The 130,672-nt window shown below is 34.5% G+C and overlaps 7 protein-coding genes, 2 long non-coding RNA genes and 1 other non-coding gene across 17 annotated transcripts; 7 read left to right on the top strand and 3 right to left on the bottom strand.

The window, feature by feature from the left end:
* Positions 1-25,883: 25,883 nt before the first annotated feature.
* LOC120580762 (small nucleolar RNA R71) lies at positions 25,884-25,990 on the top strand. Its single transcript, XR_005646520.1, has one exon. It is a non-coding gene; the product is annotated as a small nucleolar RNA R71 (small nucleolar RNA).
* A 13,910-nt stretch (positions 25,991-39,900) lies between these two features.
* On the top strand, positions 39,901-47,596 carry LOC11425831 (mitogen-activated protein kinase kinase kinase 1). The gene is made up of 9 exons (XM_003614782.4): positions 39,901-40,476; positions 41,928-42,012; positions 42,206-42,268; positions 43,189-43,346; positions 44,197-44,269; positions 44,396-44,455; positions 45,994-46,104; positions 46,302-46,544; positions 46,996-47,596. Exons 1-8 carry the CDS (start codon positions 40,043-40,045, stop codon positions 46,509-46,511), a joined length of 1,194 nt encoding a protein of 397 aa, XP_003614830.2. The 5' UTR covers positions 39,901-40,042; the 3' UTR covers positions 46,512-46,544; positions 46,996-47,596.
* A 3,122-nt stretch (positions 47,597-50,718) lies between these two features.
* On the bottom strand, positions 50,719-57,606 carry LOC11432453 (glutamate receptor 2.5). Of its 7 annotated transcripts, XM_024784478.2 has the most exons (7): positions 57,320-57,453; positions 57,121-57,215; positions 54,770-56,359; positions 52,795-54,098; positions 52,411-52,708; positions 51,635-52,032; positions 50,719-51,340 (listed from the first exon to the last, which is right to left on the bottom strand). In XM_024784478.2, the coding sequence occupies exons 3-7, from the start codon at positions 55,047-55,049 to the stop codon at positions 50,849-50,851; spliced, it is 2,772 nt and encodes a 923-aa protein (XP_024640246.1). In that variant the 5' UTR covers positions 55,050-56,359; positions 57,121-57,215; positions 57,320-57,453; the 3' UTR covers positions 50,719-50,848. The 7 variants fall into 7 exon arrangements, with proteins under 7 accessions (XP_024640246.1, XP_024640247.1, XP_024640244.1 ...); XM_024784479.2 differs by lacking the exons at positions 57,121-57,215; positions 57,320-57,453 and adding an exon at positions 57,468-57,606; XM_024784476.2 differs by having other exon boundaries at positions 54,770-57,215.
* On the bottom strand, positions 51,339-67,627 carry LOC11429954 (glutamate receptor 2.5). 2 transcript variants are annotated; one of them, XR_003012396.2, is made up of 5 exons: positions 66,997-67,627; positions 64,892-66,195; positions 64,507-64,804; positions 63,678-64,187; positions 51,339-51,522 (listed from the first exon to the last, which is right to left on the bottom strand). XR_003012396.2 is itself a non-coding variant. In XM_024784480.2 (5 exons), the coding sequence occupies exons 2-5, from the start codon at positions 66,191-66,193 to the stop codon at positions 63,503-63,505; spliced, it is 2,076 nt and encodes a 691-aa protein (XP_024640248.1). In that variant the 5' UTR covers positions 66,194-66,195; positions 66,997-67,627; the 3' UTR covers positions 63,044-63,502. The 2 variants fall into 2 exon arrangements, 1 of the variants encoding a protein (XP_024640248.1); XM_024784480.2 differs by lacking the exon at positions 51,339-51,522 and adding an exon at positions 63,044-63,580 and having other exon boundaries at positions 63,790-64,187.
* Positions 56,884-72,480, top strand: LOC11436045 (mitogen-activated protein kinase kinase kinase 1). Its single transcript, XM_003614776.4, has 9 exons — positions 56,884-56,915; positions 68,639-69,393; positions 69,807-69,891; positions 70,058-70,120; positions 70,208-70,365; positions 71,079-71,151; positions 71,278-71,337; positions 71,682-71,792; positions 72,002-72,480. The coding sequence occupies exons 2-9, from the start codon at positions 68,759-68,761 to the stop codon at positions 72,209-72,211; spliced, it is 1,395 nt and encodes a 464-aa protein (XP_003614824.1). The 5' UTR covers positions 56,884-56,915; positions 68,639-68,758; the 3' UTR covers positions 72,212-72,480.
* Positions 57,121-63,039, top strand: LOC11428810 (mitogen-activated protein kinase kinase kinase 1). Its single transcript, XM_003614779.3, has 9 exons — positions 57,121-57,572; positions 59,557-59,641; positions 59,807-59,869; positions 59,958-60,115; positions 60,488-60,560; positions 60,658-60,717; positions 61,480-61,590; positions 61,780-62,025; positions 62,335-63,039. The coding sequence occupies exons 1-8, from the start codon at positions 57,121-57,123 to the stop codon at positions 61,990-61,992; spliced, it is 1,215 nt and encodes a 404-aa protein (XP_003614827.1). The 3' UTR covers positions 61,993-62,025; positions 62,335-63,039.
* A 16,455-nt stretch (positions 72,481-88,935) lies between the features above and the next one.
* Positions 88,936-89,424, bottom strand: LOC112422118 (uncharacterized). The gene has a single exon (XM_024784872.1). It carries the CDS (start codon positions 89,422-89,424, stop codon positions 88,936-88,938), a length of 489 nt encoding a protein of 162 aa, XP_024640640.1.
* A 7,181-nt stretch (positions 89,425-96,605) lies between these two features.
* On the top strand, positions 96,606-102,362 carry LOC11428809 (nitrate reductase [NADH]). Its single transcript, XM_003614772.4, has 4 exons — positions 96,606-97,688; positions 98,134-98,274; positions 99,387-99,619; positions 100,804-102,362. Exons 1-4 carry the CDS (start codon positions 96,719-96,721, stop codon positions 102,112-102,114), a joined length of 2,655 nt encoding a protein of 884 aa, XP_003614820.1. The 5' UTR covers positions 96,606-96,718; the 3' UTR covers positions 102,115-102,362.
* Positions 102,363-114,364: 12,002 nt separating this feature from the next.
* On the top strand, positions 114,365-114,893 carry LOC25494784 (uncharacterized). The gene is made up of 2 exons (XR_003012264.2): positions 114,365-114,525; positions 114,621-114,893. It is a non-coding gene; the product is annotated as an uncharacterized lncRNA (long non-coding RNA).
* A 13,796-nt stretch (positions 114,894-128,689) lies between these two features.
* LOC11432451 (uncharacterized) lies at positions 128,690-129,292 on the top strand. The gene is made up of 2 exons (XR_003011914.2): positions 128,690-128,829; positions 128,939-129,292. It is a non-coding gene; the product is annotated as an uncharacterized lncRNA (long non-coding RNA).
* Positions 129,293-130,672: the final 1,380 nt, after the last annotated feature.

Below are 130,672 nucleotides of genomic sequence, written 5' to 3'. Positions count from 1 at the left end.
ATGCATACATGCATTCATTCGTAAACAACTTTTTTTCATCAAAAATTGAAGGACTTAGGCAAGTTTTTGTAAACATCAAAGGTATGGACCTTTTAAGAATGATCACCAAGAGATACAACTTCAAAAAAATCTTAACTAAGCCTTAGCTTTTGTTAAGAAGTTTTTCCTTGGTTTCGTTCTTAACTTTTGAAAAAGAACCTATTGCAATATCTTTACAATTTTCAAATGAAACTATGTTCCTCGACAATGTTTACAATTCACTTTGATAAGTCCTTCAAAAAAAAAATTATCTATTTTTGCATAAGCATATCATGCATCATTTTGCATTCATAGTTTTCTAGTCCATGTCTCATATTTTGCTTCTACCTACAAAAGGTCAATCCATCAGTAAAGTGGTCCAATGTCTTCATCCAAGTTCGGCTCGCATATGCAGACACTCGTGCAAACAGGAAAAATGGATCGACTTGAGCAAGAGGTCCACGAGCTTCGTGGAGAGGTAACAACACTTCGGGCTGAGGTAGTGAAGTTAACTAGCCTAGTATCTTCATTGATGGCCACAAAGGACCCACCGCTTGTTCAGCAACGGCCTCAGCCACTATGTCAGCCAATATGCATGGAACGACCTCGACAACAGGGTTCTCAACCGCTTATTCCTCAAAATCAGGTTCGAAAAGCATCGCAGTGTGACCCAATTCCTGTGAAATATGCGGATTTGCTTCCCATTTTGCTTAGGAAGAACCTTGTTCAAACCTTGCCGCTTCCTCGGGTGCCGAATCCGCTGCCACCTTGGTACTGCCCTGACCTCAACTGTGCATCCCATCAAGGGGCACTAGGTCATGACACTGAGCAGTGATATCCTTTGAAATTAGAAGAAGTTCAGAAGTTGATTGAAAATAACGCCTGGTCCCTCGAAGACCCAAATATAAAAGTGCTACTTCAACAACAACATCTGGCCACTCACTATGTTGCCGTTGTTAGGCCCATCGCCAATGTTGTTCAAGATCCGGGTTATAAACCCCAGTTTCGACCAAGTCAACAACAGTATATGGCTTCTCACTCTGTTGCCGCTGTTATGCCCATCATGAATGTTGTCCGAAATCCGGGATATCAGCCCCAGTTTTAGCAATATCAACAACAGCCTCGACAACAAGCTTCGGGACAACCATAGTTTGATCTGATTCCCATGAAATATGGAGTGTTGCTCCCCGATTTGCTTAGGAGGAAGCTTGTCCAGACCAGACCACCTCCTTGTATGCCTAAGAAATTGCCAGCTGGGTATAGGCCCGACCTCTCTTGTGTCTTCCATCAAGGGGCACCTGGTCATGATATTGAGCGTTGTTTTGCTTTTAGGAATGAAGTTCAGAAGTTGATCCAAGATAAGGTCTTACGCTTCTAAGATTGAACGCAGACATGCAAGTTAATCCGCTATCGGATCTTGAAGCCTAATGTTGATACGTGGAATGTTTAGCTACAATTGGGTCTTTGCTGATGTTTATTTCTACTACTCATTTGTTCAATTAATATGTTTGTTTGTTGCTTTATGTTTTTCAAAAAAAAAATTAAAAAAAATCCTTCCGTCCCACCCGAGGCGAAAGTGAATTTGTTTAGGGCTTTTTGCTTTATGTATTTTCATCATTAATGAAAGGTCGTCTTGATCCCGACCTTGTTTTTATTTTTTGCTTTTTCTGGAAAAATGGTAATACAAAAACCAAAAAAATCTTTCCCTTTAATCATTTTCACATATCTGCATAATCATAATGTTTATATCAATAATCAAATCATGCATTAATAAACCCGTTGAACACTTAAACCTGGTACTCTCTCTCGACTTTGAGTTCCTTATATCTGAGGCTGAAGAAGAGGATGATGAAGAAGTTTCCACTGAGATTTCTCGCCTACTAGGGCATCTTGGCCGTCGTAGCTGCAAATATCAAGAAAGAATGTCCAGAAGAGGACTTTCATGTACAAAGATTGGCACGAGATGCTACCATCTGCCTTGCAGGGATATTGTACTTCATGCACATTTCAACAGGGGCAGCCCCCCCGCCATCCCTCAGTATTCAATGTAAAGGTATTGTGCCACATGGAGGTCTAAGTCCTGTCAACGGAAGTTCCAATGAAAGCTAAGATTGATTGAACTTAAAAGTGTTATTGCCGGGTGCCATGGACAGTTATATCAAAAGGATAAAGCAAGTATTCGACAAAGAAGGCTTGTCCCAGTGAATGTCAAGAAAGTAGCTTTGTGCTAAAAAATATGCTACCCAATTCCAGGGGCAAATGTATGCCAAATTACAAAGAATGATGGTAAACTTGTATGTCCTGTGAATACCGATGCAGTCAAGAAATACTTTGTTAAAATAAAAAGCTCGATAAGTCACAAACCTGAAAAGGCGGCTTAGGCAAAAAAGAGCGTCTCGATGGACTGAAAACCCGAAAGGGCGGTCCATGCAAAAGTTAGAGGCGTACAAAAAAAATGAGTGAAAAATTGGTTATCCTGATAGGTTGAAACCCGCAAGGGCGACCTATGCAAAAGTTAAGGATTATGACAAAGTAACTGAATCTGGTCCGACATGACTCACCTGGGGCATTTCAGCTGTCAAAAGACCTCCGACTCATTGCAAGGTAATTGCACCAAATCAGATATGATTCATCTGAGGCATCTTAGCTGTTCAAGGGCTTCCGATCTGAAGCGTCTGCAAATCAAAGACTCAGAACAGTGAAATTCAAAGTTGGTAGAGGAAACAGTAGTTATTGTGTTCAATGTACCTTTTCCATATAATTACCATTTTCCAAACTCTTTTTAAAATCCGTGGAGCCACGCCTTTGGCAGGCCACCACTCCATTTACATTAAGTTGAGCCTATGTCCATTTATTTGAAATTCTCATTTATTCTGTTTTGTAAATTTCTCTTCTATTTTTTATGTTAATACCTAAAGCAAAAAAAAAAAATCAAAAAAAATCTTTTAAAAAAAACTTTTTTCATGTCTTCTGAAAAGCATAAACAACAGGTACATCTTCTTTGAACTTATGAGTAGGTGAAACATGCATCAACATCCGTCTCAAGTACAGTTAAACTCTGCAAGGTAAGCATGACCAAAAGCTGTGAGATGACCTCTGTCAAAAAATATATACAAAAAAAAAAAAAAAAACTCGCTAAGTCGAAAACCTGAAAGGGCGGCTTAAGCCAAAAATGAGCGTCCTGGTGGACTGAAAACCCGAAAGGGCGGTCTAGGCAAAAATTAGGGGCATACAAAAAAAGAATATATTCCCAGTGGATTGAAAACCCGAAAGGGCGGTCCAGGTAAAAGTTAGGGATTCAAAAAAAAAAAAACAAAAAAAAATTGAAATGAAAAAAATGAAAAAGACAGAGGCATCACAGCTCAAGTGGGTCGATTGGAAGAATCACTTTGTACTGATTTACAAATGACAACTTCTGCCAAGTGGTTAGATGAAATGGTGTCTTCTGCCTATGGTTTAATTGTAGGCAACTTATGTCTGTGCTTTGATTGATGGCGATTTCTGCCGATGGTTTGAATAAATGACGATTTCTGCCATAATGATTGATTGATGGGTTTCATCCCGGGAAATGGTGACTTCTGCCTATGCTTTGATTGAGGGAAACTCATGCCAATAGTTTGTTTAAATGGCGACTTCTGCCTGTGCTTTGATTGATGGCAACTTCTGCCAGGTTTCTGATCGGTGGGCTTTATCCCCAAGGAATGATTGCTTAACCATCAACTGAGACATTATGTCGGGTTGTTTTACCATCAATGGTCTGTTTATGGGGTCGTATCCCATCAAAGTTATGCCTAATGGGATGTTACCTCTTTAGTAGCCTGATTATGGAGTTTGTTACCTCTTCAGTGGTATGGTTATAAGACGTGACCCCGCCGTTGGTTTTGATTAGTGGACAGTTACCCCTTCAATGGTTGAATTAATAGATTGTTACCTCTTTAGCGGTATGATTGAGGGGTCGTTACCCCTTTAGCGGTATGATTAGTGGGCAGTTACCCCTTCAGTGGTTGAATCAAGTTTTGTTACCTCTTCAATGGTATGGTTATAAGGCGTGACCCCGCCGTTGGTTTTGATTAGTGGGCAGTTACCCCTTCAGTGGTTGAGTAAATGGTTTGTTACCTTTGTTACCTCTTCGACGGTATGATTGATGGGCCGTTACCCCTTTAGCGGTATGATTAGTGGGCAGTTACCCGTTCAGTGGTTGGATTAACGTTTTGTTACCTCTTCAGTGGTATGGTTATAAGGCGTGACCCTGCCGTTGGTTTTGATTGTGGAGTTGTTACCCCTCCAGTGTTTGTTTCTTAGGGCCTTACCCCACCGGTTGGTTTGAATATGGGTTTTTACCCCGTAAGTTGGTTTGGATATGGGTCGTATCCCATCAGTAGTTTGAACATGGATTTTACCCCATCAGTTGGGTGACTGTTGGGTCGTATCCCCATCAGCAGTTTGATTATTGGGTTGTATCCCTATCATTGGTTTGATTATTGGGTTGTGCCCCCATCATTAGTTTGATTATTGGTTTGTTCTCCTATCAGGGGTTTGATTTTGAGCTTTACCCCACTAATGTTTTGTTTGGAGGGCTTTACCCCGTCAGTGTTTGACTCACCTCCTGTATTGGTATCCCCGTGGAAAATTCTTGAGTGTTTGTGCTACAATGCCGGGCTATTTCCTGTTAGGATCTGTCCAAATCTTGTCTCAACAGTCTTCCGTTGTACTGTCATATGTGTCTCGTACATGTTCATTCATTCATGCATAGATAGCATGCATACAAATATCATTCATGCATGGTTGCATTATTACCAAGTGTCTTATTTCAGTGTATCATGTAAAAAGTGTCATCCCCAATGTGTTTGATTCAAGTTTGTCACCAGTTAAAGTTTATTTCAAATGGCAGGTCCCACCGAGCAATCTTTGTGTCAATTCAGTTTAGCTCCCCAGTAACTTTTGTAAGCTATCCTCGTACCGGTAACAGGTGACTTTCATATTGTTGGTCGTTACCCCAGTAAAGGTAATTGATAGTATCTTCTCTTTCGTATTTTGGTCGTTATCCGAGTTGAGGTAACTGACGGTATTTCCTTTTCGTATGTTGGTCGTTACCCGTGTTGAGGTAACTGACGGTATTTCCTTTTCGTAAGTTGGTCGTTATCCGAGTTGAGGTAACTGACGGTATTTCCTTTTTGGTATGTTGGTCGTTATCCGAGTTGAGGTAACTGACGGTATTTCCTGTTTGTATGTTGGTCGTTATCCGAGTTTAGGTAACTGACGGTATTTCCTTTTTGTATGTGGGTCGTTATCCGAGTTGAGGTAACTGACGGTATTTCCTTTTGTTATCGTATGTTGGTCGTTACCCGAGTTGAGGTAACTGACGGTATTTCCTTTTCTTATCGTATGTTGGTCGTTACCCGTGTTGAGGTAACTGACGGTATTTCCTTTTCTTATGTTGGTCGTTATCCGAGTTGAGGTAATTGACGGTATTTCCTTTTCTTATCTTATGTTGGTCGTTATCCGAGTTGAGGTAACTGACGGTATTTCCTTTTTGAATGTTGGTCGTTATCCGAGTTGAGGTAACTGACGGTATTTCCTTTCCGTATGTTGGTCGTTATCCGAGTTGAGGTAACTGACGGTATTTCCTTTTTGAATGTTGGTCGTTATCCGAGTTGAGGTAACTGACGATATTTCCTTTGGTCGTTATCCGAGTTGAGGTAACTGACGGTATTTCCTTTCCGTATGTTGGTCGTTATCCGAGTTGAGGTAACTGACAATATTTCCTTTCCTTTTCGTATGTTGGTTTTTACCCCAGTAAAGGTAATTGACGGTATTTCGTTTCGTATGTGGGTCGTTACCCCTGTAAAGGTAACTGACGGTTTTTCCTTTCCTATGTTGTTCGTTACCCCAGTAAAGGTAATAGACAGTATTTCATTTCGTATGTTCGTCTTTACCGCAGTAACGGTAATAAAATAATATTTCCTCCCCAGTGATATCTATCAGTTTTTTCCCCAGTCAATGTATTTTTGTCGTCCTTGCATTCATACTTGCATCGCAGACATTCATACCAGTATATTCATAAGCATTGCATTCTCAGCATTTCAACTGGTCAAAAATTGGTGTACTTAGTATTTAAGTCTCTTCGACCCGTTGATTTAAAATTTTCATTTTTTTAAATCTCCGTGACGGAGAAACTTAAATAGGGGCATCTGTCATACCCCAAATTTTGACCACTTTTCTCTATTCTTACCCATTTTATTCGTATTTTTAAAGTCGGGAATTTTCGTCGTTTCAGACGAAATTTTGGCAAGGAGGTTACTTTGAAGTACCTCATTTTTGATTCCGAGTCGGACCCTCTTTTCTCTTTTTATTTTCTTTCCATCTTTTATTAATTTTAATTTTAAGATTAGTTACTTTTTTTATATTTAATAATTTTTATTTTCCATCTTTTAATTTTATTTTTCTTTACATGATTTAGTTTAATTTGTTTTATTTTATTTCGTATTAGATTTATTTTATTTTTATTTTATTTCTTTTTAATTAATTAGTGTAAAAAGAAAAAAACAAAGTGTCAATAGGTCCAAAATAAAATGTACAAGGTCTAAAAAAATTTCAAGTCAAGTGTCAACTTTAACATTCCTTTTTCAAAATTCACCATAATTGTCCATCATTTCCATTAAACCATTTTTCCTTTTTTCATCAACCTCCTCACCTATAAATAGAGCCCTCATACCACACAATTACACACACCAAAAGTTCTCTTGAGTTGTCAAAGAACTTTTCTCTCTTCTCCCTCTTTAGCTTGTGTTGACGAGCTATTCTTTTCTTCTCCCTCCTTTTTCTGTCCCTTCGGAAAAGTCCCTTCGGAATTTTGTCCCTTCGGTAATTTTTGTACCTTCGGTTGTCCATTTCTTTTATTTTCTTGCATTTTATTTCTTTTTAGCATTTTTGCATTTTTATTTTATTTTATTTAGCATTTTAATTATTGTTATTTATTTTCCAGCAATTAGAATGTATTTAGGTCCAATGTAAATATAAATGAGAAAAGTGTGTGGGTGTGTGTGTCCTTTTATTTCTTTACCGCCTTAGATATATCCAAAAATGCAAAAAATTAGATTAGGGATTTTGTGGTGATCCAACGTCACTACAAAAATCCACGCGCTTTTATTTTTATTGCTCCGTTAGTTTAATTTTCATTTATTATTCAAAAACAACAAAAACATGCAAAACTCCAAAAATATTTTCTTAATAAACCTTGGTTTGTAACCCAAGTGTCTTTCCTTTTTATTTTCTTAATCAAATGCTTAATTGAATTAATATTCATATTAAACTTGATTTTCTTGTAATTAAAATGTGAACAACCTCACCTTATTTTTTCTCTCATGCCTTGAGGCCTCTTTCTTTTCTTAAAACCCATTTTCAAAAATCTTAAAATCAACCTAACCCACCAAAGAAATTTTTGAGGTGAACTACATTGGTTTTGATCCCTTTTCTTTAAGGGTATGTAGGCATAGGATTTTTATCCTTCCAAATCAAATAAAAATAACCAAAAACATACTTCTTCTTCCTCCATTCTTTCACTTAGATTTTTAGATAATAATTTTCAAATAAGCAAATCAGTTTAGCACAAGTAAATTAGGTAAGAGGTTCCTACGGAATACCGTAGATGCTTAGGGTGCTAGCACCTTCCCTTCGCATAACCAACCCCCGAATCCAAAGTCTCGATAAGGGTTTTTACTCATTTTTTCCCTTCCCACGAATAAAAATCGAGAGTTCAAAGATTGACGATTCAAATCAATTAATGGCTTGATATCCGAAAATCACGAGCACACTAACCATAGAGTTTCATTCCGGCTTTTGAATATTGATTACGAGATGTCTCTTCAGCACTTCTGTGATGAGATGGGCTTCGCAAATGCGGGGTTCATCCACGACTCTTGGGATCAAAATTTAAAACCGGTTGACTATCAACCCGCCGCCTTTTGGGAGCAAATTACCGGTCTTGACCAATTTAACACACGTGCCAACAAAGCTAGCAACATTCACAACCCCGTACTTAGGTACCTTCAAAGGGTTATGGCTTGCACCATTAGGGGACGGAAAGAACTAGGGAACACTAGGAATGATGAACTCTTCATGCTTTGGGCTATGCTGCACAACCAACCCATTAACACTTGTTTTTACTTGCTTGACTACCTTTCCCTTATAGGAAATAGGTCCGATAGTAGGGGAGAAATAGTAGTTGGTGGTATCATAACATACATAGCTGGGCGATTCGGTGTGAGTGAAGACCTAGGGATAAACAAGATCGAGGGTAACAATAGACTAAACATAGAAACTCTCATCTCTATGAATTTCATCAAAACTTGAGTCCCCTTTGTCTATACACTCCAACTCAATGTGCCCATCTTGATTTTATTGCCTAACCCATCTCGAACTAACACCGAGGTGGAAGCAAATTTGTTGTATGTTGATGATGACCCACAGGTGCACATAGAACAGCATAATGAAGAAATAGAGGGTGCACACTTGCATCAAGAAGAGGAAGGTGCTCAACTGCACCATGATAAGGAACACCATGACCCTAATGAAGGTGAAACAAATGAAGATGCAAGATGGGCATGGATGACTACCGAGGTCGAAAGAATAAGCACCGAGCAACAAAGGCAAGGTGTTGAACTCATAAGCATAAGACAGGATGTCCAAAGGGGCAACCGCATATCTGAAGAAAATAACCAAATGCTTCGGAACATGATGCACCACTTTCACCTCCAAGGTCCTCCATATGGACCTCAATAATAAAAATGTGAGCTTTCCTCTTCCACTCTTCCCTTCTTTCTCTTTCTTCTTCTTCTTCTTCTTCTACCTCTCCTTCTCTTTTATTTTTCTTTTATCTTGAATCATTGAGGACAATGCTTCTCCTAAGTGTGGGGGGAGCCTAATAAAGTGTCTTTAGTCGTAGTGTTTCCAAACTCCCTTGAACTTCATTCTTTTGTTTTGTTTTATTGTAAAAAGGCATAGTTAAGTAGCTAATTTTTATTGAAAAAATCATGACACAAAAATTTTCATTGTCTCCTCTTATTTTGTTGATTCTTATGCATAAAAGCAAACTCTTGTGTTTTAAGTCTTCTTGATATAACCACATCTTGTTTTAAAATGAATAAAATTCTCCAATGAGAAAAACACAAAGTTGCTTCCCTTGAGTAAATGTATGAATAGGTATTTTAAGGAAACGCGTTCTAATCTTAGTGGTGCATTAACCTTTAAAAATTCTCAAAGCGCCAGTAGTATAAGTGAGTATAAGGGAGATCATAAAAAGCCAAAAAGCCAAATAATTCCAAGATCTCATCACTGAATCTAGATTGGGGAAGGAGGTAGGCCCTCCGACTTCCTACGTGAAGGTGATTGTTATCTTGAGAAAAACTTTAAAAAGCATTGTTGAAACTAGATTGGGGAAGGAGGTAGGCCCTCCGACTTCCTACGTGAAGACGATGTTTTAAGGAATACCATTGAATCTAGATTGGGGAAGGGGGTAGGCCCTCCGACCTCCTACGTGAAAATGTTGTTCCTTAAATGAAGAACTTAAAATGTGCATATGGCAAAAGAACAAAGATTCTCAAAAACTCCCATCTCTCTTATATGAATTGTAGAAGAAATTTTTCTTGGTTAGTTTAGTGCTAGGATTAGACCATGTTTCCTCATTATACCTATCTTATACAGGAGCAAGAAAAGGGTTGGACTTCACACACACACTCACTTGAAACTTGATTGTTGGGTAGAATAAAGATTTCAAGAAATACTTGAGTTTGTGATTAGTGTACATTTTGGGATTTAAGCCCTTGAGGAGACATGTGCTTTAATTAATTGTCATTTGATTTAACTATTGATGCTACTATGTTTATACCTTTTGCTTGAGGACAAGCAAAGATTCAAGTATGGGGGAGTTTGATGAGTCATTTATATGTTATTTTAATATGCTTTTTAGTTTAGTTTTAATTAGATTTTATATTAGTATTATTTCCTTTTTAGGATAGTTTACTTTAAAATGCAATTTATTATATTTCAGGGAAGAATATTGGATGGAGAGAGTCTTGGAGCAAAAGAAAGGGATTTGGAGCAGATTGGACATAAAAACATGAAGATTGGGAAACAAAATATATCTCCCACAAGTCAGAAGCTTGGCATGGCCCGTGCTAGCCTTGGCACGGCCGTGCCACCCTCCAGATGCCTTTTGCTGCTTTTGCTTTGACTCCAAGCTATTCTATTTTGGCGCACAATCTACCGAGGAATATACTTGCTTAGATTTTAAGTCAATTGTGTACTATAAATAGAGTAGCTAGCCATCACTAAATATTCATCTTTACTTGGAATACAATAAGTGACAATTGCTTTTCTAAATAAAGTTCTTTTCCTTTCCTTTATTTTTCTGTCTTTTACTTTCATGCTTTCTCTCTTCTCCCCCATGTCTACGATGAACATGAGTGAGTAGACTTCTTCTTGTCTTGGGATTGTTGGATAAGTCTAAATGACATAATCCTAATCAAACCAAGCCCTAAGCCTTAATCTTATGTAACCCTAGTTTCTTATCTGAATTCACCGTCTTAACATGGATTAACCATTATCAAACTGTGGAAACGAAAGTGGAGGGTTTGATAATTGTTCGTCCATTATTCCAAATATCAATTCATAAAACGAAAGTGGAGCTTTGATATTCGAACAAGTGAATTCAGACAAGGATTGCAAAGTCAGCGAAATAGGCTTTGCAATCTTTGAGACATATAGTTTCGATCTTCAAGGGAACTAATAACAATCAAGTCAGCGAAATAGGCTTGGTTGTTAGAGGAACCAAAATCCAATAGTAATCAAGTCAGCGAAATAGGCTTGGTTGCTAGAGGAACTTAAGAGAAACTGTCTTGAGAAATTAGGTCTAACATAACATTATAAGCTTATGGTTTTGGTTTGAGAAGGACTTGTTATTTAGATGAAATCAACGATCCCAAGGCTCTTTTATTATATTGCTTTTAACCGTTTAAAAAAACCCCCAATCTACAATCTCTTCTCTCTTCTAATCATCTCTAAAGGTTAATTAAATTGAACTACTCCCTGTCGGAACGATACTCTTTTATACTACTTCGGTAAGACCGTGCACTTGCGGTTTTATCTCATCAGGCAGCATTGATAGGAGCAACAGTAGCCATGGATTGACCGGCTCCGGCAGACACCATCCCTACTTCCGTTTCTTTCTTCTTGTGGTGTCCGTTACCATACCTCTTTGATGCATTCACAGAGGATTCAGCTTTCTCGAACACAATGATTCCTTCTCTGACGGCTTCTTCCAGACGAGTTCCCATGGTGACCATCTCCGAGAAGTTATTCGGGGCAGCAATGATCATTCTCTCAACATAATCCTTTTTCAAGGTCTTTAGGAATGTCTGGGTCATTTCTTCTTCATCAAGAGCGGGAGTAATGCGGGCAGCTGCCCCCCTCCATCTCTGTGCGTATTCACGGAAGCTTTCCTCCTTCTTTTGGGAGAGAGATCTGAGGAACTCCCTGTTCGGCTTCAATCTGGTGTTAAACCCATAGTGGCTTTTGAAAGCAGCGGCTAATTCATCAAAGGTATGGATGTCATTTTTGCTCAAACTAGTATACCACTCTGCAGCATCTTCCATCAAGCTATCTTGGAAGCAGTGAATCATGAGTGAATCATTGTCTTTGTAGTTACCCATCTTTCGGACATACTTGATGATGTGGTTCTGGGGACAAGTCAGCCCATTGTATCGGTCGAAATCCGGGATTTTGAACTTCTTAGGGACATCCACCTTAGGCACCAAGCAGAGATCCTGAGTCTTGAAAGAGTCCGCATTCCCTCGATTAGCTTTGATTTCATGACGGAGTTCTTTAGCAAGTTCCTCCATCCTTTCTTCCATGGTTTTGATCACGGGGATGTTTCCGTGGTGTGTGTTGATGTTAACACTTTGAGGTATGGCATGCACAAGAGGCTCAGTGACAGCTGCTGTTGTTTGTGGCAAAGTAGTATTGATGGAGACAACATTTGTTGCAGGAATCGGACCATTGTTAGCAGTACCAGAAGTGCCCGCTGCAGTACTAGGAGTAAAAAACGGTGGAAGCCCATACGGGAACCCAGTTGGCATAGCGAAGCGAGCGTCAGTAGATGCAGTTGGAATCACACTTGTAGTTACAGGTATAGCTGTGGCTATAGGGATAGCTGTGGCTGATTGTTCCTGAGCGGCTAGCAGAGCTGTCATGGTATCATTGGCCTTAGCCAATTCTTCCCTTAGAGTAGCTAACTCGGTACGGAGCTGAGCGTTTTCTTCTTCCATAGCTACCGAATTCTTCTTTCTGTAGAGTCTAGTCCGATGTATTCTGTCAGGTTCGTAGACTTTCCGAGCACGAGCCACCTTTCAATCTATGTGGCAGAAGAACCAGGAGGCAGTGAGCACTTGGAAACCTTTTGTGACTTGATGAATGATGCACATGATGCATGATATGTACAAATGCAAATGCAAAAGTTTTTTTTTTTGGACATCGAAGGATTTTTAGACAGATTAGGAGCTTTGTAAACAATATCTAAACAAGCAAAGCAAAACGAAGTGTTTACAAGACGAATCCCTTTGAAATACTAAGCCAAGGGAAGACTTTGAAATATAAACAAATAAAACTCTCAAGCATAGGAAGTGGTGGGATGATCCTCAGACTCAGACTCTGAATCCGAACCGCAGTATCTAGCATAGAAGTTGCGTCGTCCTCTAGCTCTCTTGGAGTCCCGCATAAGTAACTCATCCTTTTCTTCAAGTTCCCTTCGGACCTTAACCAGTTCCTTCTTCAACATCAAGTTCTCATGAGTCTTCTGCTCATCCTTACCATCCAAAGTCATGATTAGATTCTCAGCTTCATTGTATCGGGCTTTCCACATCTGTTTCTCACGACTCTCCATAGCTAGATGCTCCTGATACATTCCCTGAGTTGTGGGAGGTAGAGGTAAAGGTATAGATGGAGCAGACGCAGACACATATCTCATAGCAGGGTATGGCATACCAATCTCTTCAGCTCGGTTTATTACCCACTGAGTATCGGCCTCATGAGCAATACCGGATCTCACACCCAAATGCTTCACACTCTTCCTACGGACCTTAGTCCAAGCCCCTATGAAAGCCTCCCTTTGTCCGGTGGGGGCGTTCAAATAGTAGAAGAACTCTGGAGATGTAGCAAGATTGATGGGCTTTGCCTTCATTGGGAACCCAAACTGTCTCATAGCAAGCTCCGGATTGTAGTTGATTCCCCCACGGGTACCAAGAAGAGGTACATTGAGAAAGTCTCCATAACTAGTAATAATTTCCTTAACCTGAGCGGCGGGAGTGATCCAGACCACCTCGTTAGGAGAGAGAGCCATCATCCGCTGTGAGTAGGACCGATCCTCCGAGTTGTCATGGAAGGAGCTCGAAAGGTGAGAAATAAACCACCTATATAGGAGAGGCACGCAGCAAAGGATATACCCACGACCTTTAAGAGTCCGGTCATGGATAGCATGGTATGTGTCAGCTAGCAAGGTAGGAACCGGATTCCTGGAATGGAAGATCTCAATAGCATTCATGTCTACAAAGTTGTCAAGATTCGGGAAGAGAATGAGCCCATAGATAAGCAATGCAAGAATAGCCTCGAGTGTGTCCTGACAAGTAGTTTTGAGATTAGCTTGCTCAAGTAGATACTTTGAAGTGAACCCTCGGATGTGAGACTTAGTAGTAAGATGCTTGGAGACATCGGAAGTCTTGAGATAGAGATCCTTAGCAATAACCAAAGGAGTAAGAGAAGTCCCGGGACCGCTGAAAGGCGTCTTCTCGGCTATAGGTGAATCCAATAAGTGGGAATAAGCCTCAAGAGTAGGGACCAACCGGAAATCCGGGAAAGTGAAGCAACGGAAACTCGGGTCATAGAATTGCACTAGAGTGTGCACTAGCTTCTCTTCAACATTAGTCCGGAGAATAGTAAGCAAACCACCATATCGGAGTCGGAAACCTGTTTGATTCTTAACCTTGAGTGCCAAATCTCTCAAACTAACCAAATCAACCTCCTTGAACTTGTAGGATTTAGTCTTCTTCCTACCTGTAATGTTTACAAAGTTTTTAATTTGTCCAATCCTTCGATGAATGCATGAGAAAAATTTATGCATGAATGCATGTATGCATGATTGTTTTTTTTTCAATTACAGAGAAAACATGGAGGGTTGAGATTAAAGTCGAGGAGCCACGGGCGGACACGGTGCCCGGTAAACTAGGGGTTAGGATAATAGTAACCAAGGTTCTAATCAAGTTTCCAAACTGCAACCTCTCTTACGTATATCATGGTAGCACGGGACAACGTCCGTTCCATGTTTATTCGCAAGAAGGTCTAGCTTGAGTGTAGTATCGCGTGACGACTAAAACTCGAGACAACACTCGGTTTAGCCACCGCACTACGTCCTAAAAAAGGCCAGGGATGGGTTTGGTAACTACGGTCCATAGCATCGTCGAACAATTGAAAGCAAAGTGCCTAAGCATGACAACACACGCCGACAATATTACTTCCAAAATGCCTCAGCTATGTGAGATTGATCGCATAACCCAATACACGAGGCAACCCTCGGATCGAATTGTCGATTATATCTCTACCTATTCATAAGTTCACTCAGCCCGGGTATAGGACTTTTGATATTCTCACCCCACTCGTCAAATGAAAATAAACAAGTATTCACATATGTAAGCAATAAAACAAAGCGTAAATATAAACTAAGGAAAACTAGGCGTGACCCGCATAAAAAGTCCCCAGTGAAGTCGCCATTTCTGTTATCGCGATTTTCGGGTGTCAAGTCATTAATTAGGCTTGAACCTTTCAATCTTTGATATTCTCTATTTTTTCTTGGGAAGGGCAAAATTGAGAAAACCCTTAGATTCTAAGTTCGGGGGTCGTTTTCACTACGGGAAGGTGTTAGGCACCCGCGGTGACTATAGTACTCTATAGGAGCCGTTTTCTTAGTTTATGTCTACGCTTTATTTTTAATGCTATTTATGAAAAAGGAAATTTATTTATGTTAAGAATGGGGGGGAGAAAGTGTTTGAGGTTTTATTTTAGTGGACTTGGAGAGGTTTTGACCTCATGCCTACATACCCATTTAAGGGATCAAACTCCATGTAGTTCTCTTTCAAAAAATGTTTTTTGTGTGTTTGGTTGATTTTAGTTTTTGTTGGAAAATGGTTTTGAAGAAGAGAAAGAGGCCTTAAAGGCATAAGAGAAGAAAATGGTGAATGGTTGGTTCAATTGTTATTAAAAAAGTCTAAGTAGGAATTAGGATTCATTTGGATTTGGTTAAGAAAATAAAGGAAAAAATTCAATGGAGTTTTGACTCCAAGGTTTGTTTGGAAAAAAAATTGAGTGATGGAATTTATTATTATTTTTTGGAAAATTGGCATTTGTCTAAAAATCGCGTTTCCTAAGCATACATCTAAACGGTAAACATGCAACGTGTGTGCGTGTCGGTGCTTGTGTCGGTGTACATCATTAGAGTCCATTGTCCTTTACACTTTGCCCTAGTTTACATGCTATGGTCTTGCGAGTAATTAAAAGAAAGCTAATCTACCTAAAATTATTACAAACCCATTTGATATAGAAATGAATAGAAAAAAAATAATGCCTAAACTATGGGATGGATGAAATATGAAATGAAATGATTAGTATCATAAGGCATAAAAATGGTAAAAAGGTAAACAAAATTGAATAGAATAGCAAGAGAAAAAAGAGTAATGAAATGAAATAAAATGGCAAAATATACCTAAAATTGGTTATGACGCTTAGACATGCACATGACCTATAATCCTCTCATCATAGCAATGTTAAAGGGTTTGATTTTGAGCTATAATGTGAGAACAAATAGGACACATTCAAGCCAAGAATTATGACACATTTTTAAAGATATTTTGCACTTTATTTCTTGATAAAAACACACATTACTTGCAAAACAAGAAAGAAATGAAAATCTACATCCACAATCAGCAAAACATACATATGATCAGCAACACATTCACCATGAAATTACACACCAATCACCCACATCACATGCCAACATTTTATGAGAAATATACCACAAAAAATGCACAAACTTAGATCAAACACAAAATTAATCAAGAAAAATAACATACACATTTTTATCATTTTTAAACCATTGAAAAATATCACAAAAGTATTAAAATGTATTAAGAAACATCCAACAATTTTTTTGGGAATTTTTAGAGAAAAAATTAAGCACACAGAGGTTCAATCAGCAAGAAAACAGGGTGTGAATAGCAAGAAAAAAACAAAAACGTAGGAAATTGCAAAGAAAAAGGCCCAAGCCCAAAACCTAAAAGCCTGGATGCACAGGGAGCGTTGGATTGATCCAGGGAGGGAAACCCTAGATCCAACGCTCAGGATTGAAGGGATTGGACCGGTCTTGAACCGGTCCGGTTCAGTTGTCTATATAAGCATGTTCACACCGGTTTTTTCATTCCTTCATGTTCTTTCTCTCTCTTCTCTCATCCTAGCGAGAGAAGCTCTCACTTCTCTCTTCTCCTCCCTCGCCGGTTCCTGGAAAATGAAGATGAACTTCATCTTCTCCGGTGAACCTTGCTTCTCCGGCGTGGTGGCCGGCCGCCCAAGGGTGGCGGCGCCGCCGCCGGAGTTGAGCAAGCTTCTCCGTTTTCAAATTTTTTTTACATATTTGGAAATCCTTTTTCGTTCTAAACACGAATCCGGCACTGGTTTTTTCATGCAAGGCTTAAATCTTTGTAGATCTACACTTTTGTTCACGGTTTTGAAAAAGATTTTTCTTGATTCTTTTTAGTGTTTTGTTGAATGAAAGCTTTGGAACTTTGCAGATCTATATCTGATTCGTGTTTGTTGATATTTTTGAGAAAGAAAGTGGAGTTTTACGAGTTTACCTGTGGTTTCAATTGGAGATTTTGAGCGAAGATCTTCGGAAACACTTGAACTTGATTTTGTTTGCTAATTTTTGGATTTGAATCCGAAAATAAATCGGTTCTTCACTGATTTGATATCTTCTTCTTCTTCACCGGTTCAATCTTCTTCGTTTTCTTTCCCTCTTCTTCTCACGGTTTTCTCTGTGATCGTGCTTGGATTTGTCGCCAAACGGTGACGGATTCGCACTTGAATTGCAGAGAAATCAGTTCGATGATGATGATTCTTCAATGAATCACTGAGAACTGTGACGAATTTGTTGAATCTTGTGTTGATTTTTGATTCTGGAGAATTAGGGTTTATGAATGTTCTTGGTGTTCTTGGTGATTTTCTGAGTTTTGATCTAACTGACAAGAGAGAGAAATTTCTCAGGTGTTTTTGATGATGGCGCGTGACTGATTTTTTTTTTTGACTTGTGCATTGAATGCGCCTTTTATAGGCTGCCACTTGTATCTGAGACCCAATGGAACACTGCCACCTGGAATTGGACTTAGGGACTTTTCTGCAAAAATAAGAAAATTGAAGGACTGGACTGCAATTTACAAAAAAGGACCTAAAAATGAAATTTTAAAAAGTATTGGACTAAAATGCAATTTTAGAAACTGTTTCAGGGACTAAAATGCAATAAAAATAAAATTGGACTAAAATTGGACAAAACGTAAAGTGAAACCAAAAAATAAAATCAACAAAAGGACTAAAAGAACCAAATACTGACATGAGGTATTTTAAAATACCTCCCTGTCAAAATTTTGACAGGAAAAGACCAAAATGCCCCTAGGGACTAAACTGACTCAAACTGACTCAGATGCAATTTTTGAAATGATTTTTAAACAAAGACTCAACAATAATTCGCACAGACTGGTTGAAAAGACTCAGAGGCAAACACAGGGACTAAAATGGGTTCCACTGCAGGAAATGACCAAAATACCCTTTTGCATGTTTTTTGAAATAAAACGCCAGAAAAGTAATGCGATGTTTCTGAGAGTTCTTAAATGACTCGTAATGCAAGAAAAGACACTTTGAATGATTTTATGCAAGAAAATCGAGCTTGAACGTACTTTGAGACAGAGACAGTAAAATATGCAGATGAAAAGAGAGTAAAGATTCAGAGTAAGACAACAGCGAATTGACAAATATCAGTGTTAAAAAAAGAAATTTGAACGAGTATTTTTAGGTCCAAAATCAGGGTATAACACCTTGGATGATTTTATTATGGCTGGCATAGACATAAGCAAAGTTGCTTCTATGATCTACAGCACATACAAAAACAATGGCAAAGGGATTGGATATTCTGAGGAGAAATCAAAAGAATACAGTCTCAAGAGCTACTGTGATTGTATCAAGGATGGATTGAAATCCACCTTTGTGCCTGAAGGTTCTAATGCTGTAACTGCTGTTCAGTCAGAACCTGAAGCTTCTGGTTCTAAGGCTAAGATTATATCAAAGCCAGAAAACCTTAAGTCTAAGGTTATGACAAAACCTGATCCTAAGACTCCAAAGATTAAAATTCTGAAAAGATCAGAACCTGTCCCTCAGAGACTGATTAAACCAGAATCTAAAATCCTAAAGCCAAAGGATCAGAAGAACAAAGCAGTTACTGCTTCTGAGAAAACAATACCCAAAGGTGTTAAACCTAAAGTATTGAATGATCAGAAGCTACTCAGCACTTACCCCAAAGTACAAGGGAGGAAAAGTAAAACCTCCAGAACTAACCCAAAAGGACCCATGAAGATATGAGTACCTAAATCTGAATTGATTAAAACTGCAGGTGTGCCTAAGGGCAAGAGAGAAACAAAGGTCATGGTACCTAGACAGCGGGTGTTCAAGGCATATGACAGGAGAGAAAGCTTTGTTCCTTACCCTTACCATGAAAGATGGAGGAGAAGTGAAGTTTGGTGGCAACCAAACTGGAAAGATCATTGGTACAGGTACTATTGGTAATTCCTCCATTTCAATTAATAATGTGTGGCTTGTAGATGGTCTGAAGCATAACCTATTGAGCATTAGTCAATTTTGTGACAATGGGTATGATGTAATGTTCAGTAAGACCAACTGCACACTAGTCAACAAGGATGACAAATCCATTACATTCAAGGGAAAGAGAGTTGAGAATGTCTATAAAATTAATTTCTCTGATCTGGCTGATCAGAAGGTAGTTTGCCTTCTGTCATTGAATGATAAAAAGTGGGTATGGCATAGAAGTTTGGGACATGCTAATTGGAGATTAATTTCTAAAATTAGCAAGTTACAACTTGTCAAAGGATTGCCTAACATTGATTATCATTCAGATGCACTTTGTGGTGCATGTCAGAAAGGGAAAATTGTGAAAAGTACTTTCAAATCCAAAGACATTGTATCAACCTCCAAACCCCTAGAATTACTCCATATTGATCTTTTTGGACCAGTTAACACTGCATCTTTATATGGAAGTAAATATGGATTAGTCATTGTTGATGATTACAGCAGATGGACTTGGGTAAAATTCATTAAAAGTAAAGATTATGCATGTGAAGTGTTTAGCAGCTTCTGCGCTCAAATACAATCTGAAAAAGAATTGAAAATTTTGAAAGTCAGAAGTGATCATGGTGGAGAATTTGAAAATGAGCCATTTAAATCTTTTTGTGAAAAACATGGGATTCTCCATGAATTTTCTTCTCCTAGAACTCCACAACAAAATGGGGTTGTAGAGAGAAAGAACAGAACTTTACAAGAAATGGCCAGAACCATGATCCATGAAAATAATTTAGACAAACATTTCTGGGCAGAAGCAGTTAATACTTCATGTTATATTCAAAATAGGATCTATATCAGACCTATGTTGGAGAAAACTGCATATGAACTCAGACCCAATATCTCTTACTTTCATCAGTTTGGATGTACTTGTTACATTCTAAACACTAAAGACTATCTGAAGAAATTTGATGCCAAGGCTCAAAGAGGAATCTTTTTAGGCTACTCTGAAAGGTCAAAGGCGTACAGAGTGTATAATTCAGAAACACATTATGTTGAAGAATCTATGCACGTTAAATTTGATGATAGAGAGCCTGGAAGTAAAACTCCAGAGCAAAGTGAAAGTAATGCAGGTACAACTGATTCTGAAGATGCATCAGAATCTGATCAACCTTCTGATTCTGAAAAGCATTCAGAAGCTGAATCTAGTCCAGAAGCTGAACATACTCCAGAAGCTGAGTCTATTTCAGAAGCAGAACCTAGTCCAGTAATACAGAATGAAAATGCTTCTGAAGACATTCAAGATAACACTCAGCATGTAGTTCAACCAAAATTCAAACATAAAACGTCACATCCTGAGGAGCTAATCATTGGAAGCAAAAACAGTCCTAGGAGAACAAGATCTCACTTCAGACAAGAAGAATCTTTGATAGGATTGCTTTCAATAATTGAGCCTAAAACTGTTGAAGAAGCTCTCTCAGATGATGGATGGATATTAGCTATGCAAGAAGAGCTAAATCAGTTTCAGAGGAATGATGTGTGGGATCTGGTACCCAAACCTTGTCAGAAGAACATTATTGGAACAAAATGGGTATTCAAAAACAAGCTGAATGAACAAGGAGAAGTAACCAGAAACAAAGCTAGACTTGTTGCACAAGGTTACAGTCAACAAGAAGGCATTGATTACACTGAAACATTTGCTCTAGTTGCAAGATTGGAAGCAATCAGGTTACTTCTATCCTATGCAATTAATCATGGCATAATATTATATCAAATGGATGTCAAAAGTGTTTTTCTTAATGGTGTCATTGAAGAAGAAGTGTATGTCAAACAACCTCCTGGGTTTGAGGATCTTAAGCATCCTGACCATGTTTATAAACTTAAGAAATCACTATATGGCTTGAAACAAGCTCCCAGAGCTTGGTATGATAGGCTAAGTAATTTCTTAATTAAAAATGATTTTGAAAGAGGACAAGTTGACACAACACTCTTCAGAAGGACTCTTAAGAAAGATATTTTGATTGTGCAAATATATGTTGATGATATAATATTTGGTTCTACTAATGCATCTCTTTGCAAGGAATTTTCTAAGTTAATGCAGGATGAATTTGAAATGAGCATGATGGGAGAATTGAAATTCTTTCTTGGAATTCAAATCAACCAAAGTAAAGAAGGAGTATATGTGATGGGATAAAACCGCAAGTGCACGGTCTTACCGAAGTAGTAAAATATGAGTATCGTTCCGACAGGGAGTTATGAATTCAATTAACTTTAGATAATGATTAGACTGAAGATTTTATAAGGTAGAAAGGTTTGTATTTTTAATTGAAAGCAAATAATAAAATAAAAGATAAAAGCCTTGAGATTATTGGTTCATCCTAACGACAAGTCCTTCTCAAACCAAACTATTAAACTTATAACTTTATGTTAGACCTAATTTCTCAAGACAGTTTCTCTTTTGTTCCTCTAGCAACCAAGCCTATTTCGCTAACTTGATTACTATTAGATTTTGGTTCCTCTAACAACCAAGCCTATTTCGCTGACTTGATTGTTATTAGTTCCCTTGAAGATCGAAACTATATGTCTCAAAGATTGCAAAGCCTATTTCGCTGACTTTGCAATCCTTGTCTAAATTCACTTGTTCGAATATCAAAGCTCCACTTTCGTTTTATGAATTGATATTTGAGATGATGGATAAACAATTATCAAACCCTCCACTTTCGTTTCCACAGTTTGATAATGGTTGATCCATATTAAAGCGGTGAATTTAGATAAGGAATTAGGGTTACATAAGATTAAGATTTAAAGCTTGGTTTGATTAGGATTATGTCATTAGACTTATCCAACAATCCCAAGACAAGAGAAGTCTACTCACTGACGTTCATTGTAGACAAGGAGAAGAAGAGAGAAAACATAAAAGTAAATAACAAAGAAAGTAAAATGAACTTTTATTAGAAAGACAATTGTCACATATTGTATTCCAAGAAAAGATGAATATTTGTGATGGCTAGCTACTCTATTTATAGTACACAATTGACTTAAAATCTAAGCAAGTATATTCCAAGAATATTCCTCGGTAGATTGTGCGCCAAAATAGAATAGCTTGGAGTCCAAGCAAAAGCAGCAAAAGGTCTTTTGGAGGGTGGCACGGCCGTGCCAAGGCTAGCACGGGCCGTGCCAGGCTTCTGACTTGTGGGAGATATATTTTGTTTCCCAATCTTCGTATTTTCGTGTCCAATTTGCTCCAAATCCCTTTCTTTTGCTCCAAGACTCAATCCATCCAATATTCTTCCCTGAAATATAATAAATTGCAATTTAAAGTAAACTATCCTAAAAAGGAAATAATACTAATATAAAATTATATAAAATCTAAATAAAACTAAACTAAAAAGCATATTAAAATAGCATATAAATGACTCATCAAACTCCCCCATACTTGAATCTTTGCTTGTCCTCAAGCAAAAGGCATAAACATAGTAGCATCAACAGTTAAATCAAATGACAATTTAATTAAAGCACATGTCTCCTCAAGGGCTTAAATCCCAAAATGTAAACTAATCACAAACTCAAGTATTTCTTGAAATCTTTATTCTACCCAACGATCAAGTTTCAAGTGAGTGAGTGTGTGTGTGAAGTCCAACCCTTTTCTTGCTCCTGTATAAGATAGGTATTATGAGGAAACATGGTCTAATCCTAGCACTAAACTAACCAAGAAAGATTCCTTCTATAATTCATATAAGAAAGATGGGAGTATTTGAGAATCTTTGTTCTTTGCCATTTGCACATTTTAAGTTCTTTATTTAAGGAACAACATCTTCACGTAGGAAGTCGGAGGGCCTACCCCCTTCCCCAATCTAGATTCAATGGTATCCCTTAAAACATCATCTTCACGTAGGAAGTCGGAGGGCCTACCTCCTTCCCCAATCTAGATTCAATGATGCTTTTTTAAAGTTTTTCCTCAAGATAACAATCATCTTCACGTAGGAAGTCGGAGGGCCTACCTCCTTCCCCAATCTAGATTCAATGATGAGATCTTGGAATTTATTTGGCTTTTTGGCTTTTTATGCACTCCCTTATACTAACTTATACTACTGGCACTTTGAGAATCTTTAAAGGTTAATGCACCACTAAGATTAAAACGCGTTTCCTTAAAATACCTATTCATACATTTACTCAAGGGAAGCAACTTTGTGTTTTTCTCATTGGAGAATTTTATTCACTTTAAAACAAGATGTGGGTATATCAAGAAGACTTAAAACACAAGAGTTTGCTTTCATGTACAAGAATCAACAAAATAAGAGGAGACAATGAAAGTTTTGTGTCATGATATTTTCAATAAAAATTAGCTACTTAACCATGCCTTTTACAATAAAACTATACAAAAGAATAAAGTTCAAGGGAGTTTGGAAACACTACAACTAAAGACACTTTATTAGGCTCCCCCCACACTTAGGAGAAGCATTGTCCTCAATGATTTAAAAGAAGAAGAAGAGAAAGAAGAAGATGGTGAAGAAAGAAGAGAAGTAGAGAAGAGTAGAGGAAGAGGAGAGCTCACAATTTTATTGAAGTCCATAAGGTAGACCTTGGAGGTGAAGGTGTTGCATCATGTATCGGAACATTTGATTGTTTTATTCATTTATTTGAGTGCCCCTTAGGACATCGTTTCTTAGCCCGATCATTTCAACACCTTGTCTTTGTTTCTCGGTGCATGTTCTTTGAACTTCGGTTTGCATCCATGCCCACCGTTCATCATTATAGTTTCCACCGGCTACTTGTTAATGGTGCAAGTTTGCACCTACCTCCTCTTCATCACCACCATCATCACCATCATTGTGTACCTGTGGGTTAGTGCCAACATAAAAGTTTTCTACCACCTTCGAATTAGTAATATCTGAATTAGGTAGAATAATCAAGAAATTAGCATTATTGACTCGCCACTCATATTGGGAATTGTGAGAAGGGCCATGGATTCTAAAAAAAAAACATGGTAGTGAGGGTTTTTATAGATAGTAGTTTCCCTCAATCCTATTTATCCCTTTGTTCACATTTACCTCAAATTTTATAACAAATGAAAGTGATGATTCCACCTACCACTATATCATCTTTATATCCGGGTTTTTTCTAGCAATTGAAACAAGATAATAAATCAAATAATAGCAAATGTTAACATGGTGGTTATAAAGTATAACCTATAAACAACTCAACAGTCCTCATCATTTCTACCTTTTTTCTACCCCATATGGTGCAAGCAATAACCGTGTGAAGGTACCTAAGCACAGGGTTGTGAATTTATTCAACAACCTAATCACATGTTCATCTATTTCTAGTCTATCCAAAGCATTAACATCAGGGTACCTGCAAGGAGAGATAGTTCTAGAGATTAGAGAATTATACATATTTCTTTGCTCGGAATCCTTGAATTGAATCCCATGATTCGGGTTGTTGATTGCTTCTTGCTTGCACCACTTTTGGAGGCGTCAATCTTCTCACCTTTCCTTTTTGATGCCATTGACCCTAGATTGGTTTGGTTGTGGGTGGATGAATGTTGGTGAAGTTTGGAGAGAATTACGGAAGAAGGATTATAGATGTTATTCGATTTGGATACGCGAAGAAAAAATAAAATAATTTTTTTTTTTTTTTGTGCTGATGGGTTGGCACGGCCGTGCCAACTCAGGCACGGGCCGTGCTAACTTTCTGGAAAAAGAGGGAAGAATTTTTTTTTTTGTTTTTTGGGTGGGTTTCTGGTCAATGGCTTCAAATCTTTTTCACTTTTTCGCATCATATTTGGACAAATACCTACAAAACAACAAAAAAAAACAAAATAAAAGCAATAAAACTCATGGGTTGCCTCCCACGAAGCGCTCTTTTAGAGTCATTAGCTTGACGATTAGAAGGTTTCTCTACCCAATACCCAATCTTTCCCAAAGGGATAGTGGCATCAACCTGAGATTCTCTCCCAAATCACACATAGCTTTTTCAATGGTTTCACTCTCAATCACACAAGGGGTGGAAACACTCTCAATCACTATGAGTTTAAGCTTAGCAAGCCTTTGAGGGACATGGATTTTGAGTTTATAAGGTGGTGAAACGATTGGCTTATCACTCTCTCCTATGACTTTCTCACCTTGTTGCTTTTCACTCTCTATCTCACCCTCAATTGTCTTAGTTTTCATAATGGGGTCCTCTAACTGATTACCGTCCCTAAGTTGAATAGCATTTATAAGGCCTTTGGGGTTGGCTTCAGTTTGACTTTGAAAGACATCGGGGGTTTGAGAGGAAGTTGCTACTTTTTGGGCTACTTGAGAGATTTGAGTTTCTAGCATTCTAGTGTGAGTAGCAATGGAGTCCACTTTAGATGTAAGCTTGACAAAAGAGTCATTCAAAGATCCAGTTTGATTTTTAAGTTCTTGAAATTGCTTGGATTGCTCCATAGCATGTTTTTCTAGTAAAATTTCCAAGCTGGATTTCTGAGGGACTCTTTCGTTGTTTGTACAAATGGGTGGTGTTGTTTGTTGTCCAAAGGTATAAAAATTTTGCTCGGGGCTTTTAGTAACACTACCTAGTTGGCATTCAACATCAGTATGGTCAAATATTCCACAAAATTCACAAGGTGGTGAGACAAGAGCAGGTGTGACGACACTTACAGTTAATTTATCAAATTTTTGAAGAAGTGTGTCCACCTTAGCAGATAGATGATCAAGGGTAGAAACCTGGCACATACCTTCCTCTTTTTTAGAGGGTGGAGGAGTACCTTCAGTGATAACTCTCTCACTTGTCCACTGATAGTGGTTGTATGCCATATTCTCGATCAAATCATAGGCTCCTGTGTAAGTTTTATTCATCAAAGCTCCACCTGCAGCTGCATCAACATTCATTTTTGTGGAAAACAAAAGACCATTATAAAAAGTGTGGATAAGAAGCCAATTCTAAAACCATGATGGGGGCAAAGCCTAAGCATTTCTTTGAAACGCTCCCACGCATTGTAAAGAGATTCACCATCTTTTTGAGTGAATTGTGTGATTTGACTCCTCAATTGAGCAGTTTTACTATGGGGAAAGAATTGGGAAAGAAATGCCTTCCTCATTTGGTTCCATGAAGTGATAGAACCAATTTGCAATGAATGAAACCAAGCACTAGCTCTATCCCTCAAAGAGAAAGGAAAGAGGTGCAGCCTTACGGCCTCTTGGTTTGCCTTCAAAGTTCCACTGAGTCTTAAAAAAGTTGAAACATGAAAATTCGGATCCTCAGTGGGTGATCCGAAAAATTGATTTTGCTGCACCAGGTAAATAAGTGCAGGCTTTATTTCAAATTTAATATCCTCAACCGTTGGGTACACAATAGCATCGTACGGCTCATCTGAAGATGTGATTGCATACTCTTTGAGAGCACGTTTCTCAGCCATATCGTTATTACTGTGTGTTTCTTTGAGTCATCCCTGAAATCAAAGCGATTAAAGATAGAAAATAAAAAATAAAACAAAATAAAAATAAAATAAAATAAAATAAAATAAAATAAGGAGAAAGGGAGGGAGAGAGATTTTATATATAAATATATATATTTTTATTTTTTTTATTTTTTATATTTTTTTTTATTTTTTTATAGAGAGAGAGAGAGATAAATATATAAAATATTTTACAAATATATATATATATATATATATATATATATATATATATATATATAAAATAAAAAGATAAGAAAAGGAAATAAAATATATTTTAAATATATATATATATATATATAAAAAATAAAAAGGTAAAAAAAGGATATATATATATATTATTATTATAAATATTTTTTTTTTTTTTTAGACTAACCACTATTGAAAAGTTAATCAAATTACCGTAACTCCCCGGCAGCGGCGCCAAAAACTTGATGGGATAAAACCGCAAGTGCACGGTCTTACCGAAGTAGTAAAATATGAGTATCGTTCCGACAGGGAGTTATGAATTCAATTAACTTTAGATAATGATTAGACTGAAGATTTTATAAGGTAGAAAGGTTTGTATTTTTAATTGAAAGCAAATAATAAAATAAAAGATAAAAGCCTTGGGATTATTGGTTCATCCTAACGACAAGTCCTTCTCAAACCAAACTATTAAACTTATAACTTTATGTTAGACCTAATTTCTCAAGACAGTTTCTCTTTTGTTCCTCTAGCAACCAAGCCTATTTCGCTGACTTGATTACTATTAGATTTTGGTTCCTCTAACAACCAAGCCTATTTCGCTGACTTGATTGTTATTAGTTCCCTTGAAGATCGAAACTATATGTCTCAAAGATTGCAAAGCCTATTTCGCTGACTTTGCAATCCTTGTCTAAATTCACTTGTTCGAATATCAAAGCTCCACTTTCGTTTTATGAATTGATATTTGAGATGATGGATAAACAATTATCAAACCCTCCACTTTCGTTTCCACAGTTTGATAATGGTTGATCCATGTTAAAGCGGTGAATTTAGATAAGGAATTAGGGTTACATAAGATTAAGGTTTAAAGCTTGGTTTGATTAGGATTATGTCATTAGACTTATCCAACAATCCCAAGACAAGAGAAGTTTACTCACTGACGTTCATTGTAGACAAGGAGAAGAAGAGAGAAAACATAAAAGTAAATAACAAAGAAAGTAAAATGAACTTTTATTAGAAAGACAATTGTCACATATTGTATTCCAAGAAAAGATGAATATTTGTGATGGCTAGCTACTCTATTTATAGTACACAATTGACTTAAAATCTAAGCAAGTATATTCCAAGAATATTCCTCGGTAGATTGTGCGCCAAAATAGAATAGCTTGGAGTCCAAGCAAAAGCAGCAAAAGGTCTTCTGGAGGGTGGCACGGCCGTGCCAAGGCTAGCACGGGCCGTGCCAGGCTTCTGACTTGTGGGAGATATATTTTGTTTCCCAATCTTCGTATTTTCGTGTCCAATTTGCTCCAAATCCCTTTCTTTTGCTCCAAGACTCAATCCATCCAATATTCTTCCCTGAAATATAATAAATTGCAATTTAAAGTAAACTATCCTAAAAAGGAAATAATACTAATATAAAATTATATAAAATCTAAATAAAACTAAACTAAAAAGCATATTAAAATAGCATATAAATGACTCATCAATATGTTCATCAAACAAAATATACAAAGGAGCTTCTGAAGAAGTTCAAGCTAGAAGATTGTAAAGTGATGAACACTCCAATGCATCCAACCTGCACCTTAAGCAAAGAAGATACTGGAACTGTAGTAGACCAGAAGCTATACAGAGGTATGATTGGTTCTCTGTTATACCTCACTGCATCTAGACCTGATATTTTATTCAGTGTATGCTTGTGTGCAAGATTTCAATCAGATCCTAGAGAATCTCATTTAACTGCAGTTAAGAGAATCTTCAGGTATCTGAAAGGAACAACTAATCTTGTACTCCTGTATAGGAAATCCCTAGACTATAAGTTGATTGGATTCTGTGATGCTGATTATGCTGGTGACAGGATTGAAAGAAAATCAACCAGTGGAAATTGTCAATTCCTGGGAGAGAATCTGATATCCTGGGCAAGCAAAAGACAAGCAACTATTGCTATGTCTACAGCCGAAGCAGAATACATTTCAGCTGCAAGTTCTTGCACACAACTACTTTGGATGAAACATCAGTTGGAAGATTATCAGATTAATGCTAACAATATTCCCATCTTTTGTGATAATACTGCTGCTATTTGTTTGTCTAAGAATCCAATTCTACATTCTAGAGCCAAGCATATTGAGATCAAACACCATTTTATCAGAGACTATGTTCAAAAAGGAATTTTAGATATACAATTCATTGATACTGAACATCAATGGGCTGATATATTTACAAAACCTTTATCTGTTGAAAGATTTGATTTTATTAAGAAAAATTTGAACATGCACTTTGTGTCTGATTGAAAATTTGCTTGCCTCTGAATAAGAAGTTTGGTTCTGAAGTCCATTCAGAAGCATTTGGTCCATCAGAAGCTCTTAACTAAGGTTCTGAGGAAAATGTGCTTCTGAAGATGACGTCAGCACTAAAACTTCAGAAGCGGTATTCTTTGCTTCTGAATAGCATGGCTAGTGGGATCGTTTGCAGTTACTTTTTGTAACAGCTGTCCCATTACCCAAAGGTTAGTTTTCTGAAAAGTTTCTGACGTGGTCTATTTGTACTGGAGTATAACAAAAAGGGCAATGATGTTTTATTTGCTTTTAAACATACTAACACGCCCCCCCAATTTGTCATTAATGCTATGTTTGTTTGTCTCATTTGAATTGCAAACGTTTTTGATAAAAACACTTAAACATGTTGGTGTAAGCCCTAGAGGCCAATAGTTTATGTTAAATCTATCTTATGTATCATGACTTTTATTATTGAATAATATATGGCACTCTTTATTATATTTAGATAATGTTAATAAAGTCCTTAGAATAGATAGTTCGTGTAATAATATATTAAGTGTGACTTAATCATGAGATTACATTATCTTATAGAACGCTATTCTTAAATGTATCCGTAGTCAAAGCTTTAATATGAATAAAGGATAATAATAAAGCGTCGAGACTATTATGTATGTAGACTGATGACCGCATCTCATGGGTCATAGATATGAGATATTAAGTCTATACATAGATATAAATATTAGAAGTAATATTTATATTGGATTGACCCACTGTGAGAATACTACATAGTAAGTTATGAAATTGTCATAAGATATTCTCACAATGATAATAATGTATATTGCTCTTAGACCTGAAACCACTATGATCTCTAGATGTGGACTCAAGTGCTTTGTTGCCATTCTAACGTTGTCTGTAAAAGGATAACAATAACGTTGGTTGATGGGTACTTGATGAATCATGCTGAGGGGCATGAGTGTTCTAGATGGGATTTGTCCCTCCTCATAAACAGGAGATATATCTTTAGGCCTCTTGATGAAATATGACTATAAATATGCATGGCCATGCCGAACTAAGTCAATATAAGATATTGGACTTATTCGTTAAATAGTATATTTCAGAATCAAGATAAATAAACATTGATCTATACAAGGGTGACACTATCTATGCCTTGAGATCAATGAAGATATTGAGACAAAGGAGTAATTATACACATATGTGTTATCATGAAAGGTTTCGTCAGATCACTTGACATTCTTGTCACTTGGGTAGCAATGATGTGTTGCTAGATACCGCTCATTGTTTATGGTATTAGATATTAGATTTAATATCATTGCCAACGTGACTAGAACCTAAAGGGTCACACACAAAGAACAGTCAAAAGAGATATATATAAGTACGACTTATATAAAGGGTGCGCTTAGTAAATAATGCTAATGATTTAGCAAAATTTGCTAAACTCGTATTGGGCTTAGTGAAGTCAAAAACGAGTTTGACTTGCAAAGCACATAAGGAGTTCTATAAATAGAAACCTAGTGCAATAGTTTGCGGTTACGTTTTTCCTTGCAGAAACCCTAGTTCTCTGACTTCCGTCTTCTTGGCTAGCACCGAGGTTTTGGAGGAGCACTGTTCGTGTGGACTCAATAGAGGCTCTGCTGTTTGCTTGGCTGTGATCGAGATTCCAGTTCGCAGATTCCACCGATCGTTTTCAGACTTTCATTCTAAGGTAACAATCGAATCACTGGTTCAAGTTTCAATTCGTAATGATCCAAGGAAAGTAAATCGAAATTTTATTCCGCTGCTTATTCTGTTAATGTCGATTTACCATCAAAACAAACACACACTACTCACTTCACAACTCACACTCTCATTTCACTTCAAACCTTCTCTGCTAAGAAACTCCAAAAACCCTAGAAACCCTTTTCTTCTTCAATCAATCATATGGCTTCTCCAAGTTCTGCACCTGGTCAATCATCAAACATGCAACAAGAAGAGGCTCCTGCCTACGTGATTAAAAGAAGAACCATGTCCTTGGAGGAATGGGATTTGAAGATTCAATCAGAAAATCCAGTGGATTTTATTTCTTTGGCCGCTCACAACTGTGATATTGGAAGTTTCTACGAAGCACAAGGCTTGGGAAGCTACTTCAATTTTCTGAATGGTCCAACTTATCAAACTTTGATACGACATTTCTGGGTTAGAGCCAGTATCTATGATAGAGATGCTGCTAAGATTGAAGAAGATGAAAAAGTTCTTCTCAATCTAGAACTCAAGGGAAAATCAAGACAGGAAATGGGCTTGGAACCATTTACTAAAACTCAGATACGATCAAGCATCATGGGGATTCCTGTATGGATCAATGAGGATGTGATTGCTTTCGTCCTCAGAAGACCAGCAGAAGGAGATTATAAAGCTGGAATCACTAAACCCAAAGATAGCCCCTGGAATGATATTGTGAATAAAACACTCTACAACAAGGTCAAGGACTTTACCTATGCAGATATGAATGCCAAGACCAAAGTGATGCTGAAAATTCAAAATGACAACCTACTACCAAAAGGTGGTGATAGTGATCAACCCTCTCTGGAACACAAAATCCTTGTAACACCCCGTTTCCCAAAATCAATTTAATTAATAATAATACATCAATAATCAGAGTAATCATAACAGGCATGCTACATTTCTTCATTTAAAATTTACTAAATAGAGAGTATATAAAAATCTATTTAATCAAACGTCGTTCATAAAATTGTCATTAAACTCGCAGCGGATTGTTTGCAACATCATTCAGTCTACAATAATTATTCTTGGCATAAAGCCATTTCAACATAAAAGTCAATCACCAAAGGGCTACATCAGTAATATTTCAAAATTGATACATAGGAAAGAATTCAAGCAATAAAATCCCATCCCATGTATCAGAGCCTTAGACACTGTGAGCCACCACCTACTACTCAGGATCACCTGCAAGTTACCCATTGGAAAGGCAACGTTTTCAAGCAGAAGGGGTGAGATTCTCAAACAATAATGATAATATATAATAACATAAATAAATCTAACACCCTATCATCATAATCATTCAGCAGTCATAATATAGCATCATTAACAACTTCATCATCCAACAATAATGGCAACAGTAACAATGATTCATGCGACCACTTGACTTCACTTCTAAGACTCATGCAAGACATGACACCTCTACTAAGACTCCTCAACAATGAAACTATGCATGTGGTACCATAACAGAGCCGAAGCTCTCATCTTTATAGAATGGTTAAAGCATTCTTTTATCAGGACATGAGTCCTCATCATAACATCGTTTTGAACACATAGTGTTCCATCATTTTGAACGACAAGGCGTTCCTGGACCGAAGTCCTCATCATAACATCATTTTTATGCTTATGCAACTGACTCCTCTAGTGTATATCTACATACAACTCAACGACTAATGCATATGTACTCATATGACTCACCACTCCTTAATGCAACATGTTCATTCACTTGATTCAAGTATTCCAATATCTTCAAAATTTACAAAGTTAACCAACTAAATATCATCATGAAATAAGTAAGATTTTATGTCTATACAAAGGTCATACAAGCTAAAGGAAACACCTAGAAGTACTCACAAAGTTACCTTGTGCACGAAGCAAAATTCAGAAAAGGGCTGACTAACACTCAGTTCGCTTAAGCGACGAGTAGCTCGCTTAAGCGACCAGCTCACACAAGGTTGAGGTCCTCGCTCGCTCACGGTTCGCTCGCAGTTCGCTTAAGCGAACACAATGTCGTATCTAAATTAATTCTACGCTTACGGCTCGCTCACTGGTCGCTTAAGCGACTTGGCTTCAGCAAAATCTGGGTAACGATCGTGATCGCTCGCTTAAGCGATGGGATGTTCGCTTAAGCGACCACTCATCTGGGCAGGGTAACAGCTACGATTTTCAGACTTCTCCTCACTCCAAAAACCCAATTTTAATCCCCTGATCACCCAAAATGTTTTCCTGAAATGTTTACGAGTCCTATATGCAACCAGATATCAAAGAAACAGCAAATTAGCATCAACAACAACAATTAACTCCAATCAAACATTCATTCAGAACTTCCAACATTCATCTATCATATTCTATTTTCACTCCAAATTATGATCAATATCAACATTATAGATTAGGAAATCATACTAATCATCAAATACAACATTATAAACCTGATTCTTACACATTTCCTTCAGAATCATCATTAACCCTAAATTTCCCAATTTTACCTTAAGAACAGTTAAATTGATTAATTTTTTAGAAATCATATATTAGAACTATTGAAAGATAATCCCACCCTTACCTTAGAATTGTAAAGATAAAGTGCAGCAAGTCAATTCCTAAGCTCTTCTCTCTTGGTCTTCTCCCTTGCCTAGCTTTTTCCTCTCCCACTTGTTTTCACGTTAAAACTGTTTCTGACTTTTCTTTCCTTAACTTCTCAAAACTATAACTTCCCCTTTTTCATTAAAACCTCCCTTATTATTATTAATTTCTAATTAATCCCTAACCTCTTAAATAATTCTATTATTTTTATTATTCTATTTATATTAAATAAGTTATATAAATAAATACTACACACTACATAAATCACATAAATTAATTAAAAACACCCAAAAGACTCTAAACAATTCTAAAAATAATAAAATAACAACTAGGGCGTTACAATCCTCTTACACTTTTTCATAACTGGTGTAAAGGCAAATGTGCCCAGATACATTTTCAGACATATGGTACAACCGCTCAGAGAGAGCCAGCTGAATAATAGGTGCTGGGTACCCTATGGGAGGCTACTCTCTGAGATTTTTCATTAAGGAGGTATCATCAAGATGCTGAAAGAGGCAGAATTCTTCACAGATGAACAGTTGGGAACTGTTAGAGGAAAGATTATGAATGCTGAAACTCTGAGATCCATGCATCTGATTGATGTAAAAGATCTTAAGAAGCTACCCACAGATATGAAGGCATCTGATGCCAAATCAGCATTGATTCCAAATTTTCCCCCTATCTGCAAACAAGATCCTCTGGATGTTCAGATAAACTATATCAGAGATCATTTTGAAAGGACAAGGGAGAAGATCAGTCTGAAAGATGTGCCTGAACAGATGTTTGGAGGTGTTCTTCCTGTTGCCAAGAGCAGGAAATCAAAGAGCAGGCCCCTTTCAAAAGAAGAATACTTGGAAGAAGAAGAGGCTAAAAGGAAACCTTCCAAGAGGACCAGAAAAGAAACCAAGGTTGAGGTTGCAGCACCAAAGCCCAAGAAATCCAAAGCAAATGTTTCAGCTTCTGAACAAGCTGCTGCTTCTGAAGAAGTTCCTGCTTCTGAAGAAGATGTTCAGAAACAGAAAATCAAGAAACTGATGCTAAGGAAGCTGCTCTTCAAACCATCAAAAACAAGAGAACAAGTAATCTGAAAACTTCTGAAGGAAGCACGGAAGATCATGTTGAACAGCCAGGAGTGTTGGAAGAAGAGCCAAGTGCTAAGAAGGCTAAGAGTAAGAAGCCTAGTGTAATGCCAATGTTTGTTCCTATAGAAGAACAATGGCAATATGCTAGAAATTATACTTCAACTGAGATGGCTAGGAGGAAACAGTTGAGACAGCAGAAGAAAAGAGAGGAACAACTCAAGGTTGCATGGTATAAGCTTGCTCCTGAGAAGGCTGCTGAGTTTGTTGCTTTAGCTGCTGAAGTTGAACAAGAAACTGTCCAGAAGGGAGTAAAACTGCTATCTCAAGCTTTGAAAGACAAGCAGGCTTCAGGAGCTACTTCATCAGAACCAGCATCTAAAGCTCCAGAAGCAGCTCATCCAGAAGCTCACTCTTCAGGTACTTCTTTACAAGCTAATATCAATACTCAGATTCCTGACCTTCCATCTTCACCCTCATCATCATCCACTGAATCAGATGACCAACCTCTTAGTCAACACATTGAAAAACTACTAAATCGCAAACCTACCAAACTAACAACCTATGGAACAATAGATTATGAGCAGACCCAAATTGAATTCTCTAAACAGAGGATAAAAATCTGTGAAAAATTCAATTTGCCTCCTGATCACTTTTTTCAACCACAAATTCCAGAAGTTGTTAGTATACAATTTCCTGAAACCAACCCACAAAATAATCAATCTCCACAAAAAGCCTCTGAAGTAGTTTCAGAAGCAACTATTTCAGAAATCCCCCAACACCAAGAATCATCAACCCTTCATAACTTAGAAAAGCATTTAGGTGGTAAAATGCAACCTACACCCACAAAGGCTTCTAAGACAGTCCCTGAAAAGACTGTTTTGGAAAACCAACAAACAACTACACAAACTGAAACAGTCATCCCTGAACAAACTGTTCCTGAACAAACTGTTTCCGAACTAGATCAAACTACCATAGAACAACCCGAGACTAACATAGAACAACAACAACAACCAGAACCACCAATAATTGACCTAACCTCTTCTAACCATCAAACAGCCTCTAACCAACCTTCTGCATCTCAAACACCCATCCCAGACACCATCCTGGAATCTGAATATATTGATGAACAGCTTATAAGTTTAAGTGATGAGATTCAGTCACTGATTCTTCTCAGAATAGTTCCTGTACCTCCCATTCACTATCTTGATCAATGGATGGATCTAAAGAAAAGCTTCAATAAACTGCTGGATCAACTGAGCACAAAATGTGTCTCATCTCACTCTGCTATGTTGAAGAAATTATTGGATGATATGCATGAAGCAGCTAGAGTGAAGGAGCTTGATTATGTGCCTCTGCTAGCCAACGCTCTGTTCTATCCAGAAGCTGTTTACATCTCAAGGGCTGATAGAATTCAAGAAGGGCTGAGAAGAAGACTGAGAGCCAAGGATGAAGAACTTCAGAAGCAGTCTGAGCAGATCAAATTCTTATTGGAACAAGTGTCTAAGCTATCCAAACCTTAGTTGCACACCAATTCTTTTTAAATGTTTAGATCTTGTTTTAAGTATTGCATTGCTTTAACTATGTATTTTAACTGGTTTATCATTGCTTCTGAATCAATTCAATAATTCTCATGCTATTTTTCAAGTTGTTACTCTGAAAATCATTGCTATATCTGTTGTGTCATTGGCTCTAATACACTGTATTTTAAAGTTTATCCTTCTGTTGCTCTGATACTCTTTCTTTTGTTTTTCTTTACTTACTTTTTGTTGATGACAAAAGGGGGAGTAGATGTATAGTATTTTAAGGCTCTAAGCCCCATTATAATAACTTGATTAAGTTAACTTTTTGATGTGAGCTTTGCTCAGAACCACTTCTAAACCTTTTTTTTAATACTTCTGATATTTTATGAGTATTTTATTGAAATTTAATTAATGAGTATAGAACTCAGGGGGAGCTTACAAACCTCACCTTAAAGATCTATAAGACTCAGGGGGAGCTTTCAAAACTCTATCCCAGTAGTCAACTTATTAATTAGATCAACAACAATTGAACATTTTAAATACTATTGTTTGTCATCATCAAAAAGGGGGAGATTGTTGGAACAAAATGTGTTTTACAATGAACCTTAATAAGTTTTGATGATAACAAAGTATTAAAAATTGTCAATTGGTTATTGTTAATAATTGTTCAAGTGTACAGGACCAAATGCTAGTCAAGTAATTTCAATAGGTCTTGGAAGAACAAAGGAAAGCAAAGGAATTCATAGCATCTGAAGAAAATTGCGTCTGAAGCTTGAAGTGCTCCTGAAGCTAAAGTGCATCTGAAGTGATGACGTCATCAGAAGCAGAAGCTCATCAGAAGCAAGGTTTTCATCAGAAGCGATATCATCACCAGAAGCTACATTTAATCCGTAAATTCAAACTGAAGATCCAAAGTAGCTGTTTCTCATTTCAACCTTATCTAAGAAGAACGAAGAATTGAAAAGGAGGTATCAACGGTCATTTGGATAGCACTGAGTATTTGTCCTTCGTTAACAGAGTTGACAAAGTACAAGTGTACAACCACTACCTCCACTACTCTGTTTTGTCCACGCTACAAGACAAGACAACACCTATGCCTGCAGAATTTGTGCCTTCAAGATGGGAATGAATTTGAAGTTAATTCCTCAAAGGACTACACCCAAATCAGGCAAAGGATTACTGGTGAATGATCAAAGGATTTCAAACGACTCTTTAGACGTGCTAATCATCTCAACGTCTCTTTCACACCTTTATATAAAGGAGTGAAGACTTGAAGATTGTAGATAGATATATACAAGTTAAAAAAGCGCCAAAACTCTGTCAATTTGATTCTACAAAGCACACTGAATTTCTGCACTGATTTGATACATCTTAGAAATTCAAAAGTCTAGAGTCTCTAACGTATTGTATTGTGAACACCACTGATTGTATATCAAGTGTTCAAGTCAAACTTATTTCATTGTATTTTTGTTTGATCAGAAGCCTCTTGCCTGTGTGCTTGAGCATTAGAAGACTCTTGCTTAGTGCTTGAGCATTGGAAGACTCTTGCGTGTGTGCTTGAGCATATTTTGAGAAATCTCATACTTAGAGAGTATTGAGCATTTTGTAATCTTTGTGATTATAGTGAAATCTCCTTGGAAGTGCAAGGGGGACTGGACTACTTCCGATTTGTGGAAGGAACCAGGATAACTGCTTGTGTCTTGCTTTTCTTTTCTCTACTTTGATCTTTTCCGCTGCATATCTGATTCTGATCATTTCATCAGAAGCACTCACAAACTGCTTCTGAAGTTTTATCAGAAGAAGATTTTTTTTTTTAAAGAGAAAAAGAAAACACAATTCAAACCCTCCCCCTGCTTGTGTTTTTCTCACCTTCATGATGCATTATGACTCTAGTTAGATGGTATTTATATTTTGTTAATATTATGTCTCATGAAGACTTATGATCATTGTAAAATATTCACTATGATGACTTTAACATTATGAGCCACAGGCTTAGACCGAATGATATATATATATATATATATATATATATATATATATATATATATATATATATATATATATATATATATTATGACTTAAATGTGTGTTATTTATGTTCTAAAATTTTTGTTGTGTAGAAGTTCTTTAAAAGAAACATACATATGATAAAAAAAGAATGTTGAGAAAGGGAAAAATAATAATAATTGAGACAAAGATAGAAATAATATTATTATTTTGACGCACCCTACTTTAACGCGGCCGAATTATATTTATTTACATTTTTGCGCTTATTATTATATGTGACACGTCCTATAATGTGAGATAAAAATAGGGGTGTTACAATGTACGTTGTGCATTGTGAACGGATTTGCTTGGTCTGCAAATGCGGACGCACTATTATGTGCATTTGTCATCATCGAAGTTGGCATACCATACAGTTGTTCCCTAGAAAGGTTCTGCATACTTGTATTTCGATCATCAAGCATAGGCCTGACAAACGGAGAACTTTAAGTACTGGTAGTCGAAGGAACACCAGCAGTGAATGGGGGTATAACGGCTCCCATTTCTGGTCGTGTCATCGGAACAGACGTAGAAACGTTTGAGGGAGCGGTTACTCCCATTTCTGTCAAAACTGGCAAAGCCGTACTTGCCCCCATAGGGGTCGACACGTTCAAATCTCCCAAAGGTGAAGTCGCATGTAAAGATTGTGCTTGTGAAGAGGATGAACTCGCACGAGCCATAGATTTACCACTTCTCAAATGCATACACAAACAATTTGTTGTTTTTAGCAATAAAGTTACCCGAAAATAGTAACAAAATCCTAAAAATGGATCTCACCAAGGAGATGAGTTTTGAAAAAGTTTTTGAAAATAGTTTTTTATGAAAAAGTTTTTGAAAATCAATTGCACAAACAGTGTCCCACTGGGCGTGCCAATTTGTTTGCCTATGTTTTCGGCAAACTACGGGTTAGTTCTGATTATTACAAGCGAAACCGAACTAGAGATCTCAGGAGCATGTTGTGCAAAAGTTTTGATCGAAAAAAAGGGTTTGAAAAAGAGACACGATATGCACTCAGGTTACTTAGAGAGCATGACGGGTTTGTACAGAAAAGGCATTGTCCCTCGACAGGCTTGAGATTGCAAACAAAAGCAATATAAAGTAAATTGAAAAGATAAAGGGCTTTAAGCATGTAATCTTAAAGGAAAAGTAAAATGCAATGCATTAAAATAAATGCGGTCTACAAATCAGTTTACATACATTATGTTAACTCGTTTCCCTAGACGTAGGTAGTTTGAGTGTTGTAGAATTCTATAAATGATTAGCGACCCATTTTCCGGCTTGGAAACATTTATTAATACTAAAATAACTAACTGGTGAACCACTAATCCCATGATCAACACTTCCTCCATCTTGGGCAACTGTTTGCCCCATGTTCCCACTAAGGAAACCGTCTCCAAGCTTGAAATCGTGCTTTCCCGCCTTCATTGCTTGACTTCGACCCGATCTTTCTTCTATTAAACTCCAAGTCACGCACGTTAGCTTGCCATCTTGTCGAAATACTCGACTTGAAATGAGAAAGCTTTCGATTCCTGCAAAGTAAAAGGTCAAACAAATGTTGACCATATTAAATGAGCCTGTTGAATTTACAAGCTAACAGAACTTAGAAGATTTTGCACTTCAAACCTTCTCTTACATGTTGAATATACATAAGATAAAATACCGACTAACAGTTTGTTGTTTAATTTTTTTTATATAAAAAAACGTTGCATATATCTTATTACATTGTATTTTTTTTAATTTTTATAGTTGATTTTACACTTTAGAAAATCAGCTTAAAAAATAATTACGAATCTTACAATTTATGTTAACTATTATATGTTTGTGTTTGTCTATCTCAAAGTCGATTGAGTTATGAATAATCTGATGCTGAGCACAGATCACTACATTAGTATTGGAAAAGAGAGTGTGTTATAATCATTTCTTCTTAACGAGGATTTAGAATTCCTAAAATGTTTTGAAATCAAAGAAAATATTTTTAAAATCTTAGATAGTGTTTTAAAATCATATTACTAAAATCATGCAAAGACAATCGAATAGACATCAATCTTTATCCTTTAAAATTTATTTTAGTTTCTTCTACCACTCAAATAACTCGAATATCGAAAAAGCTTCGGCGTTGAAGGCGTCGACGGTGAATTTGCTATTACTTGTCGAAGCGTCGGGTTATCCGGACCAGAGGGTTCCTCGATTATGGATCATGTGTGGGATGATGGTTTTGTTGATTTAACGATTGATGATATTAGGGTTTTGATTGGAGATACTCCGAAAGCAAAGGATGGGTATGCGGGGTCTAAGTTTATTTTCTGTAGTGGCGGGCTGATGAAGAAGAGAGAAGAAGAGGAAGAGGAAGAGAAGGTAGATGAAGTAGAAGAAAAAGGGGAAGCTGATGAAGTGGGATTGAAGATAGAAGAAGAGGAAAATGGTGACATTATTGGTGAGTTTTCGAGGCCGTGTTCGTTTACTACTTCACAAGAAGATGATTCATCTAGCACGACGACGGATACTAGGTCGAATAGTATATCTCCTAATGTGAGATTGAAGCCTGTAATTACTCCTGGGAGTTGGCAAAAGGGTGAGCTTTTGGGCCGTGGTTCATTTGGAACTGTATATGAAGGAATTTCTGAGTAAGTGCTGTTTCTATTAGTAGCTTGTTAATTAAATTTGAGTCTCGCTAACGAGTGCTTCCGGGGCACAATTTTAAGCATTTTAAATTAAGTAATTACATAGACTTTCTTAAAAACCTACCATTTAAAATCCTTAGAGAGTGCCTGGGGGCACTCGTTAGCATTTCCCTTTAAATTTTGTAGTTTGATAGTATATATGTATGGGGAAGTAGTTAATGAACGTTGGAAAGATTAGTTTGGAATGACTGTGAATTTGATAAATTACGATGACAGTGCCAGTGGTACTTAGTTTATATTAATTATTAAAGTTCAAAAGTGTAGCCGGGAGATAGGGGGCACATTGTGATTGTTAGTTAAACTCATGCCAATACAAACATTTGAAGATAAAATAAAAGGGGTCTGCATTAGGTAGAGTGTTTAGCCGAGCGAAATTGAGGGAGAGCATGATTTAAACTTTTATTGCTCGGTTATCTTTTTGGAAAAGAAGGGGAGGAAAATCTTGAATCAATTTTGGCTCTCTACGATATTTTAGGTGTTTATAAAAATTTATAGATTAGTGATTTACCAAACTGTTTTTCTAATAAAATCTTTCCACTTTTTGTTGACTTGGCCATTGCTCCAAGTTAGGGAACTTACCAAGTCTTGCCAAGTAGAAAATTGCTCTTGGCTGCCACGTATGTTATGAATGTCAATGTATTCGTCTCCTTTCCTATTAAATTAGTGCAAATATTATACCGAACATGAGCAAAAGGGCTCTAGAACCCTTGTGTTTTTGGTCAATTGCTGAAAAATAGTTTGATGTTGGCATTCCTTTGTTGCATCTGTCAGAATGATTCCTTTTTTTCTTTTTCTAGGTTGTCCATTTTGGCGCTATATGAAAATCACGGTTTTTTACCTTGCTGTTTTTTAATTTTTTTTTCTTTCTTGGGCAAATATTCTAGATTATTTTTAACCTTTGATAGCTCTTTAAAGTCTGGGTTTTCCTCTATTATTCAGCCTCTTCATTCGGTTTCTATAAACTGACAGTTTTTGCCTCTGGTGAGAGTAAAGAAATACATTGTCTCGCCACGGAGGCACAAACTGTAAATTTATAGAAGAGAAAAAAAATACATTTATTCTGTGCCGCAATACAGCTGAAATTTGTTTCTCAAATGCCACTACGTATTTGTTCTGTTGCTCGTCATAGTTGGAAAATGCATGTGAATTATTAGCATTATACAAGTAATCTTGTTTTTCTCACAATTTATTGGTGAAATTAAGTTGTTCTTGGTGAAATTATCGTCCAATATCTTCTATTCAGCATGCTTCATCTTTTGGGTTTGTTTCCCACTTTCGCTACTATGCTCAGGAACAAAGCCCTAAATAAATAGCCATTTACAAAATTTGATGTTTATAACTGTTAGGTAAGTTGCTAACTACCAGTTTTATTCCCTTTCTGATTACCATTGTAGAGATGGATTCTTTTTTGCTGTAAAACAAGTTTCACTGCTTGATCAAGGGAGTCAGGGAAAGCAAAGTGTCGTTCAACTGGAGCACGTAAGATAGGCTTTCTCTTTCTATTGCTTCATAATTATTGTATACTTCAATTTTCCAATATTCGAAATCCTTTTATGAAGATAAAGGTTTTCTTATAAATACTTTGCTGTCTTGTGCAATATCTTTTCATCCATTTACGTTCTCATTATTTTTTCATCTATATGTTTTCTCACTTTACTTCTACCTCACTCAGGAAATTGCACTTCTGAGTCAGTTTGAACATGAGAATATTGTTCGATACATTGGCACTGAAATGGTACTTTTCTTGTTATCTCTCGTCTTCTCCTTTTCCTTTTATGTTCATTTTCATTTGAGCCCATGGTGAAAGAATCTGTTACATATATTGCTATTCATGTGCTTTCATTGAACAGCTTTGGCTTTACAGAGTTGTTGGTTCATGAGATCGTCAAATTTTTTGCCCCTGTTCTTTTAGATAAAATGTAAAATTTATATTGGTGCGGGTCTGTGCATCTCTCTTGGCCTAATGGTTTAATCTTTCGGGGTAGTTTGTGACAGATTGACAGCTTCCATCGACTCGAAAGAGATTGAAGGATAGTTTTCTGACTAGTATTCACTAAACATGAAATGATACTTGATTGATTTTACACTATACAGACAAGTCTATTTACAATCCTAATAAATGCTAGCCTAGAATTACTGGGAATGTATCTGTTCTAAACGACAGACATTAAGAAAACATTAATCTATGCCAAATAATATCAATTAATAAAGGAAAAGAATCAAGCGCTAATTGTGCAGCACAAGACATTTCAAATTTATGTAAAATGTAATATGTCCTTTTTCATCTGAAATATTTTTACTCAATGCTTTCAATGTATTGAAAAAGTTGTAGCCAAAACTGTATATTGTGTAGTTTGAGGTATTACTAACTTCACCTTTTCTTGTCACACTACGAAGCTAGGAACTGGTTTCGAATACAACTTTTAGCATATAAAGTAGAACTCACGTTATATTTCAGGTTGCATGTTAAGACAATTGGATGGATACCATACAATTCCTTCAATTATTTTCTATAGTTATGCTACAGTATTTTGTCAGCTATAAACAAGTTTATCTTCTAACAGCCATTTTTTGTTGTCTGCTTGTCATTGCATCCTATAATTACTATCTTGAACTGTAGTTTGTAATTTACATTCTGCTTGTTGTTTATTGCAGGATGAATCAAATCTATATATTTTTATCGAGTTTGTAACCAAAGGTTCCCTTTTAAGCCTCTACCGGAGGTATAAACTTCGAGATTCCCAAGTATCTGCTTATACGAGACAGATTCTGCATGGTTTGAAGTATCTTCATGATCGCAATATTGTTCACAGGTGATCTCAGAATTTATTGATTTATTTTGCTATAATTTGAGATATAGAATAGAGATGAATCCTTGTATTCTGGCATGGCTATGTTCTTGCTTTCATTGCATGAAGGAAACTTCCACTTGCTGTCACATAATTGCAATATAAATATTGTTTTAAAATGACTTTGTAATATTAGTGTTTCTTTTCCTTGTTGTTAATTGGTTATTTTGAACATCCCTTCATTTTCATAGTTTGGAATGTGTTTTACATGTTCCAGAGGACCGTGAATGGAGAGTTCTTTCATAGGACCGTGTTTTACATTTTCATAGGCTCTGATGTAGGGGGGAATCCTTGGTGGAGAGTTCTTTCTCCCATTCTGAGCATTTTCAATCAAACTGTTCATTTCCTTTGATTGTTTCTATCAATTTCACATTTCTTTCTTCCTTGAGTTCCTAACAACTTGTGTTTTTGTGGTGTTCGATACCTTGTTGGATGTGAATTTTCACAAAAAAGAGATGTCCTTCTCATTGATATCAGACTAATTTGAGGTTAAATATGTTGAATTTGAATATTTTCTGAAACCACAAGCAGTATGATATTTAGATTTTAGCCTTAGAAACAACTTAGTATATAAGCTTTAGATACAGAGCATAAGAATCATTTCAACTTGTTCTTGGAACTTGAAACTGTAGAAACAGCAGTCACATAAGGGTTTCAGTGTCAGAAATTCTAATCGGTACAATTTTGTGTCTTTTTGGTTTATAGTGTCAAAGTTTCTTTAGCATCTTTGTTTTCTGTATTTCTGTAACAGTTATGTAGTGCCACGAAGCAATATTTGTGAATATGACCTAACTATTTTCCCTCGTAATTAAAGGGATATTAAATGTGCAAATATATTGGTTGATGCGAATGGATCTGTCAAGGTTGCAGATTTTGGATTAGCAAAGGTGACCTTTCTACTCTGCTTCAGTTTCTGTCTAACTTTGACTTTAGTCGCGGAATCTCTACTACCTGCAGTTGCATAAATTATAATTTCCATTTACTAATTTTACTTTGTGGCTGTTGTTTTTCAGGCAATTAAACTGAATGATGTTAAATCATGCCAAGGAACAGCATTCTGGATGGCACCAGAGGTTTGTTTTCAATCTTTGAAAGAGAATTATTGAATAAATGATGGTTCAACATATTCAATAAGTGGTCGGATATACATTGTTTGTGACTTCTTAATAGTTTATGTAACAGTTAAGTGGTTGGATCAATAATTGTTACATGTAGATTGAGTTTATGCTCTTCTTCTTTTGCCTGCAATGAAATTAAATTTTCATAAAGATACAGTTAGATTTAACGTTCTACTGGTTCAAATGCTTTGATTGTCTCTGAAGTTATTGGGGTTCCACGTAGAACCTCAGTTCATTCGTATGTCTATCATACATAATTGATTAAGCAAATAGGGTTAGTTGTAAAGCTGAAACAATAAATCTCTGAAGTGTAGCATGGACATCAAGATGTAAATGAATACTATTGAAATTTGGGGCCTAACTCATCCTTACAAAACCGGCTTGTAAGGTGAGTAGTGCCTCCTCTTTATAAACTCTTCTCAAGCGTCCTATCTATCTGTGGGACTAAATCCACCCCCTCAAAGCCAACACAATGAAGGTGTTGGAAGTTGCAATGAAGGCAAACCAAATGTCACAATTTAGGCGATTAGGGGCGGACCGCAATGAAGGCGGAATTTCGAACAAATACAATTTAATCTCTACGCATATGCAGAAGCATTACCTTATAATAGGGTAAATACTCAATTTGATCTTTGAAATTGTTCGATTATATCAACCTAGTCTTCCACTTTATCGATACTCCAAAATGATCTTTGAAATTTCAAAATGTTGATTATGTCCGTCCGTAGTTGATATTTGCATGAACTATAATGACATTACGTTGGTAATGTTGAAGATGCATTTCCAGCATATGTGATAGGAGATCCAGACAGAGGGATCATCTTTATTTTGATATTTTGCAATTCCAGGGATCATTTTGGAATATTGATAATAGGGAGGACTAGGTTGATATAGTTATACAATTACAACGAATAAATTGTGTATTTTCTTTATAATAACAAGAAGTATTTTAGCTTTGATGGGTTCATATTTAGATCGGCCTAATAGTTACACCTCTATCTTTTTTACATGTCCCATTTATTCAGCATACATCTCTATTAAGTTTAGTAAATTGATATATATATAGTGTTAACCCTCTGGTTTCTAGGGAAAGAGGGCCCTAGTAATTTGGAGTTCGGCCGGGAGGTAAGTAATGCCTAGCCAAAAATTGTTTTGCCCAGGAATCACACTCGGGTTCCCCCGAACCATTCGTTCTCAGGGAGAGCTCACTTGAGACCAATCACTTGGTTAAAAAGGCTTCAGAGGGAGTTAATCCCTCAACCAATATGCAGCCAAATCTATGTTTTACCACTGTGTCAGCATGCAACATATGATTAGTGTAATGGTGTTGTACATATTTGTTGGATTAGAAACCTTGAACTTGCTGGACTTCGTCAGCCTCCTTAGCGATTCCCTCCCCTTAGATACACACCTACAAAAAAGATGTTTCATTTTACGATTCTTATTAGGTTAAGTAGTGATTCTGAAGCTTTGCTGTTGCAATTAATATGCAGGTTGTAAGAGGAAAAGTTAAAGGTTATGGACTTCCGGCTGATATATGGAGTCTAGGATGCACTGTGTTGGAGATGTTAACTGGGCAAGTTCCATACGCTCCTATGGAATGTGTATGTATCATATTACCACTTCAATCCAACTGTTTTTTTCTTTTTACCATGCTATTAACATGAGATTAAACTTAAGTTCCTTTTTGAAGTGTTATGTGGCTATAATTTGATCCGTATCTCTATATAAATTTTTTATGAAACATTGCATTACTGCTAGTTTTGATTTCCATGCTTTGTTGAATCTCTTATGACAACAGATCAGCGCAATGTTTAGAATTGGAAAAGGTGAACTACCTCCCGTGCCTGATACTCTTTCAAGAGATGCACGCGATTTTATTCTGCAGTGTCTTAAAGTTAATCCAGATGATCGTCCCACTGCGGCTCAACTCTTAGACCACAAATTTGTCCAGAGGTCATTCTCCCAGTCCTCTGGCTCAGCGTCTCCACATATTCCGAGAAGAAGTTAAACTTGTCATATCCAAATATGGAACACAACTAAGGTAAATGTTTTTACGCACTCTCTCATTTTCTGCCCTGTTTATGGCTTCTTATCATGACATCTAAATTACTCCATCCGTTTCAAAATACATGTCACAATTTTACAATGTGTACTATTCACATAGCTTACTTTGACCATATTTTTTTTAACTAATTTATAAATACAAATATTAGCATATAAGATGTTGTTTGATTTGTCTCAATGAATATTTTCAAAATATCAAATTTTTATAATACATGTATTTTGGAGCGGAGGGAGTATTTTTTATTTTTTTTAGAACACTATTCTTATGACTGTCCATCCTTTCAAGAATTTTTATTCATAACTCATGATATCTATTGGATGGAGATAAGTAACAGATCCACACTTTATTTTAGTTGGGGGGAGCTCAACCGTGTTTTAATTATATTTTGGTGACAAATATTCTTCCTAATAAATAATTTCTGAAACAGGAGGTGGACAAGGAGAACAGAAGACTTTCTAACTGGTTTCCGGTGAAATTCTCAAATTTCACCTATGCCAACTGCAGCATAGGTTTATTTGATTATTTATCTCTTGATGACATATTTGTCATTCATTGGATTTAAAATGTTTCCAATGTTCAATATTCAACTTCTTAGAGTTGGTCTAGGGGGTTATTGTTGTAGTAATTGTTGTGCCTTTTGAAGTCAGAGTTTTCTTGGTTGTGTTTTTTTTTTTTTTGAGAGGGTTTTTGGTTGTGTTGTAGCTTATATTTTTAGGCACTGCTTCAGTTCTAGTACTACAGTCTCCGGAATCGGGGTGCATGAATATCATATTTGAGAATTAGGGTCACTATGTTGTGTAATTATGTGTTGTATAATTTATTACTCAATGATAATATGTCTGTCAAAGAACGCTGTAAGTATATTATCATCAAAATGTAATAGGTTGCCACTTGCCAGAGTCTTCTACCAATTTGTAGGCTAAACTTCTGGGAGCAATAGGAGCAGAAACTGGACACTTCTGTTGCTATTTTTGTACATGTTCTTTTGTTAGTAGGAAATTATTAGTGTATATTTTTATTCCCAAACTTGTTCTCATTTTCAACATGGTTTCTTTTTGTTCTTTCATGTTTCATTCCTTTGATGTTGTCTTTGTGACAAAACTACATTCGACAGCTGATCATGGAAAGAGGGGAGAAATTAAGAGATGAAGGGAGGAGATAGAGAACTAAATTGCAGAAGAGAAATTAAGAGATGAGATGGGAGAAAGGCTGTAGAGATATAAAGATAGAAATAATAGTGAGAGGGGGGGACAAGGAGGAAAATCGAGAGAGATGAAAATGCATACAAAATAAATAAGGATCTCCAATGAAAAAGAGGAATACTAGCAACACTCTCTTTTAAGCACTCTCTAGCACTCACTCTTTTATTGGGTGAAATCAATGTAGGACATACACTTTGAAAATGGAACCCACATAAAGTGGTGGGACATATATTGATTTCACCTAATAAAAGAGCGAGTGCTCAAAAGATTGTTGCTAGGTCAACTTTGATGTCATAGAATTTGTCTTATATACTTCAACAAAGTATAGAATGTGTTGAACAAATAAATTAACAAAAACAATTCATTATATAATATTGGAAAAGAAAGATTCATAGTATGCAGAAGGCATGGACGACCTTTTTTGTCTCAGAATTTTGTTAAGATTTCAAATCTTGGATTCGGAACAACCATGACTCTAATGGTGGTAATTTTGGTTTGTATAATCGTTTGAAAAACAATTGGATCTAATAGACTTTTGCTATGTTTGACTTCATGGTACAAAGACAATTCTTGCGTTCTTACGTAAGTTTACCGTGACTTTTACAAAGCTACAAATACAAGCTTCTCACTAAACATGCGGCAGCGTTCTAACAACTGCTAGACCTGCTTTGTCTTTCAACAATTCATTAATTGATGTATATAAATAATCTTCATTTTCGCGCACTTTTTTTATCTAAACCTTTACACTTTTGTGTTCGAACAATGTTAAGTATGGAGTAATCAAATATCAATGCTAAATAACATTTTTTGGTAGATGATGTAAACAAAAAGGACACCAAAGAATTGAAACAAATTTCCAGTACCTTACATAATATCATCATTATCTTAATTAACCATCTTTACCATTTTATCTCCTTGCACGACAGTTTTTTAAACATGCTCTTCAGTTTCATCTGAGAATACCAAAAAAGGCAACAAAAATATACACAATCAGGCAAATGCAGCTGTCACTAAACACAAAATGATAATTAATTAACAAGCCACAATGTGAAATTTTAATTACATAATTTTTATATTACCAAAAACAAGTAACAACACTTGTTTCCTCTGCACTTTCTCTTCGTACTCCCTTTGTGTTCCAAAAATGTACGTAAACTTTGTGACATTTGCTTTGATGGTGAGCTTATTCTAACCGGTTTCACAAACCATAAACGCTTCTGTAAAAATTTCACAAAATTGTAGAATTTGATAATGCATGCATGTTTTGAATTATGATCTATAACTACAAATGTGATTGCAAATGGTAATAATTTTAGACGCCTCCACAACAGTACTATAACTGCAATTGCGACCGCATCAACCCCATTTTCCTGCGTTTTACCACAATATAAAAGTTTGCAGTGTAACCGCAAATGTGACAACATATTGCGACCATAGAAGAAAAGAGAGAACTTGCCTTAAATTTTGGTTGTGATTGAACTTGAATATTTTGGGAGGCTTCAATATTTCTGAGGTGTCTAGAGTATGCAAGAAGCTGAGCCTTACGGTTACAACCACGTCTTGTTTTTGATTCACATTGTGACTTGATTTTCTTTGATGATTGCACATAAACTGTGATCACTACACCATTCTCTGTATTTTGGCCATGCTTCTTCAGCGTCATAAATTTGATAATGCATGCATGTTTTAAATTATGATCTATAACTACAAATGTGATTGCAGTAAAGTAATAATTTTAGACGCCTCCACAACAACTCTATAACTGCAATTGCAGCCGCATCAACCACATTTGCCTGCTTTTTACCACAATATAAAAGTTTGCAGCATAACTGCAAATGCGACAACAATGAGTATGCAAGAAGTTGAACCTTACGATCACAGCCACGTCTTGTTTTTGATTCATATTGTGGCTTGGTTTTCTTTGATGATTTGTTTGATGACCGAGCTCTTGATGATTCCACATAAACTGTGATCACCACACCATACTCTGGATATTGGCCATGCTTCTTCTTCTTCTTCTTCTTCTTCTTCTTCTTCTCTCCTACCAATGCCATTTCCACAATTGATCGTTAAACTTTTGAGAAATTGTAAATTTTGAAGGAAGAATAGATCAGAGATTTTATTTACATTAAATTAATTGTTTCCCGAGAGGCCGAGAAGCATCGCGAAATCTTCGCTTCTCACAACAATGGCTTAGCCAAAAAAATAAAAAATGTTTTTTTGGTGATAATTGAGTATATTTATATGATTTTCTACTCTAATAATATATATCTAACTGTCCCAACTGTATTTCTAAAAATAAAAAAAAATCCTAAATATAAAAAAGAAAATGCTCCATATCGTAAATAATTTATCATGATGACATCACGACGCTAGATACCTGTATTGTTGTAACAAAAGCTCTAATTTATATCAATCCCACCGATGCATTCTGTGGAAGGAATATCTAACGGTTGCAATTAATTCGCGAGGCATTCAATATAGTTCCATTCACTGCAAATATCAACGAAATTTTTTAGTTACACCCCATATATTTTTCGTTACATCCAAATTTACTTAAAAGTTTACATTAATACTAAAATTGCCCTTTTTTATATAAATTCATACAATCTAGAATTTGAGAATTAAATTTTATCTAGAATATTGTCATTCTAAGAGTGTGTTTGGATGCTACTTGCAGGCAACCCGAGAATAATGAACTCGAGTGTTCATTCATACAATCTGTTCGGAGTTTACAACTCTAGAGCTTTCGAAAGCAAGCTTCCCGTTGCAACAAATGATCGAAGTCCTTGAAAAGCATACAAGACTCAGTTTACCACACAATGTACAACAAAATCTCTAACTCAATGATTTTCCAATTTGTTTAATGAAACTTATTTATCTTTGAATATTTAGTAGTAATAGGTTAATTTTTACAACATTATGAAACATGACTTGTTAATGAAGCATGAGCACCATAACCATATCAACAAGTTCATTACTTAACATGAATCACACACCTGTCATAATATCTTAAAATGTATCGGCATAATATATTGTACAAACATTTTTACAATCGTAGTATGTAACATTAATTGTTCATGAAGCATGAGCAGCCAGTACATTATCGACAAACTCAACCACTACTAGAATTTGCTGGCTATTAGTGACATTCTCCTCTGATGCATTTCTTGTTTCACTGTTATTTCTTACTCTTCTTAAGATTCTTGATTGGAGTTTCGAACGACACCAAGCAAAAAACTTGGTTGTACATCTCCATAATCGTGTTAATGCTAAAACTGTGTGTTTTCTCAAAGTTTCTACATTCTTCACTAACAAACAAATCATGTGATATGACAATGCAAGAACAGCAAAAATAGAACAGATTGAAAACAGACCAAGGAAAGGCTGAAGGCCTATAGATGAATTATTTTTCCCCTTGTTGCTCTCTAAAGAAGAACAATTGGCTTTGCTTTCACTCTCTATCTCGTTCAACATATTTTTTTCGAGCTGTTCTGTTTCTCCGCTCTCTATCATATTCAGCAATGCCTCTGATATGTCAGCAACTAGACTTGAACCTTTTGGAAATACCTATGGTTTCAAACCACAAAATGTTACACAAAAGTTGGATCAGCTTTTGAATATTAAAGAAAAAGCATGCATTTGTAAGGTTTTCAATTGAAGCAATAGTCTCAATTGTCTGCATTGTAGAAAAATGTGGTTAAATGCAGGTAATGTGGTCCCAATCGTGTCGAAAAACTATTTTTGAAAACCTTGTGTGTATGGAAATATCTATTAGGTCTAAAATTTTAATTACCCTAATTTCATTTATACCAAACATGTTAAAAACTAAAAATCAGTGACAATGAGAGGAGAGAAACCCACAAAACCAAAGCCGCCAAGCCTGAAAACGTTCCCCACTTTGATGAAGCCCTTACATGAGTACTTTGCTAGAAAGACTTTAGCATGAGGCGCAACAAAGAAGGCAGCTTCAATTTCCTTCTTCTCAAAGGCAGCAGCGTAGTCACTCATGGAATTTATTTTCCTAATATTCTCAGGCTTAAACTTTAGTACGTCAATCAAATACTTCACAATAAATGAATTTCCATTACACCCGACTGGTGAATTTCTTTCTTTAAGGGTCTGGATATCTAACACCGATGGCTTTACTTGTGAAATAGTTATGGATGTCAAACTTGCTGTGAAACTATTTGTCACAATGAAAATAGCAAATAACCAGGGCGTCAGTACAACCTGAGCTAATGGTTTTCTTATTGGTTCTCCTGCATATTGAAAATGTATAAGAATTAGGAATATGCTTTTCAAAATTAGAGAAGAATGTGATTGAAAAGCTATGAGTTAAGCCTAACTCTATCCTATAAAATTTTAATGTAAGATGAGTGATGTTTCATAGTTAAAACATATTTTCAAGTCATATCTAACTCAACGTTAGCGTGTCAATACATACATTCATTAACTATAATACCATCGTGTAACATTAAGATTGCGCGTAAGTCAACCCTACAAACTGGTTTGTAAGGTGAGAGATGTCTTACACTTGTAACCACTGCTAAAGTTTTGGTCATCAATTTATGCTGATATTTAGTAGCTATGAAATTTACTCAAATAAACATGTTCAGTCTTCATGTTAGAGGACTTACTATGTGCATAAAATAGTACTGTGACTAAAAACCAAAGCATCGATCCGAAACCCCTAAGATCTGGGTTAGCTTCCCGTTCAATCAACCAAATAACAACACCTACAAAAATATGCGTAGCTGCTATCATCAGCCACATCTCTTTCGTAAAGGCATCCAAAAACATCCATGTTTCTTTTGATTTTGCTGGTTGCTCAGTAACCACCATCTGGAGGCCAGATTCAACATACGGTTGTGAAAAGTCCACTAAATGATATCTGTATTCCACTATCGCTGTGTCACCAACTGCAGCATCCAATGTCTGCATTAGAAGTAAAATTTAAGATTTTTATTAATCAGAAGAAGAAAAAAAAACTAGTGCTCTAACCTGGATGATCGTTACCATACCTTATTGTAGACCTGATAAACCATTTCATCGTATGAGCCATTGAACGGGATAAACTTGTACTGTAAATCATAAGGTAAACGTTCGACAACTACTTTAAAGACGCCGATAGAGAAACCTGTTATCAAAGTTCCATTCCTACTGTCATGTGTTACATTCACAAACTGAGTAAAGACACCATTGGCAGGCACTCCTATTTTCAATGACCTATCCTCGTTACTGTGAATCCATCCCTTGGGAACCGATTGAAAATCTCCAGGCCAATAAACTGTGCTGAAAACTCCATTAGAATCATTAGTTGTGTTTGTCATCTCCATCACTTGATGTCTAACTATGTTCTTTGAAAAACCAAGTGTTGAAGACCAAAGTGCCAATTCTCTATAACTTTTCCCAATCACATTAATTATGTTGAAGGTTGGTGATTGGAGAAATTGTCCATTCTTGGAGAAAGTCTTTGCGCTCAGTCTTTCAAATTTTCTTGACAAAATCTTTTCTGAGAATTGTTCAAGTCTGAACTTTCCTTGTGATAATTTATTTGCAGCTTCAGCAATAGCTTTAGTTGCATAATATGCTTGAAGTGCAATGTTACTTGGGTTAACACTATCTTCTTCAGGGTATTCTAGTGCAAACTTTCTTCGGAATAGGAATTTAAACTTTCTGAAACCCTTATTCATTTCTATGAAGTGTGTTCTAAATCCAACAACACCTTGCATGTTGAAGATAACAGAAGAGTTAACTGAATCAAGTAGGCCAGCAACCTCGTCCGGGATAATCCATACCGAACCTTTTTCCATCAAACCTATTTGTTTTGCTTTCTCACAAATAATATTAGCCAACTCTAAAGAAGAACGAACAATCAAGAAGACCCTATTACTCTTCCTTTTCAACTTATTAAGCTCATTTTCAATTGTAGATTCTGCGTCTGAAAGTGTGGATAAAGAAGGAATAGCTAAATGGCTTTCAATTTCAGAACCAGCAAGTTTAAGAGAATTGGAGAGGCTAAGTATTATTTCTGGATCAGAGGAAAAGTAGTCATTATTATGTTCATAAATTACTGCCACCTTTTTCCATCTGAATTCTCCTACAATTGCTGCAATGCATTGGATGTGATGGTTAATATCATCTCCGAGTTGGATGAAATGTGGCAATCTAGGAGATAATAATTCTTGTCTGCCAGCAAATGAAGTTAGAGACAAGATAGGAGTGTTCTTTATGTTGTCGTCGAATTCACTAGCAAGTGTTGCTTCGTTGTGTGTAATCGTTCCTACGATGGCCAGCACCTGGTTGCTCCGTGAGAGATCCATAACTATATTTATAAAAGCGTAATGGTGTTGGTTAGACTGTTTATTTTTACTTCAAAGTTTACACAATAAATCCATCATGAGAAAGGTGAATGTAAATATCATCGGTCTATACATAATCATGATTCATAATAGAGAAAAGTGGAAACTATTTGGTTTTTATAATATGTTTGGAAACAAAATAAGGAAATACTGCAGGATTCATTTTTAGGACAAGATATGTCACTGATACAACGCAATACTGCAGGATATCTTATGACAGACTCGGATATGTACAAGATATGTCACCAAAATAAGGAAATACTGTGGGATACAACTTTAGTGGGAGGGGATAAGTACACACCCACTTGATTGTTCATTTTAACTCTCTGTTGTGGTCTACTATTTGTCAAAAATGTCTAGAACGGTTGGGGAAAAGATTCATGTGTTGCATCTAATGATATAGTTACAAGTGGGGTTTTTTGGGCGACCGTTCTTCAGGTTGTGAGAGGAATTGGGTGTTCTCGTTCTACTTCATGTTAGCTGGTAGAGTGTCCAAATACTATTTTATTTGTCAAAAAAACTGAACACCTATGATGCGTTTGATTGATGAATCAAAATTTAAGACTAAACGCGGCGTGCATTAATTAGATAAAAACATTTTTAATGCAACTTTAAGAGTTGGAAGGGAAATTACCACTTGAAATAACTTGTGCAGAATTGCCATGTGAATCTTTTATCTGCAAATCCAGCTTGGACGAACTCAATTGGTTGTTGAACTCTTTGACTGCAATTTCCATTGCTATCTTTTGATGTTTTCCCATTAATGAAACCAAATCAAGCACAACACCTATGCTCATAACAGACTTTTGTTTCGGCACTAAGCAGTGGCTTCTTTTCACTCTTGACCATGCCAACAATAACAGGACAATATTGAAGCAAAGAATACTTAGTTGCAATGAAGAATTTCTCCCCATTCCAGAAAGGTAAATGTTCAGAGACAAAGAGAGTGTCACAAATTTGAGTCACTGACTTTGGGCATGAATATTAATAGTTGTTTTTCTCCAACAATACTTGAATATTCAATTTGTAGCCTATTAAATAATATTCATAATTGTCAACAAGTTCCGACTCAAGTGGCAATGTAGCCTATTAAATAGTATTCATTATTGTCAACAAGTTCCAACTCAAGTGGCAAAGATATCAAAATTGTTATCTACATGATCAGTTGAACAAAGTACTTTGAATAAATTAGTCACATAACAAAAAAACTAGATGTTTGACTGGAGAAAAGTCAATGGAAGACTATGCATGAGTAATGCCATGCTTAGAGCAATCACTTTCACTGTTGCTTAAAAAACTATTTTGGTTTTAGTTACTCTTAACAGGGAACTTTCCAAGCTCCCCCCTTCTTTGATTTTTTTTTCTTACGATATATTTTTTTTGAATAAGCTAAATTAGCCCACCTAAATTGGCATCAAGGATAATCGAACCTGAGAACTTGAGGAGGAGCATACTCCAATGTCTCAATTCAATACCACCATGCTAATCCAAGTGGATTGAAAGATGCTAATTTCAAATTTACAAGACTTAAGTTTTTTTGCCAATAATATTCAACTACAAATCGACTGTTAATGAAGTTTCAATAACATGAAGGTAAGTTATTGGAGTTCGATGCTATAAGTGTTGGGAAAATATGAGTCGCTTGAATTTTGGTCCATGTAAAAATATAAATTAATTTGTACTCCCCACCCATAATCAACTGCGAATGAAGTAGAAAAATGTAAATGTTATATTATCTAGTTTTACTCCCTACCTATAACAAACTTAAAGAATAGATATATTAACATATTGTTCAACATAGGTTGGAAGGGATATTATGAGTGAAATCAAGAAAAATGAAAAAAGGACAAAAAGTTGAATGGGACATTATCTGCAAATCCATTTTAGTGAAACCAAATCTAGCACATCAGCTATGCTCATAAAAGTGTTGAAATATATTCTTACTTGAAGTCTAATGGCTAGCACATACACGGCGCATACGAACCTGCTAGTCTATTTAAACTTGGCATTGCTGCCACGCCTATGTACGAATCACAGTCACCATTCACCTACGTTTACATGCTTTTTCCACCTCGATCATATACTGATTTGAGCGTCGGAGCGGCTATATGTTTTGTCGGTCCCTTCCCCTCCATCGGAGAACGGTTACCGCCGCACTGGGTTACCTTTGCTGCCGTACCTAATTGTCATCAACACGAGCGTCAAGATCACGCCATCCTAAGCTCTGTTACATGATAGATTAGTTAGTAATTGTAAGGACTGAATTGAACAACAAAAAAACACTTCCAAAGACTAATTCGACTATCTAAAAACAAATATGAGGATAAATATGACTAACATAAGAGATATTTGTTTATACAATTTTGATACATCCAAAGATCAATAGGAAAACAAATAGATGAAAGTTTGAATCCTTAATACAGGGTATGACAATGTATATTAACTTTGATAAATATCTAATTATTATTCTTTATTTAATCTATACTAACCAATAACAAACAACTATACTAACCATATCCCATCTTACTTGAAAAAAACCACATCAAATCTACGTTTAGGACACTTTTACCCTATGAAACACCGATACAGACACGAGCACCGGACACGACACGAACACTGACACGCCAACACAGATAATAATTTGAAAAAATGACATAATTCAGTGTAATTACAAGTGTCGGTATCGGACATGACAATAGGACACGCCTAATTCGAGGAGTGTCCGTGCTTCATAGTTTTACCACAAATGATCGGTAGTGAGCCCGGTCAACACTTGACAAATACTAGTAATATGTTGACTGACTTAAGTTGAGAGGAAGTTCACCAATCCTAATAAAAATAGAAAATTAAGATGTTGCGACGTCAACTAAGCAGATTCAAAGAAAGCAAGTGAATGGCCCAAAATCAATTGACAAAGAAAATAACAGATACCCAAACCCAACTCTTAGGAAAGAAGACACAAATAACCAGCTGCATACTACTAACATGGCAACGCCAACTACACACATCAAGTTCAAGACCGCTCTTCTTTTACTTCTCAGTTTTCATCTTCTTCTTCTTCCTCTTCCCAACATAGTTCCCTGTTACAACCATCACTTTCTTAAGCTTGTTCAACCTTTTACTCATTTTGATATAGATATTAAAAAAAAATATTGGAAAAAATCTGGTGTGGTTATAAACACACCATGCCTTATGGTGGATCTATCCCTGGTTGTGGACGACACATGGTCAACCTGGGATCATTTGAGAGAAGAGAAGAAGATAGATGAAGTAGAAGAAAAATGGGAAGTTGGTGAAGTGGGAAACCAAAGGGATACTTGCTCGAATTGTACATTTTCTAATCTGAGATTGATGCCAGTTATTACTCCTGGGAGTTGGGAAAAGGGTGAACTTTTGGGTAGTGGTTCGTTTGGATTTGTATATGAAGGAATTTCTCAGTAAGGGTATGTTTAGTTTAGAGAAGAAGTTGAGTAGAGAGAAATAAGTGAAAGAGAGTTAGTGAAGAGAGAAAGAAGTGAGAAATAGAGTAGATTTGATGTATTGTTTGGTAAAAGAGAGAGAAGAGAGAAATAAAAGAGAGAAGTGTTGATTATATATAAAAGTACTATAATACCCCTAATCCATTAAATTCAATTTAATTTGTATGTGAATTTATTTATTAATTTAATAAATTTCTTCAATTATTTTTAATTGGTTTAATTAAGAAGATTTTTTTTTTGAGCAAGGTCTAATTAAGAAGATTAATTTAAATAATTATACTATTATATTCATTTTAATTTAAATATTAATTGAGATAATTTAAATTATGATTTCATTATTAATTAACTGATTCACACCCGTGCACACACAACCCATCTCATTTAGTCAATTCCCACTTCCTAATTTATGTGCAGTCTTTAATTAAAATTAAAAACAAAAACATGCATCCCGTTTGCTTTTTTTGTAAAAAAAATAAATGTTAACATTATCTTTGCATGAGACAAAAACCAAAACGGGGGTAAGAAGGGAAAATCATCTAGTACAGTTCACTCCCTCCACTTTCTTCGCATCCTTGGAGAGAAATTGAAACAGGTGGGGCCCAGCCATATTTGTTCTCTCTTCCTTGTTTCTTCGATGTGCCAAACTAGAGAAATTGTCACTTTCTTCTCTCTTTCTCTCCTCTCCTTCTCTCTCTCCTCAATCTCTCGCCTACCAAACACAGTGTAAGTGTTGCCCTCTTTACTTGTATCTTATTTCGTTTCTACCATTCATATTATTAAACGCGTTAAATATACAAATTTCTTGTTTTAATTTATCTAAATATTTGTTCAATTTTTAGTCCTCAAAATTTTTCCATTTTGGTTTTTTCAAGAAAAATTACAATCACCTTCTTTAATATTGTAACATTCATATTTTTAAATAAAATTTTATAAAAATTTTTATAATATTATAATAACATGTTTAACCTTTATTAAATTAAGGAAAACTTACACCGACCTTCTTTAATAAGGTCTTGAAGCATTCTTTTAATAAGATCTATTAAAATGACATTTACACTCCCTTTAATTTTAAAACTAACACTAACTTTCTTTGAGTTACTTACTATCAAATAAATACAAGAACATAATTAGGACTTGAAGGCATAGTATTAACATTTAAATTTACATCTATGAAGTATGGACACAGACACGTGACAACAAAATACTGAAACACCGACACCGATTATAATTTAAAAAAATGACATAATTTGGTGTAAATTAAGGAGTATCCGTGCTTCATATATTTACATTTACTACTCTTTCATGAAAGCAAACCCCTCTTTGGATTTGTAACGTTGCGAGCATTCTTCACATAATGAAATTGAAAATCATCTTCACATAACTCCTAGTCAACAATGAACAAGAACAAAACCATCTTTTTCCCTTAAAAAAATTGTTTATATTTTATTGAACGAATGTGTTGAGGTAATCCATTGGACTTTTAGAATATGGTGGATGGTTCCAATTCATTAAAAAAAACTGTTTGTGGATGAATTAATATATGGATGGATTGGATGAATGCTGGATTGGTGGATCAAATTGCCACTTCCATCCTATTGGAAAATGCATGTCAAAAGTGAGCATTATAGGGGGAGCTTTGACACAACGGTAAATTTGTTGTCACGTGACTGAAAAGTCATGGGCACAAGTCCTGAAAACAGCCTTTTGTGTAAAAAATAGGGTAAGATTGTGTACAATCCACCAATTGGTGAGACCCCTTCCCGGACACTGCATACGCGGGAACTTTGGTGCACCGGGCTGTCCTTTTTGATGGGGAAATCATGTTGTTGTCGGTGAAATTGTTACCTAATACCTTCTATTCAACATGCTCATCTTTTGGGTTTGTTTCTCACTTTTGTAACAATGACTACCAGTTTTATTCCCTTTCTGATAACCACTGCAGAGATGGATTCTTTTTTGCTGTAAAACAAGCTTCATTGCTTGATCAAGGGATTCGGGGAAAGCAAAGTGTTTTTCAATTGGAGCACGTAAGAGTTAAGACAGTCAGACATGCTTACTCTTTCTATTGCTTCATAATTTTTTTATAATTCAACTTTCCATTAATCAAAATCCTTTTATGAAGATAAAGGCTTATAAATAAATACTTTGTTGTCTCTCATTATTTTTTCATGTAAATGTTTTCTCACTCTCAGGAAATTGCACTTCTGAGTCAGTTTGAACACGAGAATATTGTTCGATACATTGGCACTGAAATGGTACTTTGCTTGTCAGCTTGTCATTGGATCCTATAACTACTATCTTGAACTGTAGTTTGTAATACATTCTGCTTGTTGTTTATTGCAGGATGAATCAAATCTATATATCTTTATCGAGTTGGTAACCAAAGGTTCCCTTTTACGCCTCTACCAGAGGTATAAACTTCGAGATTCCCAAGTTTCTGCTTATACGAGACAGATTCTGCATGGTTTGAAGTATCTTCATGATCGCAATATTGTTCACAGGTGATCCCAAACTTTATTTACTTTGTTATCCTTTGTGGTATAGAATAAAGATGAATCCTGTTATTCTGGTATGATTAGAGTGAGTTATACAGTTGGATATCTGTCTTGTTTGTTGTAGTTGAAATATATCATAAGCAAATATGATATTTAGCCTTAGCAAAAAATGATATATAGAGTGTAATAATCATTTTAACTTGTTCTCATAACTTGAAACTCTAGAAACATATGTCATATAAGAGTTTCAGTATCAGAAATTCTAATGGTGTCACAATTTCTTTAGCATATTTGTTTTCTGTATTTTTGTAGCAGTTTTGTAGTGCCACTAAGCAATTTTTGTAAATATGGCCTAACTATTTTCCCTCCTAATTGAAGGGATATTAAATGTGCAAATATATTGGTTGATGCAAATGGATCTGTCAAAGTTGCAGATTTTGGATTGGCAAAGGTGACCTTTGACTTCAGTCATGGAATCTGAACTACCTTCAGTTGCATAAAATATAATTTCCATTTACTAATTTTACTCTGTGACTGTTGTTTTTCAGGTAACTATATTGAATGATATTAAATCATGCCATGGAACAGCATTCTGGATGGCACCAGAGGTTTGTTTTCAATCTTATCTTGAAAGAGAATTACTGAATAATGGTTCAACAATCAACATATTTACTACATTGTTTGTAACTTCTTAATTGTTTCTTTAAAAGTGAAGTAGTTGGATCAATAATTGTTACATGTAGATTAAGTTTATGCTCTTCTTCTTCTGCTTGCTGAATGAAATTAAATTGTCATAAATATACAGTTAGATGTAATGTTCTATTAGTTCAAATACTTGCTTTGATTGTCTCTAAAGTTATTGGGATTTCACCTAGAACCTCAGTTCATATGTAGATAAATCTTACCATACATAATTGATTAAGAAACAATGTGTTGTCTTAACATCATTTAGTAGGGTTAGTTGTAAAGTTGAAACAATAAATCTCTGAAGTGTAGCATGGACATCAAGAGGGTACTCAATCTGGGGAAGCATTACTTTATAGTAGAGTAAATACTCAATCTGGTCTTTGAAATTGTTGGATTATATCAACCCTCCCACTTTATTGATATTCCAAAATAATCTTTGAAATTTCAAAATGTTAATTGTGTCCTATCTTTTTTGATATTTGCATGGACTACGATGAAATTACGTTAGTAATGTTGAAGATGCATTTCAAACATATGTGATTGGAGATCCAAACAGTGATTGAAGATTTTTCGATCCAAACAGTGATCTTTTATGAGATACACACCTACATAAAAGATTTTTCATTTTAAGATTCTTATTAGGTTAAGCAGTGATGCTGAAGTTTTACTGTGGTAATATGCAGGTTGTAAATGGAAAAGTTAACGGTTATGGACTTCCGGCTGATATATGGAGTCTAGGATGCACTGTGTTGGAGATGTTAACTGGGCAAGTTCCATACTATTCTTTGGAATGGGTATGTATCATATTACTATTTCAAGCTCATAATCCAACTGTTTCTTCTTTTTACCACGCTTTTAAGATGAGATTAAACTTAAACGAATGTGACTTTTTGAAGTGTTATGTAGTTATGATTTGATCCCTATCTCTATATAAAATTTATATGAAAATTGCATTAGCTTTGCTGAAACTCTCCTGACAACAGGTCAGCGCAATGTTTAAAATTGCACATGGTGAACTACCTCCAGTGCCTGATACTCTTTCAAGAGATGCACGTGATTTCATCCTGCAGTCTCTTAAAGTTAATCCAGATGACCGTCCCACTGCGGCTCAACTCTTAGACGACAAATTTGTCCAGATGTCATTCTCCCAGTCCTCTGGCTCAGCGTCTCAACATATTCCGAGAAGAGGTTATTAAACTTGTCATCTCCAACTATAGAACATAATTAAGGTAAATGTCTTTACGTACTACCTCATTTTTTCTGCCCTGTTTATGCCTTCTTATCATGACATCTGAATCATTAATGTTTTTTCTAGAACACTATTGTTACGACTTTTCATCCTTTCAAGAATTTTATTCATAGCTCATGATATGTATTGACTGGAGATAAGTAACAAATATGAGATGCTTGAGGTGCTAGTTTCTGTTGAATTGAATGCTTATATGATGCACGCTTTATTTAAATTGGGTGAAGGTCAACCATGTTCTAATTATATTTTGGTTACAAATATTCTTCCTAATAATTAATTTCTGAAACAGGAGGTGGACAAGGATGTCCGATGGAAAAATATGTAGCTTGAAATAATCTATCTTGAAAATAGTCTTGGTTATGTAGCTACGGTAATGAAAAAAAGCGAGTATCAAACCTTTAATGAGTTCCACCAAAGACAACGTGATCATTGCCTATTCAAGGAAAATAAGAATAATAGAATGAGTTGAATTTTAAGGCGCGTATTGACTTTTTGTTGAAATAACACTGGTAAGTGTGAACTTATACAAGACAATTTGTTGCTGTTCATATGAATTATCAACTGTAAACCGCCTAACAAAGTGAACCATCATAGAATTTATATATACTTTTTTGAGCAAATAGTCACTTTGGTCCCTGACTCTGCACCTCGCTGTCACATAAACTCTGTTCCGAGCTTACAATTCTAAGGATGTTTTGAAAGCTTCCTGTTGCATCGAATGATCAGAGTCCTTGAGAAGCATACAAGAGTCAGTTTACTACACAACGTACACCACTATCTCTCTAAACTCAATGATTTTCCAAATTGTTTAATGAAACTTATTTCTCTTTGAATCTTCCAACATGTTTGTCATAGTATCACCTAAGAAAAGTGAAAAGCAAATTCTTCGAATATTTGGCAGTAATAGGCTAATTATGAAACATGACTTGTTAATGAAGCATGATCAGCCATAACTATATCAACAAGCTCATTACTTAACATGAATCACACACCTGTCATAATATCTTAAAATGTATTGGCATAATATATTGTACAAACATTTTTCATGAAGCATGCGCAGCCAGTACATTATCAACAAACTCAACCACTACTAGAATTTGCTGGCTATTAGTGACATTCTCCTCTGATGCATTTCTTGTTTCTGTGTTATTTCTTACTCTTCTTAAGATTCTTGATTGGAGTTTCAAACAACACCAAGCAAAAAACTTGGTTGTACATCTCCATAATCATGTTAATGCTAAAATTGTGTGTCTTCTCAAAGTTTCTACATTCTTCACTAACAAACAAATCATGTGATATGACAAAGCAAGAATAGCAAAAGTAGAACAGATCGAAAACAGACCAAGGAAAGGCGGAAGGCCTATCGATGAATTATCTTTCCCCTTGTTGCTCTCTGAAGAAGAACAATTGACTTTGCTTTCACTCTCTATCTCGTTCAACATATTTTTTTCGAGCTGTTATGTTTCTCCGCTCTCTATCATATTCAGCAATGCCTCTGATATGTCAGCAACTAGACTTGAACCTTTTGGGAATACCTATGGTTTCAAACCACAAAATGTTACACAAAAGTTGGATCAGCTTTTGAATATTAAAAAAAAAGTATATATTTGTAGAAAAACTATTTTTAAAAACCTTGTGTGTATGGAAATATCTATTAGGTCTAAAATTTTAATTACCCTAATTTCATTTATACTAAACATGTTAAAAATTTAGAATCAGTGACAATGAGAGGAGAGAAACCCACAAAACCAAAGCCGCCAAGCCTGAAAACGTTCCCCACTTTGATGAAGCCCTTACACGAGTACTTTGCTAGAAATACTTTAGCATGAGGCGCAACAAAGAATGCGGCTTCAATTTCCTTCTTCTCAAAGGCAGCAGGGTAGTCACTCATGGAATTTATTTTCCTAATATTCTCAGGCTTAAACTTTAATACGTCAGTCAGATACTTCACAATAAAGGAATTTCCATTACACCCGACTGGTGAATTTCTTTCTTTAAGAGTCTGGATATCTAACACCGATGGTTTTACTTGCGAAATAGTTATTGATGTCAAACTTGCTGTGAAACTATTTGTCACAATGAAAATAGCAAATAACCATGGTGTCAGTACAACTTGAGCTAATGGTTTTCTTATTGGTTCTCCTGCATATTAAAAATGTATCAAGAATTAGGAACATGCTTTTCAAAATTAGAAAAGAACGTGTCTGAAAATTATTCTGTAAAATTATCTTGTAAGACGAGGGATGTTTTCCACTTTAAAACATATTTTCAAGTCATATCTAATTCAAAATCAGATTCTCATTACATTCATTAACTCTAATACCAGCGTAACATTTAAATTGCGTGTAAATCACCCTACGCTTGTAACCACTACGAAAGTTTTGGTCTACAATTTAAGCTGATATTTGGTAGCTATGAAATTTACTCAAATAAACTTCAGCAATCATGTTAGACAACTTACTATGTGCATAAAATAGTACTGTGACTAAAAACCAAAGCATCGATCCAAAACCCCTAAGATCTGGGTTAGCTTCCCGTTCAATCAACCAAATAACAACACCTACAAAAATATGCATAGCTGCTATCATCAGCCACATCTCTTTTGTAAAGGCATCCAAAAACATCCATGTTTCTTTTGATTTTACGGGTTGCTCAGTAACCACCATCTGGAGGCCAGATTCAACATATGGTTGTGAAAAGTCCACTAAATGATATCTGTATTCCACTATGGCTGTGTCACCAACTGCAGCATCCAATGTCTGCATTAGAAGTAAAATTTAAGATTTTTATTAATCAGAAGAAGAAAAAAAAAACTAGTGCTCTAACCTGGATGATCGTTACCATACCTTATTGTAGACCTGATAAACCATTTCATCGTATGAGCCATTGAACGGGATAAACTTGTACTGTAAATCATAAGGTAAACGTTCGACAACTACTTTGAAGACGCCGATAGAGAAACCTGTTATCAAAGTTCCATTCCTACTGTCATGCGTTACATTCACAAACTGAGTAAAGACACCATTGGCAGGCACTCCTATTTTCAATGACCTATCCTCGTTACTGTGAATCCATCCCTTGGGAACTGATTGAAAATCTCCAGGCCAATAAACTGTGCTGAAAACTCCATTAGAATCATTAGTTGCGTTTGTCGTCTCCATCACTTGATGTCTAACTATGTTCTTTGAAAAACCAAGTGTTGAAGACCAAAGTGCCAATTCTCTATAACTTTTCCCAATCACATTAATTATGTTGAAGGTTGGTGATTGGAGAAATTGTCCATTCTTGGAGAAAGTCTTTGCGCTCAGTCTTTCAAATTTACTAGACAAAATCTTTTCTGAGAATTGTTCAAGTCTGAACTTTCCTTGTGATAATTTATTTGCAGCTTCAGCAATAGCTTTAGCTGCATAATATGCTTGAAGTGCAAAGTTACTTGGGTTAACGCTATCTTCTTCAGGGTATTCTAGTGCAAACTTTCTTCGGAATAGGAATTTAAACTTTCTGAAAGCCTTATTCATTTCTATGAAGTGTGTTCTAAATCCAACAACACCTTGCATGTTGAAGATAACAGAAGAGTTAACTGAATCAAGTAGGCCAGCAACCTCATCCGGGATAATCCACACCGAACCTTTTTCCATCAAACCTATTTGTTTTGCTTTCTCACAAATAATATTAGCCAACTCTAAAGAAGAACGAACAATCAAGAAGACCCTATTACTCTTCCTTTTCAACTTATTAAGCTCATTTTCAATTGTAGATTCTGCGTCTGAAAGTGTGGATAAAGAAGGAAAAGCTAAATGGCTTTCAATTTCAGAACCAACAAGTTTGAGAGAATTAGAGAGACAAAGTATTATTTCTGGATCAGAGGAAAAGTCGTCATTATTATGTTCATAAATTACTGTCACCTTTTTCCATCTGAATTCTCCTACAATTGCTGCAATGCATTGGATGTGATGGTTAATATCATCTCCTAATTGGATGAAATGTGGCAATCTAGGAGATAATAATTCTTGTCTGCCAGCAAATGAAGTTAGAGACAAGATAGGAGTGTTCTTTATGTTGTCGTTGAGTTCACTAGCAATTGTTGCTTCGTTGTGTGTAATCGTTCCTACAATGGCCAGCACCTGGTTTCTCCGTGAGAGATCCATAACTATATTTATAAAAGTGTAATGATGTTAGTTAAATTGTTTTATTTTTACTTAAGTCTTCACAATAAACCCATAATGAGAAAGGTGAATGTAAATACCATCTGTCTATACATAATCATAATTCATTGACCATAAAAGTAGAGACTATTTACATTTTATGATATGTTTGGAACCAAAATAGGGAAATACTGCAGGATACAACTTTAGTACAAGATATGGCACTGATACGACGCAATCCTGCAGGATATCGTATGACATGCTCGGGTATGTATAAGATAAGTCACTGATACAACACAATACTGCAAGATACAACTTTAGTGGGCGGGGATAAAAACGCACAACTTGATTGTTCTCTTTAACTCTCTATTGGTCTATTATTTGTCAAAAATTTCTACAACAGTTCTGTCCTGTGCTACCATGTTCTGCTAGTTGATTGTCTAGAATTTTATAAGTTTATCTAAAATTTTATCAATTCATTTTCTCTCCTGTAAATCTTTCCAATGTTAGAGCGGAATCAAAATTCATTGAGGAGACAATTTGAGTTCCGTCCGTGTTTTTTTTCTTTTTCTTTTGTGTATCGATAGACGAAGTTACAATAGTCATCGGAAACTCACACACATAAGCGGAGGAGTCAGAGTTCGAACGCCGGTCACAGTGTACGACTTGATAATTTCGGTATTTTTGTTGGATGAGATAAGACTTGTGGATCCGGCCCTCTATTTGTCCCAACTAAACACTAAACAAGTAAGTTATAAAATAAGGCGTGCAGGAATTAGATAAAAACAATTTGGAAGGGAAATTACCACTTGAAATAACTTGAGCAGAATTTCCATGTGAATTTTTTATTGCAAATCCAGCTTGCACGAACTCATGTGGTTGTTGAACTCTTTGACTGCGATTTCCATTGCTATCTTCTGATGCTTTCCCATTAATGAAACCAAATCAAGCACAGCACCTATGCTCATAACAGACCTTTGTGTCACTAAGCAGTGGCTTCTTTTCACTCTTGACCATGCCAACAATAACAGGACAATATTGAAGCAAAGAATATTTAGTTGCAATGAAGATTTTCTCCCCATTCCAGAAAGGTAGATGTTCAGAGACAAAGAGAGTGTCTCATAGTTGAGTCACTGACTTTGAGTATTAATAGTTGTTTTTCTCCAACAATACTTGAATATTCAATTTGTAGCTTATTAAATAGTATTGATAATTGTCAACAAGTTCCAACTCAAGTGGCAATGTAGCCTATTATATAGTATTTACAATTGTCAACAAGTTCCAACTCAAGTGGCAAAGATATCAAAATTGTTAGGTCGAATGTTGTGATCGGAGTTTAAACCCCTGACAAAGATGCCGAAATTGCTAGACCTTACGTAGTGATCGGGTTTGAACCACGGATCATCCACTTTTGTGTGTGAGTTTCTAATGGTAATTGTCATTTCGTATATCTATTAAAGAAACAATATTAATAATAATTTTCTTTTTCAAAAGTCTCCCCAATACTTTGCAAAAAAAAAAAAAACGTTGATTATCTACATGATCAGTTGAACAAATTACTCTGAATAAATTAGTCACATAACAAAAAAACTAGATGCTTGACTGGAGAAAAGTCAATGGAAGACTATGCATGAGTAATGCCATGCTTCGTAATTCAGATTAGAGCAATCACTTTCACCGTTGCTTAAAAAACTATTTTAGTTTCAGTTTGTCTTAACAGGGAACTTTCCAAGCTCCTCCCTTCTTTGATTTTTTCTTTCTTATGATTTTTTTTATTAATAAGTTAAACTAGCTCATCCAAATTGACACTAGGGAAAATCGAACCTGAGAGCTTGAGGAGGAGCATACTCCAAGGTCCCAATCTAATACAACTAGGCCAACCTCGCCATTTTAATGCTAGCCGCAATAGAATAAATAGTTCATAAAGCATGAGCAGCCAGTACATTACCAACAAGCTCAACAATCTCTGCATTTATTGTTGTTAAATTCCCACTGTACAAAAAACTAAGCTCATACGTATTTCAGATAGTGAATAGAAGAATTAAGATATACTATTTCTTTCAATTAATTGGAATAAATCCTTAGAAAGGTCTCTACTTCAACTCAATGTTTGACTCAAAATCTCTCATAGATTTAATAAAAATTATTTAATGTTTAATTTAATATAGTTATTATAGAATATAAAAAATCTATGATTTAGGATTAAGATAGCAAGTGAATGGCCTAAAATCAATTGACAAAGATAACAACAGATAGGCCTATAGGACCGGCCTATATGACCAACTCTAGTTCCACGAGAAATTCTTGCATGCAAACGCGTATAAGGTTTTACAAACAAGCACTGACAACTTGACACCTCATTTATTTATTTGAAGCACGCTTTTGATAATGTTTTCTCTCATATGACACTTTCACTAGAAATGATTGGAAGTGAGCCCGGTTTGACAATACTAATAAGTAATAATATGTTGACTGAGATGAGTTGAGAGGTAGTCTAATAATAAAAGGAGAAAACTGAGGGACTGAGATGTTCTGAAGTCAACTAAAAAATATCATAACGAGAAAGCCATGACCTGTATCGCTCCGGGAGTTTCCCTTCGACTTGAAGGTGTTGACGGAGAATTTGATATTATATGTCGGAGTTTAGGGTTGTCTGGACCGGAGGATTTCTCCATTCCGGCGGCGGCTTGGGAGGCGATGAAGGCTCGGTCTTCGTCCGAACTCAATTCCGGCAGCAGTGGTATTAAAGGAGTTAGTCCGTCTATGCTTAAGCCGCCACCAGGGGTTGTGGTTTCTGCTGTGGATGACATGTGTTCGAAGTGGGATATACTGAGAGATTTAGCTCCGGAAGGGGAAAGAAAAGAGGGAGAAGAAGAGGAAGAGAAAGAGAAGATAGATGAAATAGAAGAAAAATGGGAAGTTGGTGAAGTGGCAAAGAAAAGAGGAGAGACTAGCTCGACATGCTCATCGTGGGATCTATTGAGGAATTCTATTTCTAGCTCAACATGCTCAACATGGGATCTTTTGATGGATCTTTCTTCGGAAGGGGAAGTTGGTGAAGTGGCAAACCAAAGGGGGGATACTAGGTCGAATAGTATATTTTCTAATGTGAGATTGAAGTCACTTATTACTCCCGGGAGTTGGCAAAAGGGTGAGCTTTTGGGCCGCGGTTCATTTGGAACTGTATATGAAGGAATTTCTGAGTAAGTGTTGCCCTCTTTACTTGTGTCTTTTCTCGTTTCTATCATTTGAATTTTCATAGCATGTTAAATTAACAGAAAATTACTTTCACCTTCTACTTCTACTTACCACTCATCAAAAACTCTAAAATGAGTTTCATTACACCCCACAACATTACACCCCTTTTCAAATCTTGTATGTGGAGGCTTTAGTGCATCGAGCTTCGCAGTTTGATGATGAAATCGAGTTGTTCTTAATGAAATTATTTGCTAATATTTTCTATTCAACATGCTCATCTTTTGGGTTTGTTTCTCACTTTTGCTACAATGCTCAGGATTAAAGCCTTAACGAGATTGGCATTTACGAAATTTAATGTTTGTAATTGTTAGGCAAGTGTTAACTACCAGTTTTATTCCCTTTCTGATTACCATTGTAGAGATGGATTCTTTTTTGCTGTAAAACAAGTTTCACTGCTTGATCATGGGAGTCAGGGAAAGCGAAGTGTCGTTCAACTGGAGCACGTAAGACAGGCTTTCTCTTTCTATTCCTTCGTAATTATTGTATACTTCAATTTTCCATTGATCGAAATCCTTTTATGAAGATAAAGGTTTTCTTATAAATACTTTGCTGTCTTGTGCAATATCTTTCAATCTATATGTTTTCTCACTACTTCTTCCTCATTCTCAGGAAATTGCACTTCTGAGTCAGTTTGAACATGAGAATATTGTTCGATACATTGGCACTGAAATGGTACTTTACTTGTCAGCTTGTCATTAGATCCTATAACTACTATCTTGAACTGTAGTTTGTAATTTACATTCTGCTTGTTTATTGCAGGATGAATCAAATCTATATATCTTTATCGAGTTTGTAACCAAAGGTTCCCTTTTAAGCCTATATCGGAGGTATAAACTTCGAGATTCCCAAGTATCTGCTTATACGAGACAGATTCTGCATGGTTTGAAGTATCTTCATGATCGCAATGTTGTTCACAGGTGATCCCTCAATTTATTTATTTATTTTGCAATCCTTTGTGGTATAGATCAGAGATGAATCCTTGTATTCTGGCATGCCTATGTTCTTGCTTTCATTGCATGAAAAAAACCTCCTCTTGCTGTCACATAATTGCAATATAAATATTGATTTAAAATGACTTTGTAATGTTAGTGTTTCTTTTCCTTCTTGTTGTTAATTGGTTGTTTAGAACATCTTTTCATTTTCATAGTTCGGGATGCGTTTTACATATTTTTGGGTAGTTAGGCAGAAAGGTTTAAAATACAAGAACCTAGAGAGATGAGAAGCATTCGGTAATTTGGATGTGTGAACTGTGCAAAGGCTTTGATGTTGGGTGAAACCCTTGGTGGAGAGTTCTCTCTCGCATTCAGAGTATTTTCAATTAAACTGTTCATTTCCTTTGATTGTTTCTATCAATTTCCCATTTCTCTCTTCCCTGAGTTCCTAACAACTTGTGTTTTCACGGCGTTTGATACTTTGATCGATGTGAATTTTCATAAAAAAAAAAAGAGATGTCCTTTTCTCATTAAAGGTCTTGATGTCAGAAATTCTAATGGATACAGTTTTATTTCTTTTCGGTTTATGCTGTCACGATTTCTTTAGCATATTTGTTTCTGTATTTCTGTAACAGTTATGTAGTGCCACGAAACAATATTTGTGAATATGAACTAACTATTTTCCCTCGTAATTAAAGGGATATTAAATGTGCAAATATATTGGTTGATGCAAATGGATCTGTCAAGGTTGCAGATTTTGGATTAGCAAAGGTGACCTTTCTACTCTGCTTCAGTTTCTGTCTAACTTTGACTTTAGTCACCGAATCTGTACTACCTGCAGTTGCATAAAATATAATTTCCATTTACTAATTTTACTTTGTGGCTGTTGTTTTTCAGGCAATTAAACTGAATGATGTTAAATCATGCCAAGGAACACCATTCTGGATGGCACCAGAGGTTTGTTTTCAATCTTATCTTTGGAAGACAATTATTGAATAATGGTTCAACATATTCAATTAGTGGTTGGATCTACATTGGTAATGTTGAAGATGCATTTCAAACATATGTGATAGGAGATCCAGACAGAGGGACCATCTAGGCTTTACCTCTGCACCGGCATGCAACATATGATTAGTGATAACGGTGTTGTACTTGTGCATATTTGTTGGATTAGAAACCTTGTACTTGCTGGGCTGCATCAATATCCTTAGCAACCCCCTCCCCTACAAAAAAGATGTTTCATTTTATGATTCTTATTAGGTTAAGCAGTGATTCTGAAGCTTTACTATGGTAATATGCAGGTTGTAAGAGGAAAAGTTAAAGGTTATGGACTTCCGGCTGATATATGGAGTCTAGGATGCACTGTGTTGGAGATGTTAACTGGGCAAGTTCCATACTCTCCTATGGAACGTGTATGTATAATATTACCATTTCAAGCTTATAATTCAACTGTTTCTTATTTTTACCACGCTGTTAACTTGAGATTAAACTCAAACTTATGTGACTTTTTGAAGTGTTATGTGGCTATGATTGATCCCTATCTCTCTATAAATTTTTTATGAAACATTGCATTACTGCTAGTTTTGATTTCCAAGCTTTGTTGAATCTCTTATGACAACAGATCAGCGCAATGTTTAGAATTGGAAAAGGTGAACTACCTCCAGTGCCTGATACTCTTTCAAGAGATGCACGCGATTTTATTCTGCAGTGTCTTAAAGTTAATCCAGATGATCGTCCCACTGCGGCTCAACTCTTAGATCACAAATTTGTCCAGAGGTCATTCTCCCAGTCCTCTGGCTCAGCGTCTCCACATATTCCGAGAAGAAGTTAAATAAACTTGTCATGTGCAACTTTTCATGACATCTGAATTATTAGTCTTTTCTAAAAAACTATTGTTATGACTGTCCATCCTTTCAAGAATTTTATTCATAACTCATAATATCTATTGGATGGAGATAAACAACAAATATTAGATGCTTGAAGTGCTAGTTTCTGCTGAATTGAATGCACATACGATGCATGCTTTATTTAAATTGGGTGGAGCTCAACTGTGTTCTAACCATATTTTGGTGACAAACATTCTTCCTAAAAAATTATTACTCAATTATAATGTCTGTCAAAGCACACTGAAATTATATCATCATCAAAATGTAATAGGTTACCAGAGTTTTATACCAATTTGTATGCTAAACTTCTGGGAGTAGTAGGGACAGAAATTGGAGCAGTGGCTTCTTTTCACTCTTGACCATGCCAACAATAACATGACAATATTGAAGCAGAGAAAATTGAGCTGCAATGAAGAATTTCTCCCCATTCAAGTTTTAAAAACATGCAGAAATATGTTTTAAGTTCCCGCACATACGGGTTATTGAATTTCGGTCCTTGCAGAAATATAAATAAATTTTACTCCCCACCCATTATCATTTCTGAGTGAAGTAGCCAATGCCCAAGCACTCAAGAGGACTAAGCCACCAACTATGATACTAAAAGCAATACTAGAGCGATTTACGTTCAGCCACCTAAAAGTAGGTGAAGAGTTGTGCTTTCTTTGTGATTAGAAATCCTATTGTTCATTTCCTTCCAAACTGATCAAGAAAACCATATTAAAAGCATAAGAGAGCGCCATGATTTAGAAGCACATGATAAATTACCACACCGAACAAATTGATCCGAAAATAGCAATAGGATCAATTGAAGAAAAACCAAGCCAATTGCACAAAGATACCGAAGAGAACCGAAAAAATTATAATCCAAATACGAATGATGTGCTGAATCTGTATTACCGCAACCACCGAGAGAGCTGAGAGTCCTGAGGGATATTATGTTTTATGAGTGAAATCGAGAAAAATTAAAAGAGGAACCGAAGAAACATGATCATATGACAAAGAGTTGGAAGGGCCATTATCTTGCAAATCCATCTTAGTGAAACCAAATCTAGCACATCACCTATGCTCATAAAAGTGTTGAAAGGACCATATGCACTTAATATGGGACTTTATGTGTGATGATAACATTAATTAATACTAGCCAACATAGAGATTACATTCAACGACTTTTGAAGTAATTTTCATCTCACTGATTAGAACAACTTCTTCAACTATGTACCACATTACATAGCATAAATCAAACCTGTCATACTATCTAAGTAAATGTGGGTAGCAGTAATTTTTACAGCAGTGTAAAGAATACATAGTTCATAAAGCATGAGCAGCCATTACACTATCAACAAGCTCAACAATTTCTGCATTTCTTGCTTATATTCAAATTAAATAATTACCGGACTCACTATCTCCATATTCTGCATAGCAGGTTAATGTTACTACTTTGTGGCTTGTCAAGGACGATCTCCGATAAACAAATCAAGAATAGCAAATGTAGAACATATCGAAAACAGATCAAGAAAAGGTGGACGGCCTATAAAAAAAGATAAGTAATTAGTACTTAGTAGTACTTCATTCCGACATTCAACCTAAGTTAACAGCTACAACGACACATATTCTTCACCATATAACTTCCAGAATTTTTCTAAACATTACATATGAACACATACATATTTTTAGTTCCACAAAAATCATTATAGAAAAGTGTGGAGTCAATTAAACTATAACTGGTTTTTAGAACTTTTTACATAAAAACTAGTTGAACATTTTATCACATTTGACCCACCAAATGACCTCAGATTCAAACAAAGGTAACATAAGTAAACTAATAGTTCTACTCTTTGGAGAATTAAAGATAAATCAATCAAGAAATTTCAAATGACAAACTCTTTACCTTAACAAAACCACATAAGCAACAAACTTCAAAATCCCATTAGAGAGGAACAAAATGAGAACAATTGTGAACAATAAATAAATAAAATAAAGTTATGGGACGATGAAGATATAATTTGTGTGGCATAACCTCATTAATCAAGCAAATCACAGTCGAAAAAATATCTTTAGTATTGTTTTAATATGTGATAAAGAGTGCAGTGCAAGCCAAACTTGCGCATCTCTCTATTGGTAATTATTTGTAACAACTTTCTGAGGTTGCAAACTGTTGTGAACAAGTGATTTTGCAACCATATATGTGGCAAGCACATGGTCTGAGGCAAGAACAAAGTGAAATAAGAATTAATATTGTCAACCAGAGCAAGAACAAATTCTGCAGATGGTTGCTGAAGGCGCACAGCTGCATTGGTTGTGTGCTCATTCGCCAGCCTCAAGTCACGATAATGAAGTTGTTTCGGTATGCTGCTCGATGCTACTTGACAAAATAAATATTCTTGTATTTTCGCCGTCCTAGTCCTTTGTTCCAGGTAAAGTGATGAGACTTTGAAATTTATGTTAATCTCTTCTAATTCAAAAGAGTGGAAGAATGCTAGCTACCAAGAATACTTTGAAATTTATTTTAAATTTTTGTCAATTTTTTTTAACAAACCAAAAAAACTATATTTATATCCTGTTTTAGTAGTCTAATTCTCTATCGCAAGCTCTTCTTAAATCCCTTGAGAGTTGTTTTATGCGTAGTGCAGATTTAGGTACCTTGCAATTTGACTTCGACAAAACGAGAGAGCTATTCATAAGCAATCTGAGCAGCAAGAGACGCAACAGTTGTTCTACTTCCAAGTCTTAATGACTTCTCATCTGACTAAAAGATGGGATAATAGGAAAGCATAACACTAGAGGGGGAATCTCATTTTGAAGGAATCGTGTGATTTGATTCCTCAATTGAGCAGTTTTGCTTAGGGGAAACACTCGGGCATAGAACGCTTGCCTTAGTTGATCCCATATGGGGATCTGTCGTAAAAGGCGTAACATACTATTTAAGCCTACGATTTGCAGCCAATTGATTATTGTGCACTTCTCTTCTTCTTCTATGAAAGAACCTTTCAATCTCAGGAATTGGTTGAACAAAATCTATGAGACTGTGGGTTCTTCGCATTCAAAGAAATAGAGAATCCAAAAGTAACAAAATAAAAGAAAAGCTTCAGTCTAACCGATACCAAAAAGTTGATTAATATCACTAATTCCCTGACAATAGCAGCAAAAACTTGATAGCTCTGCAAGTGTACGGTTCTATCGAGTAGGAAAAAATGTATTGATCCACGAGGAGTTTTATGTGATTATCAATCTAATTTCTGTTTTTGATTAGCTGAAAATGAATAAGTTTGTTAAGAGCAATGTTTGTTAGGTTTAAAATTCAGATGTTTATAAAACATCATGGGATTAAGGTTTTCATCTGAATGTTTAATCTATTACATTCTCAATCTATTTCTTTATTCTGTAATTAAATATTTCTAAGGACATAGCATTCAATTGGTATATCATGTTTCCTCTTAGAATACATGAACATTTCTCAACAATAATCAAATCTATTCTCATGGTTGGTTATCATCGAGACCCTATGAGCGCAACCTAATTATCCCAAAAGAAATCAAACCTATATTTGAAGATTTTTTTGAGAGACTTGTCTAATCTCATTTGTTTCAATATCAAATTTCATCACTTGGTTCATCGTTTGATGTTTGAAGTTTGAAGTTTGATTTGATACCAATATTAAATTTCACCATTCAGTTCTTTGTTTAATATTAAATATCAAATTTAGAGACGACGATAATAGATTAGGAAACAATTTCATATAAAATAGAGCATAGACTTGAGTTTGTATATGGATCAAATCATTAAACAAACAAAAGGGTATTAGAAAAATAAAATTGTTTGTAGGATACAAAATCATGATTTTTTTTAATCAACAACTTAAAAAGTTAACATAACAAAAGAACATACCGGTAATGAATCCATATAGATATCTAATCGGAGTTACAAATTACATATATCCATCAAAAGTTTATTCGCAAGTTTCTTTATTGAAAAAAAAAGAGTCAATTGAAAGAGCATATGTAAATATGTAAATAACAAGTAAACATCTCTTTTTGCTGAAGCATTAAAGAAAATGTCCATCTTAGGGAACTGAGTAGCCTCTCCATTGAAAATGGAGGTTTAGAAGAATAATTGTTTTTCTCAGTGGTAGATGTATTGTTGACATCTGGTTTGGAGGCTTCAGTAGCGGAAGACATGTTTTTCTCCTTGGATCTTTTTCTAAGGCACGGTTAAGTGACAGAGCACGTACCATGCACTGATACCAACTAAAGGTGAGAAAAACACATAAGAGGAGGGGGTTTAATAGTGTGAGTCTTTTTGAAGATTTCTTTTTGTAAGTGTTTAATACAAGGGAGCTTTTATGGTGCAGTCAAGAAACTGACTTTTTTGAAAAAGTTAATTTTGATCTTAATGTTTGATTCATTTTTAAATTGTTGATTTCTGATTAATGATCAATAGTAATTCATCTAGTAATGCTTGCAACATCTTGGACTTACATGTACTATTTTATTGTTGGAATCTTTAACATGCAAACAGAGTTGATGATATTATGTGATAGTCTTAAGTGTTACACTTATAATAAGGTAGGATAAAATTAGATTAAGTGTAGTCTTGTTAATATGATGAGTTGATGATACTATGAGGACTGAACTTTTGATGTCATTGTACAAACAGTGGGGTGTTACTCATTACATTTTTGATGTTATAGTATTAACTTCACCAAAAAAAAGTCATTCTCATGATTTCACCATAAAATTTTCCTTTAATACAAACCCGAACATAATCTAATGTTGCAGATTCTGACTCGGAGTCTGAATGCAGCGGAAATACAGAACACACAAATAAAATATAAAGAGTCAGAGAGAAAGAGAAGACAGACACAAAGCAATTTATAATGGTTTCTCCTACAACACAGAAGTATTCTAATCCCTTTGCACTTCCAAGGGATTTCACTATAATCACTCTGATTACAATTTGCTTAAGGACACACCAAGAGACTTCTCAATGCTCAAGCACACAGCAAGGGACTTCTATGCTCTAGGACTCTACCTAAAGACTTCTTTTCTCAAGCAAATTTGCAAGATACTTCCCTTGCTTAAGAACAATTGCTTAAGACTTTACCCTACTCAATCACAACTGACTGAGATTTCCTAGATGCTCAAGGTTTCACCAAGGGACTTATATGCTCAAGCACGCAGGCGAGAAACTTTGTAAAATGTTTGCCCCAACTGCAAAAAAGTTAATCGGTTCTTACACTCTTTTTAACTAGTGAGTGTAAACTGAACAAATAAACAGACTCACTTCTTAGGATTTCTAAGATATAAACTTGAAAATAAATCCCAACTGTTTTTCTCTATTTGATTTGATAGAATTTTGGTACAGAAAAATATCAGAGTCTTGTTACTTATTCTTCAGCTCCTTTTATAGGCAATGATTTGATAGACTTTGGAGAAGATTTCCAGAGCAAATAGAGTCGTTGTGAAGCTTTGATCACCAACGTTGTCCCTTTTCCTGATATGGATAAATCCACTAGAAAGTACTTTGAATTTTTTTGCTGAAAGGAGAATTATCTGTTTCTTTTCTCGTTCCTAATGTCCTTTGTCCGGTTGTACACATAAACAAAAGAAGACAAAAGAACTGCTCTACTAGATGCTATGATAGAAAAAACTCACATAATAAGACAAAAGCTTATGTGGATTCTAGGTCCCTTAGATTCAAGTAGCCTGTCAGATTCTGTGTCTAATGTCCTTCACAAAGTCTGTAGAGATCACAACCCAGCTTTTGTGAGACTTCCTTCTACTAAGGTTGTTGACTTCTAGTTGACCTTCAAGTAGATCTTCCAACATAGTCTTCTATGCTTCCAAACCCCTTTATTAAGATCTTCATATGTTCGTTCTTCATGATAAGGAAATCATGCACACTTGAACATATGTTAGTATATCAATTATTCTTTAATACTTTGTTATCATCAAAATCCAAAAGAACTTGTATGAACCATTCTTGTTCTAACAATTACATCTTATCTTCTACCATAGACGAGCATGGTAGCTAGGATCTAGAGACTTTAGAGTAGATTACTTAGTGATGCTTTGGCTCGCCTTATTCCTTCAAGGATTATAATCTTGTGACAACTCTATCTATTCTATTAGTTTAATATTCTACGTTTTCATTTATTTCCATCTTCATTTCCATGGTTCAGTTCATCAAGAGATGAACCCCATCTAGTGGTTTAGACATGGTGAGGTTATGATTTATTAATTGCTTGTGATATACAAAGTTTTAGCGTCATGCTTTGCTCAAATAAACTGTTTTTAAAGAAAACCATTAGAGGTTTTACTTCTAATGATATAGCTCGCTTACCCTGACAAAGTAAGGAGTGGATCCTGTTTAAAAGATATGTGTTAAACCTAGTTCTACAGCTCTACAAATTGCAGTAATATTTTATCAAAGTTAAACCTAGTTCTAAACCACATCTTCCATCTTGAGATTTTCTAAAGACTTTAACTGCTTTCCTAAACTTAACTTTTACTTTTATTGTTGTGACAAATTATTTATTTTATTTTTCTCCAAATAAGTTTTCTACTAAAAAGCTATCTCAAGCTATAGCTCCACAGTCCCTGTGGGATCGAAATTTTTTTATTATATAACTTGGGCGGTGTATACTTGCACTTAGTCTTTCAATCTTAAAATACTTATAGTGTTTTAGGAGACACCAATATCATGTAAATTTGACAAAGCCTGAGCAAAGGTCTTAGGTTGTTTCTGGGTAGCTTGATGTTGGTTTTCTGATGTATCAGTGTTTGGTATATTAACTGTATTTGTTTTGGATGGTTTAATTGTTGGTGTTTTGGCCGATTCAGCTGAATCAGTATAACGAAGGCACAACCATGTTATTATGAATGTGGAGGTACGATCGAGCAATAAAGATGGAGGCAGTGGGGAAAGGGATGGTTACCTAGCAAGGAAGGAAAGTAGAGAAGTTGACAAATGAACAGTGAAAAAAATCGGCAATATTTCGCCAGAGACAGGTTTTTTCCATCATAGGTAAGGTTGATTATATTTTTTGAAACGACCATGTTATTATGATTGGTAGAGGCATGATCGAAGCAATAAAGATGGAGGCGGTGGGGAAAGGGATGATTACCTAGAAAGGAAGGAAACTAGAGAAGTTGACAAATGAATAGTGAAAAAAATCGTCAATATTTCGCCAGAGATATGTTGTTTTTTCCATCATAGTTAAGGTTGATTATATTTTTTGAAACAACATACAAATTAAAGATTATCACACTTGAAATAGATTGTATCTTACATATTTTATATTTTATAATTTGTCTTTAGGGTTTTGGTCCCATGTCCCCCCCTTCCCCAACTTGTTATTTTTCTCTATTTATTTTTTAAAAATATATTTAGGGGGTTGTAGTGTCTCTCATTCAACTTCCCTTTATTTAATTTTTTTTATTCATAAATAAGTTTATATGTAAGTTAAATTATCGTAGAATGAAAATTATTCTCAATATAATATTTTTATTACAAATAAATATTTTTAGAGATTATAGTTTCATAAAATAGTAAGGTATTATAATTTACTTAACATAAGAAAAAGTAGTCAGCATAAAAAAAAATATAGTTAACAAAACAATTAAGGCTTCCACATTAATAAAGTCTAAATATTTATTTTTATGATATATTACAATATTATTTATTTACCTATAAATAAGTAGACATTGTTTTAACATACAACTGAATTATCCACTTTATTGTTATTTGCAAACGAAGCTCTGGTATAATGAAAACTATTTTCAACTTTGTGGTGTTAATTCTTGCTATTGCATGTGCGCTCTGGTTGGAAATCTACAAGACTTACCACCTTGTTGTCGACAACTTGATATAGAATGTCAACCAATTGAGTGTCCTAAACTTCCATGTTGCAAACCTCCATCGAGTAGTATCAATCTCTGAAACCTGTTAACTCTTCTATTATTAATAAATCAATCAATATATATTTAAGAAAGGTTCATATCTTATGTAATACATGTCTGAATAAGATTGATTAATAAATTATAGTTTGATATTCTCTTTATCTTGTGTCTTCTATAGTAGTTATTCACATATCTTGATTATGTTGAATTTTTTGTTTTAACATGATATTCGTTTTGGTCTTATTAATCAACTATATGAGTAAATAACAAAGAGGTAAACTGCCCAATTTGCATTTGTTACAGGACAACTTTGAGAGATAATTTTTTCCCTAAACATAAGCTATCTTTCAAGTTTCTACATGAGTTTTGATATTATTACTATTATCAAACATAACCCGAATAAATATTGATACTTTGCTTTGGAATATGAAAAGTCAATTGTATATACATCATCAACAGAGGGTAATTAATTAATAGCTACAGACAAAATGAACAAATTAATTTCAATATAAATTATCTTTATGTATGAAAAATTACCAATATAATGCTTACATAAGGTGTCAAGGTGAAAAGGAAGTAAAATTTCAATGGATAAAAAATAAAAAGTGAAAAGGACAAGATATATTAGTATTGAATAATTGTAATATGAACAAATGGTTCTAGTGGTGCAGCATGCAAGATCCTTTTTTAACCATATGATTGTGCAGATCCTTTAGATATAGTGGTAAAGGGCTCACAAAATATATTTCCCTTTTTCTTCCCCTTTAATATCTATTTCTCACGTTTACCAAAAGAATTCAAATCGTCTCATTTAATGTGTCACTCATGCTCTCTTTATTTTATTTAAATTCTTATAATATGCAAGTCACCTAAATATAAGTTTGAAATTTTCTGTTTAATGTTAAAATGGGCGTTTTTAATGTTTAAAAATAATTAAAATGGGAGACCTTTGAGTTTAGGAGTTAGATTGAAAGTTGAGTTAAAAAAACTAAAAATTTAATATAAGGAGTTTTTCTAACCATGTCTAAAATAGTGGATCCATTAATTTCATATTTGAAATATAAATGGTAGTTGGTCTTGAGAACAATGAGAGTTGAGATTTGCATTGCTGAATTGCCAATATTAACGATGGGCTAAAGAGTAGCTAACATTTTTTCGAAAGATAAAAGGAAAATTGATGGTGGGCCTTATAAAATTTTAATACCCTAAAATATCTGAGGTACTATGTTGTAGCCAAGCTTGATGATGGAGATTGAACTAATGTGAGGGAGAGTAGAAGTAGAAAGGAAGCAAATATGTTATATGATTTATGAGATTTTTTGTCATTCGATAAAGTTGTGTGAAAATAATATCCTACTATTAGGCATTTCACTTAGAGTTAATAACCAACATTTATGTAGTTTACCTGCGTTGTGTCGGTATCGATTATTGATACATGTCAGACATCAAACACGTCTTTAATACAAAATGTTTGTGATGGAAACACCTATATGTTCTCGTTGTTCCAACCTTCTTGCTAACTTCATGTCAATCATTGTTACAAATATTATTGTAAATGGAGAAAAAAGAAGGAATTGAAAAAGACTCGTTATACACAAAAGATATTGGTAAAAATAGAAGCCTTTCACAAATAGATCATTTCCATGACTAAGGGTGCATATGCTTTTTCCAAAGGATTTGATTCATATAAACAATTAATGTGTGTAATTTTTACATTGATAAACAATTATAATTGTTAGATCAATAGAAATATTTGATTATTGATCATAGTCACTTCTAAAACGACACACATAATTAGTTGTAATGTGTTGAAAATTTAAGTTTATATACTGATATTGTACAAAAATTAAACGTTTTAAAAAAGATGAATTAATCTTATAAATATGAAGAAAAAATATATATTATGATTTAAAGTTTATTAAACTTACCCATCATGACAAAGGTTACAAACTTAGTTCGAATAATTATCATGATGGTGAGTTATCCTTCAAAGATTCCTACCTCCTAATAGGTCATATTGTTGGTTGGCTAAGCTTGTTTGTCATGTTTCCATCGCTCCCTCAAAAACTATAACATTCCGCTTAAAACTCTAATGAAATTTTATCAGTCGACTAAGTTTGAGAGAGAATTAGAGAAAGAGGGCAATTATGTAATTTCACCTAAGGACTATATGTTAGGTTTGTAGCCATGTGTTGGCTGCATTTTGTTAAAACATGAGTTCTAGCAATATGTCAGACAAGATGTCATGTCTTGACATGTTGGTGCGACATCATAGCGTGTCTTGTTCCGCTTCTTGAAAACTAAACTAAAACGTGAAGATTCCATAATATTTTTTGAAGATTTGTTTCACGTGAAGATCCAACGTAAAAACATATTTAAGAAAACAATTAAGGCTTACACATTAATAAAGTCTAAATATTTCATTGTGATATATTACAATATTATTTATATGTCTATAAATAAGTAGTCATTGTTTTAACATACAACTGAATTATCCATTTTATTGTTCTTTGCAAACAAAGTTATTTTATAATGGACGCTATTTTCAAGTTTGTGGTGTTAATTCTTGCTATTGCATGTGCACTAATTGGATTACCACCTTGTTGCCGACATCCTGATATAGAATGCCAACGAATTTAGTGTCCTAAACTTCCTTGTTGCAAACCTTCATTGAGTAGTATTAATCTCTGAAATTTGTTAACTCTTATATTATTAATAAATCAATCAATATATATTTAAGAAATGTTCATATCTTATGTAATACATGTATGAATAAGATTGATTAATAAATTATAGTTTGATATTATCTATTATCTTGTTTCTCCTATAGTAGTTATTCACATATCTTTATTCTTATTTTTTTGACAAAATTCACATATCTTGATTATGTTGAATATTTTGTTTTAACTTGATATTCGTTTTGCTCTTACAAATCGACTATATGTGTAAATAACAAAGAGGTAAAGTGTCCAATTTGCATTTGTTATTGGACAACTTTGCGATATAATTTTTTTCCCTATACATAAGCTATCTTCCAAGTTTCTAGATGTGTTTTTATACTATTATTATCAATCGGTGCTTATATAAGGTGTGGGAGTGAGTAACAAGTAAGTCGTAACAAATAAAATTTTAATGAATAAAAAATAAAAAGGGAAAAAGACAATATATATTTATATTGGTTAACTGTAATATGCACAAATGGTTTTAGTGGTGCATCATGCAAGATCCTTTTTAATCATATGATTGGAAAAATCCGTTAAATATAGTGGTAAAAGGATCACATAATATATTTCCTAGGTTTATGTCTTTCGCAACTGGGGAATTTTCCTCGATTTTTTAGGGTCTAATGTGGTATCTGGGTAAGGCCCTAGAAAGGTGTAAACAGTACCAGAGACAGAGTATGGAATGAGTACCTGAGATTTCCAAATCTTAACTTTTTCTGCGTCCAAGTAAGATTCTGGAGCATGAATTTGATTGTTCTTCCTTGGAAAAGCTTCAACGTTGGTTGCAAGAGGGATTTCCTTGCCTTCAAATGACTTGTTTGCGGAGTCGCTAACGGAAGCCATTTCGAATTACGATTGACGAAATCGAAGCAAAGGGGGGAAAATTAACAGCGTTCTGATGAACGATGCCAAGAAAAATCAAAATCCTTTGAAAATTTCTGAAAGGGTAACAATGTTGTTGAGTAAGTTATTTTTCGGAAGAAAAAAAAAGAAGGAAAGTTTCAAGAAAAAGGGCTTAGGTTGAAGGTAAAGTTCTTATAGAGTCAAACAGGAACTGTTAAATTACCAATCCACCGAGAGGTCACCACGTGTTCGAACTTTTCGTGTAAGCTGATATGGCTTGTAGCCGACATCTGGGCTCTGAAGGGGCGAGGTGTCCCACTACCTTTTCAACTGTAGAAGTGGTGACCCACTAAATGTAGGAAGTGTACGGTGAAAGAACATTGAAAAAGACCACTCTTGAAAGTCATAATTACCATGATGTCATTGTGTGGAACATTCGGAAGATTTTCTCAAAAATGTTGTTAATTCTCTCCTTTGAACTATTCACTGAAAATGACATTTTTGGGGGTCAATTTGTTAGCCTGTAATTTCAACAGGCTCATTTAATGCAGTCAACATTAGTTGACTTTTATCTTTGCAAGAATCGAAGTCTTTTCCTTCAACTTAAGGAGTTCGACGGGAGGTGGACTTAGCATGAAAGGGTATACAAGCTTTAGAGTTCGACAAGATGCGAGTCAAGAATGCAAGACCGTCGAAGCCAAACTATTATTGTTGAGGCGGGAAGATTTCGAATTTCAAAGAAAAGCGGTTTCCTCAATGGAAACATGGGAGACAGCCAGTTGTCTACATGGAAGAAGTGATGATTGTGGAGTTGAGCTTTCTTCTGTTATTTTGCTATGTATAAATAGTAGTGTTCCATCTATAAAATAGGTCTCAAATCACTTATAGAAATTCTACAACACTCGAATTACCGACGCGAGAGAAAAGAGTTATACGTAATTTATGTAAAGGATTTGTCAAACCACCTTTATTTTTAATGCAATGCAATTTATCTTTTCTTTAAGTTTCTGCGTTTTAAACTTTTAGCCTTTATTTTATATTTACTGCGTTTCCTTTTGTTTTAAAACCTTTTTTCTGTCGAAAGACGCCATACGGTCTCGTCTTGTTCATAAAGTAACCTATGAATTTGATGAACGCAGACCTTTTTTTCTGAAAAACATTGCACAACATGTCCTAGGATTTCTGCTTTGATCCTGCTTGTAATAATTAAAACCAACCTTTCTTGTTTACCAAAAATACCGGTAAACAACATCATAATCAATCCAATCATTATTCATCACCTTATCATTATCATGTAATCATTTACAAGGTAACATATCATGATTCATCATTTCTCAAAGTTCGTCTATATTTCATATTTCACAAAGTTCGTCTATTGCACATATTTCACATAAACCAACTTTCATGCTCACACATATCCTTATCATTCATACATGTTATCACTATGTCTAATATCACAATAGTTCAATTGCATAGCAAAATCATTTCATTTGGGAAAACTCTATTTTATTCTAATCCATTTTCATGTTTCAAATTTCATTCCATTGTCTCAAAATCACATAAACAACTCAATACTAAGCAAGTTTTAATTGCCTATCATTTAAGAATCAAAACAGCAACAAAACATCACAAAAGAAATGCCCATGGATGTACAGAAACACCCCTTAATGATCGAAACCCACATAACAATGGATGTTGTTACTGCACTGGTGGATTAGCCACCAATATGGTCGCTTAGCCACGACTGAAGCTGAAGCCTATAACTTTTTGGGTTTTGGCTCTTGGGAGCTCACTCCAAAACACCCCAAATCCCATTTTTGATCTCATTCATTCCAAAATTATTGTATAAACATTGCCCATAGTTAATACACTTTAAATAAGCACTTATAACACATCGTAACACTAATCATACGTCAAATTTTTATAGTTTTCAATTATTTCACATAAAACTCAAAAACAACACAACAACACAATCCAAACATTCATGAACTACCCAATAGCATATCAAAAAGATAGAACATCAATTTAACAACATTCAACAACATCCTAATTTTCATCCAATCAAGTTAAGAACTCATAGTTATCAACTTAACATAATCTAACATTGAATTTCATGCAACAACAAGTTTCTACCACTTTTCACATACCCAAAATTATCAACTTAATTAGAGCACGAAAATTAACTCAAATCAACATCAATTTCATAAATTCACAAGAACAAACATGACCAAAATATTATACAAGTGATTATAACTCAACATGTGAAAATAATCTCTTCCCCCTTACCTCTAACTCTCAAAAGCTAGACTCTAACTCTCTCTCTCTAGCCTCCAATTTGTAAACTTGACAAATGATTTCACAACCCTAGTTTGGGACTACTACTAGTCTTATATACTCTTACCAATTGAGCTTAGTTCACTTACTCCTATTGAGCTTAGTCTTATTCTTGCTAACAAATAATACTACACATTCTAATTCACTTAATATCATCTTTTACCATTTACCTTTATTCTATTAACTCCACAAAGTTACTATATTTCTCCACTTTTAAATTACTAAAAGGCCCTTCACTCTAAAATTGTCAAAATATCCTTAATTCCTCCATCTCTAATAAAATTCAATTAACCCAACAATTAAATGAATAATAAAAAATTAAATAAGTAATATTCTAAAAATCGAATCGTTACACACTGTATTACTTTGTGCATAGGATACCCTTTATCATCTCTATTTATTTCTTTTTGTTTTGCATTGATTAAAAAAAAAAGACATAGATATATTCATATAACACTCTTGATGGAAATCACGAGTGAACATGTGGGAAGCCACAAAAGCAGTACTAAAAGGACATATAAAGAACAATCTCATGCTGAACTATCAGCTTGATTCGCTTATGTCATTTGAAGTTCTAAATTATAGAAATGAATATTTTTAAAAATTTAATTAAACTCTAGTTTTTAGGAGGTTTCTTGCAATTAATTTCATGAGTGTTGATCATTCAACATTTTATATGGTATGATATGTCAGTTAAAAAACATTATTTCATCGGTTTTGGGAGACCAATTTCGAGGAAGAAAAAAAGGTAGAACAACGTTCTCTTAATCTAAAAGAGTGATTTTAAGATAATGGGTCATGCTAACTTGTATCTTTAAGGTACATGTTAAGCATTATTGTCATTCTATTAATAATAAGAATTTATTTAAAAAAAATTAATATTAAACATTTTGACTAATAATAAATTAACATAATTTCCAAAACATAATTTTTAATAGTAAAATTCTTAAAATGTGTCATGGGCACATGTTAACATTTATTTTACACCATTTTCTTCAATCATTAATAAATATGTTAATAAATACTAAGTTTAAAACATAAACTAACTTTCTTTTAAAAAATAAAATTGTAAAAACAATAATGAATTACAAACAAATTAAATAATATTATCAACTGTTTTGATTTCTATAACTTGACAAAAAAAGTTTTATTTTTAAGAACGGAGCTTAGTATTTTGAAACAAAGGAAAAAAAAAAGTGACAATTATTAGGAATCAACATTTTACGAAAAAACAAAAAGAAGTAATCAATATTGACTATTTTCAGATCATATGGGAGACAAGTTGTGATTTCATCATAGCTGAATAATTAGATGTGAACTTTACCACAATTAGTAATTTTGGTCGACAAAAAGGAAATGAAGTAATAAAATAAAAATAAAAAGTTTATAAATATGGCTAAGATTCAAGAAAGTGAGTGATAAAGAGAGGAGAGAGCCAACACCACATACCAAGGTGACTCCAGCCATTACCTAAGGGCCAACCTTGTTGGTTATTAACCCCATAATTCACCAAGTAGCCTCCCCCAGTTACTGACTTTGTCTTACTCCCTTGGTCTAATATTAAGCTTTAGATTTGTTTTATTTTTTTTTTTCTTTCGCATTGATTTCCGACCCATCAAAGGTGGACGATTAATCCGGCTCGTGCGTAGAGACATGCGCACTGGTCAAACGTTGTTCTCCCTAAGAATCGAACCTGATATTCTTTGGGTACGTCCTTGGAATAAGCTCCTTGCCGCTAGAGCCCAAGTAACTTGGTTTAGATTTAACATTTTTGTTTCATTATATTATTTTCTATTTGAAATAACATTAATGAAGGATAAAAAAAAAAATTATTTTAATGAAGTGTATATCAGCTAACCTAAATATATTACTAACTTATATTATATAAATAATTGTAGTTTAATAAAGAATACTATTTTTAGCACGCTTAATATATTTTTTTAAATGAGTATAAATAAATTATTTTGACAAAATAGTGTGTATAATCTTGAAAAACACTTAATATGCGATAAATAATTCTTGCCATGTTGTTGCCAAATTGTAAACCACAACCTCTCTCACGGTTTCAGTTCCTTGTTTTGGGACGGGTCCTTTGGCTGTTGGGTGCAACGATGCGCCACATCCTACTTGTAATATTGCCCCCTATTGTGAGCTCCTCCATTCTATTCAATTAGTTCACATGTTTGAATTTACTATTTTTTATTTTTTACAAAAAGCAAAACAATATTCATTTATTAAAATTGATATGATACATCATATAGGATAATATGATCAATATCCCTAAAAACGTAAAGGATGAATCTGTGAACAAATTCACATCACCCAAGTTAATAACATACAACGACAAATTACTTACATATAAATCTAATTAACCAAAATACACATGCTTCCAAATCTGCAATATGCTTACATATTGCAGATACACATGCTTATTATAGTGTCATATCATAATATTTTTATTATTTGGAGGAGGGGATACCATAATAAGAATTTAATTTGTATATATCGATAATGTGAAAGTTTTTATATTTGCATCCAATCAAATTCTATTGATTAGATATTTATACAAATATTTTAGAAACCAATCTACAAAAGTGCATCATGTGTATTTTGGTTTTTTTTTACAAGGCTAAAACAAAACAAGAAAAAAAAAAAAGAACATAGAGAGAGCTATTATCTCAAATAGAAAATTCTAGCCGCATCACATTAGATGAGGTTCTTGAGGTTCACCAGAGAAGACTTATGTCAAAGAAACTCAACATCAAAAGAGGCACCAAACTTGACAAAAAAAATCCGCACATTGATTCCCTTCCCTAAGGGTGTGATTAACCATAACGTTTCTCTACTCAAATAATTCTTTTATGTCTCGAATTAAAACAGCATAAGCATGAAACCTCGATTGAAGATGTTGATACAATGTAAAGAATCAGAATAGCAAACAAAATCAGTAATACCCATTTCTTTAGCCAACAAGAGACCCTTATAGATGACATAGAGTTCGGCATACAAGATATCAGATGAATTTTGAATGTATCCATAAAATCCTGACAAGAAAAAACCTGCATAATTTCTTAAAATTCCTCCATAACTAGCTATTGTAGGAGATCCAATGCAACTTCCATCAACATTAAGGATGACACAAGCATGATTATTATTGTTCCACTTGATGAATTGGTCTTCATCACCAATATTAGAGGTGGAAGGATAACAAGCTTTTAGGGTATCAACCATACCTTGAATGTTGAAGGATAATTTAACGTTCGACCAGTTCTCATTGCCTAAGCATATCATGTTACGATTCCTCCATGCACACCAAATTGTTGCTGCAAAAAGGAAAGAGTAAGGGCCCATCACCCCCATCCTTGGTCCAATTTATAGCATCTTAATTGGAGAAAAATCAGCTTGATTAAATTCGACATGTTGCCGCAAATGTTTAGAATGGGTGCTATCACGCACGCAATGAAGAAAAGTCTCATCATGAAGGCCGCATCTACTACACATTGCAGAATGAACTATATTTCTATGATTTAGCATAAAAGTAGGTACTGAATTGTGGCAGGCTAACCAAAAAAGGAATTTAATCTTCTCCGACAATTGTAATTTCCAAATCGAAGACCAGGAGGAGAGGTAGAAGTAATTACCAGATTCATGCGAGCCAACATCCAAGAATATCCACTATTAGCGGCGTAGATGCCATTTTTGCTATGAGTCCATAGAGGCATTGAAATTGAATTGCATATTATTGATGAGGTCTATGGTGAAAGAAGGCAGTTGAGTGTAAAGGATGTGTGCATGGGGCTGGCAGAAGAGAATACATCTTTAACTGACAATTGTAAATCATGAATGTCAATGTAGGGTGCAAGGGACCCTATGAAACCAAGAGAACTCCAAGGGCAAGACCAAAAAGAGGAAGAACCTGACTTGGCACGCCAAGAGAAGCCATCTTTGAGAACATTTCTAGCATGAAGGATAGATGACCAAGTAACAGAATCACTAGAGTGTGCAGTAGCATGGAGGACATTGGAACCTGCGACATACCTGTCAGAGAGAATATCAACCCATAATTTCTTTGAATATTGAACCATATCCCAAACAAGCTTTCCTAATAAACAAATATTTGTTTCCCTTGCCGTACTGATGCCTAGGCCTCCAAGTTTTTTTCGGTCGAGAAATTTTATTCCACCCAACCAAATGAATGCCCTTATTATTTGTATTCTTCCAAATGAAATTGCGAGTGTTTGGTCAATACTATCACAAATACTTTGAGGAGCCCAGATTGCCTGCATGTAGTAAGATGTAAAAAGGTTTTACACCGTCAATGCATAAAATTAATTTCATCATAAAGATTATATATATATATATATATATATATATATATATATAGAGGGTGTATCAAATGAGAGGACATTTATAATGAGAGGTGAGAGCATCAAATGATAACCCTTAGATTAAAATAAACTCTTCAAATCTGAACCCTCCAATTCTCACCCACGCGCATCTCTTTCTTTCATTTTTTTTTCCTTTTCTTTTTTCTTTCACTGTTATCTTCCCATCTATTTTCCTATTTTCACATCTCTTACACTCTTCCAGAATCATCCGTTAAATAATTCTGCAGGTTCTTCATTTACAAAAAATCATGTTAATGGTCAATTTTTAATCTCAAAATTTGGAAAATCAATTAGGATTTTGCAGATCGGTGATGACGAAGGCGCAGTCAAGATCCAAATATGGTTTTGAGGGATCAGAGATGACGACGACGTAATCGTATTGCAAAATCAAAGATGAGATGACTATGAAAGATTCAGAATAATTTTTCAGATTGAATCTATATTTTATTTTTCTTATTTTTTCACAAATTGAAAGAAAGAAACACAGTGAAATAAATTGTTTTGCTGATAGACTTTTCAGTTTCAAGAAACAAAATGAACGACAAATAATCAATTGCAAGAGGTTCCAAAATAAAAGGTGGCTTGTGAATCGAAGCACTTAAATGATAGTAATTTTAACTTCTTCTTTTTTTCTTAATTTTTAATTGTTGTTAAACGGTTACTAATTATCAACAACATAGAGAAAAAGTGAGAAATGAGTTACAGAATGAGAAGAAAAAGTGATAGAACATGTTAGTAGCCATAGTTTGGAAAGGGTTATGAGAAGAAGAAAGGAGTTGCAGAGTGAGAAAGAGGAGAGAGAAAGCTATAAACAAATTGAGAAAGGAGAAGTAATTGTTGGAAAGATACGTGAGTTACACGCGCCCGTGGTATAAGAAAAAGAGAGAAAATATACAGTTTCAAGGAAACATCAAATCTGAACCGTTAGTTTTGATCTAATGGTTAATATTCAATGCTCTCATCTCTCATTTTAAAACTCCTCTCATTTGAAACATCCCCTATATATATATATATATATATATATATATATATATATATATATATATATATATATATATATATATATATATATATATAGCTCATCATATTAATTCTATTAATGCCCAAAAAACATCTCTTTTAAAATACTTGCATAAATATCTAGTCTCGAAAGTAAATTATGATTAGATTTTTATATTAACCGTCTTTATAATTTATCATGTTTTCATACGGGCACTAACATGTATGTCTTTATACTTTTATCAATAACAATAATATAAGTTCTAAATTTTATCTGATAATTAAAAAAAACAGTTATTTAAATTGAAAAGAAGAATAAACTGGTAAAAAAAAAATAGGCAAATGATAATATTGGAAGCAAAAATGTTATAAGAAATTAATTTCTTTTATATAATATAATTAAGTAAAGAAGGATTAGATTGTAAATAATATAGTTTATATAGAGAGTAAAATAAAATAAACACACACCAAATGTATGTACTCCCTTAATTTATATAAAATATAGATTACAAAATAAGTATCACTTTGTAAAAAAAGAAATAGAAACAAAAAATTAATTACTCACTTCATTATGAGTGATACATAAAATTTTATTTCACGTAAATTTAGAAAAAAAAATATAACTATAAATAAAAGTAAAGAAATAATAATTTAATAAAATTAATCATATTTAATATTGATGTATCCATTGTTATCATTGTATCAAATAAATAAATTATATAATTGGAAAAAGGAAGTAATGATTGTTATATTTGAAAATGAAAATGACACTCTATTAATTTATTTATTTTAGAAATGTGAAACTCAATATATTACCTAGTGTATTTTGTTTTAATTCAACTTCATATTAATTAATATTATATTTTAAATTATATTATACTTCTATTTATCATTGTCCGGAACGTGTAACTTAACTGTCAATGTTGATTTTTATTAAATCAAACATCTTCAGCCTAGTTCGAACTCAATGAGTTGTGTATGAATTTTATAGGTGGTACTTGTAACTTCGTTTACATACCAAAGGTGATACTCCTATTACCATTTGTTGTATATTTTTTTTAGGAAGAAAATCATTGCATTTCATTAGCTAAAATATATCAAATATATGTAGGTACATCATCAATAATATGGAGGTTAGGGTTAGACAGGGCTGCTTGAGCTAACTCGTGTGCTATCCTATTTGTTTGCCTTCTGTTGAACTCAACTTGAGAGTTCTGAAATCTATCTACTAGCAGCTGTTTACAAGCAGTGATAATACATTCAAACTCGCTACTATCATCTAAACTAGAATTGACACAATCAACAACCCTTTTACAATCAAGAGCAAAATCGACATTGTCAAACTATTGATTAGAGAGCCAATCCAAAGTTGTGTGTAGTCCAACAGCCTCCCCCAAATCTATATCACAAAGAGGGGCAAACCATTCTGTTCTTACAAGAACAAAAATACCATCATCATCCCTATAACACATGCCCAAACCAACCTTGTTAAGAGAAGTGGAAAATGATGCATCAATGTTGCATTTATACCTGCCAAGTGCCGGTTTCTTCCAACTATCTTCCTATTGTCTTATAGGCCGAACCTGCGGAGTTATGGATTGAGTGATGTTGGTAGATCTAATTCTTTGGCATGTTCTCTATTCTTCAAGTAGGTGAGTTGCACGTTGAAACACCTGCGAAATATGCTTCGTCAAATATAGCTTGGATTATGTCCAATTTTGGACCCAATAAAATCATAATTAGGAAAATAACTAGCCTTAAATAATCGACAAACAAGACTATTAAAATCAGTTTGGAACCTCCATCCCTGTTTCCGTAACATAGCCACATTAAAAGAAGTCAAATCCTTAAAACTCATACCTCGTTGCCTATTAGAGTTTTAATTATACATTTTCAATATTTGTAAGGAAACATTTCCGGTATTAAAATGGATTGTGTTGATTGATTATGGGAATTATAGAGGGATTTGACGTAATTTCCTTGCCATTCAATATTTTTTTCTTTTAAAACAACTTACCGTAGAGATCAAATTGCAGCTGGATAAAACGCACTTTCTGTCTTAATTATAAATTCAATTTTTTTTTTTGTTACAATTATAAATGCAATTGACTGCAACTAGTACGGATCAAAATTGATAGAAAATACTAAAATTTTACAATGATTAAATAAATAACATACTCATGTTTTTTTTTAAATATAATTAACATGTTTTTTTTTAATAGATTCAATGGCTTTTAATTTAGTGATGTTGGACATATAAGGATGGAGGCTACATACACAACCAGATTGTCTAATATCAAAATTATTCAAGGCGTGCTAAAATAAGGATGGAAGCTTCAACATTTTGCAGAATTGATCCTTCAATTTTAAAATTTAACAGTTTTTTCTCTATCGAACATTTGATCTAAAATATGTTTATATGACATATTTTATATCAACTTTTAAGGATTTTGTTTACATTTTGTTGATGTAGATTTTTTCCATCAACAGATCATATACAACGTCATTTAATACATTAAACAAGTTTTTTAGTAGAAAAATATGAAAGAGTGACACAATTGTCAGATTCATTGAATGATAAAATCCCCAAAATGGTACAAACAATGGATTAAATTTGCAATTAAGCTAAAGAAGAAATTTCAATAAGTCAACTAAAATTGATACTATATTTTGTTTATAATGTAGAAAAAAATACATAATTTTTTTATTCATCTATCTTTTATAAAAAAGACATGAGGGAGCATGTGTGTACACATATCATTGTTTATTACTCCTTCCGTTTAAAAATAAGTGTTTCAAATGAACGTACTTGATGTTCAGTTTTCAATGTCAACTGTTATAATTATCCCTGTAATTAATGTTGTGTACATTATTTTCAAAGTAATATACTCCATCCGATCCTTTATACAAGAAACAAAAGACATAAAACATCAAGTCTAAGAAAATACATTGAAAATAGTAATCTTCATTTAATACACCTCTATAATTAAGAAAATTCCATTAACACCCCTAAATTAATTACTCTTTATTCCACCAACTTACTTACTTTTAATATTCTCTCTCATAATAAATAAGGGTACAAATGAAATTTAACTTCAAACATACTTGAAACTTGGTCAATATTTCTTATAAAAAAGACAAAAAAAATTCTCACTTTTGTTTCTAATAAAAAGGATGGGAGGGAGTATTATTTTTGACAAAACTACCCAAATAGTCCTTTAATATACATTTAGGTAACGTTATCATTCTAACAGAAGCCTGCACATAATGAATAAACACAAAACCCCCCGTAAAACATAAAAAATAGTTGTAATCAATGAATACACACAAAAATTAGATCAAAGCAATGCATATCGAGATGAAAGCGGAAGAAAGAAGATACAACACATAAAACTCATAATGCATTTTATGTGGTTGAAGGGGAAATATGATCCTCTTTCTTTTAATTATCATAGTTGGTGGCTTAGTTCATTTATAGGCTAATTACTATTTCTTTTGTAACTCTTATATTGATTCAAAATCTTTGTAAATATTGTTCTGACTTTGTTGATTCTTCCTCAGTACACCTTGTATTAGGAAGACCACTTTGATTTGATAATAGATTCCATTTTAACCTTTTTAAAAAAACTCATAATGCATTTGAAAATGTATGAATACCCACCACAAATTTCCTCAACACCAAAATTTCCTTCCTGGTCTATTGGGACCCATTTTCGTCATTATTCAAACTATATGTTTTCCACATAAACATTCACGTCGGCCGAAGATGAAGGAACCAGAAAAGATTATGTTGCAGGTTCTTGCTATTTAAAATGGAGGAGGAAGAAGATCAAAGAAAATATCTGCAGTTTTTCTTTTGTCATAATTCACTTAAAGGTTAATTGTGTAATGTTTTAAAAAAATATAAGACGAAAATGAGAAGAAAAAGAAATAAAGGATGAAAATGTTACTTAATTTTTTTTTTTTTGAAGTTAAAATGAAATTTATTTAAAACACAAAGAATACTAGCAAGCACAAGGAATGATAGGTTAGAAGACTTAAAAAGCAGCGTACAAAGAAAAAATGTGTCGTGTATATGCGGAACATCCAAACAAACACCCATATAAACAAACCAAAAACACCCTCCTATGCGGGCCCTCGAAACCAATAAAAACTAAACGTCAAACAAAGAAGTCATCTCCAAAAACCAAAGTCTAAACGCATGCGCAATAGCATAAACAAATCTTGTGCCAATCCGTTGAAAATCCTCTCCAAAATAACCATCAAACATATTAAAAACCCATGTAACCGCACCTTAAACAAGCCACACCGTCTAATATGAAAACCCCATCAATAATAAAACTCATAGAAGAAAAACTGCAAAAAACATAACCACCACTAGCCACCACAAGCACCACCACCAAAACTACCATTAACCAACACAAAAACCACCATTAATCCTCACCAAAAATTAGCACCAGCCACCACGAGCATCCTCACCAAAAATCGGCACTAGCCACCACGAGTCTCACCACCAAAAACCACCACGAGCACCACCATAAAAGACCCAGTATCAAAATCAACTTGGAAACCACCACGAAGCACCATAAATGTTACTTAAAATTAAGTTAAAATACTAGAGTAAACCACAAAATTGATCATTGTCTTGGTAAGCCACTCTCAATATAGTTTCTAACTCTATTAATATTTCAAACTAATATCTGTCTCTTGTCAAAAATATCTCTCAATTATGACACTCGTTATGTGACAAAAATAAAATGACATAAATTTAATTGAAAAACTTTTAACAAAGTCAATGACTAATTTAAAAACAACTTACAAAGACATAGATCAATTTGATGGTTTAGTGATTATTTGCATAATTTTGTCTATATTCTACCTTTATGGAGAACACCAATAGTTATTAAAGATAATTTAGTAAAATAGTTATATATGTTGATAATTTTCTACATTTATCAAAATCCTTAAACCACACAAGTTTTGTAAGTATTTTATTTATCAAATCTTTTTAAAAAGAAAGTGATGTGAGCCAATGAAGTATCCCAAAACTTCGATAAGTGGGGTCTACATTTCTAATAGTGAAGGTTGCCTTGCAGCAAAGCCACACACTGTCCTTCTATTTCCCTCTATATAACTCCCATCAAACCCCTCATTCAAATGACCAAATTCCTTTTCTCCACTACCCCAAAAAGTGAGAAAGGAAGGAGGAAACAACTTTCATTTTCCCAAAAAAAAAAAAAACCTTAATTTTCTTCTCCATATTAATAATGGCAGCTTCAGTTGATAACCGTCAATTCCGTAACCTAAACGGCGTCGTTCACACTTTCAATCCAAGCAACAATTTCATCCACGACCTGAAACCGGGTTTCCCGGTAAACAAAGATCTCTTCAGCAGCGACGATGAAGAAGAAAACGACGACGCATCGAATCTCCAAGAATTAATCCGAAAAACCAACGCGGAAGTTGAACCGTCGATTCTCGACCCACGCGACGAAGGAACGTTAGACAACTGGGTCACACGAAACGCTACCATGGTCCGTCTCACAGGGAAACACCCTTTCAATTCAGAACCACCACTCCCACGTCTCATGCACCACGGTTTCATCACTCCAGTTCCAATTCACTACGTACGTAACCACGGTGCTGTCCCAAAAGCTCGTTGGGAAGATTGGACTGTTGAAGTATCCGGTTTAGTTAAAAACCCAACCCGGTTCACCATGGACCGGCTCGTTCGTGAGTTTCCAAGCCGGGAATTACCCGTTACACTTGTTTGTGCTGGTAATAGACGTAAAGAACAAAACATGGTGAAACAAAGCGTTGGTTTTAACTGGGGTGCTGCTGCTGTTTCAAACTCCGTGTGGCGCGGGGTTTCCCTGCACCACGTGCTGAAACGGTGTGGGATTTTAACAAGGTCTAAGGGTGCTGTACATGTTTGTTTTTATGGTGCTGAGGATTTACCCGGCGGTGGTGGGTCGAAATATGGAACTAGTATTAAGAGAGAAATTGCGATGGATCCTTCTCGTGATGTTATTCTTGCTTACATGCAGAATGGCGAGGCTTTGGCTCCGGATCATGGGTTTCCGGTGAGGGTTATTATACCGGGTTTTATCGGTGGAAGGATGGTGAAATGGCTTAAGAGGATTGTTGTTACTACTGATGAATGTGATGGTCATTATCATTATAAGGATAATAGAGTTCTTCCTTCTCATGTTGATGCAGAACAAGCTAACGAAGAAGGTAACTTTATTCGACTTATAACTGGAGCGTAGTTTTAAATTGCGGTTGTAGATGCATGATAACCTTGAATAAGCTTCGACAGTCACATCTCGATCATTGGTTTTGATCGAGACATGACCTAGCAAGAAAAAGACATATTTTGATTTTTTTTTCTTTCTTAATTTAAATTATTGATTTTGAACATTTCGGATGGTCACAAATCACTAAAAACTATAAAATACAGACACGATCACCTGATATTACACACGTTGATGCCAATAAATTTGTGTGAAAATACGTAATTCAACATAATCATAAATATCTGTTCAAACATCGAAACAAGCTTTTCATGTTATTTTTTTGCCATTGTTTTATGTTAAAAGTTCAACTTTATACATGTGACATTGTTTTGATTTGCTTCTACCTAAGAATTTTGTCATGTATTCATAACTTTATTTGTTCACAGGTTGGTGGTACAAGCCAGAATATATAATTAATGAGTTGAACATAAACTCCGTGATTACGACGCCTTGTCACGATGAGATCTTGCCAATTAACTCATGGACTACGCAGAGGCCTTATACGCTGAAAGGTTATTCATATTCAGGTGAGTTTAATTTGAGATTTTCATTCAACGAAATATTCTTCATATGTTATGGAAAGCATGAATTGTGCCACAAAATTTGCAGTTGAATGAGAATTTTCTTTCTTTGCATAGAAAATTTGGGATATTTTGAGGCTTTGACGAAAAAGAGAATCTCCATTTTAATTTTTTGAGAGATTCTTTAATAAATTTAATTATGGACAACAATTAGTTTTGACAGATTCTTTAATAAATTTTTTAAGAACAACCAATGATACTTTTAGATCTGTCTTTGTCTTTGTAGGATATTTTATTTTTTAAGAAGTCTAAACATGGTCTATTTATTAGGTAATTGCAAGAATTTCATGTAAATTTTGTGAAAACGTTTGAAGTTTCTATTCATTTTTTTGAGGGATTCTATTGAAATTTTAAACATATATCAATACAAGTAAATAACAAAAATTACGTTACATCTTGTTTCAAAAAAAATAAAATTACGTTACATCTGTTTAAAATAAATTAAGAGGAGATACTTGTACCAAGGAAAAGCACAAAAAAAAATTAACGTGCGATAATATATTTCCAAAATTAGTTCAGAGAATCAGTTGAATAAATATATATAATTAAACACTCATTTTATTTTAGATAGTCAAGTAGTTTTTTTTTCTTTTTGCATTAATACTATTAACTAATATCAATTTAATTTAAATTATTTAAGTCCTTTTTTTTGTAGACTTAATTATTTGTGTCCTAATGTCAAATGAGATTCATATATCAATTAGATTTTTTTTGAGTCCTAATGTCAAAGTTTTCTACTTGTCATATATGTCACCATCTATTTCTAATGATGATGCAAATATCCTCAACGTGAGAGATCAAAATTACAATCAAAGTTAGTTTTATTATTGTTATTGGCAACTATTATCGTGTCTCTTTTTAAACTATTGTGACACCATTTGACACATTCATATAGATCAAAATGGTTGGTTGGTATTTCAAATGGTTGCTACTTGCTACTTGTAATTTGGTACTTTTGTTTGACAAGTTGTAATTTGGTACTTGGTAGGCACTGAAACGAAACATGTGTGTTATCTCTTTTGGTTAAAAACTGACATTGGTGGTGTACTTTGTTATAGGGGGTGGTAGAAAAGTGACACGAGTCGAGGTAACAATGGACGGTGGAGAAACATGGCACGTGTGCACATTGGACCATCCAGAAAAACCAACAAAATATGGAAAATATTGGTGTTGGTGCTTTTGGTCTCTGGAAGTTGAGGTGCTGGACCTTCTTGGAACCAAGGAGATTGCTGTAAGAGCATGGGATGAGGCACTCAACACCCAACCTGAAAATCTCATTTGGAATGTTATGGTAAGTTTTTCATTCTTTTTTCCATTAAAATTAAGATAGTTAGTGTCTCGGAAGCGTAGCTCAATTGACAGAGACAAGAAATTGTTATATATAAAAGTCGAGGTTCGAATATCAGACATCCTATTTATTCATCTTAAGGAGCTGACCAAACAAAAAGATAGCTAGCATATTAGTTTTTTTTTTTTTTTTTTTTTCTGTACTATAAATTTAGTGTTAGGAAAACAAGTTTGTCTTTAAGAAAAAAAAAATAATAGAATTTTCCAAAGAAATTGACCAACTAAGATATATAGTAATTAATCTCCACTTGCTCCTCAAGTATTGGATCTCATATTCTACTTGCAGAATAAAAAAATTGTGAGTCTTCACTTTGCTATCAGCAGCCTAATATGTCATATTGATGCTTTTTAGATTAAAATGATACCATCATATTTTATATGGTTTCTTTTTTCTTCATAGGAACCAATTTAGACTTGTTCTACGGATAATATTAAAGTTTAATATTGACATACTGTTAGTGTAAAAATATACACATCATTAGGTAGATTACAATCATAAGCTTACAATTTTGATTAATTTACAATATAATTTTTGTTTTGGAAAAATTCTAACAAGTGTCATTAAGGCATTGGATAAGCTATCAAAAATATTAAGTTTGTATAAGGAAATGTTGTAGGCATTGTACCAAAAAAAAAATGTTACAGGCATTTTTTTTCTTCTTTTTATAGGTTCTTTAAACAACGACTTTAAGGCATTCGTTAAAGACATATAATTTTTTATGAGTTAATATATGAATTAAATGCATAATATAATTTTAATATGATGTGAATTTTATTAATATTTATTTGTTTTTCAAAGTTAAAAGTGTCATTTTCACTCAATACACAACCATGATTAATTAAAGGCCATAAACCAATTATAAAAAAAAAGACCAAAAAATCATTGTGATACAATTTTCACACTACGTACCTATCATTGGTCCAGTTAATGGCATCATTACTTTATGAATATGTGGCTTAACTCCCATGAAATGACTTGGCTAAAGTAAACACAAAATAATTGATTTATAGTCACTTCAATTAAAAATAATAGAGCTAGATATTTCAAGAACTACACACTGTTCTCAATATTATTTCTTGAATTTGAATGGAATCTAATGAAATACTTTTGGTGTTTGCAATTTACAGGGCATGATGAATAACTGTTGGTTCAGGGTAAAAACAAACGTGTGTAGGCCCCACAAAGGAGAAATTGGCATAGTGTTTGAACATCCAACACAACCAGGTAACCAATCAGGTGGTTGGATGGCAAAGGAAAGACACTTAGAAAGATCACAAGAAACCAAACCAATTCTCAAGAAAAGTATCTCTACTCCATTCATGAACACTTCTTCAAAAACATACTCCCTTTCTGAAGTTAAAAAACACAAAACCCTTGATTCTGCTTGGATCATCGTCCACGGCAATGTCTACGACTGCACCCGCTTCCTTAAAGACCACCCCGGTGGCTCAGACAGTATCTTGATCAATGCCGGCACTGATTGTACCGATGAATTCGAAGCTATCCACTCCGATAAAGCGAAGAAATTGCTCGAAGATTATAGAATCGGAGAACTTGTTGCCACTGGCTACACCTCCGATTCATCGTCACCAAATAACTCCATGCATGGAAATTCTGAATTTACTCATCTTGCTCCTATTAAGGAAATCATGGCTCTTAACCCACGTGAGAAAATCCCATGCAAGCTCATTGCAAAAACCTCAATTTCACATGATGTAAGACTCTTCCGATTTGCATTACCCTCTGAAGACCAATTACTGGGACTACCCGTTGGTAAACACATTTTCCTATGTGTTACCGTCGATGGAAAATTGGTCATGCGAGCTTATACGCCAACAAGTAGCGTCGATGAAATTGGGTATTTTGAATTGGTTGTCAAAGTTTACTTCAAAAACGTGCACCCTAGGTTTCCTAATGGTGGAATCATGTCTCAATATTTGGACTCCCTCACTATTGGCTCGACATTGGAAGTAAAAGGCCCCGTGGGACACATTGAGTATCTCGGTAGAGGAAATTTTTCGGTCCATGGGAAACAAAGATTTGCAAAGAAACTAACATTTTTAGCCGGTGGGACCGGAATCACACCGGTTTATCAAGTGGCGAACTCGATTTTGAAGGATGCCAATGATCAAACTGAAATGTATGTTGTTTATGCAAACCGGACGGAGGATGATATATTGTTGAGGGAAGAGTTGGATGAGTGGGCAAAGATTTATAGTGATAGGTTCAAGATTTGGTATGTTGTGGAAAATGCAAAAGAAGGGTGGGAATATAGTGTGGGATTCATCACGGAGAGTATCATGAGGGAGCATGTTCCATTGGCTGGTGAGGATACTTTGGCATTGGCTTGTGGGCCACCACCTATGATTCAATTTGCTGTGCAACCTAATTTGGAAAAAATGGGGTATGATATTAAGAAGGATTTGCTTGTGTTCTAGGGCAAGTAATAGATATTGTGTACGGTATACGTATAATTGTATTATTATATGTGTAAGTGTATAAGTTGTTATTTGTTTGGTTACTTCATTCTTTGTAAGGAAAAGAAGAAAAAAAATTAAAATATGTAAGAGGCTTTACTCTTTCCTTCTGATTAGGCTTTGATGTAGTTAGGTAGTCAAGATTTTTTGACTGCTTAGCTTAGTAATGTAAATACAAATTATATATATGTGTCCAATTTCCATTTCCATTTTTCATGTACAAATATCTGACATAAACAGGATTTTAATCAGCTTCATATATATCTTGACATGATAAATTTTAATGTATCTTAATCATTCAATAGGTTTTTTTTGTATTAATTTGTTTTATCTCAATTCTTATTTGAAATTGAAAGTAATTGTTATCTGAATTAAGCATATTTTTTTTTTTTTTTAAGAGTATATGCATATTTTATGATTATAAAGAATATATTAATTATAGCTTAACTAGCACAAGGAATGCAAAGCAGCCACAAACCAAACCAACGGAACAGTTGCTTGTACTACAAGTAATGGCCATTATAAAACAGTAACAAATTCGGCGCCAAACAAGGCCTATAGGATAAGTCTAGCTAACATTGATTTAGCAATGTCTTCGTTTGTTTGGTTCCCTTCTCTCCGTGTTAGTATAAACCAAGAATACATTAGAAATATGTTAGGTTTACCTAACTTTAAATTTATATCTTTTTAAAAAGGTGTTGACCTAGTTTCCCTTTTATTTTCTGTATTTCTTTTTGGTTAATTAATTTGAGTAGTATTGAACAACCATTTCAATGACGACTTTGAGACAACGATTAATTTACAAAGAAAATAGGGTATTGCACAAAAACCAAAAACCAAAGCAATAAAGTGGGAAAATAAAAACATAATATGAGTATGAAAAGATAAAGTTGTCACAAAAATTGTCAAAAAATGGTTGTACAAATATATTTTATTTATTATTTTTTTGCCGAATAGTGCAAGGGTATATATTTATTCACTATATGGTAACCAAAATTACAATTCTAACTTTTCTTTAGAAAATCAATGTCATAATATTAACTTTTGATATTTAGGAATCTTTTTTGACAAGTATATTTAGGAATCTTGACCCATCTTAAAATAGCATGTAGTAATTTTCATTACAAGACAACTCATCTCAAATTATTTGTTTATACAACTAATATGTCATTAAGATTTACGCCAAATTATAATAATTTCAGTAAGTCCATTAATAATGATAATTTTATAACAAGTGAATTAGTGCCTTAGTGGGACGTAATTGATCTCGATGTGAAAGGTAAAGTGTATTCAATAATTTTCAACTCACTAAGGACAAAAAAGATTGATCTTGTAAAATAAAAAGACAAAAATAAACATATAGAACTCTCACCTATTGAAGAAATAATAATATCTCAAACTTTGGCCATCTTGTGGTGTGTATAGTTTTTTTCTTTCTTTCTAGTTTGGTATATATATTTGTTTATTTTTCTAAAAAAAATAAACAACTAAGTTTTTCTCTCTATTATAGTGTAACTCGTAAGTTTTTCTCTATCATAAAACTTATTCTCACTAAAGCGTTAACAAAGTTACACTATAATATCTTTATTATATTTGTTTGAATAACTTATTTTTCTCTTTATTACTCTGGTTTTTGTGTCAATATATACTTTTTATTTGTAAATATATGATTGTCAAATAAGTTGTCAACCAAATAATTATTCAAATAACACATTTCATATTTTATTGTTTTGCCATTGATCTAGTGATGACTAAAATATATTCAAATAAACACACATTCAAATCAAAGATTTCACATAAAATAGCTTCATAGTCAAACCACTAAGCTTATAACAAATAGGACAAATTGAAAGACAAATTGAAAAGTATCTTCTATCACCCTACTATACTACTAATAATGATGAGATATTTCGACATAAAAAACTTGGATTGATCTCTCAAAAACGGTCCAAAAATAGACCATTACTCCTTTTAGTAATTTTTTTATAGTAATAAAAATAATTAAAATTCAAAAAAAAAAAATTCTACATATTTGTCAAGGATTGTTTGGGACATTTATCATTTTATATATTTTAATTAATATTTCAATGAACTAGTTAAAGTATCCAATTTGTTGATAAAATACAAACTAGAAGCATACTTAGATTTTTATTTTTTCTGGTTTTGAAAGAGGCATACTTAGATATTTTATGTCAAAATCGACATACTTAGATATTAATTAGTTACCCCTCAAAAAAGATAGGCAAAATTACACTTTTAATCCCTTAACTTAATGTCAGGTAACAGTTTGATCCTTTATCTTTTTTCATTTCAATTTGGTCATTTTTTTTCCATTTTCATATGAATTTTTAAGCTTAAAATTCATGATTTTATTTTCTTATGGTCTTTCAGTCTTCAAATCTATGATCCTCGTCTATGTTTGCATAAGAATATAAGATTTGAAGCTTGAAAATATATTTGAAAATGGACAAAAAAGACCAAATTGAAATGAAAAAAAGATAAAGGACCAAACTGTTACCTAAAATTAAGTTAAGGGACTAAAAATGTAATTTTGCCAAAAAGATATTAATTACTTAGTTGAGTGCATGGATTTTCTTGGCTCTGGACGACTCTGAATGCAAAGAGGCACAGCTTCACACCTTCACCCTTCACATTTGCATGAGGTCATATGTTGTTTGGTATGCGGAAAGGTCACTTAACTATATGTCATCCTAGTTTCCACAAACACACATCTGCCCTTTCTCACGTATATTTCTTTTGTCCTATTAAGGAATCTCTGTTAGCTCCCATGTATCTTATCTTACATAGTGTCCATATGTTTATTTTAATTCATAAAATAATTTATTATGCTTTTCACAAAAGGAACCACACAAATCAGGAATACACTTTAAAAACAACAGGAACACATTTAATTTTATGCTAATATTAATTAAGAGATGACCATAGTATTCATTTATGTTTATGTTTGTGCGTGTTCAAACAGTATTCATTTATGTTTGTGACTATAGTAGACTTTTCTATTTTTATATAAACTAGCTGGATGAGCAGTAACATGCTTGTCTCTATTTCATTATTACTATTCTTTTAAGAAGATAAAATAAAATTATACTACCTCCGTTTTTAAATATAGGAGCCTTTTGCTAAAATTGTAGAGATTAAGAAAGTTGGTTGTAGTATTAAATTTGTATATAATTACTATTGTTTTTACAATTTTATCCTTAAGAGAGAGAGTAAATTTATGTTTTCAATATAATATTTATTGTTGATTGAAGAAAAAGTGCAAAATAAATAAGGGTACGTTGGTAAAGAAATAATTAATGTACTTGGAAACATCAAAGGGGTCTTATAAAAAGGGACAAATTATTTTTTCAAAAGAGTCTTATAATTAGGGACGGAGGTAGTATTATAAAAAAACACTTCTTAATATAAGTTGAGTCAGGAAGACAATGCTAAATCAAAATATTGCAAAGTTAAGGTAATGGAACGTATAAAGAAGAGAAAATACAAATTTCAGATTATGTTATAGCTCCCAAGCACATTATTGGATTAGCCACCATGAATGGTAATCAACCGAGAAAATATTGTATTTCGCTTTCAACCATATCAAAATATTGGTGGTTTAATTTTGTCAAACAATTGATGCAGATAATACTTCTTATGCTTAAAAATTTGACTGTTTCGTTCTTTACATAATTGAATGATAATGTTTTGATGAACCTCCAAGATGACCAAATTGATATGTGATGAGGGTTGGATTTGTCATAACATACCCTAGCAAATTGAAACCAAAATCCAAATAGAACTGAAAAAAAATTATAGTGCAAGAACAAATGATTATTGTCCCTGTTTGATCCACAACTATCCGCGCATAATTGATGTTGATCCTAAAGTAGACCTTGCCACAAAAAATTATCAGCTATAACAATGTGATTTCGAAAAAGACGTCAACAAAGAGATTGACTTTTAAAGGAATTGTCTTGTGTCAAATGATGTCAAAGATTTTAGAGTTGTAATATTTTCCAAAACCGTCAAGTAGTGATACACTCCATTGCCAATTGTCTAACGCACAAAGTTATTTTACAAAAAGCAGTAACGATATTATTTTTTAAGGAACAACAAAGTTGTGTTATTATTTAATTATATTTTTTCACACAATAGTTTGTTTAAATAACACAAAGCTTAACTAAATTTTATTTAAAGAACGGTTGGTCTTGATCTTTAAAAAATAAAACTTAGTATTGGATTATTATTTAATTTTGAACTAGAAATAATATATCACGAATTTACAAGTCTACATCATTGAATTTGTTGACCAACATCAAGAGATCTTGCTAGCTAATACATTTTTTTTAAGGAATCTTGCTGGCTAATACATGTAAGCTAGTTGTCTGACTGTCTCAACCACTGAAGAAGTGTGTGTATATATATAAGTAGAAAATTTAAATAAAAATAATTATATACTTCATCAAGTTGGAATCCAAGCAATTTGGAAATGATTTCCAAAGACACTGGGAAATAGTCAAATAAACGGAGCATTAAGCAAGCGCGTACTTTTGTCCTTTTTGCGAAATAATGGATCATCTTCATACTAATCTTTTAGACTATTACTTTTCTCATCCTGTTGTCTTACTTTTCCCATCCCGTTGTCTTCCCTGCAAAAATTCCATAAATACCACTGGTCCAGATTACGTAATCCGGACCAGATTGTTAGTGTTTCCGGAATATATAATCCGGACAAATACGATATGAATATTTTGTGTCTTTTTTTGATGTCAAGGGTCTTTGTTGACCGTTATACGACCCCCGCATAAGCTGCAATGCAATTGCAGGGGTCGTATGAGCGGTCAACAATGACCATGACACCACTAACACTCCTAAAATCTACCTAAAAAACTAAATTTTTTTGAAGAAAATGTAAGAAAGGAAGGTGAAGAAGAATGAAGGAAAATGTTGAAGATCCAAACCTTTTTATAGCCTAAAGCAAGTCATAGGTAATTTGGAAGTCAAGGAAAACGTGTTTTTCATTCAAAATCGTCCAAAAAACGTATTAAAACTCCACTAACCGACATAACCTTTGGTGAAACGTCACCGGCCAAAATGTTACTGAGGGTTTCCGAATTTTATAATCGGGAATGCATGAAGCTATTCCGGAATTTAAAGTCCGAACTGTATCAGACCCTTTTGTTTGGATCGTTTTCGTTGCATTTGCCTCGGAAAAAAATAGAACAAAGATACATAACATAAATTGAAGCAACATAAGACAAATAAATAGTTAAAAAAAACCATAATAACATAAATGATGAATCTTTTGGGAAAATGTTTTCAAGAAGATTTCTGTGAGTTAGATCCTGCTGCCTTGCCAAATGACATATTCATCTGGTAGGCAGCAAGATCTAACTCATAGCAACCTCTTGATATTTTTGAGTTATCTATGTATCAAGGAGTATATATATATTTTTGACAGCATGCTGATGATCTTCATCATGCTGTTATATAGAGACCTATATATTTAAAACAGTATGAGAAAGATCCTCAGCACAATGACAAAAACTTGCATGGTCTCTTTGGTGTACTTGTTTGTATATTTTGACACCATGCAGAAGATCTTCATCACGCTGTCAAATAGAGAGCTAACTCATTTATTTGCGACAACGTCAGGAAGATCCTCAGCTTAATGACAAAAATTTGCATGGTTTTTCTTTGTTATGTTTGTGTGCTTTGATGGTGTTGAAGCTGAAAACCGGAGAGTATGTATTTATAGATGTCCTTGAATGTTGCGGACCACATAAACTCTTGGTGCAATGTGGTCCATACAAAAGAATCCTATGCTGAGGTATTCCGTATTTCGTTTTCCGGAACACACATACGCCCTAGGAAAATCCGAATTTCGTAATCCGAAAAGCATATCTTTGGTTATTTTATCGAATAAATGAACATATTTGACGTAATTTAAAACATAATGAAAGTTTAAATAATATATATATATATATATATATATATATATATATTATTCAAAACATAATGCAACAACTTAATTCAACAACACATAATTAACACGCAATTAAAACAACATAATACACGTGATTAATTAAAACATAGCACATTATCAGGGATCATCTAAATTAACTTCGTCCTCCTCTGGTCCCTTCAGCAGAGCCTGAATCTCTTCGTAGTTCCTAGTCCGATGTAAACTTTTCAGAATTTGTTCAGCAGATCTAACCAACGAAGCGTCCAACTCGATCGGTCCTCTTGTACTGTGCTGACCAAAGACAGACAACATAGTTCGCACGTTGTCGTCGTTCTTGAGTTTCATCCGGCTGAGTCGGACAATGGACATCGATATTCAACTCCGACCACCCTCCTCGTGTCTTTGTGGTTGAGTTGACGGTTGATTTGATCCAGCTCATCCTTCAGCTCGGAGAGGGTGACATCGTCTCGAATCCTAAACAGATGGGGTGGTGTTCCACCGTTGTAGTAGACTGCCGCTAGCTTGGTGTTCGGATCAAAGCCAGGGAATTCCATGTTTTTTTGTCTGATGTAGTTTACTTGTAATGAAAACAGGGACCCCTATTTATAGAGGTATGTGGGCGTTGTGGACCACAAAAAATTGTCGGTGCAATGTGGGACACACAAAAGAATCCAATGCTGAATAAATCCGGATTCTAAAATCCGAACCAACCCTCACCATACTCAAAGTCTCAAGTTTCCCTTTGTTCACCCCAGCATCGTATGTTTCGGTAATATATATTCCGGAATATATGTGTATTCCGGATTATACATTCCAGAGTACACCAGAAGCTTTTGGCCGGTGTTCTGCACCACAAAGAAAACGTTTTTCAAACGTTTTGGGCGGTGGTCAAGTTGAAAAACGTGTTTCTACACGTTTTTTGACCGACATTGATGGCTTCTCCACGTTTTTTTTAATCTCCCTCCCCTATAAATATGGTTCATTTCCTCAAACATTTGCACACTTTCTTCTTTCTCCTCTTTTCGTCTACAACGATGTGTTTTCATCGTTGTCCTTTCATAGAAAGAGGCCTCTTTGAAAATCCATCATGGGTCATATGATCGGTCAATAAGGAAGGGGTCAGTCTGGGTGTGAGGTTGGTTTGCCTGGGTGTCATGTTGACCATCATGGTCTCTTGTTCCCTAGAGGCCCCTGTGCCCCCTATGTCTTCCCACCAACATCAAAGCTACTAGTATGTCCTATCAGGCAGCATTGATTTCTTCTTCCCCGCCATCTTCTTTCCTCCCCCCCCTCTTTCCTCTCCACCAGTGGCTGGAGCCACCGGTATTGCTTATGTAATAAGTTAAGAGTAGAAATAGATTTAGGATCTCATGTAATAAGCTTAAAAAGCTTGAAAATTAATGTAATCTGTTGTTCATATATTAATAAAATGATTTGTTTTTATGTTTATGTCTTTTTATTTATGTTTTTTTTATTTTATTTGCATTTTATTTTACGAATTTTGAAGATTAAAATTGCAAAACTTCTGGTAAAACATTATTCCGGATTTTCAAATCCGGAAACATCTGCAAAATTCTAAAAATTCAGTCCAGAAAACGAATTCCGGACTAGGGGTAAAATTGGAAGAAAATAAGGCGCGCAAGGAAAGGCATAGGGTGGAAAAAGTAATAGTCAATCTTTTATTTATGAAACTTATTTATGATCAATACCGTAGAAATATTTTTATAACATCAAGTAAATCGGTAGATTTTCTGTAAAAAAAGAAAAAAGGACGGGTAGATTTTTACTCTTAAAACATTAAGTTTTAAGTAAATTGCTGGATCTTTACTTTTAAAACATTAAATTGTTCCGGTGAGAATAACTTAGTTGACAAAGCTGAGTGGAAGGATAACTTAACTATTTTGGGTTAAAGATTAAGGAGTTGAAAGGTCCAAAACTCAAGCTTAGTTGACAGACACATTGTAGTATGCATGAGTCGCGATTTAAATCTAGATTCCCCATTTATTCATCTTAAGTGGTGAATTTTTAGCCACAACGCATTTTATAAAAACAAAAAGTTAAATTAAAAAAAAATGTGATTCCATTTTCAAATAAAATTTAGAATAAATTATTATTATTTTTTGGCCAATAAAGTAAATAATTTAAAAAATATAGGAATATGAATATAACTGTTATTCTAGTCATCTAAGTAAATAAAATTGAATAAATGGGTGAAATGAAATGCAACTACATTGATATAAAATAACAATAAAATTATTCCAGACTGGGCTAAGGCCTATCTAGTTTGGACTCGAGTTCGATATAGGATTTGGGAGCAGGCGACACCATACATGGACACATATTCAATCTCACTTTATAATGGTCTGGAGTCTGGACCACCAAATCCTGACCGTCCATTATGAATCTAATGCAAAAGGATCACCCAGATGGTCACACCTGTCCCTCAAGGATAACTGCCCAGGTGAAGGCTTAATAGCCAAAACCCTACTTATCCACTATATATACCCTTGCTTAGCATTGAGTCGGGTATCACCCTTCTTACCCTATTTTAAGCCACACTCTATCTCTTGAACCTCTTACTGACTTGGGCGTCGGAGCACCTGCAGATACACCACCCACTTCAGTGGCGAAGGACTCAAGGCGGCCTACGATGGACGATGAGAGCTCAATCCCTCTACAAAGAAGATCTCAACCTAACAATCTGATGGTTGGATTAGGCAAGTCTACTAAATCGATTACCAAGTAATAAAATGATAAGTATAGTATCGTATCCACATGGATTGTTGTTTCGTCTAAACAATTCACGTTACTTATTTGAGAACAAAATTATAAAATAAAAGATAAGGGTTTAAAGTTTTGGAAAGTTAATCTGTTTGCAACAGAGCAAAGTTACCTGTTTTGGTTGTAGAATGATAGCAGTGGTTAGGATTCTTTGAATCCCCTCTATTCATTTGTTGGATTTATGTAACAGTCAAGTCTTATTCGAGTTAATTCACTTAAGGGCTATTTAAGTGATGAGTTCATGGGACGTGTTAACCTAATCAATTTGTCAAGCTGAACTTGTTGGTCACACAATGATCCTTACGTGTGGGGTCTTACTATCATCATATAATATATTCACCAATTTACCACCACTTGCATTATCAAGTATTTACATCCACACAATCAACAAGTCATAATCAACAAAAGAGTCATCACCAAAACCATCAAGATATATCACCACAAAGAAACATTCATCGTTTAACATAACACAATCCACAAACAGACAACAATTCAGCAATCATGATCACCAACACACTATACACCAATTAAACATCGATTCATTCTTATTTCATCATATTATCATGAATACAATCCACTCACAAGTTATGGAATCATAAAAATCGTCTATTTTAAATTTTATAACAAAAGTATGGAATCATGCTATTACTCCTCATCAAAACATTCCAACATATCACCTAACATCTTAGTTAAACAATCATGACATATTCAATTTGCAAAGTTCGACTAGTTCTCAAAAATTGCAAATTTCGTCTCCTCTTTCTTCATTTTTCAAAACCAATTCAATCCTAATATAAACCTATGTTAAACCACTCTTAGAAGTCCAGTTACACTTCATCTAAGGTGTTTCAGATCCATTGGTATACTTAAAATACCCTTAAAAAACGAAAAATCAGAGTTTCCACGCACAGGGGGTTGGCATGGTCGTGTCAACAGGGCACACGGTCTTGCCACCCATTCAAGAGAAAACACGCACGGTCGTGCCAGTTTGATATGTGGGAATATCTGATTTTTCTCCGCGCGTTTTCGCGCGTAAAAGTCTATTTTCAAAACGTTTTCGATCCCGTTTTCACCAAATATTCTCCAAACACTTAGACCATTAATACACACTAAAAAACATATCTTACAACCCAAAACAACTTGATTCAACTTACTCCAAAATGACTTATTTCACAAAAGTGCTTAAAACAGATTTTGACACAAAAACCTGATTTTCTCCCAAACGATTCCTCACCAAAACACATTGATTGAAAATAGAAATTCTAATCATTCTAATTCATCATAACAACCCTCTTATCTACTCAAATTCATCAAAATCAAACTTCTTCATTCTTTACCCATTTTCTCAAAAATCATAAAAACACCACAACTTATTCAAACTTCACATTTATCATCTTCAATTTCATAAATTCTCATCAACAACATAAACCTAACAACAATTATCACATATTCATCATGAATTCAACATCAAGTAACAACAACATCATCATTTTCAACATAAGTTAAAAACTTCAAATAATCACTTCAACATAATTAAGCAATGAAATTTAAGCACCCATAACAAGTTTTCAACAAATTTCACATACTCAAAATCATCACTTAACTAGGAGCACGAAAATCAACATTCAAAATCATCAAAATCATAAATCATTCAAAAGTGATTGTGACCCATAATTGAAAAAGAAGATTATAGCTTATTTGATGAAATAGAACTATCCCTCTACCTTAAACCTTCAAAATACCTAGTTTAGGCTTCACTCTCTTCTTCTAGCTCCTTACCTTAGCTTTCTTCTCTTCCAAGTTCTTCCTCTTCTTTTTTCTATTCTTCTCTCTATCTTTCTACTTTCTCTCTCTAGCCACTCTATCTATTGTTATGAGAATAGGTGAAATGTTACTAACCCTAATATATACTACTCTCCAATGGGCTAGACTACTATTATTCACAATGGGCTTAAAACTCTTACTAATAAACATAACCAATCATGCTAGACTAACTTAGTAAGCATAAGAAATCACGCTAGAACACTAAATAATTCACATTCAATTATTACATTCCCTTTACTCCACAAATGACCAAAATACCCTCAGTTTTAAAAATGATCAAAATACCATTCTAGGCTAAAAATCCACTAACCCCAAATCAAACACACTGACAAGCAATTAAATACATGTAAACACATATAAAAATTAAATAAAATAATCCTAGCGAAAAATGGATTTTTACACATGTAAGTGGCAGGAGAAGTGACATCGCCCCATTTCATGCGCCAGGTGCCCTAGTGCAAAGTTTCTGGGCGTCTAGCGCTCCCTCCTATGTGATGGGCGTACGTGAGTGTCGTCTGGTGCTAAAAACGCTCGTTTCTTCGCCTTTTTAGGTGTTTGCTTCTATGTAAGATGTCTTGAAACTTGGGAACATAATTCCTCCCTTTGCTGATATGCATGATTTCTTCATGAATTACATCAATAAATCCTAAAATTTCTATGTTTCCGGAAGAACAAAATTACAGACTCAAATATAGAAAATATTAAAAATGTTCCGAAAGTATTTGCAATTGCTCCATTACTTCTCTATTTTGCTGGTAAAACCTGCTGAAAATGGTTGTATATGCGAAGAATAACGTAAGATGACCTGTCATTACAATCAATCTTCTCAGGTCCAATCGGAGCAATGGTGACTTCACTAATGATCCAAGCCTATAAACAATCTATTTCATTCAAAATATGGTAAACACTAGATTTGTCCAACGCACATCAGCAAAGCTCAGAACGAAGGAATCAACAGAACCGTCCTCTCACCGGTGGTACTAGAATCTACCACCAAAACGATGGATATAATTCCGATAACAAACTCTATTCCCATAGCAAATATGGTTCTGGCACGTCCGAGAACGATGAATCTGCCATCCCCTATAAACCAAATGACGGCCGTAGTGGCCACTGTAGTGGAAATTCGGAGGAATCCACAAGCAACTAACCAAAATGCGGGGATCCAAAGGAACCCACTAATGGTCGTTCCTAACAATGTAACGCAAGGAAACCCACCTGACACCGGAGCAGTGCAGACCAACAATCTCATTCGAGGTCTCAGAGCGGCGGTTCAACACCAATCTTAGATGATGGAAACCCAAGGAGAACGTTTAGCTGACATCGAAGCTAGCCGAGTGTACTTACGCATCAAAGCCGTAAACCTTAGCCCAGATGCCATCCAATCAAAACCAGTCCTCCAATTATTTTATTTTTTAAATTCCCCCTATCTATCATCAAAGGTGGAATCCCTTAAAAAAATATGAATGGTAGAATAGTTTATTAAAAAAGAATGCTCAAATCACCATAAAGGTTGCTAAAGGGACAGGACAATATGAACACATTAATCTACCCAGGAGCCATTCAACAATAATAATAGTTGTATGAAAGTGTTTTTTTTTTTTTTTTTTTTTACAAATTCTTAAGCGATAAAAACATTAAACGATTTTTACATAGAATGTGTTGTATACACTATAAAATGATCAAATCATGTTTTATTTGTTACATGTAAAGAGAGAAAAGGATGACTAAAACTTACAAGTTTGTATATGCCATGATTTTATTTCTTTACATATTTCAAATTGCAAGAAACGTTGATGGTAAGCTTTTTCTTTTTTATCTTCTAAAAATATCCTTCTTTACTTTTTAGTTTGTACACAATCTTTTATCTCATTTTAGTAACATTTTTTTACAGCAAATTTTGAATGTAAATCTACTAATGATTGTCCAAAAAGTGTTTTACGCGTTTGGAGGTGCATTAACAATTATTGCCGACCTGTTAGAATGAAGAAAATACACAACACCATGTAGGGGAGAATGAGTTCTTACACTAGGGAAAAAAAAACTTTACAATATACCTTATGCTAGAATATTTTATAGTTGCCAAATATTTATTATGATGGCACCAAATTATTGTATTTTCTAATTCATTTTCTTTACATAATTTCGCATAACTTGCATTTATGGATTTGAACTCTAAGATATTTATAATGAAATGAAATAATGGACTAAAAAAATATGATAATTAGTTTGACCTCTTCTCTCTTAATATTGGATGCATCTCAATGGCGTTCAATTAAGCATATCACATTTTCTTTCCATCCTTACCTTCTATCACAATGTCTTTATAATCTCTAAGCTTAAAACGAGTTATTTTACTTTAAGCCTATAACTTTTATTTTATGTCATAAACATTTTTAAATTTACTATTTTTCAAGCAATTCATATATTTCTCTAGGAAGGAGAGTCCATCAGTCAAGTTGTTTCTTCTAATAAAAATTATTGATTCTAATGAGAATAAAAATATTGTCTAGAATATGTTATAGATTCTAACCTATTCATCATACATATAAAGCTTTTTGTGGAATGGGTTTCAAACTTGGCTGTCATGTTGGATAGGGTCCTAGATTGGCCCTGAAATTATTGGTTATTTTGGAGCTAGTTGTAGCATTAGATTTAATGTAGGTACTTGTCTTGCTTTCTTTGTAATTGGTCTTCCAGATAACATCATCTTTTGCAGCTCCTTATAATTCTCTTTTGGGTACGTTTGGGTTGTCATCTTTCTCGTATACAAACCACAAAGGGATTTCTTGGACATGAAGAATAACATTCTTTTTCTTACTACACTTTATAACACTTTTTACAAGAATTTCATGATAAGATGTTGATCCATCCTAAAGCAAAAGATTGATTATCAACAATCCCGGAAACAACGCAAAATACTAGATGGACAAATTGGCAAGTGCACAAAATCGAAACAAGTAATAAATTAGTAAGTTATCGTCTTTACAAGAATTCTCGTTCAACGAAGCAATTAACGGAATTTATTTGACTAGAAAAGCAATTAAAAGAGAATTAGGGTTTTGGTTTGCAAGTTTTGATATGTCTTGCTCAATGCGAGATTATGTTTATTTGATTCAAATAATTAATGTTGATTAGGGTTTCTTTGAATCTCCTCTACCTTCTTTGTTGGAATTAACTCGGGTTACTATTATTTAAGACCTAGATGTGATAAACGAATATTCTGATTTGGCCCATTTATGACCTATGATAAACAAAAGTTCTGATGTGACCCAGTGATGTAACGGTGGGAAGTTCTAGTATTTGTGCCAAGACATGAGCTATACTTTTGACTTCCTCAATCATCAGCCCAAAAATCATACTCATATTCAATTAAAAGAATTTAATTAGAAAACAAGCAACTTACTATTGTTCTTGTTCAAACAAAGGCAGGATAGTCTATCTTATATCGTAACCTAGAGATCAGATCAACCACTAGTTGAAAAACATTATAGCGTTCAGAATATATACAAATTATATTAAGCTACAATAATCATAAACTGAATAGAAACTTTATAAATTGAATCCAAAAAATAAGAAGAGATTCATATGGAACCCTAATCAAGAGAAGTTTAGTAACTCATGGTAACCGACATCATTACAAATGAAAAGAACATACCTTAGAGAACAAGAAGAGGAGAATACCCTGCCTTCAAGCTCCAGATGCCTAACTCTTGCCTTGTACCACCAATTTTCTGAATGAATAAAAGTGCGTGCAAGAGTGTCTATTTATAGGCAATCATTACTTGGAAGTTAATAGATGTGAACTGTGCTTTTTCCCAAACAGAAGCGCAGGGGCAATAGCCTAAGTGCATATTAGGTAGTTTTTTTTTGTCCTTTTGTGAGCATTCTTCCGTCTTAAAATACCTTGGAACTTGGGATGAATTTTACCCAACTTGTATCGTCTTCATATCCCTTGATCTTTCATGTGTTTTTTTCCTTTGCCAAATTACATGATTTATATATAAGAAGACTCAAAACACCTGTAGAGTTGCATGAACAAGGAAGAAACTAAATTACGATAACTCGAATGAAAAAAATATAAAATATTCCTCAAACCATGGAAAAATCCTCTAAATGACCTCTTATTTGTCTTCAAATGCAAAGAAAGTAACTAAAAATATAGCCTAAAACATCATATCATGCTCCGTCATCACTACTTAGCTAGTGTAGGCTACAAGCTTCACTAAATAAGAGTTAGTTGAAGGGGAGATTGATATCACCCTTAAAATTCAATTTTTTGTCCTTAATTATGAGCATCTAGAGGTTGGTTAGGACCTTCTTATCGGGGAGACCATGGTTAGTAGTTTAGACGTCAATGATGTTACCACCGGTGTTGCTTCTAAGGTATCAACTTGTATTGTTGATTTGGATTCTGTTGCAGTGAGTGTTTTGGATGATTCTAATAGCATGGAGTCCATGGACCATTCTTATGAAGGGGTTGCAGAAGTTGGCCTCATTTTCTGGTTGAATACAACAAACTCTTGAAGCATATGAACCCTTGGGACCCAAGAAATTCAAAATTATGTAACCTCTAAAACTATTTCAACATGAATACTGGATATTCACATTTCTCAGACTGATCTGAGTCATTTGATAAACACCTATAAGCCAGATTTTTGTTCATAACTGAACCTATGGTCCCCTTATGTAGCGTGCCATTTTAGTTTTGGAATAGAATAAAGCTCTCTAAGTATACCGTGAATATCAGAATAAATAAGGATCCTAAAATATGGGGAATTTGGTAGCAAACATTTTGATCCTATTATGCAATTTGTCAATAATCAATGTTATGCTTTCTCCATTTTATGGGACAACAATATTGTGCATATAATTGTGGTCAATGATAGTACCTATCTTGCGAATAAAAGAAAATTGTCGATGGATCTTCATATTTTGCAAGACGGAAATGCTGGTGCTTGGATTTTTTTAGGAGATTTTAATTCTATTTTAGGTGCTTGTGAAAAAGTGGGTGGAAGGCTCTCTATTCAAGCTTCCCGCTCAGAATTTCATACATGGATTAATGCAAATTCTCTTCATCCTCTTGTTAACAAAAGAGTTAATTTCATATGGAATAAACTTGAGGACATGCACTAGTTTCTTCGAATCATTTTCAAAAAGTTATTCTAATCTCTTTATCAGAAATTGGTACTAGTAACACACTAACCAAAAGTTGTTCTAATCATTTTCCTCCGTTTCTTCGAATGCATAAAAAGTTCCCCTGTTCAACCTATCCCTAGGTTCAAATTTTTCAAAACCTAGAATTCTGATGTGAATTTCCACGCTTTGATTGCTTCACATTGGAATCAAAGCTTTGATTGTCACCCTATGCAAATTTTATATGGTGATGGATCCCAAGGGCATGATGGGTTTGTTGGTCATTTTTATTAACACTATTGGAGCATTGTAGGGTCTGATGTGGTGCAATCTACTCAGTATTTTTTTTACACAAAATGAGATCATGCCAAATCTAAAATCCAATCTCATCATTCTAATTCCAAAAGTCAAAGGTGCTAATAGACTTGATAATTCCAGGCCTATTACTTTAACTAACTTTCAGTTAAAAAATAATCACAAAAATATTAGATGATAGGTTGGGAGTTATAGCCTCTAAAATTGTTTCCCAACATCAACACGGTTTCATCCCTGGAAGGAATATTCAAGACTGCATTGTTATTGCTTCTGAGGCAAGTTAACTTGCTTGACAAGTGATCTTTTGGTGGAAATTTAGATCTTAAAATTGACATAAGGAAAGCTTTTGATACTCTTGAATGGATATTTCTATTGTATATGCAACATTTTTCTCTTTGATTCACACTATCTTGAAGTGAGTTCATCTGTCAATTTCTGTGAATGGAAGAGCAACTGGTTTCTTTAAATGATGAAAAGCGGTGAAACAGGGAAACCCTTTCTTACCTTTGCTTTTCCCTTTAACATAATATTAATAAGTAATTAGTAGAGGTTTGCATGATTGGTTCAGAAAGGAAACCTTTCTTCTATGTATGCTTGCAGAAACATGAAGATGCATAGCTAATTAGTAGAGGTTTGCTTGTTTAAAGCATATGGGGTAAAAGTAAATTTTACACAGGTGTTAGGCCTTTGTTCAAGAAAACAACTATCACGTCTCTGACAAGCTTTCAACTTGGATCACTTTCTTTCTTTCATGTATTTAGGTATACCTTTGATCAAAGGCAAACCTAAATATCACTATTTGAAATCTACAATGGATAGAATTCAGTCTAAGCTGGAAATGTTAAAGGAACTCTCCTTTCCATAATAGGAAGAGTTCAATTGGTAGATTTTAATATCACTAACATGATTGAATATTCTTTCCACTTACATGCTTCGCTAGTGGGATTACTCAAGCAGCTTAAAATTATGATCAAGAATTTTATTTGGACCGGAAATGTAAATCACAAGAAGATATGCATTGTTGCATGTAAGTAAGTTTGCAAACCATTGTGTTCCACATTGGCCCATGGCCCAATACGACTCTTCTCAGATCTAACCTGAGTCCACTAAGTAATCTAGACTACACGATGGACATGCCCTAGAATCCACTGGATTGCGGTGCAGGCCAAGATTTTCTCACCAGTACAAGGGTTAGTGACACAGATGTAAGCCGAGTGTTACCCACCCATCAATCCCGGAGTTGCTCACGTTTTTACCTCCAAACACAACTGGCAGAATAAGGTTTGACAGCCAAGCCCTACTTGGCCACTATTTATACTAGGCTTAACCTTGGGTCAGGTATGACACTTCTTATCCATATTATAACCATATATTCTAGAACTACCTGGGCGTCGAAGTGCATGCAGGTACACCACCCGCTCCGGTGGAGAAGGACTATCAATGGATGGCTCAACAAAATCCAGCTCACGGAGGATAGATCAAACCTTGATCCCTCTATACAACAGATTTCAACCAACCAACCATGTTCTCATGGCCTACCAGATCAGTTGCGACATCACTAGGGAAGACTATATTTCTCAACTGATTAAATCTTTCCAGTTCAAAGACGGCAAACACCAGAGTTGTCTACCAAAATGCCAGAGGAATCGGCGTAGCCATCGATTCCTCCTCCTATACTCCTGACCCTTCGTGCAGAACTCTTAGTCTCATCCTCTCACTGGTGGTACCAGAGAAACCCATCAAATCAATGGTTCTGACAACGACAGATACAAACCACACTACTACATAGAGCTAGGGTCGAATACCACATCTTACAAGGGATTTATCGCCTCCAGGTAGAACCACATTGGCCGTGGTAACCCACAACATTGATATTCAGATGGATCTACACTCAACATTGATTATCAAGTTGCACTTATTTATGGACGAAATGGGCAAGTTTACTAAATCATAACAAGTAATAAAGTAGTAAGTTTATAGTTCTCTACAAGGATTGTTGTTCAACTTAGTAATTAATAAAACTTATTTCAAATAGTGAAAGTAAAATATAATTAAATGGAATTGCAGGGTTGAATCCCCCCATTCGTTGATTAGGTTTGTGATTCAACGCAAGATTAGGTATGTGATTCAGATTACTAACAATGATTAGGGAATCATTGAATCCCCCTTTGTCTTTATTAGAATTAAACATAAGAAACATATAACTATGTGGTGCCTACTTATGATTTATTGAAACCAACAAATAAAACTCATACGAAGCTTCTCAAACCAACTATATGTCGACTAACCTAGGTTATGTACGACGTTGTCTAAAGAAGAGAGTAGTAACGGTTAGATTTCAAACTTGGATTTCATTAACCAATTTAAGAAACAAGTAATTAGAAAATCGAATGAACTGATATAATTTCGGGTTGTCATTGCCTACTTTTAATCTACGGATCATTCTTCAAGATAACAATTTAGATTAAAAAAATTGAAAAAAGCATTATGAACATGCATGGACTAATTTAGATTGGGCATAATAAAAGCATAAACTAAATGAAAAACTTTATTAATAATATTCATCAAATAAGAAGGGGTTCATCTTGGAACCCTAATCAAGATGTTTACTTGTTCATGACAACATATATCATAACAAAACAATAGAAAAGCATACTATAGAGAGAACAAGAGAAGGAAGAAAATCATGCCTTAAAGCTTTGACCCGTCAATGTTCTAAATGAAAAATGATGACTGCAAGGGTCTCTATTTATAGAAAATAATTAACTAGGGTTTAGGAGAAGAAAGCTAAGCTTTTTGCACCGATCCAGCTTGGAAAACAAGCTGCAGATGGCGCCTTCAGGAGTACAAATGGCGCCTGAGGCATCCCCTGAGGTGAGAAATCTTGTGTTTTTCTTCCGTTTTTTATCGTTCTGTCGTCTGGAAACTCCTAGGAACATGAAATGAATTTTCTTCATTTTGTGTTGTCTTCAAAATCCTTCTAAGAACCATTGACTTCAATCCACATATCCTTGATCCTTCACGTGTTGTCTTGATTTTTCAATTTACATGATTTCTCACTACAAAACACTAAAAACACCTATGGAGTTCCATGATCTAGGATAAAAGTGACTTACAACGACTCGAGTGAAAACAATACAATATGTTCCTCAAACCATTGAAAACTCCTCTATCTCTAAACTTATTTGTCTTCAAATGCAAAGAATAGTACTAAAAACATAGCAAAAAATGTCATATGATGCTCTGTCATCACAACCCCATACGTACACTGTTGCTTGTCCTCAAGAAACACAATAACAAGAAGTTAGAATTTACATTAATTAAAACATACATTCCCGGAGATTTGCTCAGATTGTTATTCTTCTCACTATCTGACTTGACTAGCTTACCACTTCCATGCAAGTAGAAGAAGCTTAGGGAAGATACTCTTACTTTCAACCACATACAATTCCAAGATACACATATGTATCACCTAAAGAAGTGGGGCTGGTCAAGGGATTTGTCACACTTTAGTCATCATGTGATTGGACCTTACTATGAGATTGAAGCAATTCTAAACAAACATTCAAGATATATATATTATCGCACACACATATAAAGGTCTTTTCTTGGTTATAATGTGGCTGAGGTTAAGGTTGGATTGATTTGGGAAAGTAGGATAACAAGTGCTTTGGAGTTAGTTCCTAAGGATTCGCTATTTGAAATACTTTATCATCCAAACCTATAACTTCATTCACAAACCGTGTCACAACCATTGTTATGAGGTACTAGCTTTCATTTTTGGAGTCAGATCAAAGAATTTGGGCACTAGTAGAACCACTTATTTTATGGTCACCTTATAACTTGATTTTTTTTTCTTTATCATCCAAACCTATAACTTGATTTTTTTTTATAGACCATCAATTTGATGTTTTATCTATATTTTTCTCTACTTTTTCTTTGATAACCAAGTTCTACTAGTACCCCAAACTTAACTTCAAATTATGACAAGTCTTTCACTAACCTACCTAACTCCAAAAAGGAAATCAAACAGATGTAATCACTATGGTTCATAACTTGTGGAATGATTCAAAGTCACATAAAAGTAATCAAGAAAAAATTAATGCATGGAGGCTCAAAGTGATTTCATAGAAGATATATAATAATATTTTAGGGTGGCTTGAAAAAGGCTCTAGTTATAAAAAACAAATGCCTCATGTATATGAAAATACAACTGATAGTCTATAAAGAATGACCGAAATTTCGTGTAAAAATAGCAATCCAACATGGAACACTCATAATGAATGAAAAAAGTAGAAACAAATTGGAATATATATATATATATCTTTGGCTGAAAATCTCACCGGTTATGCTATTTTAGTTGTGACTTTTTATGAGTATCTTCCGCAACAAGCTCCAAAAGTTATCGTGGTCTTGAACTTCTGAAGTAAGCTAGCCCTCTGCTGACAATGTTTGGAACAATTCTCCAAGGCTAAAACAAAAACATTGATTTTTGAAAGAGAAAGTTATGCAATTTATGTAAAAACAACGCCCCTAGTCGCGAGTTACCAACAGTAAACGAAAGAAATTATGAGCTAGAATGGCTATGTAAAATAAATGACTGAAATTAAAATTACTGAAAATGAAAAAAATGGGTTTCTTCCCATTTAGCGATTGTTTAGCGTCTTGAGCTTGGGAACCCCAAACCTTCAGGTTCCATGTCTTCCTTTTCCTCTTTTGGCTCTTCCTCATAGTTTGACCGTCCATAATCTTCTTTAGACTCTGACCATTCATAAGCTTCTTCAGACCATGATACTTCTCCCTATTGTCAATAACCTTCTTGGCCTCATTGTAAGCATTTGATGGCCAGCTTATAGAATTGATAGTATCCGTTGGATCTTATGAACACCTTATTATGCTCCAAGTCAATCAAAGCTTTAGCAGTTGCCAATAATTACTTTCCTAGAATCAATGGGTAGTATTGCTTTCCTTTATCCTATGCAACAATAACATTGATTACCAGGTTTCTAACCAAAACAACAAGTTTTGTTTTTCTTCCATCTGTAAGACCGACATTCATAAAGCAAGGACGTAATGTTAGTCCCCTAATTCAGTTGAAAGTGGATAAAGACATCATATTACCATTTTCCCCCATATCACATAAAGCTTCTCCCACAAAACATTCCCTACAATAATAGGAACGTTAAAACATCCAGGATCTCCTTCCTCTCTAGGTACCTGAAAATATTTAACAACACAACATTTTTTTGTTAGAGAAATAAATCCTTCCTTAAAAAGCTCATCCTCAAACTTCAGGATCTCCTACAAGAATTTTAAACAACAGGGGCGCTTTTCGACCATTTCTTTCATGGGTATATTAGCTTTATACTTTTCTAAAGCTTTGATGAGATCTTGAAAATTTTCTTTTTCTGGGTACTCACCAACTCCTATCTCCCCACCTAAGGTCTTGTCTTCTTCTAAGACATGTGGTGTGTCTTCCTCGACTTTCGTCTCAGACACCCTATTACTTCCATTATTTCCTACCTTTCTTCTAGTTTTATTAGTAGGCTTCTTTCATATCACAAACATCACATCCATGGTTGGTAATGTTTTCTCTTCATAAACTACTTCTTTCACTACTTCCTTAGTTCTAGACTCAACCTGACTTAGACTTTCCTTCTCACTCAACTTCTCTCTGGACACCTCCTTTCTACTTTATCTCTTACCCAAGTTAATTTGTTCCTTTACCTTCCAAGTTTCATCAGACATTCTAGTCCACCATTCTCGTTCCTTGTGTTCTATTTTTCGACGCACCATTCTTCGTACTTCTTGATTTCTCGAAGTTCACGTTGTTTGGATATAAGTTTGTTTGTAAACCTTAAAAAGACAAGGTTATGCTCAAGAGCAGAAAAAAAAAAAAAAAAAAAGGGCAAATCATCATTTACATGTTGTAAATTTTCCAAGATTGTTTGCATTCCATCAACCTTCCTTTCTTTCTTTGAATATTTTTCAGTTGGCACTTTTAAGGAGTTAGATTTACTTACCTGGTGTTTCAGATTTTCACATCCGTCAATGTCAGTTTCTTTTAGACCACTTACCACCATCGTTCACTCCTCACTTTTTGCATTTTCAAGAGAAGTGAGTTGTGTAGAGATTTCTAAAGGTTTACAAATAAACAAGATTTGTTCTTACATTTGATATACAATCAGAGGTGTAAACAATATAATTTAGAATAAACTATTAAGACTTAGAATTTCTAAGATACATACTTTGATAAGATATTCTCAGGTGTTATATGTGCTTTTCAATTTGGCAGAGTAAGGGCACAATTAAAATAGCAGATTCTTGTTATTACTCTTAAGGTCTTCAGCTCCTTATATAGGCAAAGATTTGAGAGACGTTGGAGAGGAATGACAACGCATTAAGAGACATCGAGAAGCTTCAAATCAAGGACGTTGGGTCATTCATCTGATATGGATAATTCTGTTGATAAGAAATTTGAAATTCCATTGTAGAAACTGGAATTATCCATTCATCATGTTTGTCCTTGAAGTTCTTTGTTTGTTTATACACGGGATCATAAGAAGACAAAATGTACAATCTGACTTTGATAAAGACAACTACGAAAGATGACATATTTGACGTGAAGTCTGGGTCCCTCATGATATTATGTTCTTCAGAGTTTTGAGTTTGGGTCCCTCATGATCTTCTGTACTTTAGAGTCTGATGGTATTCAAAGTCCGATGAGGATCTTCAACTTTTGAGTAGCATCATTTCTTCTTAACAAGGAGTTGACTTCTGCTTGACCTTTCTTCATATCTTCTACCATAGTCTTTGAGCTTCTCTCATGTTTTTGATGCTCTTATACATGTTCAGACCTTGTTAAATTTTAATCTTCGATCATGCACACTTGATCATATATTAACATATCCAATTGATGTTTAATACTTTGTTATCATCAAAAACTTAGAGGAAATGTACAAACTAATTTTGTTCTAACAACTCCACCATCCTCTTAGGTCCAACCGGATCAGAAAGTGATTCTTTAAGTACAGTAGTTACACACCTTCAAGAATCCGGATATTATTCCATCTCGCATGCGGATATGTTGGCATAATTGTTTTCATCTTGGTATTACTACTATTTTCTCTCTTATTTATAGGGAAGGTAACTATTGTACGTATAAGTTAGCTTCTTGTGGGCATGCTCTCTCTGAAGTAGCTTGGTTTGAGGCCCTGCCTTCGTTTTAGTTGACGGATTTTGTTAGGGATAAGATTAACTTGTCTAACTATCGATTTTCCTAGATGTCTTTATTTCCTATTATGTCTTTTTTTCCTTAAAATTGTGAGGGTTTTGGTCTAGTCTCCCCTTTTGTATATATCTTTTTCCATTTTTAATAATATATACTGGGGTAAATACCTCTTTTCGTCCCTGTAATATTAGCGAATTCCAGTTTTAGTCCCTGTAAAAAAAAAGATTTAGATTTTGTCCCTGTAATTTCAAATTCTTCTACTTTTGCTCCCTCCTTTCATCAAGTCAACAGAATCTGCATAAATTACGTCCTTGTAATTTCAGATTCCTCTCACTTTTGGTCCCTGTAATTTCAGATTCCTCCACTTTTGATCCCTCATTTTACGTACCATGTATACAGATTCTGCTTACGTGGTGGAATGAGGGACCAAAAGTGGAAGAATATGAAATTACAAGGACAAAATCTAAATCTTTTTTTTTACAGGGACTAAAACCGGAATTCGCTATTATTACAGGGACGAAAAGAGGTATTTACCCTATATATTGAGTAGGTGGTAGAGGATAGGAGTTTCAGTTAGGTGCCAACCTAGTTGAGATGTTTCTGTTTCTTCTCGATGTCCAACCTATTTCTTGGCTTATAAAAAAATGTTAGCGGTTGTTTATTATATTTATCTTATTTGTAGCTAACGAAAAGACGGGCACTCACGTGCACGTCTTTCCGCTCTTTTTATTGCGCTAACTTTTAAAAATTATGAACGGTGCTTTTTTATTAAAACTAAAAATATAAATGTTTGTTGCTTTCAAGTTATAACAAATCAAACTAACTATGAATATCTATATCAATGACACCAACAATATAACAAAAGATATAATCTAAATTCTTTTTTTTTTAATGACACCAACAACAATATTTATTATAGAAAAAATTGTTTAAGAGTATAATTGGGATAATGAAAAAATAAGTATAATTATACTTATTTAGTTTGCTGCACTTTTTAAATGATAAAGGAAAAAAAAAATCAAATATATATATATATATCATGTTTGTTACATTTGTTTTAATATTTAAATTTATTCTTATCTAGTTGTTTCATGTGTGATTTGTATTGAAAATTTAGGGTATTTTTGGAAAGAAAAATCCAACCTAAAAGTGTTGAAATTGATAGTTTTCTTTATATATAGTTGATGAAGGATTTTTACCTCTCATAAAACTATTTACACGTAAGTATAATAGGATCGTGTCCAAAGGAAGTTGCGTATTTCATAAGCATTTTCACAATATTTGTCACGTTAAGTGTTTGGGTATAAATTGTTTGTTTGTGTAAAACTATTTTCCTAATTGACATAAAAGTAAAACCAGAAGAGATAGGGCTATTCCGCTTGCGGTCAGAGACATCAACCAAGCGTAACAGCTGCAATCTCTCGATCGATTAACGGATTCTAGCTTTTTAAACTATATTATCACAATCACTCGACAATATCATTCGTGTCCAAATGATATCGTTATTTCTAAGGGATCATTTAAACATCGATTTCCCAAACATTTAAACGATCACAAAGTCGATTGGGTAGTTTAATCGACGATTTCCCAACCGATTAAATTACCCAAAAGCATTAAGTTCTAGATTAAAAGTGATTATCAAATATTAACATCCATGTTTAAGATAGATTGTTATTCTATTTCTAGATTCAAAAGTATGTGTCCATATCATTTTGAATCTCAATAAAACAATAAAAGCAAGAATAACAACAATATTGAATAAATAAGCTAGAACCATATATTAAAAGATCAAAAGATTACATAATAGCTTGTTTGAATACCTCAAAACTACAAGAGTAGATGTAGCTACATATGTCTATGATAGCTTTGCAAAGGATGAAGAAAGGGTGAAGATTCCATGACAAGATCCATGATGTCTCAACAAATCCTGACTTGAATCTACTCCTAACTACCTTGATTTGTGTTTCTCTCTCTAGAAAAGCCCTAGTCTCTCTCTAAAACCATAAAAATATGAATAAAAATGTAATATAATAATTGGAAAGAGAAGAGAAAACTATTTTTATGGGCTGACTGCATGCCAGTTCGCTTAAGCGAGCTACCAAAATATCTTCCTTTGCCCAATTGGGAGCTGCCACGTGTGCCTTATCCATATGAAGCTGATGAACTTCGCTTAAGCTTGTGAGAAGCGAGCTAAAAGCGTGCAAATCTAGTACTCACTGGACAACCGTCGCTTAAGCGTGCTAAAGGTCGCTTAAGCGTGCATCTCTTTTCTTCATAAGCGTGCTGCAAGCGTCTGGAAAAGCGAAGATCTTGATGCTCTCTGGAGCTGCTTCGCTTAAGCGAACAGGAGGTCGCTTAAGCGACCATCTCTTGGTTCAGGAGGTTCTTTCTTGGTCTTTGCTTGTCGTTTCCTGCATAAATTGGGTAGAATCAGGCATGTAAAGCATAAATGGTAAAAATACACTCAAATGGTAGCTTTTCCTTAGATAACTTGCAAAACAAGTCACTAATTTGCCTAAGTTAACACATGAAATATGTTACTTTTGAGCACTTATCAATAGTATAGATATATTTACGAAGGTGGTGAAGATAATTGTTGGTTTGATGAGGTAGAAAACATAGTATATAAGTTAGCTAATCACAATGATGCATTTTCACTTTTTTTTTTTTTTTTTAAATGAATCATTTAAAAAAACTGATTTTTTTTCCAGTAATCAATATCACATTAATTTGTATATCAAGACACTTATTTTGTGAACGATAAAACTTAGTAACTTTTGAAAGAAACAATTAAAATCCTTTTTCATATAAAGATATAGTGTGGCTGCAGAAATCTTAATCTAGTTTGTATATCATTGTGAATCAAAGATTTGATGTGAATAATAATGTAGAATAAACCACACAACTACAAAACTTGATAAACATTAAATATAATCAAATGGTGTATGCAAAAAAAAAAAATCCTACAATACATTCAACATATGAATAACTATGTTTTCATGTTGATTGTGCATTATTCATACAAATAACTTTATCGTTGTCCAACAATATTTTAAGAAAACGTTTTCGCTTTCTATTATGAAAGGTTCAAAAATAATTAACTAAAAAATAATGACTTCTAATTATTAGCATGCTTTTTATGTTACCCATTTACTTAGTGTATTAAAGGGACAAACAACACACATCTACTTAAAAGACATTCCTTAAGTGTGGTAAAGGGACAAACACAACACATTGATCTTCTTAAATGTTTCAAATATTTTATAGGTTTTAGAAATGCATGAACTTTTACACTATAAAGTGCATAAATTATGTTCTATTTGTTATATGCAAAGAGATACATAAATGGCTAAAATTTTCAACTTTGTTTATGTTATGATTTTATTTCTTTCCCTGCATATTTTTTTAAAAGAGGTCGATGGTGAGCCATTTCTTTACCACTTTTAAAAGTATTTTGGTACTTTGTAGTTTGTACATAATCTTAAATCTAGTTTTAGTAACATTAGTTTATTCTCTTTTTTTCATTGCAGCACAACGTACATGTAAAACAGATGCTGATTGTCCAAAAATTCCAAGCTTGTATCCAACAATTTATAAGTGCCTTGACGGAATATGTAGATTTTCTGAAGCGAAGCTTCTTATTTTATAAGTATCAGACCCAATAGGGTACACATACTTCATGCATGGAAGAATTAGTTCTTGCCCTACCAAAAAAACCTAGGCTATAATGCTCCATGTGTTGTCATACAATAATTGTATCTTTTATTTTTTTTAGTTTTGAAATTTCATAGAAGGTAAAATGATGTATTTTTACTCTAATACCTTAGTAATAAAATGAAATAGGTAAATTCCTCACCGATCGAGAGGAGCATTCTGTTGATGAAGTTTTGGATCTTATTTGACATAAAGAGGTACCCTTGAAGATCTTTATTTTTGCGTGGAGACTTATACGGGATGGGCTACCGACGAAAGACAATTAATAACATAAATCACATACAACCAGTTAGACTAAGAGTATTACACATATTGTTAGCTATTTACACATACTAAGGTTCAGTTAATAAATTGTTTGCAAGAAAATAAAATAAATCTTTTTTGTTAAAACAATAAAATAAAGTTAAATGGTTTGAAAACAATTAAAAAGACTTAGAAGTTCACAAAGATCAAAGTGTGGTTTAAGCAATGAATTAGTCATGACAGAGCTCCACTACGATCTATATAGCTATATTTTTCTTTGACTTCATGGCAACCTGGTGGCCTTTTGGGTCTTTCGACCCAACCATCATGTTAAGCGCTAGCATGTCAAGACACACCTTCATCGAGGTATAATCACAGTACTTAACATGCAACATTACCAGTTTGGTCATCAGTAGCTCTCCAACGTGGAAGAGGCTGATCCTTGGCCTATGACAAGAGTCCTACTTAGATCTAAACGCTTCTCACAGCTCCTACAATATCAAATTGGCATTCAAGCCGTCTCTCTTGTTCCCGTCATCTTAACTGGTATTTAGGGAAGTACCGTAACACCCTATTTCCCAACGATAATTATTAAATAATAAGAATATATTTAATAGTAAGGATGTTATAAAATTCAACATTATACCACAGAGTAAAAATAAAATGTTTTCTTTTAAAATAAATCCACTGAAGAAGAATAAAATTATTCACTGATCACATTAATAATTCATACTTGTCGTTCAATAATCATAAATAGTAAAATCACAAAGTTTCCAAGATTCCACTCAAACTGCATTTAAAAATTAAATCATCATTCCCAACCCTAGTGTTACAATATCAGAGCTCGTAGTGACTACATGCTTATCCAACAACTAAATAACAGAACTAAATGGAGGGTATCCCCTCCTCTCCACCTTCTACAACGCTCCATAGCTACTTCTTGTCAACCTGAGCATCTGTACTCAAGGTACAACCACCATACATAAAACAACACAACAAAGTAAGGGGTGAGAAATCCTGCCATAACATAATAATAGGGAAAAACGCACATATTAAATCAATATCAAGATAATATAATCTCCACCATATCTTCACTCTCAACAGTTATTATACATAATCTCCTTTTCACAAATCACTACAGCACGTCATTTTCACATTTTCAACCACCAAGCACAAAACATCATCATATATATGCATATGGACTCTCCTATCGACCTATATGAATGTGGTACCACACCTATCGTCATAATTTTCCAGAGGTATGTTACTGGACTTTCATCGTCATTTCGTCATCATGATTCCTAGAC

Source organism: Medicago truncatula, chromosome 5 (genome assembly GCF_003473485.1).
Source record: "Medicago truncatula cultivar Jemalong A17 chromosome 5, MtrunA17r5.0-ANR, whole genome shotgun sequence".
NCBI lineage: Eukaryota > Viridiplantae > Streptophyta > Magnoliopsida > Fabales > Fabaceae > Medicago > Medicago truncatula.
This window is presented reverse-complemented; position numbering and strand designations above follow the sequence as displayed.

What these genes read in the sequence shown, in the direction of transcription:
- LOC11425831 (XM_003614782.4), top strand. Translation starts at nt 40,043, where the DNA reads ATGGATCATGTGTGGGATGATGGTTTTGTTGATTTAACGATTGATGAT. An exon ending in GTGTCGTTCAACTGGAGCAC is followed by an intron (nt 42,013 to 42,205) that starts GTAAGATAGGCT and finishes TACCTCACTCAG; the next exon opens with GAAATTGCACTTCTGAGTCA. An exon ending in CAGATTTTGGATTAGCAAAG is followed by an intron (nt 44,270 to 44,395) that starts GTGACCTTTCTA and finishes GTTGTTTTTCAG; the next exon opens with GCAATTAAACTGAATGATGT.
- LOC11432453 (XM_024784479.2), bottom strand. Translation starts at nt 55,049, where the DNA reads ATGGGGAGAAATTCTTCATTGCAACTAAGTATTCTTTGCTTCAATATT. An exon ending in AGTACTATTTTATGCACATA is followed by an intron (nt 52,033 to 52,410) that starts GTAAGTCCTCTA and finishes TTCAATATGCAG; the next exon opens with GAGAACCAATAAGAAAACCA. An exon ending in GGCTTGGCGGCTTTGGTTTT is followed by an intron (nt 51,341 to 51,634) that starts GTGGGTTTCTCT and finishes TTGAAACCATAG; the next exon opens with GTATTTCCAAAAGGTTCAAG.
- LOC11428810 (XM_003614779.3), top strand. Translation starts at nt 57,121, where the DNA reads ATGGCAACGCCAACTACACACATCAAGTTCAAGACCGCTCTTCTTTTA. An exon ending in GTATATGAAGGAATTTCTCA is followed by an intron (nt 57,573 to 59,556) that starts GTAAGGGTATGT and finishes TAACCACTGCAG; the next exon opens with AGATGGATTCTTTTTTGCTG. An exon ending in CATACTATTCTTTGGAATGG is followed by an intron (nt 61,591 to 61,779) that starts GTATGTATCATA and finishes TCCTGACAACAG; the next exon opens with GTCAGCGCAATGTTTAAAAT.
- LOC11429954 (XM_024784480.2), bottom strand. Translation starts at nt 66,193, where the DNA reads ATGGATCTCTCACGGAGAAACCAGGTGCTGGCCATTGTAGGAACGATT. An exon ending in AGTACTATTTTATGCACATA is followed by an intron (nt 64,188 to 64,506) that starts GTAAGTTGTCTA and finishes TTTAATATGCAG; the next exon opens with GAGAACCAATAAGAAAACCA. An exon ending in GGCTTGGCGGCTTTGGTTTT is followed by an intron (nt 63,581 to 63,789) that starts GTGGGTTTCTCT and finishes TTGAAACCATAG; the next exon opens with GTATTCCCAAAAGGTTCAAG.
- LOC11436045 (XM_003614776.4), top strand. Translation starts at nt 68,759, where the DNA reads ATGACCTGTATCGCTCCGGGAGTTTCCCTTCGACTTGAAGGTGTTGAC. An exon ending in GATCGCAATGTTGTTCACAG is followed by an intron (nt 70,366 to 71,078) that starts GTGATCCCTCAA and finishes TCGTAATTAAAG; the next exon opens with GGATATTAAATGTGCAAATA. An exon ending in CAGATTTTGGATTAGCAAAG is followed by an intron (nt 71,152 to 71,277) that starts GTGACCTTTCTA and finishes GTTGTTTTTCAG; the next exon opens with GCAATTAAACTGAATGATGT.
- LOC112422118 (XM_024784872.1), bottom strand. Translation starts at nt 89,424, where the DNA reads ATGGGGGTGATGGGCCCTTACTCTTTCCTTTTTGCAGCAACAATTTGG.
- LOC11428809 (XM_003614772.4), top strand. Translation starts at nt 96,719, where the DNA reads ATGGCAGCTTCAGTTGATAACCGTCAATTCCGTAACCTAAACGGCGTC. An exon ending in AGAACAAGCTAACGAAGAAG is followed by an intron (nt 97,689 to 98,133) that starts GTAACTTTATTC and finishes ATTTGTTCACAG; the next exon opens with GTTGGTGGTACAAGCCAGAA. An exon ending in GAAAGGTTATTCATATTCAG is followed by an intron (nt 98,275 to 99,386) that starts GTGAGTTTAATT and finishes ACTTTGTTATAG; the next exon opens with GGGGTGGTAGAAAAGTGACA.